Source organism: Bufo bufo, chromosome 1, assembly GCF_905171765.1.
Source record: "Bufo bufo chromosome 1, aBufBuf1.1, whole genome shotgun sequence".
NCBI lineage: Eukaryota > Metazoa > Chordata > Amphibia > Anura > Bufonidae > Bufo > Bufo bufo.
This window is the reverse complement of record NC_053389.1, coordinates 466,941,674-467,071,371: the sequence shown is the minus strand read 5'-3', so window position 1 is coordinate 467,071,371 and position 129,698 is coordinate 466,941,674. Positions and strand designations below refer to the sequence as shown.

Below are 129,698 nucleotides of genomic sequence, written 5' to 3'. Positions count from 1 at the left end.
AAAAAAGAAACTGTGAGGTAGAAGCCAATTTTCCCCAGGGGGAAAAAATCCTTCCAGACTCCAATCAGACAATCAGAATAACTCCCTGGATCAACGACCCATCTCTAGTAGCTATAGCTTGTAATTTTAATACACTCCAGAAATACATCCAGGCCCCTCTTGAAATCTTTTATTATACTCACCATCACCGCCTCCTCAGGCAGAGAGTTCCATAGTCTCACTGCTCTCACCGTAAAGAATCCTCTTCTATGTTTGTCTATAAACCTTCATTCCTTCAGACACAGAGGATGTCCCCTCATCACAGTCACAGTCCTGGGGTAAATAGATGATGGGATAAATCTCTGTACTGACCCCTGATAGATTTATACATAGTTATTAGCTCTCCCCAGAGTCGTCTTTTTTCTAAAGTGAATAACCCTAATTTTGATAATCATTCAGGGTACTGTAGTCCATATATAATAACCACCCTCTGTTTTCTATCACTGAGCCAGTTATTTACCCACATACAGACATTTTCCCCTAGTCCAAGCATTCTCATTTTATATACTAACCTTTTATGTGGTACAGTGTCAAATGTTTTGGAGAAGTCCAGATATAAGACATCCATTGATTCGCCGCGGTCTGTAGTAGATAAATGTTGGACATGTCGTTGTTTAATTCCGGCAGCCTCTCACCGTGCGCTACTGTGCCTCCGCCGGAACTCCTCCCCCGCCCCCATGATAGTCAATGGAGATGGAGCGGCAGTCCGGGGGCACGCGTTCACTAGCGGCAGGACGCATCATCAACCTCTTTAGATACTAATTGCCGTTGACTTATTGGCAACTGTGTCTCATCATCAGCATCCACCTCGTGAAACACTAATTGCCGTTCCCCACCGTCATCTTCTTGTGACCGTGGATGCTCAAGAGTTTGGGAATCAGGGCACAAGATCTCATGTCCCTTTTCAAGCGGGCTTGTCAAGAGGCCCAAATGAAGGAATGGCGCTGAAAAGAGCTCCTTGGAATATCCGAGAGTTGGATCACTTGTTTGGCAAGACTCTCCATGGTGGGAGGAAGGAGGATCAGGATGAGGATTCTGTTGACCAGACTCTTGGCTACTGAGACTGGACTTGGTGGAAGACAGGGTGGTGCTTAACTGACTGGAAGCATTATCTGCTGCAATCCAACCGACCACCTGGTTGCAGAGGTCTGACTTCGAGAGCATTGTCCTGCTCTGCCCTGCAAACTGGGACATGAAGCTAGGTATCGTGGATGAGTGTGTTTCTTGTGCTCTGGCAGCAGGCACAGTTTCAACACGCCAGAGCCACGGCCTATGCGTGCACCATCAGCATCACGGCCACTTCCCTGTCCCTTACTGCTCGCCTTCTTCATATTAAATGTAATATATGTTTAAAAGTATATCACACGTACAGTGTATGCGCAAAAAAATTAAAAAAGATATTTGGGATGTGGAAACGTCACACAGGATATATTCTGCAGATAATGTCGCTGATGTCAGCAGCGGCTAATAAAAAATTACAGGGAATGTCACAGGTATTTGGGATGTGGAAACGTTACACAGGATAAATACCGCAGAAAATGTCGCTGATGTCAGCAGCGGCTAATAAAAAATTACAGGGAATTTCACAGGTATTTGGGATGTGAAAACGTCACACAGGAGATATACCGCAGATAATATCAATGCTGTCACCAGCGGCTAATAAAAAAATACAGGGAATGTCACGGGTATTTGGGATGTGGAAACGTTACACAGGAGAAATACCACAGATAATGTCACTGATGTCAGCAGTGGCTAATATAAAATTACTTGGAATGTCACAGATATTTGGGATGTGGAAACGTTACAAAGGTACACAGGAGATGTACCCCAGGTAATGTCAATGTCCGCAGCGGACACCGTCTACGGAAAAAGTACACTGGATGTCACTGATATTTTTTGGATGTACATACGTTAAACAGGAGATGTAGCGCAGCTAATGTCACTGTCCGCAGCGGACACCATCTACGGAAAAAGTACACTGGATGTCACTGATATTTTTGGGATGCGCACACATTACACAGGAGATGGAGCGCAGATAATGCTGCTGTCTGCAGCGGCCTAACTATTGTACACTATTTGTACACTGATGTATAAACACCAAGAGGTACATGGTGCACTAGACTAACTCTTAAAAGACACCCTATTAGATTAATGTTTGTAATCACAAACAAATGATACAATGAACCCCAACGCGTTTCCCCCACGGTGTGGGATCATCAGGGGGTAAATGGATCTATAAATTTAACTAAATGAAGATGCTGACTCCTGTGGCTGATATCGATTTCTAACACTCTATTAGCGATCTCGGCGGAAGACGCAAGATCTGTTGGTGTATTGAGTTTATCCTTCAGGCCCCCTCCCTGGTGAACTGAGTTGACAACGAATTTTAACAGTTTCAATGTTAAAATTTTAAAATTAACCCCCTCTTTTGATGAAAGAATTATTTAGTGTTAACCGCATGTACATACAGTACAGACCAAAAGTTTGGACACACCTTCTCATTCAAAGAGTTTTCTTTATTTTCATGACTATGAAAATTGTAGATTCACACTGAAGGCATCAAAACTATGAATTAACACATGTGGAATTATATAAATAACAAACAACTGAAAATATGTCAGATTCTAGGTTCTTCAAAGTAGCCACCTTTTGCTTTGATTACTGCTTTGCACACTCTTGGCATTCTCTTGATGAGCTTCAAGAGGTAGTCCCCTGAAATGTTTTTCACTTCACAGGTGTGCCCTGTCAGGTTTAATAAGTGGGATTTTTTGCCTTATAAATGGGGTTGGGACCATCAGTTGCATTGAGGAGAAGTCAGGTGGATACACAGCTGATAGTCCTACTGAATAGACTGTTAGAATTGTTATTATGGCAAGAAAAAAGCAGCTAAGTAAAGAAAAACGAGTGGCCATCATTACTTTAAGAAATGAAGGTCAGTCAGTCAGCCGAAAAATTGGGAAAACTTTGAAAGTAAGGGCTATTTGACCATGAAGGAGAGTGATGGGGTGCTGCGCCAGATGACCTGGCCTCCACAGTCACCGGACCTGAACCCAGACTGTTGGAAGACCATTTCAGGGGACTACCTCTTGAAGCTCATCAAGAGAATGCCAAGAGTGTGCAAAGCAGTAATCAAAGCAAAAGGTGGCTACTTTGAAGAACCTAGAATATGACATATTTTCAGTTGTTTCACACTTGTTTGTTATGTATATATTTCCACATGTGTTAATTCATAGTTTTGATGCCTTCATAGTCATGAAAATAAAGAAAACTCTTTGAATGAGAAGATGTGTCCAAACTTTTGGTCTGTACTGTATATCTATTTAATTGATCTGTGGCACTTGTCATCACCCCTTTTTCTTTCTCATCTTGATGCTCTATACCTTATTTCCTTATTTTCACCCATAGAGAGAAAATCTATCTCTGAGGGTTCATTTCTCTATGAATCTGATACCATTGAAGTTACACAGGGGAGTACCTCTGTCCACCTGTATCATCAATAAATTGTTTGACCTTTCTCTGTTCATATAATCGGTCCAACATATGGAGGGTGGAATTCCAATGGGTAGAAATGTTGCATATCAGCATATGTTGGGGGACGCCGTTCTGCATTTTCAGCTCAAGGAGGGTGTGCTTTGCAGTGTAATAGTGGCTGAAGTGCATGCAAAGTTTCCTGGACATTTTCAGGCTGTCTTGCAGATGGGGTGAAGACTTCAGAAACTGCTTTAAAACCAGATTGAACATGTGCGCCATGCAGAGAACATGGCTCAGCCCTCCTTGACGCAGCACTGAAACCATGTTCTTCCCATTGTTCCGATTTTTAGTCATCGAGGAGAAAGCCAGGATTCGATTTCTTGAAGGACGCAGAGCAGTTCCACCCCTGTGTGACTCCGTTCGCCCAGGAAAACTAGGTGCAGAACAGCGTGACACCGCCATGCCCTGCACATATGGTATGCAGGAAGAGCACTGTGAATTGTCCCTGCAGTGGAGGCTGAGGACACGGTGGAGGATGAGGACACAGAGGCGGACATTGTCGTAGGACCAACGGCGTGAGTGCATGGAGGCGGAAGCGGCGTCACCTCGTCAAGTTGCTGGTGTGGCTGGGCAGGAACCAGATTTACCCAGTGGGCCGTAAAGGACATAAGAAATGATGGCTTGAGACTTTCCAGCTCATCTCAGCACAAGCCATCGGTGCGGAGTCCAGCACTTGGAAAGAAAGGGACTGCAGCATGTGCAAGTTCAGATTCTGCGCCGTTGGCTCTTGGCAATCGCTTCCGTGATAGATTGCTGACGAAATGACTGACGAGGATTAGGAGGAGCAGGAGCATCAGGACGATTGAATGATGGGAAGGACAGACAGCTCCCTTTGGCTGAGGTAGTGGAGCATTGACTGCATGATATCGGGTGCTTGCCACTGGGTGATGCAGCGGTTGCTGCGGCAGGCTGGACCACCACATTGGAGTCACAGTTCTCCCAGGCTACTTTATGGTGACGCTGCATGTGTGGAAAAGCTTTAGCTACTGCCCCCAAATTTGGCAAATGGCCATGTACAACTCATCCGGCGGCTTAACAAAAAACTGCTGAGTAAGCCATTTTCCCCCTAACACTCCACGCTGAATGCCTGCTACCGCTGCCTCCATGAATTCCTGCACCGCTAATTTCAGCGCAGGTAGTCTACTGCTAAGTGAATGGTCTACCCCGGGCATGTTTGGCTCCCGATCTCCCACTGCTGCAACCCGGCTGACTCACGGCCATGCTACCAACTTGCTGGCTCAGCCACTGCCTCATGTGCAAGTCGCCACCCTCTTCTCCTGATGATGATGATGCCCCTTCTTCATCCGGCTCCCAAGTGCGACCGGCTACATTATCATCATCCGCTACTGTCTGCACGTTACTGATGTCCCTCTTAATGGTCTCAGGGCCAGGAGCCTGACCGCTCGCAACACTAGCTTTCACGCCACTCTCATCATCGCTACTTGCCCGCCTACCAGAGGAAGCAGCGGATGTCTCCTCCAGATCTTGGTTGGGCAGTATCTGTTGACTGTCCTCTAGTAGCTCGTCCTAGCTGAAAAGTGGAGCCGAGCCTACGGCATATAATACTTCTCACACTGAGGAAACAGAAAATGACAGAGGCAGGTTGAGGACAGTTCGGGGCAAAGGGAACTGCTCCCGGGCCATGCCAACTAAGCCTCGTGTCAGAGGAACCCACCGACTCTTGGATGGGGTGTCTGATGTCACTTTCCACTAAGTCAAAGATCGAGTCAACCATTCAAGCACCTCTGCGTTGCTGGTCAAGACACGACCATTAGATGACACTGGGAGCTGAGGCCTCTCACTGCAAGTCCTGCTGCCACCCCCACCCCCCTTCTTCTGCTGCTACCTCTGCCTGCGACAGAAACATTTTGGCCACTGCCCGTTCCCTTTGAAGGGCCTGTCACTTGTCTGTCTGACATACTATAATACACCCGAAATGGCTGTAGTACAATGTAACTTAACCGCAGATTAGTGATGAGCGGGAGGTGCCATATTCGATTTCGATGAAATTTACGAATATTCGCTTGAATATTCGTCGAAATCGAATATTCGTCATTATTCTAGTTATCGCGATTAATATGCGATTTAAATAATGGCGTATTGCGATTTTAACTTGAAGGGAGTCTGTCACCTCCATATGGCCATATACAGTGCTTACATTGCTCTGTAGCACACCTATACAGGATTGTAACGGTACCTTTGTTCTTTTCTTTAGACTTGCACCAGCAGCAAAAAAATGTAACTTCGCTTTTCCTGCTGGTGCAAGTCTAAAGAAAAGAACAAAGGTACCGTTACAATCCTGTATAGGTGTGCTACAGAGCCATGTAAGCACTGTATATGGCCATATGGAGGTGACAGACTCCCTTTAAGGTAACTTTCCTATTGGTTTGATATCTAGAATTAGCGAAGATGACGAATATGACAAATGTATTCGTCATATTCCTCAAAAGGAAGATAACAAAGTATTCTCCATCTTCGTTTTAGCTCCATATTCGTCAACTTCGCTAATTCTAGCAATCAAATAGAAAAGTTGACTAGAGACAGCTAAGTTTTTAATTCGCTATGCAATAATATAACTTTGCTTTTTTTTAATAAATAAAATAATTATAATACTTGATAATTATTATAATTATTCTATTTATTAAAAAAAAGCAAAGTAATATAATTGCATAGTGAATTAAACACAGCTGTCTCTATAGTCAACGTTCCTATTTGATTGCTAGAATTAGCGAAGTTGAATATGGAGTTAAAACGAAGATGGAGAATACTCGTCATCTTTGCTAATTCTACCAAGCCAACCATAGTAAACCAGGTCTAAGTTGAAATCGCAATGCGATTACTTCAAGTTATATTAATCGAATTGCGATTTCAACTTAGAACTGAGTTTCTAATGGGTCTGCTTGCTAGAATTAACGAAGTTAACGAATATGGAATATAGCAGTGCTAAAGTTGAAATTGCAATTCGATTAATATAACTTGAAGTAATCGCATTGCGATTTCAACTTAGAGCTGTGTTTCTAATAGGTCAGCTTGCTAGAATTAACGAAGTTAACGAATGTGGAATATAGCAGTGCTAAGTTGAAATCGCAATTCGATTAATATAACTTGAAGTAATCGCATTGCGATTTCAACTTAATTCTCACATCCGACAGTACATTTTAGTATGGAGCACGGAAGTCAGCAGAAGCGGCAACGGGCACTGACTGGAGCAGCCAGGAAGTCAGTAATCCTCAGGACAGGTAAGAACTACTTTTGAGAAGTGGGAAAGAAAAAAAATATAATAATAAAAAATAAAAAAAATCGAATATTCGAAATAGCGAATTTATAGTGCTATATTCGAAATATTCGCGAATTAGCGAAGTGCCGATATTCGCTAAAAAAATTCGCTATTTGAATATTCGTGCTCAACACTACCGCAGAACAGCAAATAAGACGTATTTTTTTTCCTATTAATACACACCCCATAAATGACTGTAGTACAATGTAACTTCAGCGCAGAACGGCAATTATGACGTATTTTTATTCCTAATAACACACCCCAATCAAAATGTATAACAATTTCAAGCATCTAACTTCACTGCAGAACGGCAAATAAGACTTTTTTTTTTCTTATTAATACACCCCCTAAAAATGTTTATAACAATGTAAAATCACTGCAGAACTGCTAATGGGACCTACGTATTATTTCCTATTAATACACCCTGTAAATGGCTGTAGTACAATGTAACTTCACTGCAGAACGGCAAATAAGACATTTTATTTCCTATTAATACACCCACCAAAAAAATGTATAACAATGTAACTTCACCGCAGAACGGCTCATAGGACGTACATATATTTCCTTTTTATACACCCTGTAAATGTCTGTATCACACAGAACTTGAACCCCAATAACAAGCAAGGTTTGCTGGAATTACTGAGCTGTCATATAGTGCAAACCTAAAAGCAGCAATTTGGATCCCCAGTTAGTGCAGCAAGGTATAATAGAGTCGCTCCTATTACCCAGGCTGTACACTCCCCTATTAGACCCTGCCCTCCTTTTATAGTGTGGATAATGCCTCCCTATCCTTTCCCTACACTATGAATAATCTTTTCCTGAATTTCTAAATACCGTATTTTTCGTTCTATAAGATGCACCGGCCCATAAGACGCACCTAGGTTTTTGGGGAGGAAAATAAGAAAAAAAATATTTTTAACCAAAAGGTGTGCTTTTGGTGGGTTTGGAACTAATGGTGGTCTGTGGATGGCACTATTACTGGGGATCTGTGGATGGAACTATTACTGGGGATCTGTGGATGACGGACACTGTTATGGGGGATCTGTGGATGACGGACACTGTTATGTGGGATCTGTGGATGACGGACACTGTTATGGGGGGATCTGTGGATGACTGACACTGTTATGGGGGGTCTGTGGATGACTGACACTGTTATGGGGGATCTGTGGATGACTGACACTGTTATGGGGGGATCTGTGGATGACGTATACTGTTATGGGGGGATCGGTGGATGACGGACACTGTTATGGGGGGATCTGTGACGGACACTGTTATGGGGATCTGTGACGGACACTGTTATGGGGGGATCTGTGGCTTGCACTGTTACAGGGGGATCTGTGGCTGGCACTGTTACAGGGGGATCTGTGGATGGCACTGTTAGAGGGGGGATCTGTGGGTGGCACTGTTATATATGTGCCATCCACAGACCCCCCAACCCATACAGTGCCATCCACAGACCCCCCCAGCCCATAACAGTGCCATCCACAGACCCCCCCAGCCCATAACAGTGCCATCCACAGACCCCCCAGCCCATAACTGTGCCATCCACAGATGTCCCCCATAAAAATGTCATCCACAGATCCCCACCCCGCCGCTCCAGTATACAAATATAAAATGTCTTATTCAATTAAAAGTTATTACACATTCCCCCCAACTCTTAATAGTACCGTACATCCTAACCACTTCAGTACAACCCAGGCAGGCCGGGCGGCCGGCGCGTCACTCACTGACGTCACTTGCCTGCGCCGCGTGCTTCATTCATAAAGTAGGCGGTGCTGGCACGTGACATCAGGGAGTTACGCTGCCGCCCGGCCTGCCTGCATTCTACTGATGCGGTTAGGATGTAAGGTACTATTAGGAGTGAGGGGGCATGTGTAATAAATATAAATTGAATAAGACATTTTATATTAGTATACCGGAGCGGCGGGGCTATAGTACACTGACTGCACCGCCCCACCGCTATTGCCGGCCCCCAGCTCCTCCTCCCAGTCCCTCCCTCCGCTCTCGCATACATCGCAGCCAGCGATGTAAAACTGCCAGCATTCGCCCCATAAGACGCAAGGGCATTTCCCCCCCATTTTGGGGGGAGAAAAAGTGCGTCTTATGGGGCGAAAAATACGGTAGTTTTTTCAGCACAATAAAGTCTTTGCTAGCACTCCACCTAGAGCCTGTCACATCTTCACCTGCACTAAGTACAGTGGAAAATGGCTGAATCCAAGATGGTTGAGGCTATTTATAGGGCTGTGACATCACAGGGGCTGGCTGGCTGCTAATTGGCTGCATGCATGGCATTGTGGGTGATCCCTCATTCCCAGAGTTCTATGCTCCATGTCCTAACATTTGCAGCAGCCATTTTAGGAAAAAATGTGATTTGTTACCACGAAGCGTGAGGAAATTCGACTTCGGTGTGAAATTCTCTTCATGTGTATCTCTTAGCTTCAGCAGAAAGCCATTAATACCTTCCTTAACATATGGTCTAGGGGTTCAAATACTTTTTCCACCTGCACTGTGAATGTTTACATGGTGTGTTCAATAAAAACATGGTAACATTTAATTCCGTGTTGTTTTATTAGTTTAAGCAGACTGTGATTGTCTATTGTTGTGACTTAGATGAAGATCAGATCAGATTTTATGACCAATTTGTGCAGAAATCCATATCATTCCAAAGGGTTCACATACTTTTTCTTGCAGCTGTATATATATATATATATATATATATATATGTGTGTATGCATTGCAATGTGCAATGCATGGGCACCGACAGTGTGTCCACTGTCTGCAGACGTGAACCCATTCACTTAAGTGGGGTCTGCAATCTGCATCCGACAGTACTTTTTCGCGGTGCGGAGGCATGGACAGAAAACCCATGGATGCACTCCATAGTTTTCCGATCTGTGCTTCCATTCCGCACCACACAGTATCTTTTGGATTTCAGACCCATTCACTTGATATGGTGCGCACACGGCTGGTGCCTGTATATTACAAACCCCCTGTTCGCGGACCACAATACACAGGCAGGCTTTGGTCTTGTGCATGAGGCCTAAAGCCATACCTCCTTCCATTATCCGGCAGGACAGTCCCGGATTTCAGAGGCGGACCTGGTACGGGGGAGGTATGTCCAAAATGAATCAGTTTTGCCTTAATGCATTCTGAATGGAAAATGATCCCCTCAGAATGCATCAGTTTGCCTCCAATCAGTCTCCATTCTGCTTTGGAGGCGGACACACAATGTAATTCAATGGGGATGGATCCATTATCTCTGGCACAATAGAAAACGGATCTGTCCCCCATTGACTTTTAATGGCGTTCAAGACGGATGCATCATGGTTATAGAAGACATAATACAAACGGATCCGTTCATGACTGATGCATGCGGTTATATTATGGTAACACGACTGTTAAAGTAGCCTTAGGCACGTAGTGTCCCTCTTCCTTCTATTCTAAAGTTGGGAGGTATGCTAAAGCACTGATGAAATGACACCTAAGGTGCTGTTGTTACTATGGTATCACAGTTGGCCAGGGATGCATGCTGGGATTTTTACTTTCACTTTGCAGCTGCTCCACCCACACAGCCTCTCATTAATGGGAGCATTCTATGCTAAATATCTCGGTCTTGGCTTTAGTTATTGTCTGGGGCACTTTATTTGTTTTTATACCTATGGTGGCCAACCCCTTTAACTGCTTCCCGACTGCCTAATGCACGGATGCGTCCTCGCGGCGGTCGATTCATTCCTCCTGGACGCATCCGTGCGTCATCTCGCGAGACGCGAGATTTTGGTCAGAGCCGGCCCGCGCATGCACATTGCGGGCCGGCAAAAGTTAAAGGACAATTTCGTCACCAGCCTGCCAGAGATTTTCAAAAAAACGAATCACAAGCCATATAACACCTTATATTTATAAATATAAGGTGTTAAATGGCTTCTGTGCTCCTCTGCTGGTCCTTTTCGTCGGTTGGTCCCAGCAGAGGAGCACACATCACAGTGAGTAGCCACCAAACACTACACTTAGCCCCAGATCACCCCCCATCACCCCAATTAACCCCTTGATCACCCCTTGATCGCCCCTGTCAATCACCTAGTGAAAGGGAAAAAAGTGATCAGTGTAAACTGTCACTTTTTTTCCCACTGGTATTGACTGATAGTTTTAGGATAGTTTAGGCCCCTTGGTTAGGTAGTTAGCAATCATTTAGCGCCCAGCCCACCGCACCGCAGTCACTGATTCGCTGATTAGCGTATCGCTAATCACCTTTTGTACTTTTATAATATCTGTAAGTGATCAGAACTGATCACAGTCAGATCTATAATAGTATTAGTGTCACCTTAGTTCGCCCTCCACCCAAAACGCAGGCCTGATCGGTCGCCCACACGTGCGTTCACCCACGCCCGCCCCGCCGCAGTGACAAAAATTATAATTTTTTTTGATCACTGCACAATCACTTTACAAGCGCTGCGGCGATAAAAATATCAGTTTTGATATTTTTTATCAATCGCAGCGGCCTCCGGTACTTCGCTAGCCTCCCATTTGTAAGACAGGCTTGCTTTTTTTCTTGGGTAGTCTAAGGGAATACCCCCTAAATTTATTTGACCAAATGGCAAACAAGGGGTATTCTTCTGAAGAGGCCTACAGGATTCTGACCCAGTCGGATGAGGAATGGGAACCCTCATCTGACGAATCTAGCGGGTCAGAATATGAACCTATAGAAAGCAGTGGCAGTCTGACCCAAAGTTCGGACGAGGAGGTTGAGGTCCCTGATAGCACCAGGTGTACCCGACCCCGTGTTGCTAGACCACAGGTTGCGCAGGATCCACTTCAAGGGCAGCAGAGTGGGGCTGGCGCTGTTGGATTACGTGGTGAGGCATACACCAGCAGCGCAGCCCATCCTGGACCTAGTACCAGCACTGCCGTACAACATGGTGAAGTGGCGAGCACCAGAAGGGCAGTTGAAGCTGGTACGGTGGCAAGTGCAAAAGTTACCCCGTCGCAGCCCCCGCACAGACAGGCCCGTAGAGCCCCTAGAGTCCCTGAGGTGCTGGCAAACCCTGATTGGCAGTCCCCAACTTCAGCCGCACCAATAGTTCCCCCTTTCACCACCCAGTCTGGAGTTCGGGTTGAGACAGCTCAGATCGGTTCGGCACTGGGATTTTTTGAGCTGTTCTTGACTGCGGAGCTCTTGGACTTAGTCGTGGCAGAAACAAATCGGTATGCCACTCAATTTATAGCCGCCAACCCGGGAAGCATTTCTGCCCAGTCTTTCCGGTGGAAACCCGTCCAAGTTTCCGAAATTACAATTTTTCTGGGCCTTCTCCTCAACATGGGTCTAACCAAAAAGCATGAATTGCGGTCATATTGGTCCACGAACCCAATTCATCACATGCCCATGTTCTCTGCTGCTATGTCCAGGACACGATTTGAGACCATCCTGCGTTTCCTGCACTTTAGCGACAACAGCACCTCTCGTCCCAGAGGCCACCCAGCTTTTGACCGGCTTCACAAAATTCGGCCCCTCATAGACCACTTCAACAACAAATTTGCAGATTTGTATACCCCTGAGCAAAACATCTGCGTAGATGAGTCCCTTATACATTTTACCGGGCGCCTTGGCTTCAAACAATACATCCCAAGCAAGCGCGCCCGGTATGGGGTCAAATTGTATAAGCTCTGTGAAAGGGCCACAGGCTATACCCACAAATTTCGGATCTATGAGTGTAAAGATCAGACCCTGGAGCCGGAAGACAGTGTGGGACTTGGTGTCACCCTTATTTGGCAAGGGGTACCATCTTTATGTGGAAAATTTTTACACAAGTGTGCCCCTCTTCAGGCATTTGTTCCTAGAACAGATTGGCTGCTGTGGCACCGAGCGACCTAGTCGCCGGGGCTTCCCCCAACAGCTCGTTACCACCCGTCTTGCAAGGGGGGAGAGGGCTGCCTTGTGTAACGAAGAACTGCTCGTGGTGAAATGGAGAGACAAGCGTGACGTTTACATGCTCTCCTCCATTCACGCAGACACGACAATACAAATAGAACGGGCAACCAGTGTCATTGAAAAGCCCCTCTCAGTCCACGACTATAACCTTCACATGGAAGGGGTGGACTTCAATGGCCTCAACCCAACTGTCACCCCGAAAAAGATGTTGTGTCTGTAGCAGGAGTGGAATAAGGCGTGACTCCCGCTATTTCTGTCCTGACTGCCCTGACCACCCTGCCCTATGCTTAGGGGAGTGTTTCCGGAAGTACCACACACAGGTACACTTAGCATAGGGATTGCATCTCACAGGACAGGCACACAGGGCTATTAGGGCCCTTTCACTCAAAGTGCATAATGTATTTCGCCACATCTTTGGGCGATTTGCGCTTTGCACATTGTCCCATGGGGAAGGAAAGGTTTGTCCTATAAAGGTAAAAAAATAAAAAATAAATCACCGGTAAGCAAAAAAGTTAACGTTCTGTTCAAAAAGTTGAATAAAGTTTATATGTTCCGTTCAAATGTTATTATAAAGTTAATAAATTTATTGCGTTGCGGCCTGGTTTTTTCGGGTTTTTTTTACCTTCCAGGTGGACCAACCGATCGACTAGCTGCAGCACTGATGTGCATTCTGACAGAAGCATTGCGCTGCTGTCAGATTACACAAAAGTCGGTGTATGCGGCGCTGCAAGACGAGATTTCTCCTCTGCAGTAAAAGATACGTTTGCCGAGGCTTATGAGCTGAGGGGGCGGCGGTGTTCATATGCTTTGGCAAACTCTTTGTATATAAAAAAAATATAAAAAAATCCCGGCAATGATTTATTCATCCACATCGATTGATGTGAATGGAGAAATCGGGTTTGCCAGGGCATACGGGCTAAGTGGGTTTGGATGTTGGGCGGAGCTCCTATGTCCTGGCAGACGCCTTTCCCCTCCTTTTTTTTGGCAGAGTTTTTTTCATCGACATTGATCGATGCGAATGAAGAAATCTGTGCCGTTCATTTTTTCTTTCAGCCCAGAGGCTGAACGAAAAAAAAAAATCTCATTACCCGTATGCTCAATATAAGGAGAATAGCAGAAACTCCTAATGCTGGCCATACATGTAATGATTGTGGAGACCCTCAAATGCCAGGGCAGTACAAACACCCCACAAATGACCCCATTTTGGAAAGAAGACACCCCAAGGTATTCGCTGAGGGGCATATTGAGTCCATGAAAGATTGAAACTTTTGTCCCAAGTTAGCGGAAAGGGAGACTTTGTGAGAAAAAAAAAAAAACAATTTCCGCTAACCTGTGCCAAAATTTTTTTTTTATGGACTCGACATGCCCCTCATTGAATACCTTGGGGTGTCTTCTTTCCAAAATGGGGTCACATGTGGGGTATTTATACTGCCCTGGCATTTTAGGGGCACTAAAGCGTGAGAAGAAGTCTGGAATCCAAATGTCAAAAAATGCCCTTCTAAAAGGAATTTGGACCCCTTTGCCCACCTAGGCTGCAAAAAAGTGTCACACATGTGGCATCGCCGTACTCAGGAGAAGTTGGGCAATGTGTTTTGGGGTGTCATTTTACATATACCCATGCTGGGTGAGATAAATATCTCGGTCAAATGCCAACTTTGTATAAAAAAATGGGAAAAGTTGTCTTTTGCCGAGATATTTCTCTCACCCAGCATGGGTATATGTAAAAAGACACCCCAAAACACATTGCCCCTACTTCTTCTGAGTACGGTGATACCAGATGTGTGACACTTTTTTGCAGCCTAGGTGGACAAATGGGCCCACATTCCAAAGAGCACCTTTTGGATTTCACAGGGCATTTTTTACACATTTTGATTTCAAACTACTTCTCACACATTAGGGCCCCTAAAATGCCAGGGCAGTATAACTACCCCACAAGTGACCCCATTTTGGAAAGAAGACACCCCAAGGTATTCCGTGAGGGGCATGGCGAGTTCCTAGAATTATTATTTTTTTGTCACAAGTTAGCGGAAAATGATGATTTTTTCTATTTTTTTTTTCTTACAAAGTCTCATATTCCACTAACTTGTGACAAAAAATAAAAACTTCCATGAACTCACTATGCCCATCACGAAATACCTTGGGGTGTCTTCTTTCCAAAATGGGGTCACTTGTGGGGTAGTTATACGGCCATGGCATTTTAGGGGCCCTAATGTGTGAGAAGTAGTTTGAAATCAAAATGTGTAAAAAATGCCCTGTGAAATCCGAAAGGTGCTCTTTGGAATGTGGGCCCATTTGCCCACCTAGGCTGCAAAAAAGTGTCACACATCTGGTATCGCCGTACTCAAAAGAAGTAGGGCAATGTGTTTTGGGGTGTCTTTTTAAATATACCCATGCTGGGTGAGAGAAATATCTCGGCAAAAGACAACTTTTCCAATTTTTTTATACGAAGTTGGAATTTGACCGAGATATTTATCTCACCCAGCATGGGTATATGTAAAATGACACCCCAAAACACATTGCCCAACTTCTCCTGAGTACGGCGATACCACATGTGTGACACTTTTTTGCAGCCTAGGTGGGCAAAGGGGCCCACATTCCAAAGAGCACCTTTAGGATTTCACAGGGCATTTTTTACACATTTTGATTTCAAACTCCTTCCCACACATTAGGGCCCCTAAAATGCCAGGGCAGTATAACTACCCCACAAGTGACCCCATTTTGGAAAGAAGACACCCCAAGGTATTTCGTGATGGGCATAGTGAGTTCATGGAAGTTTTTATTTTTTGTCACAAGTTAGTGGAATATGAGACTTTGTAAGGAAAAAAAAAATCATCATTTTCCGCTAACTTGTGACAAAAAATAAAAAGTTCTAAGAACTCACTATGTCCATCAGCGAATACCTTAGGGTGTCTACTTTCCGAAATGGGGTTATTTGTGGGGTTTTTCTACTGTCTGGGCATTGTAGAACCTCAGGAAACATGACAGGTGCTTAGAAAGTCAGAGCTGCTTCAAAAAGCGGAAATTCACATTTTTGTACCATAGTTTGTAAACGCTATAACTTTTACCCAAACCATTTTTTTTTTACCCAAACATTTTTTTTTTATCAAAGACATGTAGAACAATAAATTTAGAGAACAATTTATATATAGATGTCTTTTTTTAAAAAAAAATTTACAACTGAAAGTGAAAAATGTCATTTTTTTGCAAAAATTTAGTTAAATTTCGATTAATAACAAAAAAAGTAAAAATGTCAGTAGCAATGAAATACCACCAAATGAAAGCTCTATTAGTGAGAAGAAAAGGAGGTAAAATTCATTTGGGTGGTAAGTTGCATGACCGAGCAATAAACGGTGAAAGTAGTGTAGTGCAGAATTGTAAAAAGTGGTCTGGTCATTAAGGGTGTTTAAGCTAGGGGAGCTGAAGTGGTTAAGGCTCAAATACCTGAACATCTGTCTTTCAACTCCATGTTTTTTTATCCGTTTAGCCTTGGGCAGACACCCCTCTTCCCTCCCACCACCCATTAGGCAGTTACATTTTAAATACAGATGTAGCAGAGCTAAAATTGACTCTGATAAAACATGTCACTGTGTCATCTCGGTTATCTTGTGACACAAAACATTGAAATCCATTAAAAAGTCAGTTAACATTTTCTTGCCTTTCTTTGCTAACCATCAAGTTTAGCTTGGCTGTATCTGTATGCTGCAGTTCTTTATGAGTATGCCTGCCACTGTCAATTGTAAGTGAAACAATTTGGATTATTAAAAAAAATAATAGCTTTCATGTTCCTCTGCCACTTCTCTCAATATGAATGTTATATCTTTTCTTGTATTATTTTCCTATTAAAAAAAATTGACATAAAAAAGGTTGATTGCAAAGACTGATCTTTAAGGGGTTTCCAGGATTCGTCTATCCGTGACCTATCCTTAGGATCGTCTAGGGCCAACACCTCACATTCCTACTAATCAGCTGTTTCGAGGTAGACCCAGCGCTACATATCAGCACCAGAGCTACATAGCTCTAGCCCCTGAGTAGTGGACAGAGCTGGCTACTGCAGTGAATGGGAGTAGTAACTAGTGTTGGGCGCGAATATTCGAATATTCGCGAATATTTAGAATATAGTGGTATATATTCGTAATTTTGAATATTCTAGATTTGTTTTTCATCAGTAACCTCCCTTCTTGCTTGTGGACCAATGAGAAGGCTGCAATGTCTTTGTCTGAGCTTAGCAACATCCCTAGCAACCAATAGGAAAGTTGCCCACCCCTTACTATATAAGAACCTCCCCAGTAGCCATTTTCTGTAGTTTTATGAAGTTCTGAGAGAGACAGCAGTGTCATTGGTGTACTCTGTGCTTTCCACACTACATTAGATAGATAGTTAGATAGCTTATATATATATATATATATATATATAATACAGATAGTGGGAGCTAGTCAGTGTAGGTTAGATAGTGATAAAGTGTAGCTGTTGCAGTGCAGTGTGTTAGGTAGTGTAATAGGTTCTGCTGTCCATACATACATGCAGACTTGCTAAAATGTGAAGTTTCACGTATTGCGCCAAAATATTCGCATCATTAGTGCCGATTAGCGCAATCGCGAATATATTGGAGCACTCTAACTGCATATAAAGCCATTTTATATGTTCTGCCGTGCCAACCATTTTCTCCAGTCTCAGGAAACTTCTAGCAGCTTGGAAAATGTAGCAAAAGTGACCCACGCCTGTATTTCGCATGCATTACGCGAATATTACATTGCCGATTTTTCGCAATCAAGAAAATAATCTCGAATTTGCGAAAATATGACGAATATTCGCCCAAATATTCGTGAAATATTACGAATTCGAATACAGCCCCTGCCGCTCATCACTAGTAGTAACCAGCTTTATCCACTAAACAATAGATAGAGCTGTGCAGTACCAGCACCATTACTACTCTGAGATAGCTCATTAGAGGGTGCAGGGTGTCATACCCCTACTAATCAGATATTGATGCCCTATCTTAAGAAGCTTTCTTTCTCTGATTCCTAGAATTAGAACTGGAGAACACAACATCATTGGACTCTGAAAGATTACAGAAATCAAGGAAGGCAACTTCACAAGGTTCTCCCTGCAATGCTCTATTTTTCTCTGCCTTGACACTTCAGGATAATTACTGTGTGCACTTACACTGGGTCTCCCTCTGCAATAACAGCAGAACTCAGAATGAACTACAATGTGGATTGTCCAAACTGGCAACTCATTTGAATAAATGTCATTACTTATCTTACTTGAGTTGCAAAACTGCAGCACAATGACTTTTTTGCATGATGTTTAGATGACTGGTAGTTTAAGGATTTGTATAATTATTCTTTTCAGCGTTTTGTGCAGATTTATGTGTAGCTTTCTATGTAAAACACTGAGAATTCAGGATCTTGCTGCTTCCATGCTATTTTCAAATGTTGCTGTAAAATAAAGACATCCATACAAAATTCCCAAGCTAGGTGGCCACAGTGAAGGTAGTCAAACAAAATCCTTGGCTCAGGCTTCTGCTTTAATAAACCAATATCAATGTATAGTGGACAACACATTTTTAACCCAGTAATATTGCTAATTCTAACATGCACAAGCTGAAAGAGATCTCATGGTATGAATTCCAAGTTGATATTTGGAAGTCAGTGTACCACCCTCCATCAGGCAGAGATATGACTTGTAATTGGTTAGGTCACATCCCACTTGCACAGTACTCTATCTAACCTGCTGCCATTCCAACAAACAGGAGCCAAGGTAAGTTTCCTTCTTGCTGTCTTCTTATATGAATTGTTTTTCTACTTCAGTATTTTTCTTATCTTATTATTTTTACTTATTTTTAATGTCTTTCAAAAGTAATAGCAACTTTTAAAATGTAAAATAAGTTATTACAAAATAGTTGCATCAGTAAATTCTAAAATTCAATTTCGGCATTTCTTGAACATTACTTTTAGATTTTATGCAATGTTACATTTATTAGGAAGGTTTTGAATTGATATTAATTAGGGAAGCTGTTTATATTTTGGTAAATTTTTACCTTTCTTCTCAAATAATATTTAAAAATGAATGACATTTTTATCTATCTACCTATCTATCTATCTATCTATCTATCTAGTACATATCTATTTATTTATCTATGATTACATATTGTTTTATTTACAGATTTTTAATCTGGTTCTCTATATTTTTTTCAAACTGTGCAGAATTCATACTGATGCTGCTATTTCAGCCTCAGTTGCTTTGCAATGGAAATAGGTAATCCAAGCAGAGTTCTCATGATGGGTGCACTGCATAAAGTATCTTTGAGAATCTGCCATGAATGAGAGCTTTGTAGTGCTCTCTTTTCCCAGTGGAATTTCATATCCTCATGCCTAAAGCTGCTCCATAAAAGCTTTCTTTCTTTTAAGTTACTGAAATTTAGTTTGTGTGCTAGTTCATTCTGGCCCATGAATTGGTAATGTTTCTGGACTAGAGGTAGTAGGAATGTAGATGAATAGAACAAGTGTCTGGGACTATGTAGCACTTAGCATCTTAAGGAGAACTGTCATTCTAGAAGACACCACATGTCACATGCTTATTTGCTCAAGCAGGAGGAGCGTATATGGGGCAAATATGTTCCCTGTTTATCTAGCACAGATGCGTAACCATATCAACAAAGAACTGACTAAAGAAATATTAAACTGAAAAAAAAAAATCAACTATTAAAAAAGAAAATAAAGGATTTGTAGTAATAACTTCTAAAGCTAAAACTTATTTGGCAATGTGTCAGTAATGTCTAATTCCCATACCAATGCTATGTATAAGTATGTAAAATGGCAGATCCCCAAAAACTTGGTCCATGTAGTACTTTCATGGCCAAATTAAACAATTATTCATGGATACTTGCACAAAAGATACTTTATTAAATAAATATATTGTAGCATCGGATAATTGACAAAAATTCCTTAGGACACTGCCCATAGAGTTAACTGGATTCATGTTAATATTCACAAAAGGGAGTTTTGATAATTCGCTAATTGCATCATACACAGTGCCATTAATCCAAGCTCTACCTGGGAGCAGAAAAAACAGTGGGCTAAGTAGTATCCTGTATCCTTAAATGTCAACTACCTGGGTTAGAGATGTTGACTTATAGACTTTATGGCATCTATCCAAGATCTATGTGTACTCTCATTTATATGTAGAAAGCAAAGTCATTGGATTAATGCTACTGTGTGTCTGTGGGATTCTCACAATATTTTTCTGCTCATTACACTCAAATGAATAGTTCTCCTCAGTTTATGTTACTTACTTAGAAACTACTATAATTTATATGTATTTGCAAATATGCAATGGTAGCAAATTTCCAAAAAGATAAATTTTTCCATACTTTTTGTTTCACTTTCAAGCTTTGAAGAATGAAGATGTTTGCAAATATTTTCTTGGTACTTTTTATACTTAAAGCGGCAGTAGCTGCTCCTCCAACGGATGCCGTTAACTATGACACAGATACATATGAAGTTGATCTGTACAGCAATTACGACTATGATGAAAGCAGTAATATTGATCAAGGAGAGGTATTTCAGTTCGTTCATTTATTCATTTCATTTTCAAGTTGCTTAAAGTGCTTTTAAATGATATTTTTAATGATGCAAAGTATCAGAACTTGTGATGTTGAGAAAATGATGTTGTAGAAAGATTTAGCAGTATATTGCCTGCATAAATGTAAATATAGGGTACGTTAAAGAAAGCACAATTTTGTGTTTTTAATCCAGAGACTGAAGATTGGAGCTGTTTTTCTGAGCTCTAAAGCCCTAGAATAGTCATAGTGGTAAATATTTCACCCTACAGCCACCAGTAGAGGGAGCTGCTGTAAATCTCTAAATTCCACCTAGTGGTGGATGCAAGCAAACATAATTGTATCATTTGATGTAGGCAGTGTAATTAAAGCTCTGTATCTGATAAAAAAAAACTTCCAGCCAAAGATAACACATATTAAAAAATAATGAGCAGAGGGTTGAAACTAAAACAACCTGATATTAAAAGGTGGACATTCAAATGCTTATTACTAGTTATGGAAAGATGAACCTACAGTGGCTTACTGAAAAGAACAGTATATTTGTTGTGAAACATGTCTATAGCATATACTGATATCATCAAGTTTTATTTTTAAATTCATGAGGAATGTAATCATCTTACTGTATGTCTATGCCACCATAGTCACATTTATATGTAAAGCACCAGAGTTAAATAGCTAGACAGAGTTCAAGGGTTCTCAAGGTCTAGAAAGCAGGGTCTGCATTTTTGCCAGAAACAGTGCAACGTCTGTTCATGAGCTGCCTCGGTCATTACATATTCAAGTGAATGAATCTCTAGTGCAATATCAGAAACAATTTATGGACAGATATTGTGCTGTTTTTGAAAATACAGCTCACCACTTTTTTCTAGTCCTTGACAACTCCTATTAATTCATTGATAGTCTTAAATAGGACAATTAATTAAAGTTTATTTCTACTATCAGAGTAAAGTTCTTAATAGAATACCAAACCTAGAAATAAATCATAGTAGAAAAGTAAACAAATAATCTTGCCCACATGATTTGTCAGTGTGTAGAATTTTTTACATGTTCCTAAAATTTGCTTTGATTTTGGTTAGAAGACAGATGAGGGAGGTGACTAAGCATAGGACTGGTCTTAAAGAGGACCTATCATCATAAAATACAATGCAATTTACAATCAGCATGTTATAAAGCAAGAGGAGCTGAGTGGATTGATATGTAGTTTTGTGGGTAAAGATTCAGTAAAACTTGTAATTTATACATTCATCTAATTTAATCTCTACTCTTTCTCAATTAAGTTGTACATGGGAGCCATCTTATCAGTGACTGAAATCTATTGGTGTATACAAACTTAGGGTCGTCATGTGTACGGAAACGCATGCGGTCGGTTACCACATGCATAGGGTTTAGGGTTTATTTTTTGTCTGCCACTGTTGCTTGAACTGTGAATTTTCCTGGTTCTTTAGCTTTCTAAATTAACATAAAATAATAACACTGGTGGTAAAGCAAATACCGCAAGCGGCTACTCGACTCTATGTCTCATGCAGTCTGCGGCCGCAGGCAGCAGGACATTCTTTATGTGCGGTCAATCAGGTGCAGTCTTCACAATTTTCTAAAGTGTTAGGTCTGTCTCAGAAACCTATTTTCCCATTGCCTTCTATTGGAAAATAAGATGCTACAGTTCCTAAATGCATCACAACCGCGCTGTGTGGCCATTCTCTTACACAAAGAATGCTATCAACTGGGGCGGATTGGCAATGTACTTCAGCGGGAAAAGGCAGACTGACCTTTAACTATGCAGTGGGCCGCCTGCACTGCTGCACTATCATTACCATACACTGTGTATGATAATGACAGCCCTGACCTGTGTGCTACAGTCTAATACACATCGCAGACTGCTGGCCCTGCTGCGCTCTCATTATCATAACAATAGCACTGCAGGGCTGATAGTACTAGTAGCTTAACTGTGCAAAACAGGTTACTAAGCTCCTGTGTTGCACTGAAAGAGTTAACAGGCCGGCTCTGACATGGAAAGGAAAGGGTTACCCAGGCGCTGCCACTCGCTGGATTTCTGTGATTCAGAGAAGCAGGAATAAAGGATGAGCTTCTCAGCCAATAAAAGAGAGGAGGCAAGTCAGGTCAGCCAATCAGATGAAAGATCCTCCCTGTCTGCAGTTCATACCAGAGAGAAAGGACACGTGCTTCTGCCCGGGCTCTTAGATGTGACAGTGGGGGTGACTACATAGTGCATATTGTATATATGTGACAGTGACTGCATAGTGTATATTGTTTATATGTGACAGTGGGGGTGACTACATAGTGTACAGTCAGGTCCATAAATATTGGGACATTGACACAATTCTAACATTTTTGGCACTATACACCACCTCAATGGATTTGAAATGAAACGAACAAGATGTGCTTTAACTGCAGACTGTCAGCTTTAATTTGATGGTATTTACATCCAAATCAGGTGAACGGTGTAGGAATTACAACAGTTTGCATATGTGCCTCCCACTTGTTAAGGGACCAAAAGTAATGGGACAATTGGCTTCTCAGCTGTTCCATGGCCAGGTGTGTGTTATTCCCTCATTATCCCAATTACAATGAGCAGATAAAAGGTCCAGAGTTCATTTCAAGTGTGCTATTTGCATTTGGAGTCTGTTGCTGTCAACTCTCAAGATGAGATACAAAGAGCTGTTACTATCAGTGAAGCAAGCCATCATTAGGCTGAAAAAACAAAACAAACACATCAGAGAGATAGCAAAAACATTAGGCGTGGCCAAAACAACTGTTTGGAACATTCTTAAAAAGAAGGAACGCAGCAGTAAGCTCAGCAACACCAAAAGACCCGGAAGACCATGGAAAACAACTGTGGTGGATGACCGAAGAATTCTTTCCCTGGTAAAGAAAACGCCCTTCACAACAGTTGGCCAGATCAAGAACACTCTCCAGGAGGTTGGTGTATGTGTGTAAAAGTCAACAATCAAGAGAAGACGTCACCAGAGTAAATACAGAGGGTTCACCACAAGATGTAAACCATTGGTGAGCCTCAAAAACAGGAAGGCCAGATTAGAGTTTGCCAAATGACATCTAAAAAAAACCTTCACAGTTCTGGAACAACATCCTATGGATAGATGAGACCAAGATCAACTTGTACCAGAGTGATGGGAAGAGAAGAGTATGGAAAAGGAAAGGAACTGCTCATGATCCTAAGCATACCACCTCATCAGTGAAGCATGGTGGTGGTAGTGTCATGGCGTGGGCATGTATGGCTGCCAATGGAACTTGTTCTGATGTATTTATTGATGATGTGACTGCTGACAAAAGCAACCGGATGAATTCAGTGTTTCGGGCAATATTATCTGCTCATATTCAGCCAAATGCTTCAGACCTCATTGGACGGAGCTTCACAATGCAGATGGACAATGACCCAGAGCATACTGCAAAAGCAACCAAAGAGTTTTTTAAGGGAAAGAAGTGGAATGTTATGCAATGGCCAAGTCAATCACCTGACCTGAATCCGATTGAGCATGCATTTCACTTGCTGAAGACAAAACTGAAGGGAAAATGCCCCAAGAACAAGCAGGAACTGAAGACAGTTGCAGTAGAGGCCTGGCAGAGCATCACCAGGGATAAAACTTAGCGTGTGGTGATGTCTATGCGTTCCAGATTTTAGGGTGTAATTGACTGCAAAGGATTCGCAACCAAGTATTACAAAGTGAAGGTTTGATTTATGATTATTATTCTGTCCCATTACTTTTGATTCCTTGACAAGTGGGAGACACATATGCAAACTGTTTTCTACACCGTTCACCTGATTTGGATGTAAATACCCTCAAATTAAAGCTGACAATCTGCAGTTAAAGCACGTCTTGTTCGTTTAATTTCAAATCCATTGTGGTGGTGTACAGAGCCAAAATTGTTAGAATTGTGTCGATGTCCCAATATTTATGGACCTGACTGTATATTGTGTATATGTGACAGTGGGGGTGACTACATAGTGTATATTGCATATATGTGACAGTGACTGCATAGTGTATATTATATATATGTGACAGTGACTACATAGTGTATATTGTGTATATGTGATAGTGGGGGTGACTACATTAGTGAATATTGTGTATATGTGACAGTGACTGCATAGTGTATATTGTGTATATGTGACAGTGGGGGTGACTACATAGTGTATATTGTATATATGTGACAGTGACTGCATAGTGTATATTATATATATGTGACAGTGACTACATAGTGTATATTGTGTATATGTGATAGTGGGGGTGACTACATTAGTGAATATTGTGTATATGTGACAGTGACTGCATAGTGTATATTGTGTATATGTGACAGTGGGGGTGACTACATAGTGTATATTGTGTATATGTGACAGTGGGGGTGCTGCATAGTGTATATTGTGTATATGTGACAGTGGGGGTGACTACATAGTGCATATTGTGTATATGTGACAGTGGGGGTGACTACATAGTGTATATTGTGTATATATGACAGTGACTACATAGTGTATATTGTGTATATGTGACAGTGACTACATAGTGTATATTGTGTATATGTGACAGTGACTACATAGTGTATATTGTGTATATGTGACAGTGGGGGTGCTGCATAGTGTATATTGTGTATATGTGACAGTGGGGGTGACTACATAGTGCATATTGTGTATATGTGACAGTGGGGGTGACTACATAGTGTATATTGTGTATATATGACAGTGACTACATAGTGTATATTGTGTATATATGACAGTGACTACATAGTGTATATTGTGTATATGTGACAGTGACTACATAGTGTATATTGTGAATATGTGACAGTGACTACATAGTAATAATTGTGTATATGTGACAGTGGTGGTGACTGCATAGTGTATATTGTGTATATGCGACAGTGTGTGGGGGGGCAGTGACTGCATAGTGCATATTGTGTATATGTGACAGCGGGGGGGGGGGGGGGGCAGTGACTGCATAGTGTATATTGTGTATATGTGACAGAGCGAGTGACTTCATAGTGTATATTGTGTATATGGGGGGAGGGGGCGGACAGACAATGACAAGAAAGTGAAATCACACTCCCTACTGGTGTATTAACATCACCTAAGTTCACATCATGTTTCGTTTTCCATTCTTCTGATCTGTCAGAAGAACAGAGAATAAAAAAGAAAAGAAAATACTTTATTTTGCATCCGTTGTAGCCATTTTCATGAGAGATCTGTTATTTTAGATGGTAGGAAAAGTCCTCCACACAGGACTTTTCTTCCTGTCAAAAAAAAAATAGGATTTCAGATGGGAATGGCTAAAATGGATGCAAAATAAGCACAACAGATGCTCAAAATAAAGGATTTTTTTATTTTTTTATTTTCTGTTCTGACACATATGCTGCACAATACAAATGCACCATATAGGAAGTATATTATAGGTATATCACACCCCTGCCTCAATCAACTTTTTTGGAGGGCAACTGGTATATCACACCAGTTGCAATTAGTTGTTCCAATAGCATTTGTCCCTCTGTAAAGCTGCGGTATCGCAGCAGAACCGCACACAACAGCTGCACAATACAAATGCACTATAATTTACTTTCTATGTTAGAAAGTATATTATAAGTATATTACGCCCCTCAGTATGTCACACCTATCGATAGCACACCTATTTTAGTCCTTAAAAGGATTTTTGTGGCCCTATTAGCTAGCGTTTGGTGTCTCTAACAGTCTCTCCCTGCTCCACACAGCAACCTCTCCCTACATTGGCAAAATACTGAATGTAAAATGGCGGCCAGATCAGGTTTATTTATAAGTTAGGGGGTATGTCCATGTGCTGAAACGTCTCAATTGGCTGTCCTGTCCCACCTGATGGATGTGTCATGGGTCAAAGTTCGGCACAATGCAAAAGAATATGACGATGGCGAACCGCGAACGAGCAAAGTTCGCCGCGAAACAACCGCCAGGGCGAACCGCAAGGCCACCTGTACCCGGAATCTACAGGGGGATTATTTTGGGAGGGGGGCAGTCAAATCCTGTAAATATACATCCCAGACCCGGCGACTTGTGTCAATCAAATCCGCCCGGGATGTACCCCCTATGGACCCGGCTCCGATAGTCTGCTGCCCGCGTCGGGAGCCTGGCCATGTACGAGCTGACTGTCCACATCAGGTGGAACCCATGGACACGAACTATGGCTTCCGTCAGTTGTTATATGCCAGGAAGCTGTGTGCAGCGGGTACCCCAGAAACTCTAAATGACTTGTTCCAGATGGAAGTGGGAGACGCTCTAGCGGAGGCCCTGCTGGACTCAGGAAGTCTGGTGTCCCTAGTAATGACTCCCCTGGTACGGTCTGCTGAGTATACTGGCCGGAAAGTCTGGGTCATGTACATTCATGGGGGCTTAAAAGACTATACCACCACCCTAGTGTCTCTAACCACGGATGCCGGCAGGTAGACTCATGAAGTGGCAGTTGCCGCAAACTTACACTACAAGATTATAATAGAGAGAGATTTCCCTGGTTTCCCGGCACTGTGGCCTGCTACGAAAGTGACTGATATCCATGAGACAGAGGTAACCCCAGCAGAGTGGCTTTGCTTGGGGGGGAGGCCAGAACCCTGGGAATCTGAGGCCGAAGGGCCAGTGGTAGGGGTGACCGCCACTTAGGTGGAAGAGGGGGAGAAAACCCCACTGAGTATAATGGTGGGAGACGTGGAGGGCCTGAGCTGGCAGACCTTAATGTCTCCGGGGATAATTTTGGTACTGCACAACACCGGGACCCCATCCTGTCCCAAGCCTGGGAAAATGTATTAATAGTAGATGGTGAACCACAACAAGCTGGGGCAGAGTAGGTGTTCCCCCGTTTTGTGGTTCAGCAGGATATGTTGTATTGAGTAAACCAACTGCGGGGTGAACCCATTGAAAAGTTGGTGGTGCCCCAGGCTTATGGCAAACTCGTGTTAGAGTTAGCCCACCAACATGTTCTCGGGGGTCATCTGGGAATGCTGAAAACACAGGAATGGATACTACAACGGTTTTACTGGCCCAGTTTGTTTAGGGAGGTGGGCGAATTCTGTAAGTCTTGCCCGACCTGCCAGGCAAGACTTACAGCACCTTTTCTGTAGTCCCTTGGTACCTCTCCCAATCATAGAGGTACCGTTTGAGCGTATCACTATGGACCTCGTAGGCCCAGTACCCCAGTCCACTAGGGGACACCAACAAATCTTGGTCGTCCTAGACTACACCACTCGGTACCCAGAGGCGGTGCCACTGCGACATACATTGGCTAAACTGATAGCTAATGTTCTCCCGAGTGGGGCTACCTAAAGAGGTTCTTACTGATCTGGGGACCCCTTTTATGTCCAAGGTGATGAGGGAACTCTGTAAGTTGCTGCACATAAAACAGCTACGGACGGTCTAGTAGAAAGGTTTAACAAAACATTAAAAAATATGTTGAAAAGGGTGGTGGCTAAAGATGGGAAGGACTAGGACCTTCTTCTGCACAATCTCATGTTCGCAGTGCGAGAGGTACCCCAGGCCTCTACTGGATTCTTGCCCTTCGTACTGCTACATGGCAGACACCCTCACGGTCTCTTGGATGTAGTCAAAGAGGCATGGGAACAACAGCCCTCTCCGTATAAAAGTGTTATTAAGTACATTACCCAGATGCAAGAACGGATAGAGACAGTGTTCCCTCTTGTTAGGGAGCATATGGAAGCAGCTCAGAAAGCCCAGAGTCTAGTCAATAATCGGCAGGTTCTGGTCCGGATCTTTAACCCTGATGATTGGGTTTTGGTTCTGGTACCAACCATGGACAGTAAGTTCCTGGCTAGGTGGCAGGGGCCCTATGAGGTACTCGAGAAAGTTGGAGATGTAAACTACAAGGTACACCAGCCAGGGTGGCGAAAGCTGAAACAGTCCTACCATGTTAATTTACTTAAGCCATGGAAGAATAGGAGACCCCTAAGGAAGAGAGCCCGTGTCCGGGTTTTCTAGGGGAAGAGGTTCCGGATCTTTGTCTGATGCAAGGGAAGCGGTTGCCACCATAAAAGTTGCTGACAGCCTCTCCTCTAAACAGGCTAAGGAGGCCAGGAAGTTCGTTAGTGGGAACACACTTTCACAATCCAGCATGACATTGTCACGGAACCTCAGGCCAAAGTTCGGCTAAAACCATAACGGGTACCCAAGGCTCAGCGACAAGCCATCTCGGAGGAAGTACAGTTAATGCTGCAACTAGATGTAATTGAGGAGTCTAAAAGTGAGTGGGGCAGTCCTATAGTCTTAATACCGAAGCCAGATGGGACATTACGGTCCTGTAACGATTTTCGTAAACTGAACCAGATTTCCAAATTCGATGCGTATCCCATGCCCCGGGTGGATGAGCTTATGGAGGGGTTAGGACAAGCCTGGTATTTTTCTGTTTTGGACCTCACGAAAGGGTACTGGCAGGTGCCCTTAACGAAGGCTGCCAAAGAGAAAACTGCCTTCATCACACCTGAAGGGCTGTATCAGTACAAGGTGCTAATCTTTGGTCTGCATGGTGCCCCCGCCACTTTTCAACGGCTTATGGACATTGTGCTGCGTCCACATAGTCGGTACTCTTCAGCTTACCTGCATGATATTGTCATCCACAGTACCGACTGGGAAAGTCACCTACCCAAAGTTCAGGCTGTAGTGGACTCCGTTCGGAAGGCGGGCCTAACAGCTAACCCAAAAAAGTGTGCGATAGGGTTAGAGGAGACTAAGTACCTGGGGTATGTCATTGGGTGCGGAGTCATCAAACCCCAAGTGAACAAAATAGAGGCAATACGAAATTGGTCCCGACCTTTCACCACTAGGCAAGTAAAGTCATTTCTGGGAATGGTGAGCTATTACATGAGGTTTGTCTCCCACTTTGCTATGGTGGCCGTGCCATTGACAGGACTTTTGAAGGGAAACAAGTCAGTGATGGTTCGCTGGGAAGATCGGGCGGAAGAGGCTTTCTCCGCTTTGAAGTCAGCCCTGTGTGGGTCCCCGGTTTTGGTGATGCCCGACTTCAAAAGGGTGTTTATAGTACAGACCAATGCCTCCGAAGTAGGCCTCGGTGCTGTACTGTCTCAGGAAGTCAACGGGGAGGAGCATCCCGTTGTCTTCCTCAGCCGTAATCTCACCCTCGCTGAGACCCGGTATAGTATAGTGGAGAAAGAGTGCCTGGCTATCAATGGGCACTTGAGTCTCTCCGCTATTATTTGTTGAGGAGCATATTCCGCCTGGTGACTGACCACTCCCCTCTTAAGTGGATGAGCCAGGCCAAAGAGAGAAATGCCTGAGTAACCAGGTGGTTCCTGTCCTTACAAAACTTTAAGTTCTCTGTAGAACACAGGGCAGGCCGGTTGCAGGGAAACGTGGATGCCCTGTCCCGAGTATACTGTATGGCATGTGTTCCCCCCCTCAGGGTTGAACATAGGGGGAAGGTATGTAAGAAGGTACAAGGAATCATTGTGGATGATAGGTACGTGTCACCGAGGTTCCTGGCCTCGATGGAGTAAGAGCCGTTTTTTATGTGTCAGCAACAGTTTCTGTTTGACACCTTGGTACTTAGCATGGCTGTAATAGCTGATCCGGGACGGCTCTTACTGGGAGTAGTCAAAGTGCTGGGTGGGTGACTACTCCCCATGTTCCAGGCTGGGTTTTGCCAGTCATAAAACCAGCCAGCACTGCCAGGTGGAGAGGATTACCTCCGTCTGACAGTGGAGCTCAGGAGGTCTGTGTGCTGGGATCTGAGGCCTGTGCTGGGCTGGATAGCGGAGACCCGTGTGTCAAGGGAACAGGCCGTCTAAAGCCTGTGTTTGATCTTTCTGAGGCAGAACTGCCACCAAGGTGACTTTTGTTATGTTAACTTGGCATTGGGTGTAAAGTAACAGCAACATTGCAAAAGTGATGTTTTGTTTTTGGCGAATGTGTGAATAAACACTGAAGTTTGAATTACGAACTTGTATTTTGCCTCTGCACTGCGCCCGCTTATCCTAACTACCAGAGCGAATCATCACACTACCCATATTTATACACATGCAAGTGTTAATTGTCAGAAGAAAGAGTCTGGAAAAATTCTCCCTTTTAATTGGGAACAGCAGCAGTATGGTGTAAATGAGGAAAAAGGTAATATTACTAATTGCAGCTGTGTAATGGTAATGATAATGACAGTAAGGTTAATGGAAGTCGCAATAGGGGAATTAGCAGTCGGGAGCATCAGATGGTACATGGAACATAATGGTAGTCAGGCCGACAGCAGCAGAGGTATGATAGGGGCAGCCGCAGAATCCATAGTGTACAGAACATGATAGTAGGCAGGCAGATAGTGGCAGTGGCATGATACGGCACAGTCAACAAGGGCGGATATCTTCATTGGCCTCAGCCGAAGGGATGTGAATATCCTCAAGGATTCATGCATCATACAATTGTGACAAAAGTTATGTTTTGTAATCTGGCGGAGGACAACTTTGGGTGTGACCCTGCCACCTGCTATTCTGAAAAATGATACTGGAGGTTGGACAAGACAGAGAGAGCATACTAGTACAATTCTGGCCACCGTTCCAATCTGCCTGCCCAGAAGGAGGGAGTTGTGAAGAAGTTGCTGGGGGGGAGAAGAGCATTCAAAAATTTGCTGTGGGGCCCAGTAACTTCAAGTTACGCCACTGGGGGGGGATGACATTGTTGATGCCATAAATGTCCCTGCTGACAAATATCATGGCCTCTTAGAAAGGCCTGAATACATGATAGGTGTCTCGACACAAGACATGTTCACTGCTCAGGAAGTTTGATGCATGACAGAATCATTTACTGCTTTATGAGGACACGCTAGTATATGCAAGATGGAATTTCAGAGAGTTGGAATGTCACGGATCAAGTGGTGCATTCGCAGACTGTTCTGTCACTAAAAGCCCAGGAGGGCATACCTTGCCAGATAAGAATGGCTGAAATGCGAGGACAGTCTCCTGGACTAGTGTTGGGCATGAATATTCGAATCGCAAATATTAATCGTGAATATCAGCACTTTGAGAATTTGCAAATATTTAGAATATAGTGATATACACTCACCTAAAGAATTATTAGGAACACCATACTAATACGGTGCTGGACCCACTTTTGCCTTCAGAACTGCCTTAATTCTACGTGGCATTGATTCAACAAGATGCTGATAGCATTCTTTAGAAATGTTGGCCCATATTGATAGGATAGCATCTTGCAGTTGATGGAGATTTGAGGGATGCACATCCAGGGCACGAAGCTCCCGTTCCACCACATCCCAAAGATGCTCTATTGGGTTGAGATCTGGTGACTGTGGGGGCCATTTTACTACAGTGAACTCATTGTCATGTTCAAGAAACCATTTTTCCAGTCTTCAACAGTCCAATTTTGGTGAGCTCGTGCAAATTGTAGCCTCTTTTTCCTATTTGTAGTGGAGATGAGTGGTACCTGGTGGGGTCTTCTGCTGTTGTAGCCCATCCGCCTCAAGGTTGTGCATGTTGTGGCTTCACAAATGCTTTGCTGCATACCTCGGTTGTAACGAGTGGTTATTTCAGTCAACGTTGCTCTTCTATCAGCTTGAATCAGTCGGCCCATTCTCATCTGACCTCTAGCATCCACAAGGCATTTTCGCCCACAGGACTGCCGCATACTGGATGTTTTTCCCTTTTCACACCATTCTTTGTAAACCCTAGAAATGGTTGTGCGTGAAAATCCCAGTAACTGAGCAGATTGTGAAATACTCAGACCGGCCCGCCTGGCACCAACAACCATGCCACGCTCAAAATTGCTTAAATCACCTTTCTTTCCAATTCTGACATTCAGTTTGGAGTTCAGGAGATTGTCTTGACCAGGACCACCCCCCTAAATGCATTGAAGAAACTGCCATGTGATTGGTTGACTAGATAATTGCATTAATGAGAAATAGAACAGGTGTTCCTAATAATTCTTTAGGTGAGTGTATATTCGTAATTTCGAATATTCTAGATTTTTTTTCATCAGTAACCTCCCGTCTTGCTTGTGTGCCAATGAGAAGGCTGCAATGTCTTTGACTGAGCTTAGCAACATCCCTAGCAAGGGTACATTTACACGACCGTATAATTTTATACGCATCCGTTCCACATTTTGCAGGAATAGATGCGAATCCATTCATTTCTATGGGTGAATAAAATGTGCAGACAACGTTCAGTATGTTGTCCGCATCCGTGTTTCCGCATTTCTACTCCACAAAAATATGAAGCTTGTCCTACTATTGTCCGCAGCCCCATTCAAGTCAATGGATCCGCAAAATGCGGATGACATACGGAATGGTTTCCGTATGTCATCCATTTTTTGCGGATCCGTTTCCGTATTTTTGAAGGCCTTAAATTAAAAATTAAAAATTTTCTCTCTATCTTTTTTTTATTTCTATTTTTTTGTGGACTGTAAAAAACGGAAGACATACGGAACACAAACGAAAGTAATTTGTCCGCAAAATGTTGACACACGGGTCCGTTATTTGCGGACCGCAAAATGGAAAGGATTGCACACGGTCGTGTGAATGTACCCTAATACAGATAGTTAGTGGGAGTTAGTCAGTGTAGGTTATATCCTGATATAGTGTAGCTGTTGCAGTGCAGTGTGTTAGGTAGTGTGATAGGTTCTTCTGTCCATACATACATGCAGACCTACTAAAATGTGAAGTTTTACGTATTGCGCCGAAATATTTGCATTATTAGTGCCGATTAGCGCAATCGCGAATATATTGGAAAACTCTAACTGCATATAAAGCCATGTTCTGCTGTGACAACCATTTTCTCAGGAAACTTCTAGCAGCTTGGAAAATGTAGCAAAAGTGACCCACACCTGTATTTCGCGCGCATTACGGGAATATTACATTGCCGATTTTTCGCAATCAAGAAAATAATCTCGAATTTGCGAATATAGGACGAATATTCACCCGAATATAGCCACTGCCACTCATCACTATCCTGGACGTGGCCAGCACCCTCTGCAAACTACCGTACTATTTCAAAAAGCATTGCACGATTAACTTTATTATGTGGTCCATGCAAGGAGAATGTGTAATTTCCCACAAATACAGCACAGACACAATGTTTCTGGCATTTTTTATATTCATTTTATCCATTTGGAGTTGACAGTGAGACTTCCAGCTGGATGTTTCCTGTTTGATAGGCTGTATGGCTATTGCAAGCTGCTGTATTAAACACAGAACTCTGCCGCTATATATGTTTTCCCTGATCAAAGTCCCTAAAATGTGCCCAATTATATCTCCTTATTCTCTGCTGATACTATCCTTATAGTGTCCCTATCACACTACAGTGATGGCATTTGTCTACAATCGTTTTTTGGCACACACTGCCATAACACATCCTTTCAGGTCACAAGATGAAGACAGAATAGCATTCTTTGACATTCACAGCAAATAACTTTCCTGAATTCTGCCTCGGATTGGCTGTTTGTGCTGTCTGTCAATCAGGGCAAGACCGCCCCCCCCCCCTTCCCGTTGTTTGAAGCAAATTCAACTTTGCAAGTTTTCTATGGTATCCTGCTGCACATTTGCTCACAAATGTTGTAACTGGGCCTGGAGATCCTGCATAATTTCTGAAGCTAGGATTCCAGCTGGTCTAATAAATACTTGTTTGGTGATAAATTCTGGAGACATTCCTGGTAAACTCTTGCTGTGTGTGAGCAAACATTATCCTGCTCAAAAATGCAAGCTGGAAGCCCTGCCATAGGAACCAACACATGTGGCTGCATGATGTTATGTACATATCACTGAGCTGTTAGTGCCCCTCATATCATGACTAGAAGTGACTCTAACATGCGATGAATCCCCAGATCATGATACCAGCAGTTGGGGCAGAGTGTTTTGCTCCACAGGAAAGGCAGGATTGAAACACTCTCAAGGAGTCCTCCATACTTTAACCTAACCGTTGTTGGATCCCAAACAGAATCTGCTAAAGACAATACAGTTCCAGTCCATAGTAGCACAAGTTTTATGTTTACTACACCACTGCAAAGAAAGGAGATGGTGACTGGCTGTCATTGGCAGGCACAAAATGGATGCTTTGACACCAAATATTATTTTGCTATGCACCTGAAAATGGTTCAGGCAGAGACAGGGGTGTATAATGAAGATGATACCTACAGTGGATATAAAAAGTCTACACACCCGTTTAAATGTCAGGTTTCTGTGATGTAAAAAAAATGTGACCTATAAACTGTACAACTCAGTTGAAAAAAAAACTAAAATCTTTTAGGTAGAGGGAAGAAAAAATATAAAAATAGAATAATACGGTTGCATAAGTGTGCACACCCTTAAACTAATACTTTGTTGAAGCACCTTTTGAGTTTATTACAGCACTCAGTCTTTTGACTGCAAGATTTGCCCACTCTTCTTTGCAAAAACCCCACAGATTTTCAATCGGATTCAGGTCTGGGCTCTGGCTGGGCCATTCCAAAACTTTAATCTTCTTCTGGTGAAGCCATTCCTTTGTTGATTTGGATGTATGCTTTGGGCGTTGTCATGCTGAAAGATGAAGTTCCTCTTTCTAGCAGAAGCCTGAAGGTTTTGTGCCAATATTGACTGGTATTTGGAACTGTTCATAATTCCATCTAGCTTAACTAAGGTCCCAGTTCCAGCTGAAGAAAAACAGCCCCAAAGCATGATGCTGCTACCACCATGCTTCACTGTGGGTATGGTGTTCTTTTGGTGATGTGCAGTGTTGTTTTTGCACCAAACATATCTTTTGGAATTTTGGCCAAAAAGTTCAACCTTAGTTTCATCAGCCCATAACACCTTTTCCCACATGCTTTTGGGAGACTTCAGATGTGTTTTTTCAAAATGTAGCCTGGCTTGGATGTTTTTCTTCGTAAGAACAGGCTTTCATCTTGCCACTCTACCCCATAGCCCAGACATATGAAGAATACCACACAGCCAGTACTTGCCAGATATTCCTGCAGCTCCTTTAATGTTGCCATAGGCCTCTTGGTAGCCTCCCAGACCAGTTTTCTTCTCATCTTTTCATCAATTTTGGAGGGACGTTAAGTTCTTGGTAATGTCACTGTTATGCCATATTTTCTCCACTTGATGACTGTCTTCACTGTGTTCCATGGTATATCTAATAGTAAAATAAAAAGAATGGGCACTCTTATACCTGGTTCACAAAGTTAGCAAAGTGACACTATTTATTAATGACAATTAATACACAGATCGTCACCATACATGAATGAATATATATGTATCCTAAACAGAATATTACCCTAAAAAATGCTGCAATTAAAACACCAAATACAATATCAGATAAAAATTATAAATGGATCAGTCCACTGATATAACTACTAGATGGGGATGGCCGGAGTTAACCAGGCTGCATGGGAATAAGCAGACTGAGTGTCCTCTATTAATTATAGCAGTGGCCAGTGCCCGGAATTTCTCCAGATAAAACGTAAAAATAATTGTATATCGACGTGTGTGCATATAAACATATAGTGCAATAGAAACCAATAGTGATATAAAACAATTGTGTAGAGTGAAAAAACCTGTAAGGTAAAATACAATGTAAAATACAATCATTGTATTTTACCTTACAGGTTTTTTCACTCTACACAATTGTTTTATATCACTATTGGTTTCTATTGCACTATATGTTTATATGCACACACGTCGATATACAATTATTTTTACGTTTTATCTGGAGAAATTTCCGGCACTGGCCATTGCTATAATTAATAGAGGACACTCAGTCTGCTTTTTCCCCTTCAGCCTGGTTAACTCCGGCCATCCCCATCTAGTAGTTATATCAGTGGACTGATCCATTTATAATTTTTATCTGATATTGTATTTGGTGTTTTAATTGCAGCATTTTTTAGGGTAATATTCTGTTTAGGATACATATATATTCATTCATGTATGGTGACGATCTGTGTATTAATTGTCATTAATAAATAGTGTCACTTTGCTAACTTTGTGAACCAGGTATAAGAGTGCCCATTCTTTTTATTTTACAATTGTTCTTTGGTGATCAGGGTACGACATCTGTTTGGTGCACCTTGCCATCTTGAGCCAGAGGTGAGCCGTCCTTTACCTTTTTGCATAGATATATCTAATAGTGTTGATCACGAATATTCGAATTGCAAATTTTTATTGCGAATATCGTCACTTCGAGAATTCGCGAATATTTAGAATATAGTGATATATATTCGTAATTTTGAATATTCGAGATTTTTTTTTAATCAGTACACATGATCCCTCCCTGCTTCTAGCTTGTGGGCCAATGAGAAGGCTGCAATATCTTTGACTTTAGGAGTAGTGTTGATTGCAAATTTTCGTAATGCAAATTTTCGTAATTTTTATTGCAAATTTTTAAATTTCCGATTTCTGCAATCAAGAAAATGATGACTGGAGATAACGAATTCGCGAATTCGCGAATATATGGTAAATATTCGCCCAAATATTCGCGAAATATCACGAATTCGAATATTGCCCCTGCCGCTCATCACTAATATCTAATGCCTTGGAAATTCTTTTGTACCCTTCTCCTGAAACCTTTTAACAATGAGATCCCTCTGATGCTTTGGAAGCTCTCTGTGGACCATGGCTTTTGCTGTGGGATGTGACTAAGAAAATTTCAGGAAAGACCAACTAGAGTAGCTGAACTTTATTTGGGGTTAATCAGATGCACTTTAAATGATGGCAGGTGTATGCTGACTCCTATTTAACATGATTTTGAATGTGATTGCTTAATTCTGAACACAGCTAAAGCCCCAGTTATAAGAGGGTGTGCACATTTATGCAACCAAATAATTTTAGTTTTTTTTTGTTTTCTTCCCTCCACCTAAAAGATTTCAGTTTATTTTTCAATTGAGTGGTACAGTTTATAGGTCACATTAAAGGGAGTCTGTCACCAGCATTTCACTTTTTTAACTCTTCCCACAGCTCCCTAGCATGCTTACAGTTAATAAAAACGTTACCTCTGGCATCAATCCTGGACTTATAGAACCATCAAAAACGATCTTTATAAGATATGGAAATGAGGGCTCACATGTGCCCTGGGGCGGCGTTACTCTCTTAGGTACCCTGCTTGCTCAGTCTTTTCATTTCGTCCCCCCGCCCCTTCCTACCCTCCGCCCGCCCATCCTTTCCCTCTGACCGCCTTTCTACTAACTTGTTATGCTGCCGATATCCCGCGCCTGCGCACTCATTCCTTTGGCCGGCGCATGCGCACTGCAATGCCCATTCCTTGTACGGCATCACAGTAATTAATGCGCATGTGCCGATGGACCGCCTCCTTTGTGTTTTCGCGTCGTTAGCCGGCGCATGCGCAATAGTTACTGTGATGCCGTACAAAGAATGGGCATCGTAGTGCGCATGCACCAGCCAAAGGAATAAGTGCGCAGGCGCGGGATATCGGCAGCATAACAAGTTAGTAGAAAGGTGGTCAGAGGGAAAGGATGGGCGGGCGGAGGGTAGGAAGGGGCGGGGGGACGCAATGAAAAGGCTGAGCAAGCAGGGCAACTAAGAGAGTAACGCCGCCATTGGGCACTGGCGAGCCCTCGTTTGCATATCTTATAAAGATAAAATGGTTTTATTTTAAATATTGGTTAAAAATTGGTTAAAAAGCTGATGTAAGGTTAAAAGTCCTTGGACAGAGGTGTGACGTAGAGTGAAACTGAGTGGTGTTAGTGAAACCACGGACACTGGATATGTGTACCGGATTGGGGAAAATGGTGTGAGATATATGTCTGGTACCAAACTTAGTGAATGCCTTAATGGGTCAAGTCCATAGAAGTCCGTGTAGATGATTAAAAATTCAAATAAAATGGAAAAAAAAAATAAAAAAAAAATATGAGAATAATGGTGGATGTGGCTGTGTTAACCGTAAAATGGATAGTACATCTGTGGGATGTCTGTTATATAGTACTTTCCCAAAAGGTGCAGTAGAGTGGTCCTTTTTCTCAGGGACTATCAGTGATGGAGTGTCCTATTTTAAAAAAGAGCTGTATCGCTGCGAGGTAATATAAGGTTGACTTTTGAATATACAGTCACATATGAAGGCGTATTGTCCTTGCAGGCAGAAAAAAATACTGTGGGGGGATTGGTGTTCTGAACCTGAGTGCGGCGTCCCGCACTGTCTTTGGTTCAGAAATCACTTACCCACCGACCAGGGATGTCGTCTGTAGATGTCCCGGGCAGGTTGTTCTCATAGTTCGGCTCTCTGGCTCGTGGCATCCCTCTTGGTTCCTGAGCACGTCTCGAGCGTCTGGTAGGTGATGTAATGAAGACGTGACCAGGGGAATAGTTACGTGATCGGGATCCGCTGGTCTGTTTGAATATATTTAGTATACGGAGCGCTCCTAATTGGAAGATTCTTGGTATTAAAACGTTAGTTTGCAGTGGTCCTCCACACTCTTAAACACGTTTCGGGACTCCGCTTGGTCCCTTCATCAGTAAGTGGAGGATTCATATAGTCTGCATGGTATTTATTGGGTCAGCAATTAAGGGTTCAATCAATTAAAGTTTATTTGGAAATTGGATAGATCTGTGGCTTGTTGGGGAAGATCATCCCAATGCAGAAACAGGGATAGAAGTGGAGGTAAGACCTGAGAATATATCGATCTTGGAAGGATGAAATGTAGAATATAAAGAAGTATATATGTGTGTATGTATTTCTATATGGCAGAAAGAACATAGGACTAGGCCAATTGGGCAATAAAAACAGTCCAAAGAGTAGGCATTATTGTCTGATCTGATTGAGCGATGCATATTCTTCTGGGTGAATGTTGTGGTGTAGTTTTCACCTTATTGTTACGTTTTGAAAATATGACTGTTTTATAAGGGAGGGTTCCGAATCTTGAGGGGACTATTAGTCTTCTAGCAATATGGGTTTATTATCAACACTGGTCCGTGTGGCAAAAGACCCAGCGGTGACAACATCACCATCTAGCTTGTAAGGCTTGGGTGTATTGTTGAGACACAGTTTAAAGGGATTCTGTCGCCAGGTTTCACCCCTGTCAGCTAAACATATGTTGATGTTCAGGGCCTCATCAGGATTCCTTAAAGAAAAATATATATAGATATACTAAATCACCAGTCCGCAAGAAACTGCTGCAGGGGTCGGGCAAGGAAAAAGACACTGGGATTTTAAATGCGATTTTAAAGTGCATGTTTAAATTCTTGAACCATAGAAGTTGGGAATCCCAGTAGACTCACCAGGTGTATGCTGTCATTAAATCCGTGGCTGAGCCCTGTGTAACAGCATGTGAGCGTGCATCTTCCCCACGGAGAACCAACCAGCTTACAGAGGATATCTGCGATACGCTTGATATTGGTGGAGTGTCGTGTAAGTACAATCTGTGCACCACAGGGCAGTTTAAACCTACGGATCTACCCTATTGTTTTTCTTTGTAAGTTGCAGGATAGCCATAAGTAGGAGATCTGCAGACCGTGGTTACTTTTTGAAGGGAGGAAGAAAAAAGAATCTGTTTTATACCGAATATTTATGACACCCGCGGTCCGAACCTTTATGTACATTCCTCATCAGGATTCCTAATGTGGGCTTCTAAATGTGATCCGTAGCCTTATTTTGCTAAAAAACAGGTTTTACTAACCTGTCACTCAAAGAAATAAGGTGCCCAAGGGGATGTCAAGGGATGCAAGGTGCTGGCCGCACCCACCGCCGTTCGTGCCCAGCGCCGCCTTTCCAGACTTCTGCACCGCCTCCTAATCCTCTGTGCTGCCTCTCGCTTTCTCCCTCCCCCTCCTGCTGTAAGATCTCGCGCATACGCACAGGGCTCTGAGAGGCTGGCGCCAGAGTGCAAGTCATACCTGGGTTGAGCGAAGTGCCGACGCATGCGCACTTCGCTTTAAGAAGCCAAATCGAGAAGTCTGCACGGGCGCATCAGGCAGAGCCCTGTGCGCATGCGCGAGATCTTACAGCAGGAGGGGGGAGGGAGAGAGCGAGATGCGGCACAGAGGATTAGGAGGCGGTGCAGAAGTCTGGAAAGGCGGCGCTGGGCACGAACGGCGGTGGGTGTGGCCGGCACCTTGTATCCCTTGACATCCCCTTGGGCACCTTATTTCTTTGAGTGACAGGTTAGTAAAACCTGGTTTTTTTTAGCAAAATAAGGCTACGGATCACATTTAGAAGCCCACATTAGGAATCCTGATGAGGCCCTGAACATCAGCATATGTTTAGCTGACAGGGGTGAAAACTGGTGACAGAATCCCTTTAAATAGGTATGTTTGGAACTAAAATTTCTGAGATATATGTGTTTTCACATTATTGTGGCATTGGAATATATGGCTGTTTCATAAGGGAGGGCTCTAAATCCTGGAAGGGCCACTAGTTTTAGGCAGATATGGATTTACTAGATATCAACACTGGTCCATACAACAAAAGACCCAGCGGTGATAAAGCTACCATTTTGCCTGTAAAGCTAGAGTGTACCTTTAAAATGTGATGATCTCATTTTGGAGCATAGCTTGATGTGTAAGGTCATGTATAACAATTAGATGGGACTATTTTAATGAGGGAACCAGTGATGGCTGATGTCCCTATATGGTATATGGTTGGAAACCGGACTGGGCTCCTGTGTGTCTTTTTATAGTATTTCCAATCTAGTGGCAAAATGATTTTGGGTCTTTGGGTAATTCAGAGTGCCAATGTTGTTATGATGTAAATGGGCGGCGGCTATCCACCAAGGGGGGACCAGAGCACACCTATATTGTCACACTGGTCCCCCATCGGTGGGCAGCAGCCACCCACGTATGGCGTCTTAGAGGAAGCCGAAGATCTCCATTTCTGCGTTTAACCCATTTGGTAAAATTGAGTCGAACTCAAAGATTCTTCTAAATTCTATTCTTGACATCCTGTGTATGTGGTTGCCGCCTCTCTAATCTTTTGTTACTTTCTCTAGTGCTGTGTATTTTAGTCCTGTGGGATCTTTGTTATGGACAAGTTTGAAATGGTTTGATACAGTGTGTTTCTCAAATCCCTTTTTTATATTCGAGATATGTTCGGACATCAATTTTTTTAGAGTTCTTTTGGTTCATCCTATATATAGTTTTTGGCACGGACATTCTAGGGCATATATGACATCAGTTGAACTACACGTTAGGCACTCCTTAATTTCATGCTTGTGTGAGTTTGTTTTTGATGTAACGTGTGTGGTTTTTCTGGGGAATGATGTTATGTTGCAATTGTTGCATTTTCCACACCTGTAAAAACCTGTAATGTCTGCCCATTCTTGAATGGATGGATTCTTCTGTGGGTTCTGTTTGATAGATGGAGCTACCTTTAGGCCTAGATTTGGGGCCTTGAATAACGTTATTTGTGGGATGGTTGGAATAGTAGGTCCTATAATTTTTTTCTTGTTTTATATGATGCCAATGATTGTTGATGATTTGTTTGATTTTTTGGTATTGTGGATTGTAGGGGAGAATGATCCTAGAGGAGTTGTCTTCCTGTTTTTGTTTCTGATTGTTTTTGGTAAAGAAATTACTTCTATCCATATGTCGAACTTTATTTAATGAGAAATCGATGCGTGAAATTCGTTACTTCCTATCTAAAAATTGTTTTCTCATTCAGAAAGGCTAAGAACAAATCCTCCACATAAGTGACTTTTTGACGAAGAAAAAAGTTAAAGGCAAGTGTTTTACAGCAAGTGGAAAGTAGAAAGTCACTAGTCACATTAGGCTGAGTGAGCGATTAAGTGTCACATACAGAAAGTGTCACTGATGTCAAGGAACGGGTATTTGAAATACAACTTTAATAAATTTTAGGGAATATCTGCAGTCCCAAACAGCTAAATATGCAGGTCCAAAATATGAAGGATTTATTTAGTTTCTGTTTATCTGCCACATTCACTCCGAAGCCTATTCATCTCCTTTAGCATCCCAAAAAGATTAAGCATATGTGCTGCTCAGCTAGATAATAAAGTGGCAAACACTCTGCACCACTGACATCGCAGGACAGTTGCCTATAAAACTAAACTTATGACTCTGGGCTCCCACCTTATTCACCTCACAGATCATCATCTTCATCTGGCAGTGCTGTGGTCTGGGCAACCTGTAGATTGATCTCATATTGTGCTGCAAGTGCAGGATCCATAACCACCTCTGGTGGTGCAAGAGCAGGCATGGCTACAAATTCACGGTTAGGCTCACCTATCAGTTTTCTGGCAAGCCAAAGGAATGGCTTTTCAAAATTGTAGTTAGTCTTTGCAGAGATATCGTAGTACTGAAGATTCTTCTTCCTATGAAACACAATGGACTTTGCTTTAAATTTTCTGTCCTTGATGTCCACTTTGTTGCCACACAAGACTAATAAAAAAAACTAATATAGAGCAATTTAGCTAATATAGTGCTATAATCTTCTTAGTCTAATAGTTGTAATTTTTTTCTCATCTGAAGTTCAGATTGGAAAAAAATTACAACTATTAAAAGAAAAAGATTACTATATTAGCTAAATTGTTCTACATTAGTTTTTTTTCGAATATTTGCTATATTGCTAAATATTCTTGTTTTAGAATGTTTTAGAATGATATGGATTTCTGCACAAATTGGTTATAAAATGTGATCTGATCTTAATCTAAGTCACAACAATAGACAATCACAGTCTGCTTAAACTAATAACACACTAAGAATTAAATGTTACCATGTTTTTATTGAACACACCATGTAAACATTCACCGTGCAGGTGGAAAAAGTATGTGAACCCTTGGATTTAATAACTGGTTGAACCTCCTTTGGCAGAAATAACTTCAACCAAACGTTTCCTGTAGTTGCAGATCAGACGTGCACAACAGTCAGGAGTAATTCTTGACCATTCCTCTTTACAGAACTGTTTCAGTTCAGCAATATTCTTGGGATGTCTGGTGGGAATCGCTTTCTTGAGGTCATGCCACAGCATCTCAATAGGGTTGAGGTCAGGACTCTGAATGGGCCACTCCAGAAGGCATATTTTCTTCTGTTTAAGACATTCTGTTGTTGATTTACTTCTATGCTTTGGGTCGTTGTCCTGTTGCAACACCCATCTTCTGTTGCTGCTTCAGCTGGTGGACAGATGGCCTTAAGTTCTCCTGCAAAATGTCTTGATAAACTTGGGAATTCATTTTTCCTTCGATGATAGCAATTCGTCCAGGCCCTGACACAGCAAAGCAGCCCCAAACCATGATGCCTCCACCACCATACTTCAAAGTTGGGATAAGGTTTTGATGTTGGCGTGCTGTGCCTCTTTTTCTCCACACATAGGGCCAGATTTATCATTACTCTGACAGCTCACTCCACTTTAACATATGGCTAAAGTCAGTTTTAGCCAAGTCAGATTTATGATCGGCCCTTTAAGACTGTAATAAATGTGGTTTGACGGTAGCAGTTTATCCGTCAGTAAGCAGCTTTACAAAAGTCGCACATCTTTACTAAAAAGTCGCATGTTTTTATGAAAAAGTCGCATGTTCTATTAAAAAGTCTCATAAGATAAGCATGGGCCTCACTGGAGTGAAATTGCGACTTTTTTGCGACTTTTTAAATAGTCCCAATAGTAAATCTGTCTAGAGATTCATTTACATAAGAAAACACGCCCACTTTCAGAAAACTGGCGAGCATAGTGCAGAGCAGAAAAAAGTCGCAAATTTGTGCGTAGTTTTAGCTTTTGGGACTTTTTTTGAGACTTTTTCACTCCATTATTCTGACCTGAGCTAATGATAAATCTGGCCCATAGTGTTGTGTGTTTCTTCCAAACAACTCAACATTGGTTTCATCTGTCCACAGAACATTTTGCCAGTACTGCTGTAGAACATCTAGGTGCTCTTGTGCAAATTGTAAGCGTGCAGCGATGTTTTATTTTGGACAGCAGTGGCTTCCTCTGTGGTAGCCTCCAATGAAATCCATTCTTGTTTAGTGTTTTACGTATCGTAGATTCGCTAACAGGGATGTTAGCATATGCCAATGACTTTTGTAAGTCTTAAGCTGACACTCTAGGATTCTTCTTCACCTCATTGAGCAGTCTGTGCTGTGCTCTTGCAGTCATCTTTACAGGACGGCCACTTCTAAGGAGAGTACCAGCAGTGCTGAACTTTCCCCATTTATAGACAATTTGTCTTACCGTGGACTGATGAACAGCAAGGCTTTTGGAGATACTTTTATAACCCTTTCCAGCTTTATGCAAGTCAACAATTCTTAACCGTAGGTCTTCTGAGAGCTCTTTTGTCCGAGGCATCAATCACATCAGGCAATGCTTCTTGTGAAAAACCAAACCCAGAACTGGTGCATGTTTTTTATGGCGCAGGGCAGCTGTAACCAACACCTCCAATCTCATCTCATTGATTGGACTCCGGTTGGCTGACACCTCACTCCAATTAGCTCTTGGAGATGTCATTAGTCTAGAAACAGAACTTCAACGGATCCGTCCCCATTGACTTACATTGTAAGTCTGGACGGATCCGTTTGGCTCCGCACGGCGAGGCGGACACCGGAACGCTGCAAGCTGCGTTCGGTTGTCCGCCTGCTGAGTGGAACGGTGGCCAAGCGGAGCCAGACTGAGGCATTCTGAGCGGATCCGCATCCACTCAGAATGCATTGGGGCTCTACGGATCCGTTCGGGGCCGCTTGTGAGGGCGTTCAAACGGAACTCACAAGCGGAACCCTGAACGCTAGTTTGAAAGTAGCCTTAGTCACAGCCATATCAGCCAATATCCTACATCACATTACAATAAGATAAGCCCTACTAACAGACTACTCTCTAACAACCCCAGCATATACACATCTAGAACTTAAAGGGGTTGTGCAGGGTTTTTATATTGATTTCATCTTCATGATAGGTCATCAATATCTGATCAGTGGGGGTCCGACACCCAGCACCCCGACGATCAGCTATTTGAGGAGAAGGTGGAACTCCATGGGAGCGCTGCTTCCTCTTCATTACACCACACGTTGTCTCCTCTGTAGTGGTGGCATAGTGTAATTACAAGTACTCACTCCATTCAAGTGATTACACTCGCTTCCGGAGACAATAGGCAGTGTAATGAAGAGAAAGAAGTGCTCTCATGGGGTGCCACCGCCTCTTCAAGGAGATATTGATGACCTAGACTGAGGATAGGTCATCAATATAAAACCCTTGCACAACCCTTTTAACTGTCCTGTGGTACATACATAAACACACACTTAAAGGGAACCTGTCACCAGTTTTATGGCGTCCTAACTAAGGGCAACATAAATAAGTGACTGATTCTCTTAGCAAAATGCTGGGTCACTTTCTTTAATTGACCCAGTCAATCTGCCAACATCTTGTATTGAAAAGCTCCAGCTGATACTGATGAGTCCTGAATATTCATGAGCTCCTGACTAGTGGCGTCGCTACAGGGGGGCAAGGGGGGGCAATTGCCCCCCCTATGTTATTCTTTGCCCCCCCCCGCTGATTCCCCCCAAAGCAGGCCTGTGAATACTAATGAGCGCTTCCATTATGGAAGCGCTCATTAGTACCGAAGGACCAGGGAGCGGTAAACACTCTGTAATTACCACTTCCTGGTCCTCGGCTGTCGGCTGTGCAGGGCTGTGGACAGAGTGAGGGCGCTCTGTGACCTCACGCTGTGCGTGCCAGTTCAGAGCACAGTCGACTGAGGAGAGAGAAAATTGCAGGCGGCGTCCAGGAGCAGGAGAGGTAAGTGTTTTTTTATTTTATAAAAAATGGCGCTGCTGGGGGCATAATAGGGGCTAATCATGAGAGGCATAATGTGGGCTAATTGGAGGCATATGGGGGCTAATTAGAGGCATATGGGGCTAATTAGAGGCATATGGGGGGCTAATGAGGCATATGGGGGCTAATGAGGCATATGGGGCTAATGATGCATAATGGGGGCTAATGAGGCATATGGGGGCTAATGATGCATAATGGGGGCTAATGAGAGGCATCATGGGGGCTAATTAGAGAGACAATGGGGGCTAATTAGACTATTAAAGGCATATGGGGGCTAATGAGGCATATGGAGGCTAATGAGGCATATGGGCGCTAATAAAGAAGCACATTTATCGTCACTACCTCCCCGAGTCGGGAGTGGGTAATTGCCGCGCGCCTGCTGCCTTCCTTGGATGCTTGTTGCTTAATAACTTTACCCACCCTCTCTAGGTGGTTCACAATTAGGAAACAACCAATCAGATTTCAGCCATTGACCTCCCTTGGATGTGGTAGCCTTTTCTCAGGCTCCCTCTCCGGCATCGAACCCTGATTCTTCATTACCTGTGATCACCATGGTAGGCGCAGAAAAGAACATCGAAAGTTGATAGGGCAGACATCCGAATGGATCGTCGCCGTCACGGGGATGTGCAATCACCCAGAGGTTATCTAGAATCACCAATGCGGCAGCAGGCCCTCGCCCCTAATGTTTTAGATGGTCAGATCAGCAGGCCTTTGCTCCAAATGATTTTGAGGGTCACCAGCAGGCCATCAATCATAATTTTTCAATGGTGTGTATGATGCCTTCCTTTATGTGTAACAAAGGGTATTTTTGAGTGCCGGTTCCTTGTAATTTTTGGCAGCCCTTTCACTTAGTGCATAGGCTTTATGAGTGTAGGAGTCCCACTACCTGAACTATTGTACCACAATGTGAATGAGGCCCTCCTTTATGTGATATACAGGTTGTATTGGAGTGCCTATTGCTTGTAATTTTTGGCAGCACTTGCACTTTATATACATGTAAATATACAGGAAAGAATATATCTTAAAGGGAACCTGTCACCTCCCAAAACCATCCCAAGCTGCCAGCAGTACCTGCGTGTAGCCAGCAGTGTGTTTCTGATGATGCCTTTCTTCCTGAAGGCAGATGCAGCAAAAGTACAGAAAAAATTGTTCTATCCCCTGCCCGGCACGCTTCTGCACACATGCTTGAAGTCAAGGAGGCAGCGGCCTCCTTGCTTCAAGTCACGGTAACCACGTCCCCTTCCCTGCCCCTTCGCTGTAACTGACATTTCTTGTGCATGAGAGTTCGGCTGCCTTTGCCGAATAGCCAGCTGTCAGTCACAGCGAAGGGACAGGAAAGAGGGAGGGTTACCAGGGTTAGCCTTTCCTCCATGACTGTGTATACAGAAACAGCTGTGAATCACTGATATGATCCCGCTTGGCATTTCAGTTGAGAAAAAGCAGAGCTTTTAATTACTAATTCACAAGTTTTGCTGAATCAATTCCCTCAAAACTACTTTTGTCCTTCTAGAAAGTTAACTCAGACCTCATACCCACCACCACCATATTTTGTGTCTCTGTCCAATTCACATTTTTGTTGTGATTGCACAGGACAGGACTAGGGATAAGCAAACTTGTGTTTTACAAGTTCGAGTTCGGGGTTTTATTACTATTTCATTATGGATTCCGTTACCACGGGCCATAACAGAATTCTATGACGGAATGCCCTTAGAGGCTTTCCGTTTTGCATTCCGGTCTATGGGCTCCTCCCTGCCCACGCCAGGTCTAAATAAGTGGGCGGCGAATGGGACGGGCTGGTAGGTCCGTATCATTTACCGTTTTCTACGCCTGTTTCAGGAGTAGAAAAAGTCTAAATGTAAAACAGCTTGAAAGCTGTCTTACATTCAGAAGTGGCAGTGGATCCACCAAAGTTACGGAGAGACCGGCACCTCTTCATAACTTCGGCGATCCACCGCCAGCGATGGGGCTTTATTAAGACTGGCGTCTAAAACGCCGGTTTTGATAAATGTGCCCCATAGTTTTATGGGTAGTGATTCATGTAAAACTTGTAATTTATAGATTTTAATCTCTGCTCTTTCAGAGCGCATTAGCCAAGTAGATGGTCTTATTACTGATAAGAGTGTACAGCTGAACTCAGAAAGTGCAAGCACTGCTCCCAAGGCCAAATTTGAGCTTCTGCGCCTGTTTTCTACTCAGAGCATCGGCGCAGGGCCCAGATCGTCAGGGCTGGACTAGATCTCTGGCCCTACCAATCAACAGGCAGGCGGTTGCATCTTCACCTGCAAGGACAGCCCTTGCTAATGAGACAAACTGATTCTTTAGAATGAGTTCATTCATCCCTAAACCCCACACATGTCTTGACCTTGTACATTGTACATAAATCTATACCCTCTATTAATTTTAACGTTGAATGCCATAATAAAAGAGAAAAAAAAACAATGGCAACATTATTTAAGCATTTCTCATTCCAAAATTAAATATGTAAATTAAATATAAACTCATAAAATCTATGCAGTACATATTATATATCTCCAAATGTGTATTCAACATATATTTGAATACTGTAAAAACTAGTTTTTGCTACCATATATTTAACTGAAAATTATGACAACACAGCAGCTTGCTTTTAGTATTGTCTTTAGGGCATTTTAGCCACGACTATACATTTTTTCAGACTTCTGCAATTATTTTCTGCTTCACAGGGTCAAAGTTGATTAGGTTCATGTACAGCACTGGCAACAGTCTGTGTAAAAATGATGCAAGAAAAAAAGGATTTGTTGCACAGTGACACCTAGTGGCCAACCTTATATCTCTGTGCCCATATCTTCTAATAATGAATGTACAGGAGTGCTATATTGTTTTTGATCAATAAACATACTTTTTTCTCTTTTAGATAGAAATTGGAACTGTACTGCCTATTGTGAATAGACCCATTCTATCTCCAGAACCAGTTCAAGAAGAAATTGAAGAAGATGAGGAATCTACACCAAAGTTAATTGATGGATCTTCACCACAGGGGCCCTTGTCTCCTGGAGTCCAAACTCCAGAAGCAAGTGGAGGTTTGTGTCCATAGTATATAGTTACATGAACTAAGCACTGTAATATTGCTTGCAAAGAAATGGTTTTGAAATGTCTATAAATTAATTAATATATATTGGATTAATGATTACATGCTTAAAGTGTAATATGTTTTATATTTATAAATTTTTCACTTTTTCGGTTCTGCTTTTGTTTAACAATTTTAACATTTGAGGGGCTTATTTTAGGTTTATTACTATTATAGATGATCAAATCAAATCATAACTAATTAAATTCATTACAAATTTACCCCAAAATTTGGACTCTAGCGAATCCAAAACTTTTTCAATTCTTTTTTAACAAATCATTCAAGATGGCATCCACCATTTTGCAGATCAGAAAACCGCACAGCAGGAAAGATGAAAAAGCTGGATCACATGACTCCACGTGGTGCCCTGGCTGGTGGGTTTGCCCATAATGCCCTGCAGTCAGCCTCAGCCAATCAGCATCAGGAGGGACTATACTGATATGTGTCATAGGCACAATATAAGATCCCAGCCAGGAAACGGAAGTGTTCTCTGGGGTTATAAATTGCTGTGATAGGATGTCTGACAGAAAAAGAAAAAAATCTTATCTTTAAACATAGAATATATCTAGTTTAATCACAGGGAGAGTTTAGTAAGACAATAGTTAGCTAGTGCTATAGCAATATTTAAAGCAATACTAATCAATAAAGCTATACCACCTAATCTTTTACAGTACTAATCTTGGTGCTCATAAGGGTTGAGCGAACACGAACTGTAAAGTTCGGGTTCGTACCGAACTTTAGGGTTTTTTGTACCCGGACCCGAACCCGAACATTTTCGCAAAAGTTCGGGTTCGATTTCGGTGTTCGGGCAGCCAATCAACAAGCGTTTAACTAGTGTGCCCTTAGAAGCCATCACAGCCATGCCTACTAATGGCATGGCTGTGATTAGCCAAGTGCAGCATGTGACCCAGCCTCTATATAAGCTGGAGTCACATAGCGCCGCACGTCACTCAGCTCTTACTAGTTGTAGGGATAGGATGCTGCTGCTGTGAGGGAGAGATTAGAAAAGACTCTGATATCTGCATTTGGTGTGTAGTCAGCGATCTACAGCGTTTTTTGTTTTGGGGGTGCAATGCAACTTTTTTGTACCCTGCCCTGAGCCCAGTGAGACTGAAAAAAAAGTTTTAATCCGTCTGTTAGTTAGGTGGGTGTCGGTGGCCATTTTGTGCAACAGCAGTGCACCAGCACTGCATATGTGCAAGGAACAATCATTTAATCCTGTTCTTGTAGTTCAGTGGCCGACATATACCCATTTTTTGTGCACCTGCACTGCATATGTGCCAGGGGAAGGGAAAATAATACCGTCTGTGAGTTCGGGGACCCAGGGGGTGGCATATTCATGCATTTCTGAGAGGGAAATATAATCAGTTAAATCCATCTGTTCCATTGTAGGGTGACATATTAAAAATTTTTGTTGTAAAGTACCTCTGAGGCCTGTTTTATTTAGGGTTAAAAAAAAATAAATGTTGCCAATAAAGTACCTTTTTTGCCCTGTGCATCATTTCTGACAGTCCAATAGAACTGCCAAATACTGCAGTTACTGCAGTTGTTGCTATAAAGTACATTTGTGGCCTACGCTGCATTCCTGTCAGTCAAATAAAACCATTAAATACCGCTGTTACATTTTTGGGCTTCAAATTCACATTTTTGGGTGTAAAGTACCTCTGAGGCCTGCACATGTGACAGGCAGGCACATAAATTCAGCAAATCCATCTGTTCCATCATAGGAGTGACATATCCACCATTTTTTATGTTAAAAATCCCTGTGCTTCATTTGTGAGAGTGAAATATAATCACGGTTAAATCCATCTGTTTCATTTAGGGTTAAAAAAAAAACTTTTTTGGGGAGCAATAAAGTATATTTTAGCCCTGTGCTGCATTTCTGGTAGTTAAAGAAATACAGTTAAATCCATCTGTTTCATTGTGTGTGAGAAAAAAACTTTTTGGGCAATAAAGTACCTTTGCTGCATGCACTGCATAGCAGACTGGGCAATAAGTTAAAAAAATTTGTCTATTCCATTGTTGGGTGACATTAACCCATTTTTCCCCTACAAAAACCCCTGCTCTGCCTAGGTGACAGGGACCTACATTAACCCATTTTGGCCGTGAAAGAACCCCTGCTCTGCATTGTTCACAAGGAACTTAATTTAGTAAAAACGTCTGTTACTTCGGTGGGTGACCGCAAAAAATGAGGAGAGCATCAAACAAGGAAAGTGGCCCTGTTCGTAGTGCTGCTAGTGTTGGTGGAGCTCCTGTTGCAGGGAGAGGACGTGGTCAATCTGTGCCAGCTACACACCCAAGTGAAAAACCTTCCTCAGGTGGGAGTAGGTGACAGAACCTTCAGCGTTATTTGGTAGGGCCGAATGCGGCTCTACGAATGGTGAGGCCAGAACAAGTATAGGCGATAGTAGATTTGGTGGCTGACAGTGCCTCCAGTTCCTTCACATTGTCTCCCACCCATTCCCCTGCTGAAAGATCAGAGTTGGCACCTGCAGCCCATGGCAATCAGACTCAACCCCTTGCAAATCAGCCAAGCAGTCTGAGCCCCAAGTCATGCAGCAGTCTCTTCTGCTTTTTGATGACTCTTCTGGCAGGGTTTCCTAGGGCCTTCCACATAGCCCTGCCCCAGAAGTGGAAGAGATTGAGTGCACCGATGCCCAACCACTTATGTTTCAGGAAGGGTACATGGGAGGACCACCGCAGCACGTCTCGGATGATGATGAAACACAGGTGCCAACTGCTGCGGCTTTCTGCAGTGTGCAGATCGACAAGGAGGGCAGGGGTGAAGACTGGTTGGAAGATGATGTGGAAGATGATGAGATCCTCGACCCCACATGGAATCAAGGTCATGCGAGTGACCTGTGCAGTTTGGAGGAAGAGGCGGTGGTCGCACAGAGTCAACAGCACAGCAAAAGAGAGAGCAGGGTGCAAAAGCGGAGCAGCCGTCCCCTAGACAGTACTCCTGCTACTGCCTACCACACCAAGGGACCGAGCACACCAAAGCCAGCTCCAAGGAGTTCCCTGGCATGGCAGTTCTTCAGACAATGTGCTGATGACAAGACACGAGTGGTTTGCACGCTGTGCAATCAGAGTCTGAAGCGAGGTATAAACGTTCTAAACCTGGGCACAACCTGCATGACCAGGCATCTAAGTGCAAAGCACAATCTGCAGTGGAGTAGACACCTCAAAAACCAAGAAAGGTCTCTGGCTCGTCCTGCTTCCTCTTCTGCTGCAGTCTTGGCCTCTTCATCCCCCTCTGGAGTGACAGTGGCACCTGCCACACCGCAAGCAGAGGATGTGGCACCAACGCCATCACCTCGGCCACCAAGCATCTCCACAATGTCCCATGGAAGCGTTCAGCTGTCTATCTCTTAAACACTGGAGCGAAAGAGGAAGTACCCCCCTTACCCACCAGCGATCCCTGGTCCTAAATGCCAGCATTTCTAAATTCCTGGCCTTTGAAATTCTGTAATTCCGTCTGGTGGACACAGACAGTTTTAAGAATCTGATGGCGGTGGCTGTCCCACAGTACGTTGTGCTCAACCGCCACTGCTTTTCCAGGCGAGCCATCCCTTCACCGCACAACCAAGTGGGGGACAAAATCAGGTGTGCACTGTGCAACGCCATCTGTGGCAAGGTCCACATAACTACAGATACGTGGACCAGTAAACACGGTCAGGGACATTAAATCTCCCTAACAGCACACTGGGTAAATGCAGTGGCGGCTGGGCCTGAGGAGGATAGCAGTTTGGTGCATGTCCTTCCACCACCAAGGATTGCAGGGCGTTTCTCTGGGCCTAGCCGGTTTGACGCACATCCCTTGCCTGGTGCATGTGCTGAATTTAATTTAATAACTTGACCCACCCTCTTCACCCAATCAGATTTCAGCCATTGACCTCCCTTGGATGTGGTATCCCTTTCTCAGGCTCCCTCTCCGGCATTTCACCCTGATTCCCCATTACCCATGATCACCATGGTAGGCGTATAAAAGAACATCGAAAGTTCATAGGGAAGATATCCAATTGGATCGTGGTCGTCATAGGGACGTGCGATCAGGCAGAAGTTAACTAGAGTCAACAAAGCGGCAGCAGGGCCTCTCCTGCATAACGTTTCCTCATCAGAAAATACCGCAGTGACTTTCCCTGTAATTTTGTATTACTCATTCCAATAACAGGGCATCTTAAGAGTCCTGTATTGTTATTTATCGTCACTACGTCCCCGAGTCGGGAGTGGGTAATTGCCGCGCGCCTCCTGCCTTCCTTCGATTCTCCCACTTTAATAACTTGACCCACCATTACCAATCAGATTTCAGCCATTGACCTCCCTTGAATGTGGTATCCCTTTCTCAGGCTCCCTCTCTGGCATGGAACCCTGATTCCCCGTTACCCGTGATCACCATGGTAGGCATATACTATCGAAAGTTGATAGGGAATATATCCAATTGGATTGTGAACGTCACAGGGTCGTGTGACATGGTGGAGCAGTATGTGTACACACGCCTACGCGTACTGACTGATGGGTCTGCCTCCTTCATCTTCTGGGTCTCCAAATTGTGCACATGGCCTGAGCTTGCCCTTTACGCCTTGGAGGTGCTGGCCTGCCCTGCAGCCAGTGTATTGTCTGAACATTTGTTTAGCATGGCAGGAGGGGGTTATCACAGACAAGCGCAGCTGCCTGCCAATGTGGACAAGCTCACATTCATTAAAATGAACCAGGCAGGGATCCCACAGGACTTGTCCGTACCTTGTGCAGAATAGACATGTATACCGGCCTCACCCAGCCATTGTTGTACTCCAACGCACTTTCTCTTTGTTTTATTTTTTATATTTCTCAATGTTTTGGGGTCTACCCAAATAAAAATAAAATAAAAACTGTGTTGGCTACCTCCTCCTCCTCCAACACCGCTTCCACCTACACCGCCACATCCACCGCCTCCTCAACCTCCTACTCCATATGGACCTCCTCCTCCTAGATCAAGATTATAATTTTTTTTATTTTTGCGTATTTTATGTTATTTTAAGTCATTTCCCTATCCACATTTGTTTGCAGAGCACTTGCCATGCTCTTAACCACATTTTGCTCTCTAGCCCTTTCCATGACTTTTTTAGAGACATTTTAGTGCTCCAAAGTTCGGGTCCCCATTGACTTCAATGGGGTTCGCGTTCAGGGTCAAGTTCGGGTCAAGTTCAGGTCCCGAACTCGAACTTTTTTGCGAATTTCGGCCAAACCAGTTGAACCCGAACTTCCAGGTGTTTGCTTAACTCTAGTGCTGATGCATTATCTGCATCACATTGGTCACAGCCTATAGTCTACCTGTTGGATTTTTCTGCATCAAAGATTATATTTATATACAGGTGAAACTCTGAAAAATTTGAATATCATGCAAAGTTCATTTATTTCAGTAATGCAACTTAGGTGAAACTAATATATGAGATAGAGTCATTACATGCAAAGCGAGATATTTCAAGCCTTTATTTGTTATAATTTGGATGATTATGGCTTACAGCTTATGAAACCCCAAAGTCACAATTGTTAGGTACCCTTTGCTCAGGGGGTATGGATTAATTAGCTGACTAGAGTGTGACACTTTGAGCCTAGAATATTGAACCTTTTCACAAAATGCAAATTTTGAGCAGCATTAATGCAATTACTTTTAATTTGCATTACTGAAATAAATGGACTTTTGCACGATATTCTAATTTTTCGAGTTTCACCTGTATATATATATATTTGTGGTCAAGGCTACGGCCAAGGGGATGCCTGGAAACCCTAAGGAGATAACACTAAGACTAACCTAACCTAACTGGACGTGTCTTAGATGACCTGATTGAATGGCTGATGATGTGCCGTTTGCCATTGCCGTAGGTAGGCCTATAAGGGGGCATACCCTGTGGAAATAGAAAGAGAAGGGGGGAGGGGGGGTCACCTGAGAACTCACACCCGTGGGTGAGGCCGTGCCTAGTTTATGAAGTGCCTCCGCCCCTCCCACAAATACAGGCTGACTCATCAGCCTTAACTACTTGTGGTCAAGGCTACGGCCAAGGGGATGCTTGGAAACCCTAAGGAGATAACACTAAGACTAACCTAACCTAACTGGACGTGTCTTAGATGACCTGACTGAATGGCTGATGATGTGCCCTTTGCCATTGCCGTGGTTAGGCCTATAAGGGGGCAAAAACCGAGCCGTGTAGTATAGGAAAGAACCTAATTGGCATGTACAACCAAATCACAAAGCCAAACTGTGAAGAGCGACAGAATTCTTTGCATGGGGGTTCGGGATGTATCGGGCAAAAGAAGAAGAACGCTGAGGTCCCATCTTGCTGATGACGTGGCCTGAGACATGCTGCTTTGACACTGCAGATGCTGCCCCAATGTGGAACGAGTGATCTGAAATGGCATTGGGGTCGGAACCTGGTCTAGCCGCTAGGGAACGGACATGGGAGAATTGAGATAAGGTGATGGCTCGGACTTTGAACGGAAGTAGTGGGCTATCCGGGGCGGAGTCACCCAGAACCAAAAATAAACTATTGGAAAACCTTAACTGGGCACCAACACAAAACAACCGAAGTACTTGGCCTCCCCTGGTGGACTGACCTGCGATGTTTTGAAAGAGCGAAGATGCAATGTGAAATGAACATTGCACCATGCTGACTGACGCTTGGTTAAGCTTTGGTGCTATCGAAAGTACTAGTGAATTCCCTGGTCTCAGGAACTGAAGAAACCGAGATACATGGCCGCCTTTATAACTATTCTGGAATGAGGCCCAAAAAGGATTACCATCTAGGGAGGAAGAAAGATTCCTGAATGGTTCCCCAAAGTCTGCTTGAGACAGTCTCTCCACTGTTCTTCTGTATGCCCCTGAGGGTTACTTTTATCGCTAGAGACGGCAAGACTGACCTACTAACTGTATCTTCTACCGTGAAGAAAAGCTGGACCCCGGCCAAATACAATTTAACTGTGTTGTAAGAGAGTCTAAGGCCACATAAACAGGTAGCAGACATTAGAAGTTAGTGCACATAAGCCTGAATAACATAAACAGGCAACAGACATTGGTAGTTAGTAAATGTAAGCCTGAATAACATAAACAGGCAACAGACATTAGTAATTAATAAACGTAAGCCTGAATAATGTAAACAGGCAACAGACATTAGAAGTTAGTAAACGTAAGCCTAAATAACGCAAACAGGCAACAGACGTTAGTAATTAATAAATGTAAGCCTGAATATCATAAACAGGCAACAGACATTAGAAGTTAGTAAACGTAAGCCTGAATAGCACAAACAGGCGACAGACATTAGAAGTTAGTAAACGTAAGACTGAATAACGTAAACAGGCAACAGACATTAGTTGTTAGCAAACGTAAGCCTGAATAACGTAAACAGGCAACAGACATTAAAGTTAGTAAACGTAAGCCTGAATAACATAGACAGGCAACAGACATTGGTAGTTAGTAAACGTAAGCCTGAATAATGTAAACAGGCAACGGTAACCAATTAACGTAAGCCTGAATAACGTAAACAGGCAACAGACATTAGTAGTTAGCAAACGTAAGCCTGGATAATGTAAAACAGGCGACAGACATTGGTAGTTAGTAAACGTAAGCCTGAATAACGTAAACAGGCCACAGATATCAATCAACGTAGGCCTGAATAAAGTAGACGGGTGACATAACAATAATGATTAATAAATGAGCCTGAAACGTAGCAGGCAACAGACATGATGATTGATACCGTATGCCTGAATAACGTAAACCGGCGACAGACATTGAATAATAAACATAGGCCTGAATAACGTAAACAGGCAACAGACATTAGAAGTTAGTAAACGTAAGCCTGAATAACTTAAACAGGCAACAGACTTTAGAAGTTAGTAAACGTAAGCCTGAATAACGTAAACAGGCAACAGTAATCAATTAACGTAAGCCTGTATAATGTAAATAGGCAACAGACATTAGAAGTTAGTGAACATAAGCCTGAATAATGCAAACAGGCAATAGACATTAGTAATCAATAAATGTAAGCCTGAATAACGCAAACAGGCAACAGACGTTAGTAATTAATAAACGTAAGCCTGAATAACGTAAACAGGCAACAGACATTAGAAGTTAGTAAACGTAAGCCTGAATAGCGCAAACAGGCGACAGACATTGGAAGTTAGTAAACGTAAGCCTGAATAACGTAGACAGGCAACAGGTATTGGTAGTTAGTAAATGTAAGCCTGAATAACGTAAACAGGCAACAGACATTTGAAGTTAGTAAACGTAAGCCTGAATAACGTAAACAGGCAACAGACATTAGTTGTTAGCAAACGTAAGCCTGAAAAACGTAAACAGGCAACAGACATTAGAAGTTAGCAAACGTAAGCCTGAATAACATAAGCAGGTAACAGACATTAGAAGTTAGTAAACGTAAGCCTGAATAACGTAAACAGTCGACAGACATTGGTAGTTAGTAAACGTAAGCCTGAACAACGTAACCAGCAACAGTAATCAATTAACGTAAGCCTGAATAACGTAAACAGGCAACAGACATTAGAAGTTAGTAAACGTAAGCCTGAATAACGCGAACAGGCAACAGACATAGTAATTAATAAACGTAAGCCTGAATAACGTAAACAGGCAACGGATATGGGTAGTTAGTAAACGTAAGCCTGAATAACGTAAACAGGCAACAGACATTAGTAGTTAGCAAACGTAAGCCTGGATAATGTAAAACAGGCGACAGACATTGGTAGTTAGTAAACGTAAGCCTGAATCCAAGGGAGCATAGCCGGTAGGGTAGAGAACGCTGGAGGCAGACACCCCGTAGCTGCGACACTAGGAGCGGTGAACAAGAGACCAGGGTGGCGAACTAACCAAACTAAACAGCCACACCATGCGAGACCGTGAGTGTGCCGCACGTGCAAGGAAGCCGATGGAGTGGCCGCGAGTGCAGGTAAGGAAAGCTCAAGGCGGGGAGGGAGATTAGAATGATCCGTGTGCTTGAAAGCTGTGGGAGCCATACCCGACCTGCAAGCCCAGCCAGAAACAAACCCAGGGCGGCATTGTCCTTGAGCCCGAGTTGCGCTTACCGTAAGAAAGTTTGCCTGGCTCAGGGCACCGTGGCCCATGCATACTTACGAATCGTGCGCACTTCAGTGTAGCTGCTGTTGGTGGGAGCTGCTTGGGTCAGGGATAAGGGGGTGCAGTACAGAGGCAAAGTACAAGTTCGTAATTTAAATGTCCGTGTTTATTCACACATAAGGTCAAACAAAATCACTCTTTGCAAGGTTGGTGTTTGTTCACACCGAGTAGAAAGTTTGTGCATAAAAAAAACTTCACCTTGTCGGCGGTTCTGCCTCCAGCAGTCCAAATGCAGGCTTTAGGTGGCCTGCACTCCCAACACACAGGTCTCAGCTTTCCAGCCCAGCACAGAGCTCAGTTCCCACACCAGCGATTGCCAGAGATCCTCTGTCAGAGAGAGGTAATCACTTCCAGCTGACACTACCGGCTGGGTTTTTTATAGGCCAGTCAAGACCTGGCCTGGAACCTGGAGAGTAGTCACCCACCCAGCACTTTGCCTACTCCCAGTAAGAGTCGTCCCGGATAAGCTATATAGCCATACTAAAATAGTAAAGTGTCAATCAGCATTAGCTGCCGCTGACACCTGAAAATACCGGCTCTTACTTCACTGAGGCCAGGAACCTCAGTGACACATACCTTCCATCAATGACGGACCCTTGCGCCTTCCTACAATATATATATATATACTGTATATATATATATATATATGTATAGTGACACAGTGAGGGGTTGTGTCTGGCAAGGCAGGTATTTTCCTCCCAGCATGTGTGGCTGGGCTGATTTCCAGCCAGGTGAGGGCAAATACAGGACCAGAGTTTAAGTGCTGGCAGCTGGGCTCAGCAGAAATGTCTCTGTTTTTGGGATCTGAGGTTTTGTGCCATGATGAAGGGCTGAGAGCCGCACGCTGGGGAAACAGGCGCCCTAAAGCCTGATGTGGACTACTGGAGGCAGAAGCCAGCAAGGTGACTTGTGTTATGTGAACTTTCCATTGTGTGTGAATTAACACCAAGACTGCAAAATTACGTGCTGTTTTCTGCAATAGCCTCAAGTGTGAATAACCACTGATGTTTTGAGTTAAGAAATTGTATTTTGCCTCTGTCCTGCGCACTCTTACCCTATCTACCAGAGCAAAACTCCACAATATATATATATATATATATATATATATATATATATACATATATATCGTATTACACTACTCACAAAAAGTTAGGGATGGATATTTGGCTTTTGGATGAAATTTAAGGAAAACTTAAAAAGTACATGCTACGGTGATATTATATCATGAAAGTAGGGCATTTAAGTGGAAGCATGCAATGGTGATTTCCTCATCTCTGTTTATTGAAACAAAAGCCAACAGTGGTGGGTAATACCCCGCAAAAATGTCAATGTCTCAAAAACTTGTCATGTGGCCTTGAGCATCAATTACAGCTTGACAATGACGTCTCATGCTGTTCACAAGTCGACTTATTGTCTGCTAAGGCATGGCATCCCACTCTTCTTGAAGGGTGGCCATCAGGTTATTGAGGTTCTGGGGCACAGAGTTACGAGCCTCTACGTGGTGATTTAGCTGATCCCATAGGTTTTCAATGGGATTCAGGTCTGTAGAAAGTGCAGGCCACTCCAGTTGAGGTACCCCAGTCTCCAGCAGACGTTCCCTAATGATGCAACCTCAATGAGCTGCATGAAGATGAAATAAGGCCTGTCTTGTTCATGCAGAGGCACTATGACTGGATTAATAATGTTATTCAAGTAGTATGGGCTTGTCATTCATTCACAAAGTGTAGGGCAGTTTTGTATTGACTAGACACACCTGTCCACACTGTAACACCACCACCACCACAGGCTCTGTCACATTCCGGAGGACCAGGCAGACCTCCGGAACATTATGCAAACAGGACAAGACAGGTAGATTACAGACCAGGAACCAACTGAATACTTTATCACACATTTAATAAATAAACATGAAGGTAACAGCAACAGCAGGCAGGGGTTGAGTGGTATCACTACCACTGAACCAAGTGCACCGGAAGGGCAGGAGGCCAAACCAAGAGGGCAGGGAACCAGCGAGCCCCATTCTTTACAGAGAAACGGGTGGTGAGGATGAACTTGGCCGAGGGCTTACTGGTCGCGCCTCCAGTATGGTCCCGTTACACTTGGCTGCTATCTGCAGAGAACCACTCTGGTGCAAGCACCAGTGGAACAGACAGCAGAAGGACTGGAACCCAAACAAACTCATGACATGGATCAGACGACAAATGGGAACCAGTGCACAAGCAGATGCCTGGACCCCATGCAGAAAGGTAGCTTGGCAGTCACAGGAAGAGCTGCACACAGACTAAATGCCCTCCCTCCGGAGATCCCAGGACATACACAGGACAGAAACAGAAGCAGAAAGCACAGCCAGGCTATACATGAAACAGACAGGATCAGAAGCAGTTAGGCACTGCCAGGCTAGACATGGAACAGACAGGATCAGAAGCAGTTGAGCACCACCAAGTTATACATGGAACAGACAGGATGAGAAGCAGTTAGGCACTGCCAGGCTATACATGGAACAGACAGGATCAGAAGCAGTTACACTGCCAGGCAAAACATGGAACAGACATGATAAAACAACACCAATGCTTTACCAGGCTATACCATATAGAAGGGCAGATGGCATACCCCCTGGGTCAGCAGCAAGGGGCTACACCTAGCAAGGCACAAAACAGACTGACCACAAGCCCCACTGCTCACAGGTAGAAATAGCTAAAATAATGAGAGCCCGTCCGGTTTTCATTATGCTGGAGTCCTCTCCTGCATAATGGAAACTGGACAGGTCCGTTATGCAGGCCATAGACTTCTATTATGACGGAATGAATAACGGAATGCCTCTAAAGGCATTCCGTTATGCATTCCGTCATGGAATTGCGTTATGTTCCGTGGTAACAGAATCCATAATGCAATTCAACATATACCACAACCCAAACACAAACTTCAAAATATGACGTTCGCTCATCCCTAATTCCTAACTTTTTGTGAGTAGTGTATATATATTCAAAATTTTCTTATGATCTGGCATTGTGCTAAAATAGAAAAAAAGTTTCAATGTTCCCCATCATTCTCAGGTTACACACTTGGATTTGGGGATTTTTTGCCATTCTTCTCTGCAGATCTTCTCAAGCACTGTCAGGCTGGATGAGGACCCTCAGTGGACAGCCATTTTGAGGTGTCTCCAGGGATGTTCGATTAGGTTAAAGTCAGGGCCCTGCTGGGCCACCTTAAAGACATTCCTAGCTGTCCATAGTATAAATCAAGTAGCTACAAAGGTTCATTTTATAAATCTCTGCCTACGTATATGAGCAACTTACCGTATTTTTCGCTTTATAAGACGCACTTTTTCCCCCCCAAAAGTGGGGGGGAAATGGCAGTGCGTCTTATAAAGCGAACACTGCCATGTTTACTTTGGTCACGCTGATACATCGCAAGCCGCAATGTATCAGAGGGGTGGGAGGAGGGGGCGGAGGCTGGCAACACTCGCGGCGGGGCCCGGTGGAGTTACTGTACTGTAATACATCGGGCCCCGCTCACGGTAATTATCACATGTAAAGTCTATAATCTTCAAGCAGTATCTCTGCTTTAAACTAGGGCAATCCTCTGTAGCAGTACAACTCACTATGAAAGCGGCAGGCAGGGCGGCAGCATAACCTCGCGATGTTCACTCATTCATGCTCCTCCCACTTCATTCATGGGAAGGAAGTGGGAGGAGCGTGAATGAGTGAGCATCGCGAGGTTACGCTGCCGCTCTGCCTGCCGCTTTCATAGTGAGTTGCACTACAGAGGATTGCCCTAGTTTAAAGCAGAGACACTGCTTGAAGATTATAGACTTTACATATGAAAACGGCTTCATTACACTCTGCTTTCTTCTATACCAGTACTCACTATGAAAGCAACGGTCCTGCCGGCGCGTGACGTCACTCACTCGGTCATGCTCCTCCCACTTCATTAATGAAGCTGGCAGGAGCGTGACTGACTGAGTGAGTGACGTCACGTGCTGGCCGGACTGCTGCTTTTATAGTGAGTACTGGTATAGAAGAAAGCAGAGCCATTAAAAGATTTTACATATAAAGTCTACTGTGTGCCCTGTGGTGTAATGGGGGTCACTATTCACACAGGGACAATATACTGTGTCACAGTATATTGTCCCTGTGTGAATAGTGACCCCCATTACATAAGATGCTATATATGATGCTACATCACCCGTAGTAGTGCGTCACCCACAGGTCCCCCCATAACAGTGCGTCACCCACAGGTCCCCCCATAACAGTGCATCACCCACAGGTCCCCCCATAACAGTGCGTCACCCACAGGTCCCCCCATAACAGTGCGTCACCCACAGGTCCCCCCATAACAGTGCGTCACCCACAGGTCCCCCCATAACAGTGCGTCACCCACAGGTCCCCCCATAACAGTGCGTCACCCACAGGTCCCCCAATAACAGTGCGTCACCCACAGGTCCCCCCATAACAGTGCGTCACCCACAGGTCCCCCCATAACAGTGCATCATCCACAGACCACCATTAGTTCAAAACCCCTCCAAAAGCACACCATTAGTTCAAAACCCCTCCAAAAGCACACCTTTTGGTTAAATTTTTTTTTTTCTTATTTTCCTCCTCAAAAATCTAGGTGCGTCTTATCATCAGGTGCGTCTTATAAAGCGAAAAATACGGTACCTGTTGCTACTTAACAAAAACATGAAAAAAAAATCACAGTGTGATGCATTCTTAACCCCTTAAGGACCGGGCTCATTTTCACCTTAAGGACCAGGCCATTTTTTGCAAATCTGACCAGTGTCACTTTATGTGTGAATAACTTTAAAACGCTTTTACTTATCCAGGCCATTCTGAGAATGTTTTTTCGTCACATATTGTACTTCATGACACTGGTAAAATGGAGTAAAAAAATGCATTTTTATTTATAAAAAAAATACTAAATTTGGAAAAATTAGCAAATTTCCATATTTCAATTTCTCTACTGCTATAATACATAGTAATGCCTCCAAAAATAGTTATTAATTTACATTCCCCATATGTCTACTTCATGTTTGCATCATTTTGGGAATGCAATTTTATTTTTTGGGGACGTTACAAGGCTTAAAAGTTTAGAAGCAAATCTTGAAATTTTTCGGAAAATTTCCAAAACCCACTTTGTGAGGCTTACATAATAGAAACTGTTACAGCATACAAGGGAATGCTCCAAACTCCGAACAGAAGCTCACGAATAGCTGCTAGCAGAAGAATAGGAAACGTACCCAAGCGGCTTACACTCCTAGCAATCAGTCTCTAACAGCATACAGTGAATACCCCAAGAACGAGACCAAGCTCCGTGTTGAGGGTAAATCAGTGGACAGGCAGAGCTGTGTGTTTATTGTTCTTATACACATTCTTACACATTAGTACCACCCACAGGGTTTTGTAAAAACAACCAATAAACACGTACAATACACTCAGACACTCCCACACAAAATCCTCCCCTCTGCCTGTGATACAATTACCTCACACAATGGGTTAATGTAATTATCACAGGCAGGAGAATACACAGTGTTACACAATGTCTTCTGTCCTGGAGACAACCGAGGAGTAATTCAATTATCTTTCAGGACAAAGGGAAATCGCCAATACACACGTAGGGACAATAGGACAGAAATCACTATTCAAATATACAATGTCACAGCCATTACAGTAAACATAGACATTTAACATATTCAAAAATGGCACGAATTAGACCAGGGGTTCAAAAGTTAGTAAAAGTCCTTTGTGAGCAAAGGAAGCATGGCTTTTCTGCCCAAAACCAGTTTTTACAGAGTTATGCCTCATTCACACAGTCAGTGTTCGGCCAATGATTTCCATCAGTGATTGTTAGCCAAAACCATGTGCGGCTCTAAACACAGAACAGGTGCAGATCTTTAACTTATATCTTATGTCTGTGGAGGCTCCAATCCTGGTTTTGGCTCACGATTACTGATGGAAATCATTGACCGAACACTGATATGTGAATGAGGCTTTAGGCTGTGTGAGATAATTAGCTTAACTGGGTGTGGTAAGCCAACTAGGTACAGAAAATACCTCTATTCACAACAGCAAAACTACACAAAAATACATAACTCCTATCAAACTGAACAGAACCCCCACATTCAACTTATCCCCAGATGGCTTGGATCTGAGCGCTCAATATATCCGAACAGCGCTCAGATGCCACAAACACAGTCAAATTGCCATGTGGTTTAAGTTTAGCATGGGCTAATGAGAGGGCCCATAATCCTGGGGCAAGAGGCTGGCAACCAGGCTTCTCCAGCACCCAGTTGCGAGGTTGGTTTCGCCACAGAAACCACCAAAAAATTACCCCATTTTAGAAACTACACCCCTCAAGGTATTAAATACGGATTTTACAAACGTTGTTAACCCTTTAGGTGTTCCACAAGAATTAATGGAAAATGGAGATGACATTTCAGAATTTCACTTTTTTGTCAGATTTTCCATTTTAATCATTGTTTTCCGCTAACAAATCAAGGATTAACAGCCAAACTAAACTCAATATTTATTGCCCTGATTCTGTAGTTTACAGAAACACCCCATATGTGGTCATAAACTGCTGTATGGGGACACGGCAGGGCGCAAAAGGAAAGGAACACCATATGGTTTTTGGAGGGCAGATTTCACTGGGATAATTTTAACTTGCCATGTCACATTTGAAGACCCCCTGGGATAATGTTGCAGTTCTGTTGGTACTATTTTAGGGTACAGATGATTTTTGGTTGCTTTATATTACACTTTTTGTGAGGCAAGGTAACAAAAAAATAGCTATTTTGGCACTGTTTTTATTTTTTGTTATTTACAACGTTCATCTGACAGGTTAGATCATGAGCTATTTTCATAGAGCAGGTTGTTACGGAAGCGACAATACCAAATGTGACTACTTTTTGTTGTTGTTTGTTTCAGTTTTATATAATAAAGCATTTTTGGAAAAAAATATTTTTTGGTGTCTCCATATTCTGAAAGCCATAGTTTATTTTATTTTTTGGGTGACTCTCTTATGTAGGGGCTAATTTTTTTCAATATGAGATGACGGTTTGATTGGTACTATTTTAGGGTGCATATGACTTTTTGATCGCTTGGTATTACACTTTTTGTGATGTAAGGTGACAAAAAAAGGGCTTTTTTGACAGCGTTTTTTTTTTTTTACGGTGTTCACCTAAGGGGTTAGGTCATGTGATATTTTTATAGAGAAGGCTTTTACGGACGCGGCAATACCTAATATGTCTACTTTTTTTTATTTACACTAATATAATAATAAAAAAAATAAAAAAAATAATGTTTTAGTGTCTCAATAGTCTGAGAGCCATATTTTTTTTTATTTTTTCGGTGATTGTCCTATGTAGGGGCTAATTTTTGGTAGGATGAGGTGACGGTTAGATTGGTACTATTTTGGGGGGCATACGCCTTTTTGATCGCTTAGTGTTGCACTTTTAGTGATGTAAGGTGACAAAAATGGCTTTTTTGACACTGTTTTTATTTTATTTTTTTATGGTGTCTATCGGACGGGGTGGATCATGTGATATATTTATAGAGCCGTTGAGGGCGTTACGGATGCGTCAATATCTAATATGTGTGTTTTTCCTTTTTTTTCTTATAAAATTAGGGGAAAGGGGCGTTTTTTCTTTTTTTAACTTGAAACTTTATTTTTTTTATTGAAAACACTTTTTGAAACTTTTTTTTTTTAACTTTATTTCTGGCCCACTCTGGGACTTCAACTTTTGGGGATCTGATTTCTGATTCCCTCTGCAATGCATTACAATACATCAGTATTGTAATGCATTGCCTGCTAGTGTATGACATTGAGTCATACACTAACAGGTTCCCTAGGAGACCCAGCCTGAGGCTAGATCTCTTCGGCTCCCATAGAAGGCAGGTCCCGATGCCGTGCAAGGCATTGGGCAGCCTCTGCACCGCATCGGGCAGTCTTCTCACACATCGGGTCCCTGCCACAGCAGCGCAGGGACTCGATGGGCTCCCTCAACCACAAACAACTTATATGTCGCGGTCAGCACGGACGCATTGTCACAGGGTGCCTGCTGAATGATTTCAGCAGGCACCCCGTTCCGATCCCAGCCCGCCGCGCGGCGGTAATCGAAAATACACAGGGCGTACCTGTATGCCCTGTGTCCTTAAGGACTTGGACATCAGGACGTACAGTTAAGCAGGCTGTTTGTTACCACTGGGTAAAGATGACCTTGCAGTTAGCCCGGCGGTCGGTTTGCGGCAAACTTTGCGTGTTCGCGATTCGCTGAACATGCGAACATATGGAGATATTCGCGTGCGCCCTATTCTTTTACATTGTGAAGAACTTTGACCCATGACACATCCATCAGGTGGTACAGGACAGCCAATTGAGACATTTCAGCCCATGGACATACCCCCTACCTTATAAATAAACCTGATCTGGCCGCCATTTTACATTCAGTGTTTTGCCAGTGTAGGGAAAGGTTGCTGTGTGGAGCAGGGACAGACTGTTAGGGACAAAAACGCTATCAAATAGGTCCACAAAAGTCCTTTTAAGGACTGGTATAGGTGTACTATTGATAGGTGTGCAGTACAGAGGGGTGCAATACACTTATAATATACTTTCTAAAATAGAAAGCATATTATAGTGGATTTGTATTGTGCAGCAGTGGTGGTGACTAGTTAATGGTTCTGCAGCGAAACTGATAGAAGCGGGGTGTTATATACCAATAATATACTTTCTATATAGTGCATTTGGGTACAGCAGCATTTGTTTGCGGTTTTGCTGCGTTCCCTCTACTACACACAGTGACAAACGGTATTGGAAAAATTAATTATAACTGGTGTGATATACTAGTCGCCCCCCAAAACAAGTGATTGAAGCGGGGTGTTATATACCAATATACTTTCTTTATAGTGCATTTGGTACTGTATAGTGCATTTGCTCATGCGCGTACGCGAAAATTATATTGCCAATATTTCGCATTGAAAAAAGTAATGAATGGAAATCGCAAATTTGAATAATACATCTGGTATGTCACTGTCCATGTTGTGGGACTATTTGTGCACTTCTAGTAATTATTTCTTGGCTGCAAATATGAGCTGAAGGTTTTTCAGGTTTGTCTGCCATTAAAATGAATGGGACCCGCCGCAAACTTGCGGTTTGCGAACATTTGATCACGTTCGCGCGATCGCGTCCGCGAACCGTCCCGGCAGATGTTCGTCCATCACTACCACTGGGATATAGTCCTAGGAGACCTCAGAGTGTCATACATGACTTTTCAGGGCAATCAGGGCACTTTCAAATTGGATCAAATGCATTCGGACCAGAATCAAATTTGATGGAAGATTTGTGTGAAGCATTTGAGGTGAAATATAACACTTACTATAAGCTGCTGAGTCGTGGCTGTGCTTCTCTTTTCTCACTGTGCTGCTCACTGCTCCCCCTCCCTTCTCCACATACTTCTGTGGGATGATGTAATCTGATCCTTCGGTGAGTAGGTAATCAGACTTATTTATCCCAGAATTCAGTGAAAATGTTATTTTAAGATGGGGTAGGAAGAAAATAGCTCATAACTAGAGAACATGATCTTTTTCTATGATAAGATAATGCTCCTTTCACACAGGCCAGTTTGCAGGCAATTATTGGGAATGAACCATTTGTTCTTGAAAATTACAGAGGTGAGAGTACTTAAATGCAGCAATCATCCCTTCTGTATGGCGACAACCGATTGAGATTATTTGCCCCCTACAAAAAAAAAATCCTGTGGGCAAAAAAAAAATCTTGTTTACACAGGGTGATGTGCTGGCCAGAAACTATGGTGGAAAAATGATATGGTCACCCCATGAATGAGTCTTTGCTTGTTTATCAGGCGATCAGCTGTACATTTACACTGGGTAGCGTTCCTACAAAGGCTCAACCCTGCTAATTGATCCAATGATTGATTGGTTGTGCAGGTCATACATATAGATGACCTATTGTCAGGACAGGTCATCAATATCTGAGTGGTGGGTCCAACACCCAGCATTCCCAGCATTCCTGCCGATCAGCTGTTCGAAGAGGAGATGGGACGCCTCCTCTTCAAACAGCTGATTGGCAGGGGTGCCTGTTGTCGGACCCCCGCCAATCTGATATTAATGACCTATCTGGCCAATATGTATGACCTGCAAAACCCCTTTAAAGTGTCACTAAACTTTACAAAACTAAGACCTCCACAGATTGTTGGAATGAGGACATGGCTCAGCTGCTTGTATGAGGGCTTAGGCTGGTGCCCAATATATCAGATATCAACCATATTAACATAAAGGAGATGTCCAGTTTCTTAACGCTCTTTGATATTGTGAGTTCACCCTAAACATGTTAATTGTAAGGGATCTTGCTGCTGGAAGCTATTTCCAATGAACATCTGCTAGGCAGAAAAAAAAACTGTAGCTGGTCTTCTTTGAAAATGCATTGCTTAGAAGTTTGGCAGGAGGTCATTAAAAACAACGGGTATCCATGGTGTACATCAAGTAACTACATAGGTTCATTTTATAAATCTCTGTCTACATATGTGAGCAACCTGTGATATCACAGAATACTTCTCTATAGATGTAAATGAATGCAATCTGCAGAACATGGTAAAGCTGGATCTTTTATGAGAACAGTGTTAACATTGAATTATAAAGTTCAAAATATCATTGAGAATATAATTATTTGTCAATAATTGCCTATGAATGTATAGGGGATAGCATATCATAGATATGGTGGGCCAAGATTATTATTTTTTACATTGGCTGAATATTTTAAGGGTAGCTAGCTATTATTTAAAATAAAATCTGCATTTTCACAAAGAGATATTAGAGATATTGATTGGATTGGGGTGCCAGGAGCAGAGTTCCCCACTGAGCAAAAATGTTCTTTTTTAACCATAATTACTGTACTTTTTTAAAGGAGAACTGCCTGAAGAAGTAAACTGAAACTCCTTTACTGTATTCTAAAAGCTATAAAAAAAATAATATCTATGTTTAGTTGTCAGATAATCCTTCCAGGACTCTTATGTAATAAAGCTCAATAGTGCAGAAGGCGGTTCACTATTACTATGACAAAACAGTAAACAGAAGATAAACTTGTCTACAGGATTTATTGCATATTTCTGAAGCAGATAAACTTTAACTTTTAGAAATCCTGCTGAGAGGAATTAATTAATTTCTAACAGAGCAGAGGGGGGGGGGGGGGCTTTGGGGGTCTTGCTGCAACCAGTTGTCTTATACCCATTACAGGATTGTGCACAGGAGGAGGGGAAACATTGCTGATCCCCTGGGATAAATATAGAAAATCTCTCTCTCTCTCTCTCTCTCTCTCTCTAGATAAATAGATATAGATGGAGCTGAGCTAAAATTTATTCTGATAACATATGTTACAGTGTTATCTTATGACAAGAGCCATTAAAATCCATCGAGAAAGTAAATTAACATTTTCTTCCCATTGTTTGCTTAACACCTTACCCATCAAGTTTAGCTCAGCTTCATCTGCAGATATGAGATAAATGATAGATAGATATCCAAAAACAAAAAGAAACATCAGCACAGTCTATAAGGTAATAGTCATGTACAATCCCTCCAGGACAATAGGCAGTAGTCCACTAAAAGATCCAAAATACAAAAAATGAGGCAGCACTCCAAATATGGTGAATAGGTGGTGGACCTGTTTATTCCCAAGGCCCAGCACAATGAGGCCTTTGTCAAGCTTGACAGGTCCACCACCTATTCACCATATTTAGAGTGCTGCCTCATTTTTTGCATGATAGATAGATAGATAGATAGATAGATAGATAGATAGATAGATAGATAGATAGATATTTAGAAAGAAATTGCTGGAAAATACACTGCTCAAAAAAATAAAGGGAACACAAAAATAACACATCCTAGATCTGAATTAATTAAATATTCTTCTGAAATACTTTGTTCTTTACATAGTTGAATGTGCTGACAACAAAATCACACAAAAAAAAAAAATGGAAATCAAATTTTTTAACCCATGGAGGTCTGGATTTGGAGTCACACTCAAAATTAAAGTGGAAAAACACACTACAGGCTGATCCAACTTTGATGTAATGTCCTTAAAACAAGTCAAAATGAGGCTCAGTAGTGTGTGTGGCCTCCACGTGCCTGTATGACCTCCCTACAAAGCCTGTGCATGCTCCTGATGAGATGGTGGACGGTCTCCTGAGGGATCTCCTCCCAGACCTGGACTAAAGCATCTGCCAACTCCTGGACAGTCTGTGGTGCAACGTGACGTTGGTGGATAGAGCGAGACATGATGTCCCAGATGTGCTCAATTGGATTCAGGTCTGGGGAACGGGCGGGCCAGTCCATAGCATCAATGCCTTCGTCTTGCAGGAACTGCTGACACACTCCAGCCACATGAGTTCTCGCATTGTCTTGCATTAGGAGGAACCCAGGGCCAACCGCACCAGCATATGGTCTCACAAGGGGTCTGAGGATCTCATCTCGGTACCTAATGGCAGTCAGGCTACCTCTGGCGAGCACATGGAGGGTTGTGCGGCCCTCCAAAGAAATGCCGCCCCACACCATTACTGACCCAATGCCAAACCGGTCATGCTGGAGGATGTTGCAGGCAGCAGAACGTTCTCCACGGCGTCTCCAGACACTGTCACGTCTGTCACATGTGCTCAGTGTGAACCTGCTTTCATCTGTGAAGAGCACAGGGCGCCAGTGGCGAATTTGCCAATCTTGGTGTTTTCTGGCAAATGCCAAACGTCCTGCACGGTGTTGGGCTGTAAGCACAACCCCCACCTGTGGACATCGGGCCCTCATATCACCCTCATGGAGTCTGTTTCTGACCATTTGAGCAGACACATGCACATTTGTGGCCTGCTGGAGGTCATTTTGCAGGGCTCTGGCAGTGCTCCTCCTGTTCCTCCTTGCACAAAGGCGGAGGTAGCGGTCCTGCTTCTGGATTGTTGCCCTCCTACGGCCTCCTCCACGTCTCCTGATGTACTGGCCTGTCTCCTGGTAGCGCCTCCATGCTCTGGACACTACACTGACAGACACAGCAAACCTTCTTGCCACAGCTCGCATTGATGTGCCATCCTAGATAAGCTGCACTACCTGAGCCACTTGTGTGGGTTGTAGACTCCGTATCATGCTACCACTAAAGTGAAAGCACCGGCAGCATTCAAAAGTGACCAAAACATCAGCCAGGAAGCATAGGAACTGAGAAGTGGTCAGGTCACCACCTGCAGAACCACTTCTTTATTGGGGGTGTCTTGCTAATTGCCTATAATTTCCACCTGTTGTCTATCCCATTTGCACAACAGCATGTGAAATTGATTGTCACTCAGTGTTGCTTCCTAAGTGGACAGTTTGATTTCACAGAAGTGTGATTGACTTGGAGTTACATTGTGTTGTTTAAGTGTTCCCTTTATTTTTTTGAGCAGTGTATATTTTCTTTTTTTTAAATTGCATTTGTGTTAGCCTTGTGTGAACTGGTAATACTGAAATGGTATTATAGATATCATGCATGTTTGACATACTGTATTATAAATGTTTAGGACTGTCTTTACAATGTGCTATATTCAACAATCTACTTTATAACTGTCATTGTCTTTTAGAAATCTCTACTTGTATCCTTTGTGCGTGCATTCGCACTACTGTTTACTGCGATGACCACAACCTTGATTCAGTTCCACCACTACCTAAGGACACTACTCACGTCTATCTACGTTTCAATAAGATAAGCAAGATAAACAAGAATGATTTTTCATACCTAAGTATGTATTCTTGATAAATTTGTGTTATTAAATTGTACTTAAAGCGAACCTATCATCAACTTTATGCTGACCTCACTGAGGGCAGTATAAAATAGTGACAGAAATGCTGATGTCAGCAGTGTGTCACTCATGAGCTAAAAGTAAGTAGTTGCCAAGAACCAGCATCATAATCATTGTAGCACAGGCCTTGGAAAAAGCCAAATCTACTTGAGAAGAGTCATGGTTATTCATATCTCCTGCTCTCTCTGCACATCTACTGATGATTGGCAGTTCTCTCCTAGAGAGAAAAAGAGAAAACTTGGTAGAAGACGGTCAGTCATCAGCAGGTGGGCAGGGAGAGCAAGAATTCTTGAATAACCATGACTCTTCTCAGGTGGCCGTGACTCTTTTCCAGGCCAAGTCTGCAATGATTTTGATGTTGGTTCTCGGCAACCACTTACTTTTAACTGCTAAAATCAACTCACCTGTCTCTACTTTATTCTGCCGTTAGTACGGGCTGCATAAAGTTGATTACAGGTTCCCTTTAATGGGGTTGTCCACTCTGGAGAATGTCTTATTAGAAGAGTTTCCCAAAGAAAAACTGATCACCGGATATCTGTAAAGAATAAATCAAGGCAACTGGACTTACTGTAGATTTCTTGAAAACGTTTCACTCGTTCTTCCAACGAGCTTTATCAACACCTTTGACCCCATGCTGGGTATAATGACCTCTGACCCCATGCTGGGTATAATTACCAGATGTTGATTCAGTTACATATTTATTCCCAGAGAATTCTTGTAAAGTCACTCAAAATTGAGAAAGCTCGTTGGAAGAACGAGTGAAATGTTTTCAAGAAATCTACAGTAAGTCCAATTGCCTTGATTTATTCTTTACAGATATACCATGACCTGGATAAATGAGAACCTTCACAGACTGATCACCGGATGTCTCACTGCTAAGCCCCTGAGTTTTCAGTTGTAATGTACTTTGGGGCTATAAGAAAGCAACAGGCTTTTTTTAGTTCTCATTTTTTTAACCCCTTAGTGACCAGCCTGTTTTTGGCCTTACTGACCAAGCGTTTTTCTTCATTTTTTCATTGTCGCGTTCCAAGAGCTATAACGTTTTTATTTTTCAGTCTCTATAGCTGCATGGGGGCTTGTTTTTTGCAGGAAAAGTTTTAGTTTTTAATGGTGCCATTTTATGATACACCTAACTTTCTGATTAACGTTTATTAACTCTTTCTGGGAGGGAAATGGGATAAACAGCAATTCTGCTACTGCGTTTTTACTTTATAGACTTTTACGGCGTTTATTTTTTGGTATGAATAACATAATATCTTTATTCTCTGGGTCAGTACGATTACAGTGATACCAAATACATATTTTTTTTTATGTTGTACCAATCCCCTTTTTTTAAAGGGAAAAAATGTTTTTGCATAGCCGCTTCCCAAGACCCATAACTTTTTTATTTTTCTTTCTATGGAGTTCTGTGAGGGCTTGATTTTTGCGGGAATTTTTCATTGGTACAATTTTGGAGTAAATTACGCTTTTTGATCGCTTGTTATTACGTTTTTTCATAGTAACTAAGAATAAATTAGCAATTCTGTCATTTTTTATTTTTTACAGCGTTCACCGTATGGTATAATTTACTGATATTTATGTAGTCTGGGTCGTTACAGATGCGGCAATACCAAACATATGGGGGAGATTTTTTTTTTGTAATTGTTTTCATTGAAAAGTGTATTTTCAATGGATTAAAAGCATTTTTTTTAATGGAATTTTTATAATTTAATAAATGTTTTTATTTTTTTTATTTTTTTTTACTGCTTGCATTTTAATGGCAATGCTATTTTAATATTGACTAGCAGGATACGCCAGAGAGGCGAAGCCTGCTGGAAATTACTAAAAGCTGGTCTGGGGCCTACATCAGACCCCAGCCAGCCTTCACACACATCGTCACCCCACGATTGCATTTGCAGGGTGCCGAAAGGAGACAGAGGGAGTCCACTCCCTAGGTCAACGCTTTACATGCGGGGGGCGCCATTGCTTACAGCATGTAAAGTGCTAAAATGCCCGGATCGGCACTCCTGTCGGTCCGGGCTGTTAGAGAAGGGCAGCGGCTCTCATGTGGGGGCCCGTGCAGCGCTTAGACTGGGCCACCATAAAAAAGCGGCAGCCCCGCCTAAGGCCCCTTAGTGACCGCCGTAAAAACACGTATCGATGGTCACTAAGGGTTCATTTTTCTGTCAAAAAAGTAGCACTTCTGCCATATTTTTAATGGCATCCACCATGACATGTTAAATTTACAGCACAATTACAGTGATATCCGATTTATATTGTTTTTCATTATGCTTTTGCATAGTTAATACTTAAAAAAACCTGTGTTGCTGCATTCATAACATTTTTTTCCATCAAGGAAACTGTTTGGGAACTTGTTATTTGCAAAACCTATTGCAGTTTCAACTTGTACCATTTTGGGGTTCACATTTTGGTAGGATGAACAAAAATTCAGAAGTTCAATTTATTTTCTTTTTTTTACTGTCTACGTAATGGGATTTTTGAGCAATTATTAAAGTAGTAGTAGCTATTTCCCTCGATAGACTTACAGTTTATGAACTTTTGTTGAAAATCCCCCTTTAAAGGGGTTGTTCAGGATTTTAATAATGATGACCTATCCTCAGAATATGCCATCAATATCAGAATGTCAGGGGGGTCCACCATCTCTCACCCCCATGGTCAGCTGTTACTTTGTAGCACCAGCACTACACAGATCCATCCACTGTGTGGTAGATGGAGTTGCGAACTCCTAAGGATAGGCCTTCAGTATTAAAATCCTAGATAAACACTTTAAGATTTTGATTACTTTATTATTACAAAAAAATAATCTAGATCAGTGGTGGCGAACCTATGGCACGGGTGCCAGAGGCGGCACTCAGAGCCCTCTCTGTGGGCACCCGCACCCTAGAAAAAGTCTATGGTGTACCAGTATGCCTTAGACTTTTCCTGCCATTCATCAGCACAGGGTGCGCTATGAACAGCACAGGCAGTGCATTGAATGTAGGCAGGCTGTTATAGCTAAATGATAAAGTATGGAAAATATACTATATTGGACTGAAGTATTCAGGGTAAATTTCCACATTGGCGCTTTGCGATAAATAAGTGGGTTTTGGGTTGCAGTTTGGGCAATCAGTCTCTAAAAGGTTCACCATCACTGGTCTAGATAAAGCCTTAGCCTTAATGAACTTTGCATGAGTGTACTGGAGGTTTACAAAAATGAGCAGTTTACGACACTGTTAAGAAAAACATTGCTGCCAATTAGTATAGTAATTATATTATGATCTATCATTTTGATTGGACTGCATGTTATAAATGTAATTTCCATTTATGAAGCTCTGCACAGAATTTGCTTTGCTTTTTAATACAGTAATAACCCTGAGTGCTTTGCTTCTTTCAGATAAATTACAGAAGATTGATCTGACATCAAACATTGTATCAGAAATTGATGAAGATGCATTTAGGAGCTTGGCACAGCTTAATGAACTCTCACTTTTGGATAACAGGATAAGACAGCTTCCAGAACTGCCAAACTCATTGAACTTCCTTGATGTCAGCAAGAATAGACTTGGACGCAAAGGAATTAAGCAGGAGGCATTTAAAGTACGTAGATAAAGTCAATCAGTGTTAGGTTTAGACAACATTTGAGGGTGAATGTTTGGAATATACAGTATGTATTAAGTGTGCCAACGTATACTGTATGTGTAATGTAGACTTCATTAGTTAAATGATTTTGACAAATATACATAGGTTAATCAAAAGGATACTATATTAGGCCTTTGCATATTAAAATCCAAATTTAGAAAAAAAGCTGTTATACTCTTATAACAGGTTGTATAATTAAAGGGAATAATTAAAGGGAATGTTCGGCCTCAAAGATGACAACCTCCGGGGTGCCAACCTTTGCCCCTTAATATAAAAAACACCACTCACCAGTCTGTGGTCATGCTGGTTCTCCATTTCTGCCTGCTTCTGGTCCCTGCAGGTCTAGAAAATTGGTTTGGTCTGTGACTGCTGAGGTGAACTACACTCCTCAGCGGTGTCTTTGGTTTCAATGATGTGTCACCCCCCCAAAGCCAGACAACCTCTTTAGCATTATGCAAAAGGGTGCATCTATCTTCTAATATTGGAATCAGAACATGTGGTGTGAATGGCAACTCAGTAAATCTGCATTATGAGCTCTTAAAGGGATTCTGTTGCCAGGAAATGCATTGTTAAACCAGGCAAAATGTCTTGTAGGGCTAGCTCAGCTTAACATAATGATACCTTTCACTTACTGATCTGTTGCTTCATTCTGAAGAAACAAACAAGCAGATAAGTAGCTGAGGTTGAACCCAAGAGGGACAAGCTGACAAAGGAGGCAGGAGGGGTAAGGGTGCACAGAATGGCGTAGGCCTTACTTCAGTGCACTTAACTTCTACTTTGCATATGGATTTAAAGTATTTTTCTCCAGAATGAAGCAACTGGCTGATCTAGCCCTACAAGAGTTTGTGCCTGGTTTATCAGTGAAGTTCCTACTGACAGACTCACTTTAATTACAGTCAGTTAAGGGGAACCTGACATCTCTGATATGCTTAGCTGCCCACTGTACCTTCTTTATGTGCTTATGGGGCTCTGGAAGCAGTACTTGTTGTAGTATTCTAACTAGTAAATATATTGTAGATGCATTTTTTAATCTTCTTCTCGCTGTATGGAAATTAGTGTCTTCCAGTTTAGTAGGCCTGAGTTTAACTCCTCCGGGTCAACGTTTCCCAGCCTGTCCCCTCCTCCTGCAGCTTGACCGACATACCCTCATGCAGGAAACATTATTCCCAGGTCTTATTAGATCCCATGCAGGCATTGTCAATCCAGCTGCAGGAGGCAGGGGCAGGTAGAAAAACCTTGACTTGAAGGTGTAAAACAATGGCCTTCTTAACCAGAACATTGTCATTTCCATACAGCGGGAAGAAGACTAAAAATTTTTTTTCAGTGCATTTACTAGTTAGAATACCTCAACAAGAACTGCTTCCAGAGCTTCATGGGCACACGAATAAGGTACCGTGGGCAGCTAAATTTCCCTGTTAAAGGAAATATGTCACCAAAACTTTTATCTGCCAGTTAAAACCAGATGGTAACACATCTCCTTTTCTTTCTAATCTGTTTTTATTTTCTGATTGTAGATTTTTTTATTTTAATTCCTGAACATTATTATGGGGCGGCCATCTTGCCTGAGCTGTTCTTAACAGCATTTGCACAGCATTAACACAATTGCTTTAGGCAGCCCCATGGGCTATAGACTAGGGTTGAGCAAACCTAAACTGTAAAGTTCAGGTTCGTACCGAACTTTAGGATTTTTGGACCCCAGACCCAAACCCGAAATTTTCAGTGAAAGTTCGGGTTCGGTGTTTGGTGAGTTAATGCCGCATTTTGAAAGGCTGCAGAGCAGCCAATCAACAAGCGTTTAACTTGTGTGCCCCTAGAAACCATCACATCCATACCTATTAATGGCATGGCTGTGATTGGCCAGTGCAGCATGTGACCCAGCCTCTATATAAGCTGGAGTCAAGTAGCGCTGCACATCACTCGGCTCTGATTAGTGTAGGGAGAGGATGATGCTGCTGTGAGGGAGAGAATAGGACAGAATCTTTAATCTGAAGTGCTTGTTAACTCAGCGATCTACCTAGATTTTGTTTTGTGGGTGCAGTGCACAATCTTTTTTACCCTGCCCTGAGCCCAGTAACCCAGAAAAATAACTTTTATCCGTCTGTTAGTTAGGTGGGCGGCGGTGGCCATTTTATGCAAGTTCTGTGCACCAGCACAGCATATGTGCATTTGTGACAGTCAAATAGAAGCTTGAAATACTGCAATTATATTCTGGGTTTAAAAAAATTGCCCATTTTTGGCCAGACACTACATCTGTGGCCTTTGTAGCATTTGTCTGTGTGCAATTTAAGCTTGAAATACTGCAATAATTTTCTGGGTTTTAAAAAACACCCTTTTTGGGCAAAATACAAAATTTTACAGCCCTTGTTGCATCTGTCAGTGTGAAATACAAGCGTTAGATACTGCTGTCATATTCTGTTATTAAAAAAAAAAACATTTAGGGGAAAATCCTAATTTTACGGCATTTGCTGCATCTGTCATTGTTAAATACAAGCTTGAAATACTGCAATAATTTTCTAGGTTTTAAAAAACACCCATTTTTGCCAATACCCTCCATCTGGGGCCTATGCCGAATTTGTCAGTGTGCAAGTTAAGCTTGAAATACAGCAATAATTTTCTGGGTTTAAAAAAACACCCCTTTTGGGCAAAAAAATAAATTTTACAGCCCTTGTTGCATCTACCACTGTGAAATACAAGCGTTAGATACTGCTGTCATATTCTGCTATTAAAAAAACACCCATTTTTGGCAAAATACTAAATTTGCGGCCTTGGCTGCATCTGTCAGTGTGAAATACACGCGTTAGATACTGTTGTTCTATTCTGTTATTAACAAAACACCCATTTTGGGCAAAATACTAAATTTGCGGGCTTGGCTGCATCTGTCAGTGTGAAATATACGCGTTAGATACTGTTGTTCTATTCTGTTATTAAAAAAACACCCATTTTGGGTCAAATACTAAATTTGCAGCCTTTGTTGCATCTGTCAGTGTGAGATGCAAGCTTGAAATACTGCAATAATATTCTGGGTTTTAAAAAACACCCTTTTTGGGCAAAATACGAAATTTTACAGCCCTTGTTGCATCTGTAAGTGTGAAATACAAGCGTTAGATACTGCCGTCATAATCTGTAATTAAAAAAACACCCATTTTGGGCAAAATACTAAAATTGTGGCTTTGGCTGCATCTGTAAATGTGAAATACACGCGTTAGATACTGTTGTTCTATTCTGTTATTATAAAAAACACCCATTTTGGGCAAACTACTAAATTTGCAGCCTTTGCTGCATCTGTCAGTGTGAGATACAAGCTTGAAATACTGCAATAATATTCTGGGTTAAAAAAACACCAATTTTTGGCAAAATACTAAATTTGCAGCCTTGGCTGCATCTGTCAGTGTGAAATACACGCGATAGATACTGGTGTTCTATTCCGTTATTTTAAAAAAACACCCATTTTGGGCCAAATACTAAATTTGCTGAGAATGAGGAGAGCGTTGAATAAGGAACGTGGCCCCGGTCGCGGTGCTGCTAGTGCAGCTCCTGTTGCAGGGAGAGGACGTGGTCGATCTGTGACAGCTACACGCACAAGTGAACCACCTTCCTCAGGTGCGAGTAGGCGACAGAACCTTCAGCGGTACTTGGTCAGGCCTAATGCGGCTTTACAAATGGTGAGGCCAGAACAAGTACAGGCGATAGTAGATTGGGTGGCTGACAGTGCCTCCAGTTCTTTACATTGTCTCCTACCCAGTCTCATGCTGAAAGATCAGAGTTGGCACCTGCAGCCGATGTCCATCAGTCTTTCACCTCACCCCTTTGCAAATCAGCCAAGCAGTCTGAGCCCCAAGTCATGCAGCAGTTTCTTCTTTTTTTTGATGACTGCTGGCAGGGTTTACCAGGGCCATCCACATAGCCCTGCCCCAGAAATGGAAGAGATTGAGTGTACCGATGCCCAACCACTTATGTTTCAAGATGAGTACATGGGAGGACCACCGCAGCACGTCTCGGGTGATGACGAAACACAGGTGCCAACTGCTGTGGCTTTTGAAAGTGTGCAGACTGACAAGGAGGGCAGGGGTGAAGACTGGGTGGAAGATGATGTGGAGGACGATGAAGTCCTCGACTCCACATGGAATCAAGGACATGCGAGTGACCTGTGTAGTTCGGAGGAAGAGTCGGTGGTCGCACAGAGCCACCAGCAGAGCAGAAGAGGGAGCAGGGTGCAAAAGCAGAGCGGCCGTCCCCTAGACAGTATGGCTGCTACTGCCCAACGCATCAAGGGACCAAGCACACCAAAGCCAGCTCCAAGGAGTTCCCTGGCGTGGCAGTTCTTCAGAAAATGTGCTGAAAACAAGACACAAATGGTTTGCACGCTGTGCAATCAGAGCCTGAAGCAAGGCATAAACGTTCTCAACCTGAGCACAACTTGCATGACAAGGCATCAAAGTGCAAAGCACGAGCTGCAGTGGAGTAGACACCTCAAAAACCAAGAAAGGTCTTTGGCTCCACCTGCTTCCCCTTCTGCAGCAGTCTCGGCCTCTTCATCCACCTCTGGAGTGACAGTGGCACCTGCCACCCCACAAACAGAGGCACCTGCCACCCCACATCTGCCAGCAACATCACCACCTGGGTCGCCAAGTATCTCCACAATGTCCCACGGAAGCGTTCAGTTCTCCATCTCACAAACACCCGCGATCCCTGGCCCTGAATGCCAGAATTTCAAAATTACTGGCCTTTGAAATGGTGTCATTCCGTCTGGTAGAGACGGAGAGTTTTAAAAGCCTTATGGCGGTGGCAGTCCCACAGTACGTCGTGCCCAGCCGCCACTACTTTTCCAGGCGAGCCATCCCATCCCTGCACAAACAAGTGATGGACAAAATAAGGTGTGCACTGCTCAAGTCCATCTGTGGTAAGGTCCACATAACTACGGATACGTGGACCAGTAAGCACGGTCAGGGACGTTATATCTCCCTAAAAGCACACTGGGTAAATGCAGTGGTGGCTGGGCCTGAGGCAGATAGTAGTTTGGCGCATGTCCTTCCACCCCCAAGGATTGCAGGGCGCTTCAGTTTGCCTCCTGTTGTTTCCTCCTCATACTCCGCTTCCTCATCATCTACCGGCTCCTCATCCGGTCAGCGTAACACCTTTACCACCAACTTCAACACAGCCAGTGGTAAACAACAGCAGGTAGTTTTAAAACTTAGCTGTTTCTGGGACAAACCCCACACCGCGCAGGAGCTGTGGATGGGCATGGAACAACAGACCGATGAGTGGTTGGTGCCAGTGAGCCTCAAGCCCGGCCTGGTGGTGTGCGATAATGGGTGAAATCTCTGGGCCTAGCCGGTTTGACACACATCCCTTGCCTGGCGCATGTGCTGAATTTGGTGGTGCAGAGGTTCCTTAAAAATTACCCCAATATGTCAGAGCTGCTGCAAAAAGTGCAGGCCGTCTGTGCGCGCTTTCGGCGTTCTCACCCTGCTGCTGCTCGCCTGTCAGTGCTGCAGCATAACTTCGGCCTTCCCGCTCACCGCCTCATATGCGACGTGCCTACAAGGTGGAACTCCACCTTGCACATGCTGGCCAGACTGTGCGAGCAGCAGCATGCGATAGTGGACTTTCAGCTGCAGCACGCACGGGTGAGTCGCTCTGCGGAACAGCACCACTTCACCACCAATGACTGGGCCTCCATGCGAGACCTGTGTTCCTTGTTGCGCTGTTTCGAGTACTCCACCAACATGGCCAGTGCCGATAATGCCCTTCTCAGCGTTACTATCCCACTTCTATGCCTCCTTAAAAAAAACGCTTCTGGCGATGATGGAAGAGGATGTGGCACAGAAGGAGGAGGAGGAGGAAGAGGAATAATTTCATAGGGTTTCTGGCCAGTCATTCACAAGTGGCTCCGAGGGTGGGTTCCTGCACCCACAAACGCCAGGTACACAATTGTCCAGCCAGGGCACAGTTCTTGGGGATGATAAGGTGGGGGTTGAAGAGGAGGAGATGGAGGAGGAGGAACCGTGTTCACAGCAGTGTGTCACTCAAACCAGCTCATGGCCATCACTGGTGCATGGCTGGGGTGATACAGAGGACACAGACAATACATCTCCCACAGAGGACAGCTTTTCGTTGCTTCTGGGCAGCCTTGCACACATGAGCGATTACATGCTGCAGTGTCTCTGCAAAGACCACCAAGTTGCCCACATTCTAACTTGTGCTGATTACTGGGTGGCCACACTGCTGGATCCCCGTTACAGGGACAACGTACCGTCCTTAATTCCGTCACTGGAGCGTGATTGTAAGATGAGCGAGTACAAGCGCACGCTGGTAGATGCGCTGCTGGCGGCATTCCCACCTGACAGCGGGGGCACAGTGGAAGCACAAGGCAAAGGTAGAGGAGGAGGAAGAGGTCGCCAACGCAACTGGGGCACCACCAGCACCTCAGACGTCAGGGTTAGCATGGCCGAAATGTGGAAAAGATTTGTCAGCACGCCACATAACCACCAGCTGATATGAAACGTCTTAGCAGGAGGCAGCATTACAGCAACATGGTGGAGCAGCATGTGTGCACACGCCTACACGTACTGAATAACGGGCCTGCCCCTTCATCTTCTGGGTCTCCAAAATGGGGCACATGGCCTGAGCTTGCCCTTTACGCCTTGGAGGTGCTGACCTGCCCTGTAGCCAATCTATTGTCTGTTTGTGTGTTTAGAATGGCAGGGGGCGTTATCACAGACAAGCGCAGCCGCCTGTCCACAGCCAATGTGGACTAGCTCACGTTCATTACAATGAACCAGGCATGGATCCCACTGGACTTGTCCATACCTTGTTCAGAATAGACATGTATACCGGCCTTACCCAGCCATTGTTATAATACAGCGCAATTGCTCATTGTTGTATTTTTGATATTTAGAACTCTTTTGGGGTGTACCCTAATTTAAAATTAAAAATTAAAACCAGTGTTGGTTACCTCATCCTCCTCCACCGCCTCTTCCACCTACACCGCTATGTCCTCCACCTCCTCAATCTCCTACTCCATATGGACCTCCACCTCATACATCAAGATTTTTTTTTTTATTTGTACGTATTTTATTTTGTCATTTCACTAATCTGTCTGTTACGTTTTCGGGTAAAATTTACCAATTTTTGGCTGTGATATACCCCTGCTCTACCTAGTAGACAGGTAAACAAATTTCACTAAATTGTCTGTTAAATTTTCAGGTGACATTCACCAATATTTGGCTGATATACCCTTGCTCTATCTAGTAGACAGGTAAACAAATTTCACTAATTTGGCTGTTACATTTGTGGGTGAAATTCTCCAATTTTTGGCTTTGATATACCCCTGCTCTACCTAGTTGACAGGTTAATAAATTTCACAAATTTTATTGTTACATTGTTGGGTGACATTCACCAATTTTTGGCTTTGATATACCCTTGCTCTACCTAGTTGACAGGTTAATAAATTTCACTAATTTGTCTGTTACATAGTTGGGTGACATTCACTAATTTTTGGCTGTGATATGCCCCTGCTCTACCTAGTAGACAGGTTCATAAATTTCACTAGTTTTTCTGTTACATTCTTGGGTGACATTTTACCATTTTTCCCGTGAATAAACCCCTGCTCTGCATAGGTGACAGGGATCGAAATGCTTAAAAATCATCTGTTCCATTGGTGGGTGACATTAACCCATTTCTTGTGATGAAAAACCCCTGCTCTGCATAGGTGACAGGGACTTAAATTTCTAAAATTTGTCTTTAATTGGCCCATTTATTCGATCCTTCTGCTTTAATAATTTGTCCCACATTTGATCTTGATCATTTTGCAGCCATTGACCTCGCTTGGATGTGGTCTCCCTTTCTCACGCTCCCTCTCTGGCGTGGAACCCTGATTCGCCGCTAACCGTAATCAACATGATAGGCACAGAAAAGAACATCGAAAGTTGATAGAGCAGATATCCAATTGGATCGTGGACATTATGGGGACGTGTGATATGGTGGAGCAGTATGTGTGCACACGCCTACACGTACTGACTGATAGGTCTGCCCCCTTCAACGTCTGGGTCTACTAATTGGGCATATGAACTGAGCTTGCCCTTTACGCCTTGGAGGTGCTGGCTTGCCCTGCTGCCAGTGTATTGTCTGAACGTTTGTTCAGCTGGAGGGGGTTATAACAGGTTATATTTCCCAATGTTTTGGGGTGTACCCTAATTTAAACAAAAAAAATATTTAAACCAAAAAACTGTGTTAGCTACCTCCTCCTCCACCGCCGCTTCCACCTACACCGCCACTTCCACCGCCTCCTCAACCTCCTACTCCATTTGGACCTCGTCCTCCAAGATCAAGATTATAATTTTTTATTTTTGCGTATTTTATGTTATTTGATGTCATTTCCCTATCCACATTTGTTTGCAGAGCACTTGCCATGCTCTTAACCACATTTTGCTGCCATTTGCCCTCTAGTCCTTTCCATGACATTTTTAGAGCCATTTTAGTGCTCAAAAGTTTGGGTCCCCATTGACTTCAATGTGGTTCGGGTTCGGGGTCAGGTTCCGAACTCGAATTTTTTTGTGAAGTTCGGCCGAACCCGTCGAACCTGAACATCCAGGTGTCCGCTCAACTCTACTATAGACACAATGGTCAGGAGAGGACCTCATTGACTTTTATGGGAGAGTTTTCTAGGCATGTTTTGTGATCTGTGCAGACGTCATTGTACAAAGAAAGAATAGATGAGATTTGAAAATCACCTATTGTGAATGGTGGATCCTGTTTTATCTATACACAAAGGTGATAGAATTATAGGCAGGATTAGAATGAGTTAACTGCAGTAAAGTAATGTGTACAAACCCAGAAGTGGTGCCAATTATTAGAAAAAGTGGTCAGCGCAAAAACTGCAGGATATTTGTTTATAGTTTAAAAATAAAAAGTGACATGAAAAATTAAAAATAACATGATCAAAAATTATTTAAAATGTTAAATATAAAAAAGTGATTTAAACAGCATGTCATTTTCTGATGACACATTCCCTTTAAATCTCATGTACATTTCTGAATAATAGCTCCATGCATGAGTCGTAAAATTAATGCCAAGGACAGGATTGCGAGATTAGAAAACCTCTCCAGGAGCTATTTACACAGAATATCAATGTTGAGTTATCAAAATTGAAAGTCACTTTGAGTGAAAATGTAATTTTTAAGAACGTTTTAATTTTTGCTGGTTACCCTCATCTCTTCTCCCTATAGAAATGAAAGATCTCTTATTTAACCATTTTGTAATGCACATTTCTTTGTTGCACTTAGTAAAGTCTTTTCATTTTCAGGACCTGAAAGATCTTCGTATTTTGTACTTGAATGAAAACAGCTTAGACCATATCCCAATACCTCTTCCTGATAGTTTGCAGGCTCTTCATCTTCAGGTATCTAATCAAGTTTTCATATTTATACTTATTGCATGTGTGAATCCTGTCTTATTGGTGTCTTCCATGTAAATATGGCTGCAAGTAGTGGTTAGAATGTTCTGATTTTCTAGGGTGACAGACACTGCACTAAGGGCCAATATAATATACAGATGTAGCTATTTCTAACATGACACATCCCATTAGATAAATAAATGCAGAAAACTTTAAAGCTTAACTGTTTGATTAATTTAATTATGTTTCATTCATATGAATGTGAAGAAACTTTGTAATATATCTTATCAGAAAAAGATGCTTCCTTCTCTTACAAGGCTTTTCCTTTCTCTTCTCAATGTCAATTCACTACCTAGATAAGTCTTCAGTGAAGGTAATTGAATTCAGGCTGTCTACTTACTAAAGCATCAGATTACATAAAAATCTATCGAGAGGGCAGGAGGAGAAGGGATGGGCTGCTACACACAGGAGCAGGCAGAGAGACATATAAGTGATTTACTATCTTAATTCACTGCTATAATTAAAGGGAATCTGTCACTAGCATATTAGCAAATTTTTTTTTTCATGAATCCATGTGTAATAAAGTACCTTATATCCATATGTCATGTTCTTTTTATTGTGAGTCTTGTCATTTCTTCAAAAAAATGCTTCTTATGATATGCAAATGAAGCTGTAAGGAGCCCAGAGGGGCGTTATTCTTTCTCCACGGTGCCCAGGAACGCCCCTCTGAAGTGCCGTGCCCGCCGAAATTTGAAAACTAATAACTCCTCCAAGTTCAGCTAAATCGCCTCCCAGAGGCGCGGCTAAGTGCTCCCCCCCCCCAGCTCCGCGCTCAGCGGCAAACACCCCCGATCCTCCTCTCGTCTGCAACCGAAATCCCGCACAGGCGCAGTGCCGGCGATTTCCTGGGCCTGCGCTATGATAAGACGACTGAGGGTTTCCTCAGCCAGCTAAACCGCCGGCACTGCACCTGCGTGGGATTTCGGTTGCAGGCGAGAGGAGGATCGGGGGTGTTTGCCGCTGAGCGCGGCGCTGGGGGGGGGGGGGTGTTCCTGGGCACCGTGGAGAAAGAATAACGCCCCTCTGGGCTCCTTACAGCTTCATTTGCATATCATAAGAAGCATTTTTATGAAGAAATTACAAGACTCACAATAAAAAGAACAAGACATATGGATATAAGGTACTTTATTACACATGGATGCCTGAAAAAAATTTTTTGCTAATATGCTAGTGACAGATTCCCTTTAAATCTGAACTGCTCAGTACTTCTGTGTAATGTTCTCCATTACTGCTGCTGCATCTGAGGTTATACTACAGAGAGTTAGGGAGCACACTCTCCTGTTTATCCAGGTCCTGTATATAGGCAGACATGATAACCGTTATTATCCACCGATCAGATTTACAAACAAATTGAAGATCAAATACAATGACTAAAAATGACAGATAGAAGTCATTTAATGCCCAGAAATTGTGTTATTCTTCATGTACACCTAAATGGCATCTTGGGCGAGAAATTACCTGAAACTACAGTTGACACTTAACTTTAACACATGAAAATGAAGTTGAAGCTTGCTGCAACTATTTGCATTATGAGTGTCAAGTTAAAAATGGCTACGTTGATAATTGATTGATACTGCAATTTAACCACCTCCCGTCCGCCTGTTGACTATAAAGGTCCGGGAGGTGGATCTCTATCTCTGAATGGATGTTTCTGAATGTCCATTCAGAGATCGCAGCTGCACGCTAATCGTGCAGCTGCAGAGCGGGTTGCCCGCTGTCAGTGACAGCAAAGCAACCCAGAGAGAAGGCAGGGACAGTTCCCAGGTGTCCCTGCCTTCTAGATGCGCTCAGGTGACCGCCGGGGCCGGGAGAGTGCAGGAGATGTCGGGTCTTCTACAGACCTCGATAAGCCCTGCACTGAGGCTGTACAGCGTTGCATTCTGCTGTAAAGCCTCTCTGGGGGGTGTATTTCCTCTGTAACTGGGGCTACTAAGTTAGCCACAGTTACAGGAGAAATCAATAGTGGGGAAAAAAAAAAAAGTGAAGTTAAATGTCCCCCAGAGGTCTTGTATGACCTTATGGGGGACACAAATTGTAAAAATAAAAAAATAAAGTGTTAAAATAGAAAAATAAAAAAAAGGTTTTGCATGTAAAAAAAAAATTATTCCCCAAGTAAGTAATAAAAAATGAAATAATTTGAAAAAAATTAATAAAATAGACATATTTGGTATTGCTGCCTCCGAGACGGTCGGCTCTATAAATATATCACATGATCCACCCAGTCCAATAAACACCATACATTTTTTTTTTTTAAACTGTCAAAAAAAGCCATTTTTGTCAACTTACATCACAAAAAGTACAACACCAAGTGATCAAAAAGGCGTATATCCCACAAAATGATACCGATTAAAACCGTCACCTCATCCTGCAAAAATTGAGCCCCTATATAAGAAAATCGCTCAAAAAAGAAAAAACTATAGCTCTCAGAACATGGACACATTAAAACATAATTTTTTGGTTTCAAAAATGCTATTATTGTGTTAAATTGAAATAAATAAAAAAAGAGTATACATGTTAGGTATCACCGCGTCCGTAACAACCATCTCTATAAAAATATCACATGACCTAACCCCTCTAGTGAACACCGTAAAAGAAAAAAAAAACGGTGCCAAAAAAGCAATTTTTTGTCACCTACAGTAACATCACATAAAGTGCAACACCAAGCGATCAAAAAGGCATATGCCGACAAAATAGGCGAGTGGCTTTAATGTCCGACACCGGAACCCACATCCTCTCCTCAGGACCATAACCCTTCCAATGAACGAGGTACTGAAGAGAACCGCGGACAATGCGAGAGTCCACAATTCTGGAAACCTTAAACTCCAGATTGCCATCAACCAAAATCGGAGGAGGAGGCAAAGAGGAGGGTACCGTGGGCTGGACATATGGTTTTAAGAGAGATCTGTGAAATACATTATGTATCTTCCAAACCCGTGGAAGATCAAGACGGAAGGCAACAGGATTGACGACTGACAAGATTTTATAAGGCCCAATAAACTTGGGACCCAATTTCCAGGAGGGAACCTTCAGTTTAATATTTCTTGTAGACAACCACACCAGATCACCCACATTCAGGTCCGGACCAGGCACACGTCTCTTATCAGCCACACGCTTATACTTCTCACTCATCTTTCTAAGATTACTCTGAATCTTTTGCCAAATGGTAGACAAAGACGAGGAAAATCTCTCCTCCTCAGGCAAACCAGAAGGAGCCCCTCCCGAGAATGTCCCAAACTGCGGATGGAACCCATATGCACCAAAGAATGGTGACTTATCAGAAGATTCCTGACGACGGTTGTTCAGAGCAAACTCAGCAAGAGGGAGAAAAGAACACCAATCCTCCTGGTTCTCTGCCACAAAACAGCGCAAATATGTCTCCAGATTCTGATTAAGGCGCTCAGTCTGACCATTCGACTGCGGGTGAAAAGCAGAAGAGAAGGACAGCCGAACCCCCAGGCGAGAACAGAAAGCCTTCCAGAACCTGGACACAAACTGTGTGTCTCTATCGGAAACAATATCAGAGGGAATGCCATGCAATTTAACAATATGGTCGACAAAAGCTTGCGCCAACGTTTTAGCATTGGGTAAACCAGGGAAAGGTACGAAATGAGCCATCTTGCTAAAACGGTCCACCACCACCAGGATCACCGACTTCCCTGAGGAACGAGGAAGATCCGTGATAAAGTCCATGGACAGGTGTGTCCAAGGACGGGAAGGTATGGGTAACGGGAGAAGGGAACCTGAAGGCCGTGAACGAGGGACCTTAGCGCGAGCGCACGTCTCACAAGCAGCCACAAAACCCTCCACCGACTTACGAAGAGCCGGCCACCAAAATCTCCAAGCAATGAGATCTACCGTGGCTTTACTCCCGGGGTGACCAGCAAGAACAGTATCATGATGCTCCTTGAAGAGTTTGTGACGTAGCTCAGGAGGCACAAACAACTTCCCAGAAGGACAACGGGCAGGTGCCTCAGTCTGGGCAGCCTGGACCTCGGCCTCCAAATCAGAATACAGAGCAGAAACAACTACCCCATCCGCCAAAATGGGACCCGGGTCCTCGGAGTTTCCTCCTCCCGGAAAACAGCGAGAGAGAGCATCAGCCTTCACATTTTTGATCCCAGGGCGGAATGTAACGACAAAATTGAATCTGGAGAAGAACAGAGACCATCTGGCCTGTCTCGGATTCATACGCCTGGCCGACTCCAAGTATGCCAGATTCTTATGGTCGGTAAAAACGGTGATAGGGTGCCTGGCCCCCTCCAACCAATGGCGCCATTCCTCAAAAGCCAACTTGATGGCCAACAACTCCCTATCTCCCACATCATAGTTTCTCTCTGCCGGGGAGAGTTTTTTAGAGAAAAAGGCACAGGGTCGCCATTTGGCAGGAGAAGGGCCCTGGGACAAAACCGCACCCACACCCACCTCTGAAGCATCCACCTCAACAATAAAAGGTAAGGAAACATGTTAGGTATCGCCGCGTCCGTAACAACCATCTCTATAAAAATATCACATGACCTAACCCCTCTAGTGAACACCGTAAAAGAAAAAAAAAACGGTGCCAAAAAAGCAATTTTTTGTCACCTAACATCACATAAAGTGCAACACCAAGTGATCAAAAAGGCATATGCCGACAAAATAGTACCAATCAAACTGTCACCTCATCCCAGTCACGGCTGTATGTGAGCAACAAGAGCATACACAGTAAATAGAGCTACTGACCGGACCCAAACTAGGGAGGATAAAGGGTGACCCCTGTCAGACCCTCAAAGCTCTCCCTATGCTGCTAAGCACATGCCCGGATCCAAATGGTGGATCGAGGCATGCCCGCGTACCTAAGACTGATAACCACTGTAACCCCTACAATAGTGGAAGGGGCACGGCCACCGGTGCCCTGCTGGGTATATGGACGGAACCGGGGTCGTCTCGGATCCAGTCAAAAAACAAACAGAAGCACACAATGTCTGCACACTTAACTGAGGGAGCTGCATGCAGCGGAGAAGACAGATCCAAAGACAGCTGGCAATATCCGGAGTACTTGCTGCAGCAGAACACAGGTCCAGTGAAATGATAGCACACAAGTGAAGATGCTCAAGCGAGAGATACAACTCAAATGAGAAATATAATCCGCACTCTAGAAAGGAGGAGGGGTGATTTAAAGGCAGAGAAATCAAACACAGAAGGAACAGCTGGGAGGAAGGAAACAGAAAGTAAAGACCTCATCACAGGGGCGGAGAAACAGAGCAGAGAGAACTCCTCCAAGCTCTAGTAGTGACATCATTACAGGGGTGGAGAAACAGAGCTGTGAGAACGTCTCAAAGCTCTGGTAGTGACAATCCCACAAAAAATTGCATCCTAACTAAGACAATCGGTCAAAAAATAAAAAAGCTATGACACTAAGACATCCTTTTTTTGGTTTCAAAAATGCTATTATTATGTAAAACTTAAATAAATAAGAAAAAGTATACATATAAGGTATCGCCACGTCCGTAACGATCTGCTCTATAAAAATGTCACATGACCTAACCCCTCAGGTGAATGCTGTAAAAATAAATAAATAAAAACTGTGCTAAAACAACCAATTTTTGGGTCACCTTGCCCCATAAAGTGTTATAATGAATGATCAAAAAATCATATGTACCCAAAAATTGTACCAATAAAAACTTAAACTCTTCCTGTAAAAAACAAGCCCCTGCACAAGACGATGGGCAGAAGAAAAAAACAATATGGCGTTCAGAAAATGAAGACACAAAAACATAATTCTTTATTATTTAAAACTGAAACACACAAAGAAAGTAGATATATTTGATATCATTGCGTCGGTAACAACCTGCTCTATAAAAATAGCACATGATCTAACTTGTCAGATGAATATTCTAAAAAATAAAAACAGTGCCAAAACAGCCATTTTTTGGTTACCTTGCCTCACAAAAAACATAATATAGAGCAATTAAAAATCATATGTACCCCAAAATAGTACTAATAAAACTGGCACCTTATCCCCTAGTTTCCAAAATGAGGTAACTTTTTGGGAGTTTCTACTGTAAGGGTGCATCAGGGGGGCTTCAAATGGGACTGGCATCTAAAAACCAGTTCAGCAAAATCTGCCTTCCAAAAACCATATGGCGCTCCTTTTCTTCTGCGCCCTGCCGTGTGCCCTTACATCAGTTTACGACCACATATGGGGTGTTTCTGTTAACCGCAGAATCAGGGTAATAAATATTGAGTATTGTTTGGCTGTTAACCCTCGATGTGTTAAAGATAAAAATGGATTGAAATGGAAAATCTACAAAAAAGGGAAATTAAAAAATGTGATCTCCTTTTTCCTTTAATTCTTGTGGAACACCTAAAGGGTTAACAAAGTTTATACAATCAGTTTTAAGTAACTTGAGGGGTGTAGTTTCTACAATGTGTTTATTTATGGGGGTATATACTATCTAAGCCCCACAAAGTAACTTAAGACCCGAACTGGTCCTTAAAAAGTGGGTTTTGGCAATTTTCTTAAACATTTTAAGAATTGCTTCTAAAACTCTATGCCTTCTAACGTCCTAAAAAAGTTAAATGACATTTACAAAATTATGCCAACATAAAGTAGACATATAGGGAATGTTAAGTAATAAATATTTTATGAGGTATCACTTTCTGTTTTAAAAGCAGAGAAATAGAAATTTTAAAAATTGCAAATTTTTCAAAATTTTTGGTAAATTTGGGATTTTTTCATAAATAAAGGTGAAATATATTGACTCAAATTTATGACTATCATGATGTACAATGTGTCATGAGAAAACAATCTATGAATGGTTTGGATAAGTAAAAGCGTTCCAAAGCTATTACCACATAAAGTGACATAAGTCAGATTTTCAAAATTAGGCCTGGTCAGGCTAAGTGGTGTGAAGTGGTTAAGAAACACCAGGGAGATTAACTAAGCTAAATGTATCAGAATTCTACCTCAATAAGCACTGGAAACTAACTTTCATTCCTTGCAACACATTTACAATGTGTTTTGGGCACTTTTCCTGCCTTATTTGACTAGGGTTTTTCATTTGGATGATAACAGGTGTGCCTTAGCATGAATGACTGTGGCTTTAAGGAGTATTCCCATCTTAGGATGGCTCCATCCTCAATCTTTACCGACCTAGAGATGGCAGCCTGAGGTGGTTGAAACTATGAGAATTGCGATGTGGGCTTTGCTAAATGTTTCTGTAGTTCCAACCACCTTTAGGTGAAATATCCAGGACCGAGAAGGTTAAAGATGGCAACCACTGACAAGGTTAAAGATGGCAACCACTGATGACATGTAGCACTCCCTGTGTTTTTTAAAAATGAGGTTCTTCGGTAGAAGCATGGTGTATTAACTTTTTTACTTTTTACTTTCCATATTGTTCTAGGACAACAACATTCAGGAAATGCATGAAGATACCTTCTGTAACACAAAAGATTTCTCATATGTCAGAAGATCTCTTGAAGACGTCAGACTAGATGGAAATCCTATTAACCTGAGTAGAACACCACAGGCTTTTGTCTGTCTACCTCGTATACCAGTTGGCAGACTTATTTAAGCCAGAAAGCAATACATTAACTCCATAAACCACCCACACACAAGATTTTTACATGGCTTTATAAGACACATAAAATACTATGTAACTTCAAATGACAATTCCTACTATTTTCCATAAATAAAATGCAATCTTAAAGAAATTTGAAATTAAATATAGTACTAAAAACTGGAAAATAATATGCATAAGAATGTACATAAAAGTACTATCTTCTGATGAACTAACATTGTAACTGAAATATGTAATCTTGAATTTGTCAATTTTTTTCCGTATACGTTACCTACCTAATATTTTTTAGCTAAATCACTTCATTCTCAGTGAGGTAAATGTGAAATGTGTTACAGCTGGACTAATCGTGTACATAAAGGTTATGTGTTATTTTATTGTACCTTGATACTGCTCTTTTTGCCTCAATATTCATGTTTGGCTAGTTTTAAAAAATGACTTAATGGAGATAAAGTGTGTGGTGCCCTGTCCTAAAATATAGTCCACGTTCCTTCGAACACCGAACAGTGAAAGCCACAGTGCACCTTAATGTAATTTAAGTTAAAGTAACACCATTAACCTCCTCACATTCACATTAAAATCGGAAAACCCCTCCCAAAATGTCACTTTTGTATTGTAGATTTTTAATATGCATTTGAAGTAAATCTTGTTGGCAAACAACTCAGGGGACACAATTGCATTTTTAAACCCTTAGTGACTTAATTAATTTTAGCCTTTAGGACCCGTAGCATGTTCACCCTTTGTATTCCAGCAGTATACCTTTTAATTTCTCCTTCTAATTAAATTTATTTTTTCGAGTTGTAGGTTTTTCAGGAACCATTTTGGGTTATCTATAGTGCATTAAATAACTTTTATTTAATTTTAGGGGGAAAGAAAAAACAGTTATTTTTGCAATATTTTGTGAAATGTATTTACAATGTTCACTGTGTGATCAGTACAATGAAGATAATGCCACATCTCTATATATTTTTTTTACTATTTTTCCTTTAGCTGCTTTAGCTGCTCATATCTCTGGATTGGCATCTAGAAATATGGTCTTTGTATTGTTTGAAAGCTGCCATTCCAAGTTTTCAAACAATGCCAAAATCACAGCATCAATCACACTATATCTTCACTACATGGGAAGATATGGCTTTTAGAAATCGAGATCCAGAAAATGCAGCTGAAAGTGACAGTAAGGCCTCATGCACACGACCGTTGTGTGCATCCGTGGCCGTTGTGCCGTTTTCCGTTTTTTTTTCGCGGACCCATTGACTTTCAATGGGTCCGTGGAAAAATCGGAAAATGCACCGTTTTGCAGCCGAGACCGTGATCCGTGTATCCTGTGCGTCAAAAAAATATGACCTGTCCTATTTTTTTGATGGACAACGGTTCACGGACCCATTCAAGTCAATGAGTCCGTGAAAGAACACGGATGCACACAAGATTGGCATCCGTGTCCGTGATCCGTGGCCGTAGGTTACTTTAATACAGACGGATCCGAAGATCCGTCTGCATAAAAGCTTTTTCAGAGCTGAGTTTTCACTTTGTGAAAACTCAGATCCGACAGTATATTCTAACACAGAGGCGTTCCCATGGTGATGGGGACGCTTCAGGTTAGAATATACTAAAAGAACTGTGTACATGACTGCCCCCTGCTGCCTGGCAGGTGCTGCCAGGCAGCAGGGGGCAGCCCCCCCTGTAGTTAACACATTGGTGGCCAGTGCAGCCGCCCCCCCCCCTCCCTCCCCTGTAGTTAACTCATTGGTGGCCAGTGGGCCCCCCTCCCTCCCCTGTAGTTTACTCGTTGGTGGCCAGTGCGGCCGGCCCTCCTCCCTCCCCTGTAGTTAACTCGTTGGTGGCCAGTGGGCCCCCCTCCCTCCCCTGTAGTTAACTCGTTGGTGGCCAGTGCGGCCGGCCCCCCTCCCTCCCCTGTAGTTAACTCGTTGGTGGCCAGTGGTCCCCCCCTCCCTCCCCTGTAGTTAACTCGTTGGTGGCCAGTGGGCCTTCTCCCCTCCCTCCCCCTCCTAATTAAAATCTCACCCCCTATCATTGGTGGCAGCGGAGAGTACCGATCGGAGTCCCAGTTTAATCGCTGGGGCTCCGATCGGTAACCATGGCAACCAGGACGCTACTGCTGTCCCGGTTGCCATGGTTACTTAGCAATTTGTAGAACCATTATACTTACCTGCGAGCTGAGCACTGGCCACCAATGTGTTAACTACAGGGGGGGAAGCTGCCCCCTGCTGCCTGGCAGCACCTGCCAGGCAGCAGGGGGCAGTCATGTACACAGTTCTTTTAGTATATTCTAACCTGAAGCGTCCCCATCACCATGGGAACGCCTCTGTGTTAGAATATACTGTCGGATTTGAGTTTCACGATGTAACTCAAATCCGACGGTATATTCCAAAATAGAGGTGTTCCCATGGTGATGGGGACGCTTCAAGTTAAAATATACCATCGGATTGGAGAAAACTCTGATCCTATGGTATATTAACTCCTGACTTTACAATGAAAGTCAATGGGGGACGGATCCATTTGAAATTGCACCATATTGTGTCAACGTCAAACGGATCCGTCCCCATTGACTTGCATTGTAATTCAGGACGGATCCGTTTGGCTCCGCACGGCCAGGCGGACACCAAAACGACTTTTTTTTCATGTCCGTAGATCCTCCAAAAATCAAGGAAGACCCACGGACGAAAAAACGGTCACGGATGACGGAAAAACGGAACCCGTTTTTGCGGACCGCAAAAAAATACGGTCGTGTGCATGAGGCCTAAAAGTATTTTTTACCATGTTTATTCTTGACTTGATTTCTAACAGTGATATCTCCTGCTGATGTTTTGCTAATGCTGTCATTTTGGTCTTTTATGAAAGCCTGAAATGACCATATGCTACCACTCCAGAAATATGAACAGCTAAAGTAGCCTCCTTTCCCTTCTCCTTCTTCCCCAGCTCTACTGGGGTAAAACAGTTAAGTGATTTTCCCACAGCCCAAGCTGATTTGGGGAAAAGCTTTTAGGTGATTAAAGGGATTCTCTAGTCTTGGAGCTGACAACCCCTGAATTCCTCCCCTGACCTTCAAATTTAAAACCCTTACTGACCTGTCAGTTATTCCACCACTGCTCTGTTCCCAGCAAAATTGATGCACGGCATGTAAACCCACTCTAATGGAATCATCCCCCACCCAGTTAAAAGGAAGGACACTACTGTTCCCACTTTAAAGGGGTTGTCCAGGCTTGGAGCTAGCAACTCCTGGAGTCCTCCCTGTCCCCTGAACATCTCCGCTATCCCCCTAAACACGCATTTGCCTGCGGTTTCACAGATGCTCCATTGCCGAATGCTTCCATCCCCCACAGGACCAGGAATGGGAAGCAGATTGTTTCCATGACCACTGTGGCCAATCACAAGCCTCAGCAGTCATAGCATAACCCATTAGTGACCACCCATATGCCTTTTTACAGTGATCACTAAGGGGCATTAGGCTGGGTCCCCCGTACAGTGGGGGGCGGGGGCCCGCCTCTCACTTTGGGGTGCCAATCAGGGCTGTTTAACGCTTTACACGGAACGGGCAATGGTGCCCGCCGCATGTAAAGCACTAACAGTGGGAGAGGACTCCCTTTGTCTCCCATCGGCACCCCGCAAATACGATCGTATGGTGCAGAATTGTGTAAAGGCTGGCTGGGGTCTCATGTAGGCCCCAAACCTGCCTTGAGTACTTTAAAAAAATGACAGAATTGCTAATTTATACTTGCCAATGAAAAAAAGTTAAGTGGAATTTACCAAAATTATACCAATGAAAACTACACGTCGTCCCGCAAAACTCGAGCCCTCACACAACTACATAGAAAGAAAAATTAAAAAGTTATGGGTCTTGGATAGCAACGATGCAAAAAGATTTTATTTCTTTTAAAAAAGGGGTTTTATTGAACAAAAGTAGTAAAACAGAAAAAAAAAAACTATATGTATTTCGTGTACTTGGTATCGTTGTATTGTACTGAACCAGGAATAAAGATATTTATATCTAAATTTTATAAGGGGGGTTTACTTATAAATGATACATCAGTTTGCGTTACCATCAAAACAAACAAAATAATTTACTGCCTGAAAAGGAACGCTCAAAACTATTTTATTAAATTATTTACTTAAAAAATGTAGCTAATTGCCAAAATACTTAAATTAGGCTAAGTGCAGGAGGGTGACAATTGTCTGTTTGATTATTTATAGCAAAGTCCCCTTCTATCACACTTAAATATTGTTATCCAAAATAGAGGTGTGTGGAGATATACATTATCATACGTACAGTGGGATGCGAAAGTTTGGGCAACCTTGTTAATCGTCATGATTTTCCTGTATAAATCGTTGGTTGTTACGATAAAAAATGTCAGTTAAATATATCATATAGGAGACACACACAGTGATATTTGAGAAGTGAAATGAAGTTTATTGGATTTACAGAAAGTGTGCTATAATTGTTTAAACAAAATTAGGCAGGTGCATAAATTTGGGCACCACAAAAAAGATATGAAATCAATATTTAGTAGATCCTCCTTTTGCAGAAATTACAGCCTCTAAACGCTTCCTGTAGGTTCCAATGAGAGTCTGGATTCTGATTGAAGGTATTTTGGACCATTCCTCTTTACAAAACATCTTTAGTTCATTCAGGTTTGATGGCTTCCGAGCATGGACAGCTCTCTTTAAGTCACACCACAGATTTTCAAGAAAAAGTTAATCAGAAAGTTAATCAGAAAGTTATGTGTACCCGAAAACATTAAAACCATTAAAACCTACAAGTTGTCCCGCAAAAAACAAGCCCTCTTAAAAACTATAAAGACAGAAAAATGAAAAAGTTATAGCTTTTGGAACGAGACGATGAAAAAAGGAAGAAAAACGCTTGGTCAGTAAGGCCCAAAACAGGCTGGTCACTAAGGGGTTAAAAGCTACATCACTGCTACATCCAGCTACTATGACAGATGACACAGTAGCCACTGGACCAAGCCTCTTCCTGCTCCTACGGGAACTGGAAGCATCCGGGAATGGAGTAGTGGTGGGAACGCAGACAGGAGAGTGGGGTTATTTTTATGTTCAGGGGGACAGTGGAGAACCTCAAATGTTGAAAACTCAAAGGCTGGACAACTCCTTTAAAGTGCCAAAGTGTCCTTTCTATTAACTGTTTGGGCATAACAGTGGGTTTACCTGCAAAATGCTGTAAACCCCACCTAAGTGTTTTAGTGATGGCAGCAGGGGCTCTGTTGGTTACACATTAGTAGGTGTGTTCTGTGATCTGTAACCTCTCCTGACATGTCTGTTTTAGCAACTACATACATTTTTTCCTATGTAATAACAATTCTGCTTTATCTAATTTTATGAATCTATGTTATGCCATTTCTTTATTATTCCTGCTAAAAGTTATGATTGAATTGCCAGTAGTTTGCTGTGAAGATCCAGATGGAGGGGGTCATCTTTGCAAAATGTAACACTGGCAGCACTGAGTGAATAATGTCACAGGGAACAGCTTGCCGTATCTCTCTGCATTCCGGCATCTCCGTTTGGCTCCATTCATTATAATGGGGATCGGCACCGATCCGGCTACAACCTGGCAAATATGCCAATAACAGTATGTTTGCCGCGCTATGGCTGGATGAACGCCAGTCCCCATCATAGTGATTGGAGCCATCGGGTGACTGGACATCTCTGGCAGGCTGTTCCCCTGCTGGAACAGCATGCCGGAGATGTAAGACGTTAGTGTGAAACTAGCCTTAGCGTGATGCTTCTGGGGAAGAATACCTCCGAACACAGTGCATCCAATAGAGCATTCGATCTGAGTCTGAAAGAGAAAAACTCTGTATACTTTTGCATGAAATCAGAGACACGCAGAAGTACAACAGAAGTAAAGCACAGCCATAATACAGCCACGTGTACAAGCCCTTGCAATATTTTGCAGAGATATCATTTCAAGGAACTTCTAGCAAGAGTGGATTGCATATATTATATTCTGCCTGCACTGCCTGCACATATTACATTACTGTATGGCTTTGCTGCCCCCATGTGGCTATTCCCCATACAGGCCTCCAAAAATCTGCATTATGCCATAAATTGTCTTCTTTATTATTTTTTTTTAAACACTTACATAGGAACATAGGTTGTAGGGCTCAAAAAAGACATCTGTCTATCCAGTTCAGACTGTTATCTTGCAAGGGTCCCTGGATTTGATTATTTGTATCTGGTATATATTCTAACATATTTCTTTCATTGAAGCTTAAACCAGTAGCAGGTGAAAGTACAGCATCTATGTAATATAGAGGTACTGTATATAGCATATATATATAACCGCATTTTGTGTATTAATTCTACAAAGTCAGTATCAGTGATGAATTGATTTTTTCATGTAAAAGGTCAAATTGAAAATTTCATACCCTACAGAAATTGTCAAGGTTTGGAACTATACTACCTGCAAAGCAAATTATTTTATATTTTCACTATTGCGCTGCAATCACTACTGCTGATCTAATACTACAGATTTTAGGTTGTTCACGTTCTTTTATACATAAATCCATTAATCCTTGATTCTGTTATTGGGATGACATTGCTGCCTGATACTACAGATTTTGGGGTTCATGTTTTTTGTACATAAGTGGATCCATAATCCTTAATTGTGTAATCGGGGTGAAATTGCGGCCTGATACTACTGATTTTGGGGGGTTCATGTTTTTTTTATACATAAGTAAATATGTTAATCCTTAATTGTGTAATTGGGCTGAAATTGCAGCCTGATACTACAGATTTTGGGGGGTTTTACGTTCTTTTATACATAAGTAAATCCAATAATCATTGATTGTATAATTAGGGTGAAATTGCAGCCTGATATTACAGATTTTGGCGGGTTCCAGCTCTTTTATACATAAGTCAATCCGTTAATCCTTGATTGTGTAATTAGGGTGAAATTGCTACCTGATACTACAGGTTTTGGGAAGGGGTTCACGTTCTTTTATACATAAGTGAATCAATAATCCTTAATTGTGTAGTTGGGATGCAATTTCGGCCTTACATACAGATTTTGGGGTGTTCATGTTCTTTTATACATAAGTAAGTCCATTCATCCTTGAATCTGGGGTGAAATTGCAGCTTGACACTACTGCCACTACTAAGTACAGTTACTGTTATAGTAAAATATGTCCGACAGACAGGTGCCAGGGCATTCTAAAGGAACGGGAAGTGGCAAAATTCTTTCTGGAACTGGCAGAAGTAGCAGCAGAAGAAGGTGGGGGAAGGGGGATGGGGGGGTGGTAACAGCAGTTGCAGAGACAGGCCACAGCTTCCAGTGTCATCCAGTGGTCGTGTTTTGACCAGCTGTCCTTGCATGGTTGACTCGGCTTTCAACATCATCTCAAGTGACAACAGTGACAGCCAGGAGTAGGTTGGTTCCTCTGACACCATGCTTAGTTAACGTGTCCCAGGATCAAGCTCTGTGCTTCCAACTGTCCCAAACCTGCCTCTTTGATTTTTGTTCCTCCTACTCAGGAAGTATTGTATGCTGTGAACTCTGTTCCGCTTTTTAGCGAGGACGAGCTTATTAAGGACAGTCAGCAGCTACTGCACAGCCAAGATGTAGAGGAGAGATCTACCGCTTCCTCCAGTAGGTGGGTAAGTAGCGACGAGGAGAGTCGCGTGGGAGTAGGTCTTGTGAGCGGTCCAATAGAGATGTCGCGAACATAAAATTTTCCATTCGCGAATGGCGAACGTGAATTTCCACAAATGTTCGCGCACTGGCGAATCGGGCGAACCACCATAGACTTCAAAAGGCAGGCGAATTTTAAAACCCACAGGGACTCTTTCTGGCCACGATAGTGATGGAAAAGTTGTTTCAAGGGGACTAACACCTGGACTGTGGCATGCCGGAGGGAGATCCATGGCAAAACTCCCATGGAAAATTACGTAGTTGACGCAGAGTCGGGTTTTAATCCATAAAGGACATAAATCACCTAACATTCCTAAATTGTTTGGAATAACGTGCTTTAAAACATCCAGTGTGTGTATACGATCAGGTATGATGTTGTATCGATCAGGTAGTGTAAGGGTTACGCTCGCTTCACAGTGACAGACTAAACTCCCCGTTTAACGCACCGCAAACAACCGCAAACAGTCCATTTGCACAACCGCAAACTCCCATTTGCACAAGGTTGGATACCAAGCTAGCCATGTCCCGTTCCTTGTCCTCACTGACGTCATTGAAGGTCTCTTCCTCCACCCAGCCACGTACAACACCAAGGGTCCCCGAAAGGTGACAACAAGCCCCCTGGGACGCCTGCTGTGGTTGGTCTTCCACCTCCTCAAAGCCACCTTCCTCCTCTGACTCCTCTTCTTCAGACTCCTCTCTCTGCGTTGCCGCAGGTCCAGCAATCGACGACGACAAGGCTGCTTCTGGTGGTGATGGTGCCTACAACTCTTCCTCTTCATGCTCATCTACGGCCTGATCCAGCACTCTTCTCAGGACACGCTCCAGAAAAAACGCATATGGGATGAGGTCGATGATGTTGCCTTGGGTTTGACTGACCAGGTTTGTCACCTCCGCAAAAGGACGCATGAGCCTACAGCCATTGTGCATGAGCGTTCAGTAATGTGGCCAAAAAATACCCAGCTCCGCAGAGGCTGTCCTTTTTTTTTTTATTAAAAAAATCTGTTCTTACCAGTTTAATCTCTGTTTTGTCCCCTATCAGGGGCCGGTGTATGAAATAGATTTTAGGAATCGGGAGATGGAAAAAGATGGTTGGTCGGTCCTCTTACTTCCAATTTGGGGCACTGCGTGTGCGCCGTGCAATGTACTGTGCCACCCTATATGAGTGGTGTGTTAAGTAGTACTATTCCTATCAGTTTAATCCCTGTTACGTCCCCTATCAGGGGCCGGTGTATGGAATAGATTTTAGGAACCGGGAGATGGAAAAAGATGCTTGGTCGATCCTCTTACTTCCAATTTGGGGCACTGCGCGTGCGCCGTGCAATGTACTGTGCTACCCTATATGAGTGGTATGTTAAGTAGTACTATTCCTATCAGTTTAATCCCTGTTACGTCCCCTATCAGGGGCTGGTGTATGGAATAGATTTTAGGAACCGGGAGATGGAAAAAGATGCTTGGTCGGTCCTCTTACTTCCAATCTGGAGTACGGCGCGTGCGCCGTGCAATGTACTGTGCCACCCTATATGAGTGGTGTGTTAAGTAGTACTATTCTTATCAGTTTAATCCCTGTTACATCCCCTATCAGGGGACGTGTATCGAATAGATTTTAGACAACCGCAAAGAGTTATCAATAGTTGACACACTCATGACAAATTTTATTCCTCTATGCTTCAATCTTGGTGTAGTGATGACTTTGCTCGTGAACACGTTTGGGAGATTGCAGGCGATGGCAGTTTTTCAAAGCCTATGGTCGTGCTGATGTAGTTCAGTGACAGTTAAGTGACCCAGAAAACAATGATTCTGCAGTGTGGGCCCATTGTTGGCCTAGTAGGCTTTTATGATCACCTTAGATGATCACAAAGAAAATGAATGTTTTTTCTATGCAGAATTATCCAGCCGATCGCTTTTGGTCTGTTCACAATAAAGCAACAACCTTATCTGGGGTGTGCCAACATTGCCATTGCCAACACACTCATAGAGGTGATCACTTCATTGTGATACGCAAGCCCCTTCACCACAACAAGGTAACGATCACGAAGGGGAATTGACAAATGTATGTGCCTTTTTTTTTGTTTTGTTTTTGCAGCCACAGTGCAGCACCAGAGGCCAGAAAAATTAGGCATGTACACACGCCTGAAAAACTTGGTATTGTTGCAGCCGCTGCTGTAGCAGCGGCCAGAAAAATTTATGTTTTCCAGGCAGAAAGTGCACTAAAACATTGCGGCTTGAACCCTAGTTGGTGGTGGATAAGTCACGCAAGTCATCCGGCATGCAGAGATTAAATACAGCAGCGTGTGGAACATTTTTAAAGGCATCTCATCAGGCCTTTTTTAGTCAAATGCATCCCCCACTGTCAGTCCCTTCGGGATCCATGCCTCATTCATCTTAATAAAGGTGAGGTAATCTAGGCTTTTTTTACCTAGGCGACTTCTCTTCTCAGTGACAATACCTCCTGCTGCGCTGAAGGTCCTTTCTGACAGGACACTTGAAGCGGGGCAGGCCAGAAGTTCTATCGCAAATTGGGATAGCTCAGGCCACAGGTCAAGCCTGCACACCCAGTAGTCCTGGGGTTCATCGCTCCTCAGAGTGTCGATATCTGCAGTTAAGGCGAGGTAGTCTGCTACCTGTCGGTCGAGTCATTCTCTGAGGGTGGACCCCGAAGGGCTGTGGCGATGCGTAGGACCTAAAAAGCTCTGCATGTCCTCCATCAACATTACGTCTGTAAAGCGTCCTGTCCTTGCCGGCGTGGTCGTGGTAGGAGGAGGATTACTTTCACCTCTACCACTGTTAGATTCCCGTTGGGCTGTGACATCACCCTTATACGCTGTGTAAAGCATACTTTTTAACTTGTTATGGAACTGCTGCATCCTTTCCGACTTCCGGTAATTCGGTAACATTTCAGCCACTTTCTGCTTATTCCGGGGGTCTAGTAGCGTGGCCACCCAGTACAGGTCGTTCTCCTTCAGCCTTTTTATACAAGGGTCCCTCAACAGGCATGACAGCATGAAAGACCATATTTGCACAAGGTTGGATGCCGAGCTACTCATGTCTAGATTTGAGCGAACACCTGGATGTTCGGGTTCGAGAAGTTCGGCCGAACTTCCCAGAAATGTTCGGGATCCGAACTCGACCCGAACTTCGCCCCGAACCCAATGGGTTCAATGGGGACCCAAACTTTTTGGCACTAAAAAGGCTGTAAAACAGCCCAGGATAGGGCTAGAGGGCAGCAAAATGTAGGTAAATCCCCTGCAAACAAATGTGAATAGGGAAATGAATAAAAATAAAATAAAAATAAAATAAATAAAAATTAACCAATATCAATTGGAGAGAGGTCCCATAGCAGAGAATCAGGCTTCACGTCACCCACCACTGGAACAGGCCATTGTCAGATATTTAGGCCCCAGCACCCAGACAGAGGAAAGAGGTCCCATAGCAGAGAATCAGGCTTCATGTCATAGCAGAGAATCAGGCTTCACGTCACCCACCACTGGAACAGGCCATTGTCAGATATTTAGGCCGCGGCACCCAGACAGAGGAGAGAGGTCCCATTGCAGAGAATCAGGCTTCATGTCACCCACCACTGGAACAGGCCACTGTCAGATATTTGTGGCCCGGCACCCAGACAGAGGAGAGGTTCATTCAACTTTGGGTAATGGTAAAATTAAAAAAAGAGGATTGAATGAAGTGCCCTGGAGTACAAGAATATATTGTTAAGGGGAGGTAGTTATAAATGTCTAATCTGCACAAGGGATGGACAGGTCCTGTGGGATCCATGCCTGGTTCATTTTTATGAACGTCAGCTTGTCCACATTGGCTGTGGATAGGCGGCTGCGTTTGTCTGTAATGACGCCCCCTGCCGTGCTGAATACACGTTCAGACAAAACGCTGGCCGCCGGGCAGGCCAGCACCTCCAAGGCATAAAAGGCTAGCTCTGGCCACGTGGACAATTTGGAGACCCAGAAGTTGAATGGGGCCGAACCATCAGTCAGTACGTGGAGGGGTGTGCACAGGTACTGTTCCACCATGTTAGTGAAATATTGCCTCCTGCTAACACGTTCCGTATCAGGTGGTGGTGCAGTTAGCTGTGGCGTGGTGACAAAATTTTTCCATATCTCTGCCATGCTAACCCTGCCCTCAGAGGAGCTGGCCGTGACACAGCTGCGTTGGCGACCTCTTGCTCCTCCTCGGCCTTTGCCTTGGGCGTCCACTTGTTCCCCTGTGACATTTGGGAATGCTCTCAGTAGCGCGTCTACCAACGTGCGCTTGTACTCGCGCATCTTCCTATCACGCTCCAGTGTAGGAAGTAAGGTGGGCACATTGTCTTTGTACCGGGGATCCAGCAGGGTGGCAACCCAGTAGTCCGCACACGTTAAAATGTGGGCAACTCTGCTGTCGTTGCGCAGGCACTGCAGCATGTAGTCGCTCATGTGTACCAGGCTGCTCAGAGGTAAGGACAAGCTGTCCTCTGTGGGAGGCGTATCGTCATCGTCCTTCGTTTCCCCCCAGCCACGCACCAGTGATGGACCCGAGCTGCTTTGGGTGCCACCCCGCTGTGAACTCATGCTTCATCCTCATCCTCCTCCACCTCCTCCTCATCTTCGTCCTCCTCGTCCTCCAGTAGTGGGCCCTGTCTGGCCACATTTGTACCTGGCCTCTGCTGTTGCAAAAAACCTACCTCTGAGTCACTTCTAAGAGACTGGCCTGAAAGTGCTAAAAATGACCCCTTTTCCTCCTCCTCCTCCTGGGCCACCTCCTCTTCCATCATCGCCCTAAGTGTTTTCTCAAGGAGACATAGAAGTGGTATTGTAACGCTGATAACGGCATCATCGCCACTGGCCATGTTGGTGGAGTACTCGAAACAGTGCAACAGGGCACACATGGAGGCCCAGTCATTGGTGATGAAGTGGTGCTGTTCCGCAGTGCGAATGACCCGTGCGTGCTGCAGCTGAATTTCCACTATGGCCTGCTGCTGCTCGCACAGTCTGTCCAGCATGTGCAAGGTGGAATTCCACCTGGTGGGCACGTCGCATATGAGGCGGTGAGCGGGAAGGCCGAAGTTACGCTGTAGCGCAGACAGGCGAGCAGCGGCAGGATGTGAATGCCGGAAGCGCGCACAGACGGCCCGCACTTTATGCAGCAGCTCTGACATGTCAGGGTAGTTGTGAATGAACTTCTGCACCACCAAATTCAGCACATGCGCCAGGCAAGGGATGTGCGTCAAACCGGCTAGTCCCAGAGCTGCGACGAGATTTCGCCCATTATTGCACACCACCAGGCCGTGCTTGAGGCTCACTGGCAGCAACCACTCGTCGGTCTGTTATTCAATACCCCGCCACAACTCCTGCGCGGTGTGGGGCCTGTCCCCCAAACATATGAGTTTCAGAATGGCCTGCTGATGTTTACCCCGGGCGGTGCTGAAGTTGGTGGTGAAGGTGTGTGGCTGACTGGATGAGCAGGTGGAAGAAGAGGAGGAGGAAGCCGAGTAGGAGGAGGAGGCTACAGGAGGCAAATAATGTTGCCCTGCGATCCTTGGCGGCGGAAGGACGTTCGCCAAAGATCTCTCCGCCTGGGGCCCAGCCGCCACTACAATTTCCCAGTGTGCAGTTAGGGAGATATAGCGTCCCTGGCCGTGCTTACTGGTCCACGTATCTGTGGTTAGGTGGACCTTGCACACTTGATTTTATCGGATACTTGGTTGTGCAGGGAAGGCACGGCTCTCTTGGTGAAGTAGTGCCGGCTGGGAACAACATACTGTGGGACAGCAAGCGACATGAGCTGTTTGAAGCTGTCTGTGTCCATCAGCCTAAATGACAGCATTTCATAGGCCAGTAGTTTAGAAATGCTGGCATTCAGGGCCAGGGATCGAGGGTGGCTAGGTGGGAATTTACGCTTTCTCTCAAATGTTTGTGAGATGGAGAGCTGAACGCTGCCGTGTGACATGGTGGAGATGCTTGGTGACGGAGGTGGTGGTGTTGGTGGTACATCCTCTGTTTGCTGGGCGGAAGGTGCCAACGTTCCTCCAGAGGCGGAGGAAGAGGCCGAGGCAGCAGCAGAAGAGGTAGCAGGGGGAGCCTGAGTGAGTTCCTTGTTTTTAAGGTGTTTACTCCACTGCAGTTCATGCTTTGCATGCAGGTGCCTGGTCATGCAGGTTGTGCTAAGGTTCAGAACGTTAATGCCTCGCTTCAGGCTCTGATGGCACAGAGTGCAAACCACTCGGGTCTTGTCGTCAGCACATTGTTTGAAGAACTGCCACGCCAGGGAACTCCTTGAAGCTGCCTTTGGGGTGCTAGGTCCCAGATGGCGGTGGTCAGTAGCAGACAAACTCTCTTGGTGGCGGGTGTTCTGCTTTTGCCCACTGCTCCCTCTTTTGCTACGCTGTTGGCTCGGTCTCACCACTGCCTCTTCCTCCGAACTCTGAAAGTCAGTGGCACGACCTTCATTCCATGTGGGGTCTAGGACCTCATCGTCCCCTGCATCGTCTTCCACCCAGTCTTCCTCCCTGACCTCCGGTTCAGTCTGCACACTGCAGAAAGACGCAGAAGTTGGCACCTGTGTTTCATCAGAGACGTGCTGAGGTGGTATTCCCATGTCCTCATCATCAGGAAACATAAGTAGTTGTGCGTCAGTGCATTCTATGTCTTCCACCGCTGGGGAAGGGCTAGGTGGATGCCCTTGGGAAACCCTGCCAGCAGAGTCTTCAAACAGCATAAGAGACTGCTGCATAACTTGAGGCTCAGACAGTTTCCCTGATATGCATGGGGGTGATGTGACAGACTGATGGGCTTGGTTTTTTTAGGTGCCATCTGTGCACTTTCTGCAGAAGACTGGGTGGGAGATAATGTGAACGTGCTGGATCCACTGTCGGCCACCCAATTGACTAAAGCCTGTACCTGCTCAGGCCTTACCATCCTTAGAACGGCATTGGGCCCCAACAAATATCGCTGTAAATTCTGGCATCTACTGGGACCTGAGGTAGTTGGTACACTAGGATGTGTGGCTGGGGCAGAACGGCCACGTCCTCTCCCAGCAGCAGAGGGTCCACTAACACCACCACGACCATGTCCGCGTCCGCGTCCCTTACTAGATGTTTTCCTCATTGTTACCGTTCACCACAAGAAGAAAAAAATTATTTGGCCCAATGTATTGAATTCAAATTCAGGCCTTTTTTTACAGGCACCTAACACTATCTGGCTATCTATTTAGGTACCGTATTACACTACTACAGGCACAGCAGTAACCACAGATTTAGCTGAATATAAATTGTAGGCCTAGTATTTAGGCCCTGGATGACAGGTATCCCTTTTACGGACAGAATTAGACTTGGAAATGTACGGTAGCGTGTGAAGTTATTGAGGATGAGCCTATCAGCACCTTCAATGTAATTTACCATTTTATGGATAGATATAAACTTGGCCTTCTACAGCAGAAACCACTGATTTATGGAATTGCTAATTTGGGAATTGAAATTCAACCCAGAACAAAAACTGTGCTTTGACGGACACTAAATAACTTTACCAGCCACAGCAGTAACCACAGATTTAGCTGAATATAAATTGTAGGCCTAGTATTTAGGCCCTGGATGGATGACAGGTATCCCTTTACGGACAGAATTACACTTGGAGATGCACGGTAGCGTGTGAAGTTATTGAGAATGACCCTATCAGTACCTTCAATGTAATATACCCTTTTATGGATAGATTTAAACTTGGCCTGCTACAGCAGAAACCACTGATTTAGGGAATTGCTAATTTGGGAATTGTATTTCAACCCAGAAAAAATATATATCCTTTGCCAGACAGCAGACAGTATTACAATTGGCTAGCCACAGCTGAAATGCCAGATTTAGGGTACTGCTATTTTGGCAATTGTATTTCACCCCTCAATAAAATAGCAAGCACAGCCAAGCCCCTAATGTAGGATATAGCAAAAAAGTATCAGTGCCAGTATCAGGTGCCAGTATCAGGTGCCAACCCCTCTCCCCCCATGTGCCAGTATCAGATGCCTCTCTCCCCCCCCATGTGCCAGTATCAGGTGCCAACCCCCCCTGACCCCCCAGGTGCCAGTATCAGGTGCCTCCCCCCATGTGCCAGCATCAGGTGCATCCCCCCAATGTGCCAGTATCAGGTGCCAACCCCCCCCCCCCAGGTGCCAGTATCAGGTGCCAGTATCAGGTGCCTCTCCCCCCCCCCATGTGCCAGTATCAGGTGCCTCTCTCCCCCCCCCAGGTGCCTCCCCCCATGTGCCAGTATCAAGTGCCCCCCGCTCCCCCCATGGCCGTAACAGTCGGGTATTAAAAAAATATATATAAACACTTCTACTTACCTCCATGTCAGCGATGCTATGCAGCCTCTTCCTGTGTCCCGCTCTGTATTGTGTCCCGCCCTGTATGTCCATATATGGAGTCAGTGCTTATATTTCAGAAAAGGTTTCTGCTGGGATTTGAACCCACGACCTTCTGTATCAGAGGCAAAGCATCTAACCACTAGACCATAGGAGACACCTTGCAGCTGACTGAAAAAATTTGAGACTTCTACTGTTATAGCTGGCTAAGTGTACATCTATACACATAGCTGCTTATATATGGAGATATAGCAGAGCTGAGTGTGTTGGGATAGCTGTCATATAGAGATATAGCAGTGCTGGGTGTGTTGGGGCAGCTGTCATGTGTATAGATGTACACTTAGCCAGCTATAACAGTAGAAGTCTCATTTTTTTTCAGTCAGTTGTAACACAGCCTTTATGGTTGTGAGGGTTAATGCTTTGCCTCTGATACACTCAGACTTTGGAGGTTGTGGATTCGAATCCCAGACACATCAGAAGACTTTAGGAGACAAGAAAGATTAGATCATATTAGCGAGGGGGCCTGGTCAGCTGCTGTGAAGGGGCCCTGAACAGTTAAAGACATCGATAGAACTTGAAAATAAACACACACACGCTGCTGACGCCGGGCCCCCTTGGCAGCCCGGGCCCCGAAGCAGCTGCTTCCCCGGTAGTTACGCCACTGTTGCTGTTGGTGCCTTCGGTGCGACTGACTAGGTTTGTCACCTCCTCAAAAGGACGCATGAGCCTACAGGCATTGCGCATGAGCGTCCAGTAACGTGGCAAAAAAATACCCAGCTCCTAACACCCCGGTCATACAAATACTCGTTGATGGCTTTTTCTTGTTGGAGCAGGCGGTCGAACATTAGGAGTGTTGAATTCCAACGTGTCGGGCTGTCGCAAATCAAGCGCCTCACTGGCATGTTGTTTTGCCGCTGAATATCGGAAAAGTGCGCCATGGCCGTGTAGGAATGCCTGAAATGGCCACACGCCTTCCTGGCCTGCTTGAGGACGTCCTGTAAACCTGGGTACTTATGCACAAAGCGTTGTACGATCAGATTCAACACATGTGCCATGCACGGCACATGTGTCAACTTGCCCAAATTCAATGCCGCCAACAAATTGCTTTGGTTGTCACACACCACTTTGCCAATCTCCAGTTGGTGCGGGGTCAGCCACTGATCCACCTGTGCGTTCAGGGCGGACAGGAGTGCTGGTCTGCTGTGACTCTCTCCTTTCAGGCAAGTCAACCCCAAGACAGCGTGACACTGTTGTATCCGGAATGTGGAATAGCCCCTGGGGAGCTGGGGGAGTGCAGTTGATGTGGAGCAAGACGCAGCAGCAGAAGAGGCCTTAGCCGAGGAGGTTAGCAAAAAGGATGGAGTAGGAGGAGTAGAGGAGGTGGCAGCAGGCCTGCCTGCAAGTTGTGGCGGTGTCACCAACTCCTCTGCAGAGCCACACATTCCATGCTTGGCAGCCGTCAGCAGGTTTACCCAATGCGCAGTGAACGTGATATACCTGCCCTGACCGTGCTTTGCAGACCAGGTATCAGTGGTCAGATGGACCCTTACCCCAACACTGTGTGCCAGACATGCCATGACTTCCTTTTCCACAATAGAGTACAGGTTGGGGATTGCCTTTTGTAAAAAAAAAAAATTCGGCCGGGTACCTTCCACTGCGGTGTCCCAATAGCTACAAATTTTTTGAAGGCCTCAGACTCCACCAGCTTGTATGGTAAAAGCTGGCGGGCTAAGATTTCCGACAAGCCAGCTGTCAGACGCCGGGCAAGGTGACTCTGTGACATTGGCTTCCTACGCTCAAACATTTCCTTGACAGACACCTGACTGTGGGCAGATGAGCAGGAACTGCTGAAGGTGAGAGGCGGAGTGGCGGGTGGTTGAGAGGGGGCAAGGAGGACAGCAGTGGTTGACGTGGCTGCAGATGCTGGACCAGGAGGAGGATGGTGGCTTTGAGTTTGTGTGCTGCTTGTACTCATTATGTGTTGATCCCATAGGCGTTTGTGATGTGAGATCATGTGCCTTTGCAAGGCAGTTGTACCTAGGTGGGTGTTGGACTTCCCACGACTCAGTTTCTTTTGGCACAGGTTGCAAATGGCATCGCTGTTCTCAGAGGCAGACACACAAAAAAAATGCCACACTGCTGAGCTTTGCAATGATGGCATTCTGGTGGTGGCAACAGCATGCGTTGATTGGCGTGCTGTCTGGCTGACCCTGGGTGCCGATACATGCTGTCTGACTGTGCCACTAGCTCTTTGCGACGACCTCCCCCTGCTTTCAACTCGTCTCCTCCTCCTCTCTGTCTCCACATCTGAACTTTCCCCCTGTTCTTCTTCTCTTCGAGCGGGCACCCACGTGACATCCACGGACACATCGTCATCATCAAAAGCTTAACTGGTATCTGACAACTCAGCAAAGGAAGCAGCAGTGGGTACAACATCATCATCATCACACCGTAAGTCCATGTGTGTAATGCTGCCTGACTGAGACATATCCCTGTTATCTACATCCTCTGGCAATAATGGTTGCGCATCACTCATTTCTTCCAACTGATGTGTAAATAACTCCTCTGACAGATCAAGTGAAGCGGCTGTGGTGCTAATTTTGGTGGTGGCGGCAGGCGGGCGAGTGGTAACTTGAGAGGTGCCCGAAGCTGAGCTGGAGGAGGATGGTGCGTCAAGGTTCAGAGCGGAAGCTGTAGAAGATTGGGTGTCCTGTGCTAGCCAGTCAACTATGTCCTCAGAACTTTTCGAGTTCAGGGTACGTGGCCTCTGAAAACTGGGCATTATTCTAGGGCCAAAGGAAATCACAGCACCATAACCACGACGGCCCCTGCGGGGTGGCCTGACTCTGCCTGTCATTTATTTTTAGATTAGTGGTACTATGCGTGCAAGCTACTGTGCCACCCAATATAAGTGGTGGGCAGTGGGCACAGTACACTCTGTGGGCCTGACACACACTGGCAGGCAACTGCAATTATATTACACAGAAAAAATGGTATTCCTTTTTTTATCTGCAAGCTACTGTGCCACCAGATATGAGTGGTGGGCAGTGGGCACAGTACACTCTGTGGGCCTGACACACACTGGCAGGCAACAGCAATTATATTACAGAGAAAAAATTGTATTCCTTTTTTATCTGCAAGCTACTGTGCCACCTGATATGAGTGGTGGGCAGTAGGCACAGTACAGTCTGTTGGCCTGACACACACTGGCAGGCAACTGCAATTATATTACAGAGAAAAAATTGTATTCCTTTTTTATCTGAAAGCTACTGTGCCACCAGATATGAGAGGTGGGCACTGGCAGTGGGCACAGTACACTCTGTGGGCCTGACACACACTGGCAGGCAACTGCAATTATATTACACAGAAAAAAAAATATTCCTTTTTTTATCTGCAAGCTACTGTGCCACCAGATATGAGTGGTGGGCAGTGGGCACACGACAGTCTGTGGGCCTGACACACACTGGCAGGCAACTGCAATTATATTACAGAGAAAAAAATGTATTCCTTTTTTATCTGCAAGCTACTGTGCCACCAGATATGAGTGGTGGGCACTGGCAGTGGGCACAGTACACTCTGTGGGCCTGACACACACTAGCAGGCAACTGCAATTATATTACAGAGAAAAATTTGTATTCCTTTTTTATCTGCAAGCTACTGTGCCACCAGATATGAGTGGTGGGCAGTGGGCACAGTACACTCTGTGGGCCTGACACACACTGGCAGGCAACTGCAATTATATTACAGAGAAACATTTGTATTCCTTTTTTATCTGCAAGCTACTGTGCCACCAGATATGAGTGGTGGGCAGTGGGCACAGTACACTCTGTGGGCCTGACACACACTGGCAGGCAACTGCAATTATATTACAGAGAAAAATTTGTATTCCTTTTTTATCTGCAAGCTACTGTGCCACCAGATATGAGTGGTGGGCAGTGGGCGCAGTACACTCTGTGGGCCTGACACACACTGGCAGGCTACTGCAATTATATTACAGGGAAAAAATTGTATTCCTTTTTTATCTGCAAGCTACTGTGCCACCAGATATGAGAGGTGGGCACTGGCAGTGGGCACAGCACACTCTGTGGGCCTGACAGACACTGGCAGGCAACTGCAATTATATTACACAGAAAAAATTGTATTCCTTTTTTATCTGCAAGCTACTGTGCAACCAGATATGAGTGGTGGGCAGTGGGCACAGTACACTCTGTGGGCCTGACACACACTGGCAGGCAACTGCAATTATATTACACAGAAAAAATTGTATTCCTTTTTTTATCTGCAAGCTACTGTGCCACCAGATATGAGTGGTGGGCAGTGGGCACAGTACACTCTGTGGACCTGACACACACTGGCAGGCAACTGCAATTATATTACAGAGAAAAAATAATATTCCTTTTTTTATCTGCAAGCTACTGTGCCACCAGATATGAGTGGTGGGCAGTGGGCACACGACAGTCTGTGGGCCTGACACACACTGGCAGGCAACTGCAATTATATTACAGAGAAAAAAATGTATTCCTTTTTTATCTGCAAGCTACTGTGCCACCAGATGAGTGGTGGGCACTGGCAGTGGGTGGCACAGTACACTCTGTGGGCCTGACACACACTGGCAGGCAACTGCAATTATATTACAGAGAAAAATTTGTATTCCTTTTTTATCTGCAAGCTACTGTGCCACCAGATATGAGTGGTGGGCAGTGGGCACAGTACACTGTGGACCTGACACACACTGGCAGGCAACTGCAATTATATTACAGAGAAAAAATTGTATTCCTTTTTTATCTGCAAGCTACTGTGCCACCAGATATGAGAGGTGGGAAGTGGGCACAGTACACACTGTGGGCCTGACACACACTGGCAGGCAACAGCAATTATATTACAGAGAAAAAAATTGCATTCCTTTTTTATCTGCAAGCTACTGTGCCACCAGATATGAGTGGTGGGCACTGGCAGTGGGCACAGTACACTCTGTGGGCCTGACACACACTGGCAGGCAACTGCAATTATATTACAGAGAAAAATGTGCATTCCTTTTTTATCTGCAAGCTACTGTGCCACCAGATATGAGTGGTGGGCAGTGGGCACAGTACACTCTGTGGGCCTGACACACACTGGCAGGCAACTGCAATTATATTACAGAGAAAAAATTGTATTCCTTTTTTATCTGCAAGCTACTGTGCCACCAGATATGAGTGGTGGGCAGTGGGCACAGTACAATCTGTGGGCCTAACACACACTGGCAGGCAACTGCAATTATATTACAGATAAAAAATTGTATTCATTTTTTATCTGCAAGCTACTATGCCACCAGATTTGAGTGGTGGGCACTGGCAGTGGGCACAGTACACTGTGTGGGCCTGACACACACTGGCAGGCAACTGCAATTATATTACAGAGAAAAAATGGTATTCCCATTTTTGGTGTGAGGTTCACCTGCACTGCATTTATGAAAGGGAAATTAATATAGTTAATCCGTCTGTTAGATTGGTGGGTGAAATATACCCAATTTTGGTGTGAGGTACACCTGCAGTACATGAGTGACAGGAAAATAAATATAGTTAATCTGCTAGTTCAGTGGGTGCCTTCAAAGAATGAGGAGATCGTCAAATAAGGGACATGGGCCCTGGTCGTGGTGCTGCTGGTGTTGGTGGAGCTCCTGTTACAGGGAGAGGACGTGGTCGATCTGTGCCACGCCCAAATGAAACACCTTCCTCAAGTGCACGTAGGCGACAGAACGTTCAGCATTATTTTGTAGGCCTGCATACCGGTGTACGAATGGTGAGGCCAGAACAAGTAGAGGCGGTAGTAGTTCCTTCCTCCCACCCGGTCCCCTGCTGAAAGAGCAGAGTTGGCACCTGCAGCCCATGGGTATCTGTCTTTCACCTCATTCCCTTGCAAATCTGCCAAGCAGTCTGAGCCCCAAGTCATGCAGCAGTCTCTTATGCTTTTTGATGACTCTGCTGCCAGGGTTTCTGTGAGCCATCCACTTAGCCCTGCCTCAGAAGTGGAAGAGATTGAGTGCACTGATGCCCAGCCACTTATGTTTCAGCCTGTGGACATGGTAGGACCAGCGCAGCACATCTCTGATGATGATGAAACACAACTACTGTAGCTTTCTGCAGTGTGCAGACCGGCAAGGAGGGCAGGGGTGAAGGGTGGGTGGAAGATGATGTGGAGGATGATGAGGTCCTAGACCCCACATGGAATCAATGTCATGCGAGTGACGTGTGTGTGCAGTTCGGAGGAAGAGGTGGTGGTCACACAGCGCCAGCCGCACAGCAAAAGAAGGAGCAGGGTGCAAAAGCAGAGTGGTCGTCCCCTAGCCAGTATGCTTGCTACTGCCCACCGCACCCAGGAACTAAGCACACCAAAGTCAGCCCCCAAGGAGTTCTCTGGCGTGGCAGTTCTTCAAACAATGTGCTGATGACAAAACGTAAGTGGTTTGCACGCTGTGCAATCGGAGCCTGGAGCGAGGCATAAATGTTCTAAACCTGAGCACCAACTGCATGACTAGGCATATACTGTAAATGCAAATCACGAGCTGCAGTGGAGTACACACCTCAAAAACCACAATAGATCTCAGGCTCCTCCTGCTCCCTCTTCTGGTGCGGTCTCAGCCTCTTCCTCCCCCTCTGGAGTGACAGGGGCACCTGCCACCCCGCAAACAGCGGATGTTGCAGCAACACCACCACCTCCATCACCGTCACGATCACCAAGCATCTCCACACTGTCCCATGGAAGCATTCAGCTGTCCATCCCCCAAACATTGGAGAGAGAGAGAGGAAGTACCCCCCTACCCACCAGCGATCCCTGGCCGTGAATGCCAGCATTTCGAAATTTCTGGCCTTTGAAATGCTGTCATTCTGTCTGGTGGAGACGGAGACTTTTAAAAACCTTATGGCTGTGGCTGTTCCATAGTATATGTTTCCCAGCCGCCACTTCTTTTCCAGGCGAGCCATCCCTGCCCTGCACAACCAAGTGGCGGACAAAATCAGGCGTGCACTGCTCAACTCCATCTGTGTCAAGGTCCACAAAGCCACCGATACATGGACCAGTAAGCACGGGCATGTTAAATCTCCCTAACAGCGCACTGGGCAAATGCAGTGACGGCTGGGCCTGAGGCGGATAGCATTTTGGCGCATGTCCTTCCGCCACTGAGGATTTCAGGATGTTTCTCGTTGCCTCCTGTTGCCTCCTCCTCCGCTTCCTCCTCTACCGCCTCCTCATCCGGCCAGCATAACACCTTGCACAACCAACTTCAGCACAGCCAGGGGGAAATGACAGCAGGCTGTTTTGAAAATCTGTTTGGGGGAAGAAAAAAAACAACACACCGCACAAGAGCTGTGGACGGGCATGGAGCAACAGACCGATGAGTGGTTGGTGCCACTGAGCCTCAAGCCCGGCCTGGTGGTGTGCAATAACGGGCGAAATCTCGTAGCAGCTCTAGGTCTAGCTGGTTTGACGCACATACCTTGTCTGGCGCATGCGCAGAATTTGGTGGTGCGAAGGTTCCTGAAAAATGACCCCGATATGTTAGAGCTGCTGCAGAAAGTGCGGGCTTTCGGCATTCTCACCCTGCTGCTGCTCGCCTGTCTGCACTGCAGCGTAAATTTGGCCTTCCCGCTCACCGCATCATATGCGACATACCCACAAGGTGAAACTCCATCTTGCACATGATGGAAAGACTGCGCGAGCAGCAGCAGGCGATAGTGGAGTTTCAGCTGCAGCACGCACGGTTGAGTCGCTCTGCGGAACAGCACCACTTCACCACCAACGAGTGGGCCTCCATGCGGGACTTTTGTGCCGTATTACGCTGTTTTGAGTACTCCACCAACATGGCCAGTGCCGAGGACGCAGTCCTCAGCGTTACTATCCCACTTCTATGTCGCCTTGAAAAAACTCTTTGGGCGATGATGGAAGAGGATGTGGCACAAGAGGAAGAGGAGGAGAAAAAGAGATTATTTCCACGGTTATCAGGCCAGTCATTCACAAGTGGCTCGGAGAGTGGGTTCCTGCACAAATAGAGGCCAGGTACACAACTGTCCAGCCAGGACACAGTTCTGGAGGATGTGGAGGATGAGGAGGAGGAGGAACCGTGTTCACATGATGGTGACACCCAAAGCAGCTCATGGGCATCACTGGAGCGTGGCTGGGGGGATACAGAGGACACAGATGATACACCTCCCAAAGAAGACAGCTTGTTATTGCATGTGGGCAGCTTGGCACACATGAGCAACTACATGCTGCAGTGCCTGCGCAATGACCGCCGAGATGCCCACATTCTAACCTTTGCTGATTACTGGGTGTCCACTCTGCTGGTGGACAACGTGCTGTTCTTAATTCCATCATTGGAGCATGATCGGAAGATGCACGAGTACAAGCGCATACGGGTAGACTCGCTGCTGATGGCATTCACACCTGACAGTCGGGGCTCAGTGGAAGCACAAGGCGAAGCCAGAGGAAAGAGGAGGAAGAAGTCGCCAATGCAGCTGGGGCACCGCCAGCACCTCAGAAGGGAGGGTTAGCATGACCGAAATGTGGAAAAGCTTTGTCTTTGTCTGTTCTGGGTCTCCAAATTGGGTACATGGCCTGAGCTTGCCCTTTACGACTTGGAGGTGCTGGCCTGCTCTGTGGCCAGTATATTGTCTGAACGTGTGTTTAGCACAACACGGGGGGGGGGGGGGGGGTGATTACAGACAAGCGGAGCTGCCTGTCCACAGCCAACATGGACAAGCTCACGTTCATTAAAATTAACCAGGCATGGATCCCACAAGACTTGTCCATACCTTGTGCTGAATAGACATGTATACTAGCCGCACCCAACCATTGTTATACTACAGCACACTTTCTATTTGCGTTCTCTTTTCCATTTCCCACTGCCAACTGCTGCGGCTTTCTGCAGTCTGCAGACCGACAAGGAGGGCAGGGGTAAAGAGTGGGTGATAGATGATGTGGAGGATGATGAGGTACTAGACCCCACATGAAATCAAGGTTATGCGAGTGACCTGTCTAGTTCGGAGGAAGAGGCTGTGGTCGCACAGAGGCACCAGCACAGCAAAAGAGCGAGCAGGGTGCAAAAGCGTCTGTTGCATTCTTGGGTGATATTTTACAATTTTTGCCGTGAATAAACCCCTGCTGTGCATAGGTGACAGGGACTTAAATTGAAAAAAATCGTCTGTTACATTGTCAGGTGACATTTTACCAATTTTGTCGTATACAACCGCTGCTCTGCATAGGTGACAGGGACCTAATTTTTGTAAAATCATCTGTTCAATTGGTGAGTGACATGAACCCATTTTTGCAGATGAAAAACCCCTGCTCTTCATAGGTGACAGCGACTTAAACTTCTAAAATTCGTCTTAAATTGACGCGCACCCCCTCCTTTCATTCAATCCTTACACTTTAATAACTTATTTCACATTTCTGCTCAATCACATTTCAGCCATTGACCTCCCTTGGATGTGGTATCCCTTTCTCACGCTACCTCTCCGGCTTGGAACCCTGATTCCTCATTACCCGTAATCACCATCGTAGGCGCAGAAAAGTACATCGAAAGTTGATAGAGAAGATATCCAATTAGATCGTGGATGTCACAGGGACGTGCGACATGGTTGAGCAGTATGTGTGCACACGCCTACACGCACTGACTGATGTGTCTGCCCCCTTCAACTTCTGGGTCTATAAATTAGGCACATGGCCTGAGCTTGCCCTTTACGCCTTGGAGGTGCTGGCCTGCCCTGCAGCCAGTGTATTGTCTGAATGTTTGTTTAGCATGGCTGGAGGGGGTTATAACAGGTTATATTTCCCAATGTTTTGGGGTGTACTCTAATTTTAACAAAAAAATAATTATTTAACCAAAAAACTGTGTTGTCTACCTCCTCCTCCTCCACCGCCGCTTCCACCTACACCGCCACATCCACTGCCTTCTCAACCTACTACTCCATATGGACCTTCTCCTCCTAGATCAATATTATTATTATTTTTTTTTACGTATTTTATGTTATTTTAAGTCATTTCCCTATTCACATTTGTTTGCAGAGCACTTGCCATGCTCTTAACCACATGGAGCCCTCTAGCCCTTTCCATGACATTTTTAGAGCCATTTTAGTGCTCAAAAGTTCGGGTCCCCATTGACTGCAATTGGGTTCGGGGTCAAGTTCGGGTCCCGAACTCAAAAATTTTTGTGAAATTCGGCCGAACCCGTCGAACCCGAACATCCAGGTGTCCGCTCAACTCTAGTTGACAGCAAAAACTGCAGATGGCAACACTATTGTCAGCAGCTGACACGTTAAAAAAAAAGCCCACACTGATGTGTCGGCGTCCTGGGAGGGCAAGACGTGACCGTGCCTGGTGGATGGCTCACTCCAGATAGATTTGCAGTCTGTTTTTTGCCTCCTGGGCACTGCGAGTTCTGCCTGCTTCTCTTCCCTATCTGCTGCTTCGTCTCTCCCTCTGAACTCCCCTCCTCTTCCTCTTTTGTGGACACTTACGTGACGTCCATCAACACGTCATTATTCTCACCTTCAACACCACGGACATTAGAGATCTCGGAGTAGGCAGCAACAGCGGGGACCACCCTCCTTGGGCTGATCTGGGTACTGTCATCAGACCGCTGGGTGGAGGACGTTGCTACCTGCTCTTCCTCATCCAATCCCAAGAATGGCTGCGCATCGGTAAGGTCTGGGAATGGATGAGAATATAATTCCTCTGACTCGAGTGGAGGGGCTATGGTGGCGGTGGTGGTGGAGTCTTTGGGGGTACACACACCAGAGAGTGAGGAGGGTGCAGATACAGAGGATGAGAATGGTGCAGAAGCGGAAGGCTGAGTGAGCCACTCAACCAACTCTGGTGCGTCCTTTGACGTGATCGCACGCACCTTCTCCAACTTACCACTTAGGCTCCGGCCTGGTGCACCTGCCCGACCCCTACCACCCCTGCGGAAAGGCCTGCCTCTTCCTCTGCCTGTCATTTTCAAAATGACCCTGTGCCAAAGTCCCTAGAGAAGAGCAGTATTTATGGAAGCAGGTATATCGCAGGCCTCAATCAGTATTTGGTAGAAGCTGGTATATCAAACTCCTTAATCAGTATTTTGTGGAAGCAGGTGTAAGGTAGGCCTTAATAAATATTTGGTGGAAGTGGGTATATCAATCCCCTTAATCAGTATTTTGTGGAAGCAGGTGTATCGCAGGCCTCAATCAATATTTGGTAGAAGCAGGTATATCAATCCCCTTATTTATTATTTTGTGGAAGCAGGTGTATCGCAGACCTCAATCAATATTTGGTGGAAGCAGGTATATTGCACCCCTCAATCAGTATTTTGTGGAAGCAGGTGTATTGTAGGCCTCAATAAATATTTGGTGGAAGCAGGAATATCAATCCCCTTAATAAGTATTTTGTGGAAGCAGGTATGTAGAACCCCTTAATCAATATTTGGTGGAAGCAGGTATATCAATCCCCTTAATCATATTGTGTGGAAGTAGGTGTATTTCAGGCATCAATCAATATTTGGTGGAAGCAGGTATATCAAACCCCTCAATCAGTATTTTGTGGAAGCAGGTATATAGAACCCCTTAATCAATATTTGGTGGAAGCAGGTATATCACAACCCTCAATCTAAATTTTGTGGAAGCAGGTATATCAAACCCCTTATTCAGTATTTTTTGGAAGCAGGTATATCGTGGAAGTAGGTGTATTGCAGGGATCAATCAATATTTGGTAAAAGCAGGTATTTCAAACCCCTCAATCAGTATTTTGTGGAAGCAGGTATATAGAACCCCTTAATCAATATTTGGTGGAAGCAGGTATATCACAACCCTGAATCTGAATTTTGTGGAAGCAGGTATATCAAACCCCTTATTCAGTATTTTGTGGAAGCAGGTATATCGCACCCCTCAATCAGTATTTTTTGGAAGCAGGTATATCAAACCCCTCAATCAGAATTTTGTGGAAGCAGGTATATAGAACCCCTTTATCAATATTTGGTGGAAGTAGATATATCGCACCCCTCAATCTGTATTTTGTGGAAGCAGGTATATCATACCACTTAATCAGTATTTTGTGGAAGCAGGTGTATCGCAGGCCTCAATCAGTATTTGGTGGAAGCAGGTACCGTATTTTTCGCCCTATAAGACGCACCGGCCCATAAGACGCACTTAAGTTTTTGAGGAGGAAAATAAGAAAACATTTTTTTTTACCAAAAGGTGTACTTTTGGTGGGTTTTGAACTAATGGTGGTCTGTGCATTACACTATTATGGGGATCTGTGGATTACGCACTGTTATGGAGGGGATCTGTGGATGGCACTGTTATGTGGGGGATCTGTAGATGGCACTGTTTTGGGGGGATCTGTCGATGGCACTTTTATGGGGAGGGGCATCTGTGGATGGCACTGTTATGGGGTGGGGGATCTGTCGATGGCACTATTATGGGGGAGATCTGTGGATGACACTGCTATATATGTGTCATCCACAAATCCCCCCATAACAGTGTCCCCAAATACACCGGGCCCCACCGCTCATGGCAGTATTTCTAAACAGTAATCCTTAACCTCTTAATAACTTTAACTAAAGTTGCGCTCTCCCCTGTATCAGCACTTACTAGCAAGCATTCGTAGCAGGCAGAGCGGCTGGCAGCGTTACGTCACTCACTGACATTGCGCGCCTGCTCCATTCATAAAGTGGGAGGAGCAGGCGCGTGTAGTCAGTGAGTGACGTAACACTGCCAGCTGCTCTGCCTGCTACGTCACTCACTGACTACGCACGCCTGCTCCTCCCACTTTATGAATGGAGCAGGCGCGCAACGTCAGTGAGTGACGTAATGCTGCCAGCCGCTCTGCCTGCTATGAATGCTTGTTAGTAAGTGCTGATACAGGGGAGAGCGCAACTTTAATTAAAGTTATTAAGAGGTTAAGGATTACTGTTTAGAAATACTGCTGTGAGCGGCGGGACCCGGTGTAAGTTCCCAGACTCCAGCCCCTCCTCCCTCCTGGCTGATACATCGCAGGCTGCCTGAATCAGTATTTTGTGGAAGCAGGTGTATTGCAGGCCTCAATCAATATTTGGTGGAAGCAGGTAAATCGCACCCCTAAATCAGGATTTTGTGGAAGCAGGTATACAGAACCCCTTAATCAATATTTAGTGGAAGCAGGCATATCACATCCCTCAATCTGTATTTTGTGGAAGCAGGTATATCAAACCGCTCAATCAATATTTTGTGGAAGCAGGTATATTGCACCCCTCAATCAGTATTTTGTGGATGCAGGTATATCAAACCCCTTAATCTGTATTTTGTGGAAGCAGGTATATTTCACTCCTCAATTATTTTTTTGGGGGCAACAGGTATATCACACTCATTGCAAATAGTTGTTCCAATAGCGCTTGTCCCTCTATATACCAGTGGTATCGCAGCAGAACCGCACACAACTTCTGCACAATACAAATGCACTATATACTTTCTATGTTAGAAAGTATATTTTAGGTATATCACCGCTCAATCAGTTTTTTCAGGGGCAACAGGTATATCACAACAGTTGCAATTATTTATTCCAATAGCGTTACCCCCTCTATATAGCTGCGGTATTGCAGCAAAACCGCACACAACTGCTGCACAATACAAATGCACTATAATATACTTTCTATGTTAGAAAGTATATTATAAGTATATCACACCCCTCAGTATATTACACCTATCGATAGCACACCTGTACCAGTCCTTAAAAGGACTTTTGTGGCCCTATTAGCTAGCGTTTGGTGTCCCTAACAGTCTGTCCCTGCTCCACAAAGCAACCTCTCTCTAGACTGGCAAAACACAGAATGTAAAATGGCTGCCAGATCGGGTTCTGTTATAGGGTAGGGGTGTGTCCATGTGCTGAAATGTCTTAATTAGCTTTCCTGTCCCACCTGATGGATGTGTCATGGTTCAAATTTCGGCGCAATGCAAAAGAATATGGCGCATGCGAACATTGTCATATGTTCACATGTTCGGCAAATCGCGAACGTGAAAAGTTTGCCGTGAAACAACCGCCGGGGCGAACCGCAAGGCCATCTCTTTAATATTCTATACTAATATCCCAGCTGCATCAAGTCTACTGAGTTTTCATCACTAGGTGGTGCTGTTTCCAAAGACTGAGACTGTATTCACCTCATGACTTGTAGACACAGGCAGTATCTGTATATGTAATACCAGTTTCAATTATTGTAAAATACTTTTAGTTTTTCTTAAAAAATGTAATATTTTTATGTTGCTCAAGACAGATATTCCTTTTAAAACGTGACACAAGTAAACGGTGGATTTTTAGAATTCAGCTTTAAGTGGTTAGCAGTCTTGAAAGACAATGTGCCTTCAAGAGAATTATAAGCTTTTATCTTATGATATCCGCAAATGAGAAACCTGGCAAGGCAACTGGAAAAGCACTTAATGACAGTTGTAGCACTGTCTCTTAGGCAGAATAATAAGCACAATCATCCTTTTGCACTATGGCCTTTTGTATAAGTCCAGACGGTCAGATAACAGAAGTGTCAGCATTCTTATTTCAACGAAAATTGAGTTTCATGATCTCATTCTCATTAGTATGTGTTGAATCAAATAGAGAACACTATGCAATTTAATGCTGGCAGGGACTGAACATGGTACTTTTTCCAATCCTAATTAATACAATTCTGTATTAGGAAGCTAAGCTTCTGGGGTTGATAGTTATCTATCAATTCACTTGAAATAAATATAGCACACAGCTATGTAAATGAAGGTTACTAAATCATGTGAACTGGGTTCAACTAGGAAAGAGTTTATATTCACTGCCTTTGTTGGAGCCTTATTCCTGATAAAATAATCCCACTGTGAATAGATGTCTTCAGCCACTATGAACCAAAGGAACTATATAATAGGATGAATCTTATCTCAAACCCTGTGATCGCACTATCCTGGATGGCATTTTTATGCATTTCATTTTAATATTTCTATGTTTCTAGTAGCTGAAATTATCATATAGTAATCCTATTGAGATTATATAATATTAATGTATGGATCTCATTAAATATATATATGTTTATCATTTGTGCTGTTCTTAATGAATTATAATATATACAGAAAATTGAAGTATAATAGCCTCTGGTCTAGGTAGTTGTAGGAAGTCCTATATACAGTACATGTTGTGAGAGAATAGAGATATTGACAAAATTTGGAAAAAATAAATGGACCAGAAGCAGTAAAGCTAAGAACAACATTGTACATGAGTACAGTAAGACAAGGAAGACAAGCTCTAGAGTTTATATGAAGACTAAAGCTCAGTTTACATCATGCTATAGTCATATGTTTGATGTATACACTGGGGAAAATGTCAGTGTGTGGGCATGTTCAAACAGCGGATTTAGACGCTGTCAGAAACCACTACTTATACTGCAGCAGAATGCTGTGGTCTCGCTTGTCACTTATCTCCACATGAGCGGATAGCCAACATGGTTTTAAGCAGCGGCTGTTGCACACCATGCCAAAAAGGGACACGTCCTTTCTTGCCATAGTCCTGACTTTTAACTGCCAGGTCGCGAACTACAGTGTTGCCTCCCACTGAAAACAATGGGTGGCAGAACACACATGGCTGCCACTGGAATTTTGGCATGGTGTCTGCACCAAAATTCTGGTAGCAAAATCCGTTGTGTGAACAGCCCCTAATTGTCAAATATTCATATTGCCCCATTTAACTGTTGGATGCCAAAAGAGTGTCTTTTTGCCATCCCTTGGGCAGATATGCATCAGTATACCCTTTTTTTCCTGTATAAAATAGTGTAATAAACTATGCTTAGGTATCAAGACACAAATTGACTTTAAACTAATCGGATTGGTTGCGAATTACACAAAAGTTCTGATGCCAGACAAATTAAACATTTTGGCAACTCGCTTCAGACAAATTGTGCAGAAAATTGTGCGGAAATTATTGTGAAACCAGGCAGGAAGCATGAAGATGGCGCATCACATTACCCTAGGAGGGAGACAGCCTGTGAGCCAATCAGGGGGGAAGGATTTTAGCAGCATTTTTGTAAGCCTGCAATCTTAAAGTTTTGTAGGGACAGTACAGGGACATATACAGTTAGGTAGATTGAATCAATAGGTAGTAAAGTTCAGGGTTTTATTAGAGAGGAAAAGCATAATGTCATCAGAGTGTGTGTGCGCACACGTGTGTGTGCGTTTCATACTAAAGGCAGGAGCATCATTTTTTCAGCAGCCAGCATAAAATAAACAAAAAAAAACAAACTGAAGCTCCTACAGTTCAGTTCAAGTCTTTAATGCACATATTCCCAGGCAGTCCAAGCACCGTAAATACATACATTTTGCTGGCTATGCTATACAATTGCACCTTTTTCTTTTCTAAAAACCAGCTGCAATTTGCTATCATTAAAATTGTACAGTTTTTGCATTTTATAACTGCGCTGCTATACTGGTTCAATTTTTATTGCGGACAAAGAGGATGACATTGTGGACTGCATAGCACAGTAATCCTCTCAGTCACAGCAGGATGATGTCAACATCCCCTCTATGTCTGACATTGCCTTTGAGCCAGGGGTTACAGCATTAATCCTGCACCTCCTCCTCCTTGCAGCCCCAGAAAAGTCTTTTACTTGGATTATCTCTATCTTCACTGACCCCTCATAGTGGGACACCTTTCTTTTCCAAGAAGAGTCACTAACACCCCATATGCTATGGAAGATACTTAAGAAAGTCTCTCTGTTGATGACTTGTGTGAGATGTGTCAGCATCAGCGTTTGGAATGCCATGAGTAGACGGGTCAGGCAGGGATGGTGGAACTTGATGCATGGCAGCAGTGACACTCAGGGCAAATACAAAGGAGGAAATGGAGGAGGATAGAGGAGCCAATGATGACATATTCCAGTCTTACAAAAATGGGGATGATGATTGAGTGTTGGACAGGACCTGGGAGCAATATCGAGGTGCTGAGGTCAAGGTGACATCTAAGGAGGAGAGTGATGGCCATGGCAGAGAAGAGGCAACGAATATCCAAAATCTCTCAAAAAACAGCCATGGCCAGATATGATTCTACTGTGGCATGCCCAGAAACTAGTAATGACACTGATAAAGTGGGAGCAGGGTCAAAACATGCCAGACCTAGAACAAGCTCAGCTGCTGCTAGCTCTGTTCGAGTATCTCCTGTATGGTGATTTTTTTCCACAAGGCTGGCACACAAAACTACTGCTGTGTGCAAGATCTACAGTATGAAAAAAAGCTGTGGGTATTCAAATGCAAACATAGGCCCCAGGGCTCTATTGCTGCACATGAGGTGGCATCACCAGATCCTGGGGGAAAATAAAACTGGCCAGCATTCAAAAATTGACTGTCCTCTTTCTCCTGGTCTTCTTTGTGGCAGTCAGACCGCATCCCCAAGCAGTACTGTGTCTTTATCATCATCATAAGCTACTTCTTTTCCTGTTCAGACTCTTCCTCCACCTTGTCCTGCCCTCCATTGTGAGACATGCATAAGGAAATGCGTGGCCATGAGAAAAATATATGTGATCAGCAATTAGCTTATGTGCAAGCTGAACTCCCACATTGCCAAGTTGCTAGCAGTGCAGTTTTCTGCCATACCACTTAGTTGTGGTAAATGTGGCTCAGAACTGCCACGCCAGGGAACTCCTTGGAGCTGGCTTTGGTGTGCTAAGTCCCTGGGTACGGTGGGTAGTAGCATGAATACTAGCTAGGGGACGGCCACTCTGCTTTTGCACCATGCTCCCTCTTTTGCTGTGCGGGTTGCGCTGTGTGACCACCACCTCTTCCTCCGAATTGCACACGTCACTCGCATGACCTTGATTCCATGTCGGGTCTAGGACCTCATCATCCTCCATCCACTCTTTACCCCTGCCCTCTTTGCCAGTCTGCACATGGCAGAAAGCCGCAGCAGTTGGCACCTGTGTTTCATCATCATAATCAGAGATGTGCTGCTGTAAGCCGTGTACCGGGGTGGGCTCCCCAGGATACAGCGAAGTCAGAGACAACAAACTTCAGTTTTTAGTAACCAATAAAACTTTACTAAACATTGACAACCAACATAACGATGTAGGAATACACAAGGTAATATTTCCCCACCCTTGAGTCCTGTCCTAGTCCGGCTAGCCAACCCTAACTCGGTGGCGTGTAAAGCAGAGCCTGAAAAGTCGATACTGTGCCGCGGAATAGAACAACCCTGACCGATGGCGCACACAGCAAGGCCTGAAAAGTCGATACTGTGCTGCAAACAATCCCGGGTAGCCTGCCGCATACAGATCCTACCTATCTAACTAATGGCAGGTACAAGCTCAGTCTCAGATTCTTCAGGTACCACTAAAACAGTGCAATTAACACAACAAAACCTGGGTTCACTGACCTGATACCATCTGGTAACAGAGGATGTCTCCCATCAGCTCTGCTGGAGACAATCCCGTCTCCTGAGGATAGGATCTGGGTACGGAACGGGTGACAGTCCCTCTCTACTATCACCCCAATCACTGCAGGACACTCCAACGCTGTGATGAGACCGGCTTGCGTCTCACACACACCATCCTCCCAAGATGTCTGACTCTCTCCTTTATGTTCTTCATCAGAGCCTTTGCATATTCAAATCCAGCAGTCACTTTAGCTGTGTGGGGAAACAGCGGCCTCTAATGGCCAAAATGCCAAATGACAATTCCAATACAATTATGCACAAACATTATACAGGAAGAGCTGTTCCATAAACTCACACTGCGGTGTTCCTCCCATGTCCACATCCTGAAACATAAGTGGTTGGGCATCACTGCACTCAATCTCTTCCACTTCTGGGGCAGGGCTAGGTGGATGGCCCACGGAAACCCTGCTAGCAGAGTCATCAAAAAGCATATGAGACTACTGCACGACTTGGGGCTCAGACTGCTTGGCTGATTTGCAAGGCGGTGAGGTGAAGGACAGATGCCCATGGGCTGCAGGTGCCAACTCTGCGGTTTCAGCAGGGGACCGGGTGGGAGACAATGTGAAGGAACTGGAGACACTGTCAGCCATCCAATCTTCTACCGCCTCTACGTGTTCTGGCCTCACCATTCGTACACCGGTATTCGGGCCTACAAAATGACGCTGAACGGCCTGTCGCCTAGGTGCACCTGAGGAAGGTGTTTCATTTGGGCATGTTGCTGGCACAGATCGAACATGTCCTCTCCCTGCAACTGGAGCTCCACCAGCACCACGACCAGGGCCACGTCCCTTGATGCTCTCCTCATTCTTTTAGGTCACCCACCGAACTAACAGACAGATTAACCATATTAATTTCCCTGTCACAGATGCAGTGCTGGTGTACCTCACACCAAAAATGGGTATATGTCACCCACCGATCTATTGGACGGATTAACTATATTAATTTCCCTGTCCCGGATGCAGTGCTGGTGTACCTCACACCAAAAATGGGTATATGTCACCCACCGATCTAACAGACAGATTAACTTTATTAATTTATCTGTCACAGATGCAGTGCTGGTGTACCTCACACCAAAAATGGGTATATGTCACCCACCGATCTATCGGACGGATTAACTATATTAATTTCCCTGTCACGGATGCAGTGCAGGTGTACCTCACACCAAAAATGGGTATATGTCATCGCTCGAAGTAACAGACAGATTAACTATTATATTTTTGTGTCAGGGGTACAAAGATGGTGCATTGCAACCACACAAAAAAAATGCTATGGGTCCCCCACTGAATTAACAGCCCGATTAATTAATATATTTCTGTGCCAGGGGTGCAAAGCTGGTGTATTGCACCCACAAAAAAATCACTATAGGTCACCCACAGAATAAATAGCCAGATGAGATTCCTAGCATTCTCTCTTACTTTTGCAGCCTGCTTACTGTCTCTTCACTACTCAGAGCTGATGGGCGGTGCTACACGTGATCCAGCTTGTATAGAGGCTGGGTCACATGATGCACCGGCCAATTACAGCCATGTCATTACTAGCCATGTGTCACGACCGCTATCCCAGCAGCAGTCGTGTCGCACCAGACGGAGGGGAAGGGGGACCCTTATCTACGGATGGGAAATAGAATGGCCACCCCTGACTAACCCTAAGCTGGCACCTGTCTGCCCTGATACCCTAGACGGGGTGTGAACCTGTGCGGCGAGCAGGATGCCTAAACCCTCAGTTGCCCTAACAAGACTGGACTGGGGAAAGGCCGATGGGAGCGCTAGTCACCATCACTCACGTCTAGGAAAACAACAGGGGAAGACAGCAACAAACAAACAACAGCAGAGATAGACTTATCCAGTCACGAGCAGAGAAGGCGATCCTAAACACGACAGTCCACGCCGGAAAAGAGCTCAACAGCAACACCATCAAACGATCTCCTTCAAAGGTCAGAGTAGCACTGGAAGTAAGGACTATATCTGGCAATGACTGCAAGTGAAACTGAAACTAATATAGTATCTGGGAGTGGCAGACAGGACTCACCTGAGAAGGATGCCTACAAACTCCCAGTCAGGACAAAAAGGTTCACAAGGCAAAACCTGGATGACATACCCTGAACCATGGAGCAAACTCACAAGCTATCGCGAGTAGCAAGTCGCTGCGACCTTCTCCTCCCAGACCTGTCTGGATCAGTCACAGTCGTGACAGTACCCCCCTTTCTACGAGGGGCCCCCGGACCCTCAAGACCAGGAGCTATGAAAAGCCCGAATGAGTCTGTCCGCTTTTATCTCTGATGCTGGAACCCACATTCTCTCTTCGGAACCATAACCTTTCCAGTGCACCAGGTACTGAAGAGAGCGGCGAACATATCGTGAATCAACAATCTTTTCTACCTGAAACTCAAGACTGCCATCAACAACCACCGGTGGAGGCGGTAGCGGCAATGGTTAAGGAGGTTCTACATATCTCTTAAGCAGAGACCTGTGGAAGACATTATGGATCCTAAGAGTCTGAGGTAGCTCCAGACGAAAAGCCACCGGGTTAATGATCTTAATTACCCTATAAGGACCAATAAATCTCGGACCTAATTTCCACGAGGGAA

At 43.9% G+C, this 129,698-nt stretch overlaps 1 protein-coding gene across 1 annotated transcript; it reads left to right on the top strand.

Annotated features, from left to right (window-relative positions):
- Nucleotides 1–20,117: 20,117 nt before the first annotated feature.
- EPYC (epiphycan) lies at nucleotides 20,118–92,682 on the top strand. Its single transcript, XM_040408752.1, has 6 exons — nucleotides 20,118–20,329; nucleotides 48,905–49,070; nucleotides 71,836–71,994; nucleotides 75,428–75,630; nucleotides 84,977–85,072; nucleotides 92,512–92,682. Exons 1-6 carry the CDS (start codon nucleotides 20,171–20,173, stop codon nucleotides 92,680–92,682), a joined length of 954 nt encoding a protein of 317 aa, XP_040264686.1. The 5' UTR covers nucleotides 20,118–20,170.
- Nucleotides 92,683–129,698: the final 37,016 nt, after the last annotated feature.

Coding starts and splice junctions, on each gene's coding strand:
- EPYC (XM_040408752.1), top strand. CDS start 20,171: ATGAAGATGTTTGCAAATATTTTCTTGGTACTTTTTATACTTAAAGCG. Junction 49,071..71,835: donor AACTCCAGAAGCAAGTGGAG/GTTTGTGTCCAT, acceptor ATTGTCTTTTAG/AAATCTCTACTTGTATCCTT. Junction 71,995..75,427: donor GAATGATTTTTCATACCTAA/GTATGTATTCTT, acceptor TGCTTCTTTCAG/ATAAATTACAGAAGATTGAT.